Source organism: Columba livia, chromosome 14, assembly GCF_036013475.1.
Source record: "Columba livia isolate bColLiv1 breed racing homer chromosome 14, bColLiv1.pat.W.v2, whole genome shotgun sequence".
NCBI classification, from domain to species: Eukaryota; Metazoa; Chordata; class Aves; order Columbiformes; family Columbidae; genus Columba; species Columba livia.
Window position 1 is genome coordinate 2866211 of NC_088615.1, and position 143076 is coordinate 3009286.

Consider the following 143076-nt stretch of genomic DNA (forward strand, 5'->3'; position numbering starts at 1 on the left):
TTGTTATTGCCTTTTTCACCTCCTCGCCACAGGTGAGCAGGATATTCACTAGGTCAACATACGGTCTAAAGGTAAAGGAAACAGTGAGGAGAGTCAAAAAATGTGTAAGGGTTATCTATAAGTAAACAAGCTTCACCCTCCCCGTGCACAGCACACTTTGTAGCCTTAGCCCCCTCCTCCCCACTGACTCGGCAGCCTTGTAGAGCAATTCTGCACCATATGTTTATTATGTATATTATATACTAATTGGCCATATCGCTCTAAGAAATGCACATGCTGGCATCCCATCAAACGAAGCTTCACTCAAGTGCTCTGCCTGCCTTGACTGCTCCCCCACTGGCAATGCTCTGGGAGAACCGACATGAATATATGAGGTTTACACGCTTGGCAAACGGGGCTGTCAAACAGCACTGCTGTCCACACCTTCTGCCTCGATCGCTTTCCATGCCCATTCATCTTTATTTGTCAAGATACACAACAAAGGAAACCTGCTGTTGTCCAGAGCCATCAGCTTCATCAAACACCTTGTTATCTCCAGGTGAATGGCTGGTAACAGATCATGAGAGCACACACCGACCACAGGTCTGCAAGAGGGAGGCATTTCCTCACCTCTGCAAAGAGCAACAGATACTCAGCTAGAGGCTTTCTCGCTTTTCTCATCATCTTTAGCGTTCCCTGAAGCACCAGGTGTTGATCTCCACCACAAGCAAAATCTTATCTGGACTCAAGATCCAACCGCACAGAGCTCAGACACACAGAAATCCACTTGGATGGCGCTGTTTCTTCCCACACCAAGGTGTGGGTTTTTTTCTCTTCATTTTCTTACGGAGTTGAGTACAGCCTTCAGTATATAGCTTTTCCCAGCCAAACAAGGACTCCAAACGAGCCATGGCCAAACACCGTCTGTGTGCCCCCGGAGCACAACACAGCCTGAGCGCAGGCACTTCGGCCTCCTCAGCCGCAGGTCACTGAGTGCAGCAATTTTAAAATAGTTGCGGTCACAAGTTTTGTGGGTCAATATTGATGTTGCCTATTGACACAACCGCTGAGCTGCTGGCAGGCCCAGAAGGATGTGCTTAAAATTCTGTCTTCCACGGTAGGAACCACCCCCGGTGCAAGTGGGGAACTGCCTGGGGTCGGCAGTTGTGGCTGTGATCGGTGTCTGACACTACCCTGATTTTACTTTGCCCAACTGCTTAAATTCACTTGGAATGACTAATCTTGGAGAGTCACCTATTCCCCATCTCAAAATATTTCCCATGTTTGGATTGTTTCTGCCGTTTTAAAAAAAAGTTTCCTTGGAATGCAGCAGCGAGCAATCTGCCAGGGCCTGTCACCACTTCCACCATGGCAGATCGGCCTGACCCCCGCCCCAGCGCAGCTGACACAGGAGGAGCCTTCGCCGCCCCGATCGCGTTCCTCAACAGGGAAAAAACGGAATAAAATAGCCAGAGAACAAGTCCGAGAGCTGCCACTTGCTCCTCCTCTCTTAGTTTTTGTTTTAGGCATAAAATTGAAGATGAGAGCTGAGCACATTGCATACACAGTGATACAGCAGGAAGAGGAAAAAAAAATCATAGGGAAATCAGTTGCTGCAATTGGGCATAACCTTTACAAAAAAATCTCTGGAAGAAAAAGCTTGCTGGTATGACTAAAAAGTGTCTCAGCTGCCAAATATTTCAGGTATTCAGAGTCTGCCAGAGCCCTGTGGATTAATACTGGCCCATTTCTCCTTCACTGTTTTACTTTCTGCATTTCAGCTGGCCTGACCATAGGGCCTGAACTGAGCACAAGGCTGCAAGTCAGCAGACATGATTTTATTTCCAGCTCTGCCACACTTGCCTATTGATCTTGAACAAGTTCCTTAGTTCAAAAGCTTCAGAGATGGCCTCTAAATTTAGGGGAGGGGAGGAGGCTGGCTGGGTTCTATTTGGGGAGTCCTGCCTAGGAAAGCTAAGCTCCGACTCCACGAGATGCTGAAAATGAAGTGTAGGAAGCTCTAAGTGAGATCATGCAAATTATAGGTGTCCAGCTGAATGCTCTGTCTCTTCTCAGACAGAGAACCCCCCAGTGAAGCTCCCCAGAAATAAGCAGCTGCCTTTGGGCATTCCTGCTTCAGCCTGTTTGTGAAACAAGGATAACTTCTCTTTGGACAGGCCTTGGACTTTCTTAGTTCTTCTCATCTCCAAATGATGCAGGGGGAAGTTAATTGGTACCAAGTACCCAATTTCTAGCCTATTAACACAGCCTGAGCAGTGGCCGCTGCTTTGCAGGAGGGATCCCCATATCCCTTCTCCCCCAGGATGCTGCTCTTTGCCCTGGCAAGGCCACGATCTGCCACCAGCCATCCCTTTGATCCCAGCCTCAGGAATGTCCATGGAAAGGGCCTTGCTTTCAGGCCACCATGTTCAGCTCCTATGAACCACAGCAAACGATCTGGCATCAAAGTGTCTCTGCAACTGCAGCTTAAGTATTAGGGGGGTGGTTTTCAACAGCTCCTTTAGAGACCGATGAAAACGCAAGGCTAAAAGTCAAGAAATAACTCTGTATAGAAAAAAAAAAAAAAAAGATTGGTGGGATTGCAGGGGGTTTCTGTGCTAACATCCACCAGGGATAAGAAGGCGTAGAGAGGCAGAGTAAGAAGATGGTCTAAGGTTAAGCTTGCTGCCAGCCTTCTTGGGTGGGAGAAGTTCACCTGCAAGAAAAACAGGCTCAAATTTTTGCATCTGTGCACAAAGAGCTGGTACAAACAGCTTGTGCCTGGTTTGTTGCTGTCATGTAGCAGCTTTGATCAATTCCAAATAGGATTCATGCCTGCCATTCCTCAGAGGGCAGCTGTGTTCCCAGTCAGAGGGATGAACTCCTCAAAATCTGACTTGTGCCTTCATTTTGTACACCTCAATGTTTTATTAAAAAGCATCTGAGATTAATAAGGAATAAGATGAATGGGAGATTACCTGGGGGACTGCAGCTCTTTCAGGGACAATTAACTACAAGACATTTGAAAGTATGTATTTAAAGAAGAAATTATCATCTTACTGACAACCCCGCACAGACCTTCTTCCCCCTGCTCCTCTAGCTGTCATCTTTAACAAGATACTGTGGTCAGGAACAGTGCCTTTGAGCTCAGAAAGCACAGAAACATTGTCAGATGGCTCTGGAAACAGCAGACATGGACACTGTATTTGCTAAAGGACCAAAGAGACAGCCAGCTCCAACTTCAACACACTTCATTCCCTTCCACAGTTACATCCAGCCCTTTGTAAACAAACCGGTCTTCAAGGGCCCCTGTGAAGAAAGCACTGGCTTGGCCTGGTACATGGGAAAACAAGACGTGCTCAAGGCCAGGAGGTGCGACAGCTCTTGGGCAGATGCACAGCCCGTTGGCACCGTCGTGCCCCTGGAAGGAGCTCCCACACCTCCGACTGCACCAGCGCGGAGACACTTACTCATGCTGCAGCAGGTCTTTGAAGTGAATCATCTCCACAATGACCTGGACGTTCTCCTTGGCAGCGGAGCAGAGGTCATGCTTCAGGTAGCACTCCCGCTGTAACTGGAACACCATCTCTTTAATGGCAGGGCACTTACGGCTGATGCAGCTGAATTTATGCCTCAAGGCATGAGCCTTACACTTCAGAGCGTCTTTAATGAAGGATTTTCCCTAAGAAGAAAAGAAATGGAGTAGGTCTGTATTTTTGTCCATTAAGCACAGCAGCTGATTTATGCCCAGATAGCTGCTCCTCTGTGGGACAATGTCAAGGGTTATTAGATTGCCAAGGGTACCACTTAATGTCTTTTCCCCCCTCTTCTTTTTGTTTCTCTGCTCTTAAACACCATGCCAAGTTACCTGGCCTTGCTGTCCCTGGGGAGCTGAACAGACAGGGCTTCCTCCCCAGCCTATGGAGGTTTCCCTACCCCAGCAGCTGAATGCCCAACAAGGGAAAGGGCAAAAGTAAGCACCTTGAAATAATTCAATGCTCAAGTTACTGGCTTTGTTTGCTTCTGATCTGGCAGCACAGCAGGTTCACGGAAAGGAGAGCGCATCCTGCCATGGCTGAGGTGCCCAGGTCCACAAGCAGACAACCACTTAGTAACTGCAAATTAGTTTATTTTAAAATTAATCTGCAAACTCCTAAGACATGTATACACTGTCTGTATGTACCTGCCCTATTCCCAAGCTGTCGGTATTTTCTCTACTACCGCTTCCACAAAGAGGGACTCAAATCAGCACTAGTAATAATCCTTCAGTGTCTCAATGCCTGTTTGCTGCAAGAACTTGTGAGATTAGGAAAATCAAATCAAGAAACCAAAAAAAGTAAATTGCAGGGAAGCTGCTTTAGCAGCATCTCTTTAACCCCTGTTTGCGATTCCTTTATTCAGTGGCTTAGTGGGCATCAGAAACCTTTCTTTTTGCTGTCTGATGCTATGGCTGGCACACACGGTGCATGTCACAGTCTGACAGCTCTGCTCAGATTCCTTTCACTTTGCTGAGCAATAGGTGTGTGGAAGCCTCCTACACTGCCTCCAATCTCTTCATTAACTTCAGGTTCTTTGACACAAGTGCTTCATGAAGACCAAGTTCTTGTCCTTTATCCAAAGAGCACCCTGGCATAGCTCCACCAACATCAACTACCCTGTTGGGCCCAAATTGTTTCAAGCCAGAAATGTTTCTTGCTGATCAAAGAACTGCTTCAGTCATCATCCCTTTCTATTCCCTGTACCAAAGGCACTAACTTGCCCTTCCCCTTCACACACAGTAGGCAAATAAGGATAAAAAAGAACGTTCTTATATAAACCAAACCTGACATCAATTCTTAGGTTTCAGAGTGAGGGAAGGAGAACAGAAAGCAGAGAACAGAAAATGGCCAGTGTTACTCTTGTCATTTAATGCGGCCTGAAATAACTGTAGACAATACAGAGATGAGCCGTGAAAAGCCAAGTCATAGCAGAAGGTGAAGTCGCCTCCATATGAAATAAAGCTCCAGGGGTTTAACACTTATGCACTGCAGTGGAGACAGCCTGGATGTGAAATGGGCTGTATTTGATCAGCAATATCTGGGGAACAGGCATCAATGGCTACGCTCAGCCTTTGCAGGCACCCTTCCCAACAGGGCTTAATTCTTTGGTCAACTCTGTTCACTGAAAGAATAATTGTGCAAAAATAAATGAGTATTTTCTGTAAGCCACTTGGAAATTAAGCCGAAGGTTTTCAGATACCCACAGGAGAAATGATTCCCGTTTTAACGACTAGCCAGAGCCTTTGTATGTCCTTGAGAATGTGAGCCTAAAACTCTAGCCCTTCAAAAGTGTTTCCTACTGGGTGGTTGCACCACCCCTCACGGAACAGGCAGGATCCTGAAGACAGCTCTACTTTATACCATACTTTTAACAGTGCCATGTAGCTGGTGCTTTTAGTCAAGTTATACTGTAAACTGCACGGTCAAGCCAAATGCCGCTGGCCTGTCGTAATGTTCTCTTCTCTCCACACTGTAATGGGAGAGTAGGTTTACAAGACATAATAACAGGATGTCTCAATGATGCATAAATGGTCTGGGGAGAAAATGAAGGAGACAAACTTAATACCGCATACCATCTAAGTAATGTATTTTAACGTCAGTGCTTGAACCAAAGCATTATTTGAACACAGCAGCTTTCAGGAGGTTGCCTGTGCTCGTTGTGGGCAAGTCGTGAGAACCAACTTTAATCACCGCGCATCAGGAAATATTCCGATACGTCTAAATGAACTGGGAGCCGAAGCTGCATTTCTGAATCGGCTTTGAACAAACATGGTGTAGAAGCTAAAGCCACCTAGTGTTTCCAAAACCATGTTTGGCTACATTAGTGTTCTGATTCAGTTATGCTGGGTACAGTAGGTGGGAGCGATCCAGGGAGCTGCAGCTCCTGCTGCTCTGTTGCTGGTCTGGGGGCTTAATTCTGGACCCTTCCACAGGAAAACCTTTACTGAAGCTGCTCATGCACAAAAGTACATTTGCTCCATAATGGTAACTTTTTTTCCATGCATTATAGAACTAAATGGCGTGCCACGTGTATGTTAGAAGCAAGCAGATACGTAGTGCGTTTCACTGTGTTACCTGGGCATCAAATTTTCCAGCGTTGTGCAGGAATGTCATACAGATCTCGTGTAAGCCTCGGATCTCGCAAGAGTTGTTTTCAAAGCATTCGAACACTCCACATCCCACATCGCCAGCATTAACCAGGCAGTGCTGGATTTCAGCTAAAATGAGCATTGATTACAGTTAGTTTGAAGAACTGCTCATAGAAGTTGGTGGTGGGTAGGGTGGGGAGGGAAAGAGTTATTTTGCTAACATCATCAGTTCAAAAGAAACAAAAACCATGTGACAACAGTTATCGTACCCCCAGCATGCCCACTCTTTGCAGAAATTACACCTAAACTTGGGTATATTATGTTATGAAAGTGACATCCAAGAAGCAAATGTCAAATCCACTATACTTACGTCAAACTATTTCACTTGAGAACTGTAATGCTTTTGCATTCCTCAGGAGCAAAGGACAGGCATGACTTTGGCTGTCTGACTTGCAAAAAGTCCCCCATCAAATTCAAGTGCCAAAACGAGAAGCCCATGACCCAGGCAGCTAAAATGTCTCGTTTCAGGTACTTTGAGCTAGTTTCTGGCGATTTAGCACAATGTTTTTTACAGACCACTGGGTTTCCCCTGTTGTGATGTCCACAGAGTTAATGGCAAAACTCCCACTGATAAATAAAGTCCTTTGCACTGAGTGTTGCATAAAGCCGCAACTATGTCCTCACCTATGCAGAAATCAATTGAAAATACATATATTCATATACGTAGTACATAAAATAGATCTACTGGAGCTAGCTGTTACATGTATGTTTATTCTGCCCTTTCAGATGTTATGTAATACTGTAAAAAAAATGCTAATACTCGCTCACCAAAAAAACCCTAAAAATCTAATTCTTAACAAGACAGCTTCTGGTCCTTTGAAAAAAAATGGATGTAATAGTACTGCCAGAGAGAAGGTGGTTGCTGGAAAAGCCTGGGGATAAAGTTAAACAGGGGCAGCTTTTAGACCAGAACTGAGGATGCTAAGAATTCCTGTACCCTGTGCCCTAGTGGTACCTTTAATTAAAGCTCGCCCTTGGGAGCCAGCCTAATCCCCCTCCCGACCGCAGCATGTTTCAGACATCCCCAGCCTCCCCCTTTGCCATGCGGTCCATTTGCAAATCCTCACAGCAACTTTTCGGTCTGATTCCAACCCTCCGCAAGGCAGAGCGCGGAGCCGCGGATGGAAATGCAGAGTCCGCCGGAGTTCACACGAACCGCCGGCAGCTCGAAACCAAACCACTACATTTTTTCTTTTTTGTTTCCCCTTCTACCTGCCCCGAAGCGCATCTGGGGGTGGGACACGGGAGCCCCCGCATCGGCTCCTGAGATTGTCTCAGCCACACGCGAAAAAGCTGCGCAAACACACACGCACCGAGGGGGGTGGGGGGGAGGGAAGGGAGGTCTTTGTGGAGCGCTGCAGAGCGCGGAGCTGGGCTTTTTTGGGGCCGGGAGCTCAGCTGTAGTGCTTGTGTTGGCATCCGGATGCAAACCCTTTTGCCGGATCACATGTCCTGGCTCCAGCGTGCTGAGAACTGCACAGTGCCGTGATTCACATGTGGCAGTCCCTAATGGGCATTCGTGCATTCCTGCTCGTGTGTGTTTAAACACGTCCCGCAGCACTGAGTGTTTAAAAAAAAAAAAGGAAAAAAAAAAAGAAAGGGGGGTGGGGGGGAAGGGAAAAGTCTGGAGCCCGCGGTCTCTCTTTGCACGGCTGGGAAGCGATCCAGCAAAGTGCACGCCTCAGCTCTCTCTTTCTAGACAGATAATACCCGGGGGAGGGAGCACAGGGGGCGGGAGAGGAGGAGAGAAACCCCCGGTCCGTTGCATCATTGCACGACTCCCTAGGGAGGAGGCAAAGCACCAGTCATTTCCAGCCGCTTCCCCTTCCCTCCCCGTCCCACCCCCCCCACCCCTCGACCCGGTTTCAAACGCTGCGCCGAGAAACTTTCTCCTCCCCAGCGCAGCATCCCCGCGGCGGCAGCAGCATCCCCGGGCCGGGGCCGATCCACTGGGCTCCCCCCGGCCCCGCTCCCCCCGGCACGGGGCCGCTCGGCACCCACTTTGTGCCCGGCGAGGCGTCAGAGCCGCTTCGCCCGGAGCGCTGCCGCGGCTGTTGCAAGGGCAACACGTGCTTGGCAAAGCCGGGCTTTAAAGGTAATTAGGAGCGAGGTCTTATTTCCTCTGATGATTTATGCCTGACAGTCGGACACCGAAATAAAAACGCCTGTCATAACTCAACGCGGCCGTTTCCCCGGCGCTCCAGAAGCAGCGAGGTGGGGGTTCTCACATCACCTTTGCACCCACCCTCCGCCGCCCTGCCCGTACCTGTGTTCTGCAGGGACAGGCGCCCCTTCTGCTGCGGGGTCCTGTCCTGCGGCCCCTCCGGCGGGTGGGTGGCCTCAGTGCCCGCCGCCGCCCGGGCGCTGGCGAGCAGCAGGAGCACCAGGGCCAGCAGCTTGCCGCGGAGCTCCGCGCACATGGTCGCGCCTTCCCCCCGCCGCCGCCGCGTCCTCCCCCGCGGGGTGCCGCACCCGGGCCCAGCGCGCTCCTCGCTGCGGCCCTGCGAACCGCATGTGCCCGGCGCGGCGGCGAGCGCGGAGTGGCGGCAGAGGCGCCGGAGGGTGCCTCAAATATCCCCGCCGAGCCCCGGTGTCACTCGCATGAGGGAGCCGAGCAGGTGTCGCTCCGCGCCGCGGCCAATGGCAGCCGCCGCCCCGCTCCGACCGCCCGCCGGGGGCCGGCCCTGCCCCGCCGGCAGGTTGCAGCCTCCCGCCTCCCCCGGCCCCCCCCGGCACCGCACGGCGGGGGATGGGCGTGCGGGGGGCAGCGGGAAGGGGCTGCACCCCCGGTGGTGGCGAAGAAAGAAAAGAAGGTGAAAAAGAAAAAAAAAAGAGGTGAAAAAGCGGGATTTTGACAAGCAGGCTGCTTTGGAGGGAGGGAGGCAGCACCGAGCGGCTGGTGCCCCCGCAGCTGCAACTTCGGGGCGCTCCAGACGCCGCTGCCCTTGCGCGGGGAGCCGCGGGGGTGCCCGGAGCCGGCTGCCCGCGCTGGCCGTCCTGCGGCACTGCCGCCTCATTGCGAGACTTGATTTAAAAGAAAAAGAAAAAAAATCCCTCCCCGAAGAAGCTTTTGCACCGACTTTCTTGGAAATCCTCTACTCCATCCATCTCCCCCTTCTCCCCCCTCCCCCATTTTTTTTTTCCCTTGGGATTTTGTACCCTGCGAGTTCCGACGGGATTTGGGCCAATTCCATCGCATGTGGCGGGTTGTGCTGGGAGGGGGGGTTGTGGTACCTGAGCGCGGACCCGGCTGGGTGAGCATGGGCAGGCGCTGCATTCCTTGACACCCCCCCGCCACCGGTAGAGAGCATCATCCTCGCAACCCCCCAGCCTGGAGCACCCCACACCACCCCCCCGCCAGGTCTGGCTGCTCCTTTCTGTTCAGTAGCTGGAGCGAGGAGAAGGACGTAGGAAAACCTCTAGCAGGTGATGAGAAGTGTCGCGCTCGCTGGGGGTAGGGGGGAAGGGGGCGTGCGTGTCTCCCCTTGCCCTGCCGCAATGCACATCAGATGTTTCATCAGACCCCGCAGGCCCCATGCGGCTCCCGCCTCCCCCAGCAGCCCCCGAGCCCCCGGCGCTGCCAGGGCGCGCTGTGCTGGGGGCGGGGGTCCCGCGGAGGGGGGGGGCGCAGCCAGGAATGTCTCCAGCTGCCGCTGCCACCCGCTTCCCCACAGCTGTCAAAATGCACTTGAGGAAATCCACTCACACCTCCCCGAGCAAGGGTCTCCTCGGCGGGACGTGACACCGCGCCGCAGGACCATGGCTCCACCGCTACGCACCAGCAGGCACGTCCCGACACCCCCCTTGCAGCCCCCAGCACATCCCCGCTTGCCTGGGCCTTCCCTGCTCGTGTCCCAGGCCGGGAGGTTTGTTTGCTGGGTCTGAGTGGTGCAAAGTTTGTTTATCGTTCTTTAGGGTTTGACTTTGAAACATCTTTTTTAAGATTGAAATTCTTAACGGTGGTGCCAAGCTCGTGTGGAAATTCCCTTTTATCAATACGCCACTGCCTTGTAAGCTGCAACTTGCAGCTTTCCTCTAAGGAACTCTCTGTGCCAGTGCGGATGTCTGCAAAGCCCCTGTGCCCCTGGGATGGGCTCTGCCCTTTTTGACAAAAGGGCTATTAAAGGAATAGGTTTTTCTTCTTCATTTTTCCCTCACCCTGAGTGCCTGGTGGCCCTTCTTTTGTCCTTGTTCTCTTACTATTTATACTGCTGAAGAGCTTTGCTATTTAATTGCCTTTGCTAGGTCTGACTAGCTTGACTTTAACAATTTTCATCTCCAGTGTTCAAAGAGCAGGGACTGAATGAACTCAGGAGCAGCAGAGAGGGAGTCTGGGCAGGAGGATTTAAGGGACAGCAGTTTTTTTCTGTTGGAGAAGGCAGCAACCAATGTACTGTTCATAACCAGCAAGTCTGCATTATACATATAATACATATTTCAGTGTTTTTTTTTTTTTTCTTGAGCCTCACAAATTGCACTTTCCCCTAATGCCCTTTCCTTGCTGCTTTAGGTCTGATGCCCTCCTGCAGCCATTTCTCATCAATCTTTCTGCTTCTTTTTAAAGTTAGAGTTTTCATATGGGGTTTTGGCCTTGTGACTTAAAGGGATTCTGTGCATCCTCCATGCACCAGAGCCCGGGTCCCTCCTTCTAGTTGGCTTCTCTAGGCAGGTCTCATCATTCCTCAGAGCACGTCCTTTGAACCACGCAGCCCTGGCCTCCCCTGCAGCCCATGTTGTATTAATTGCTTCGTCCAAGATTATTTTCACGGCTCTTTTCCTTACCAAAACCGTCCCTAAAATAGCACCCCCTCGTGTCACTCTTTGGTGAAGAAGTCTGCTGGCTGTCACTACCTCGAGCATTTTCTGTCTCTTCTGCTCAGCAGACATTGCTGGGCAGTGGGTGGCACTCAGAGCTGTAGAATTTTTCCTTCCTTTCCCTCTTGAGGTCACTCGTCAGGGTGCTCCTGGGGTTAGAGGATCCCACTCAGCCCTTCCTTAGCAAGGAAAGAAGCTGCGCCTGCATTTTAAAGGTGAGCCCTGTCAGGGGAAATGCGCATGATACACAAGTCACGCTCTAGCAAATTTGGCATCTTCTGGAACGTGGTGTAACTCGCTCCCTGGCAGCACCATCGGCTGCCAGTTTGAGTGCCAGGTAATTTTACAGAATAGTTACCAATTCCAGCGATCTAGGGGCTGGTTTCCAGGAGACTTGGGATGCCTGAATCCCGAGGCACGGAGCCTGCAGCTTTGCTCCAGCCGCAGGGAGCTTGCGTGGATGCAGGCGCCTGATTGCAGGATGGTGTCTGGTTGCGAAGCGTTTGATGACGTTTTTGAGGAGCAACACTTCAGAGAGGATCACGGCTACTTGCAGCAGTTTTGAACGACTGATGACTTTTAGGAATACACTTTCAAGTTCCCTTTGGCTAACATATACAGGTTTTACTTTTAAAGAGTGTTTCATAATTTGATTAAAACTTTATATGATCAAGCAGTAGCACGAGCATTTTCCAACTGCCTTTAAATGGGAAGCATTTAATTATTTGGGGTTTTTAGGGAGATGGTTGTTAAGAGGACTGTGTCCCTGCAAGGCCATTGCAGGCAGGCGAAGGCTGCGAAATGCTGTGCAAGAGGCTCTGGCACACAGGGAGAGGGAGAGCACGCCCAGTTATGAAGAACGGAGAGGCCGATGACTTCAAAAGGGAAGAGGATGCTGTGAGAAGGTGTGCCGAGGTCTGGATTCTGGGGTTTTTTTATCTGTGACTAAACGCATTTCACAGCAGAGTTAGAGTAAGCTGTTCTGTGCAGCCCCAGCGGCGCAATGGGATTTCATCAGACTTGAGAAAATAAGCAAGACAGGGGAATTTATTGTTGCCTCTTCTCCTGGGTAATTTCCCCACCTCGGGGCTTAGCGCAAAGCGCTGACTTGCAAATGACACATCATTACGAAGGCAGCTCGGAGCTGCAAAGCATCGCTGGGAAAGCGGTCGGGGAGAGCGGAGGAAGCTGCTTCTTGGACTTGGGACCTGCTCTGGGAACACGTTGATTTAAATTCCCACAAGCTGGTTCTCGGATGGTGCGAGTGAAGCTGCTGACAGTGACTGCAATGGGATTTGACACTAGAGAACCTGTTAGGCTCAGTAAATGTAGGTCTGTTGGGAAGCTTCAAAGGGTTGTATTTTAAGTCACTTTTCCCCCATCTATCATCGATTTAGAGTTTTTGAATCTCTGGTAACTGTAATTTTTATGATGAACGAGCAGAAGTTGGCAATAAAGCCACAGAGAATGAAATACAAGAAAAGTCAGAGCTAATTAGATTTAAAAATTGTACAGCCATTTTTTTTGTTCCTAATTGCTTGTGTAAAAATCAAGTATTTGAGAAATGGTCTCAATGAATTATGCACCAAGTTTAAAGATGGTCTGGCTGGTGTGATAAAATATGAACTATTTGAAAGATTTATAAGGGTCAGAAATCCTGCCGAACGTTTTAGTATTTAGAGCAGCAGGAAACCACTCTGTGATATTTTTAAAACAGGTATTTACTCAAGTAATTGGTTACTTTTTATGTGGAATAAGAAAACCTGGTGCAGCTATATTGGACTTGACATAAAAGAGAGGTATGTAATTTGTGAGCAAAACAGGGTGGAACGTACAGATTGTACCTGGGGAGGTATTTCGAGAAAGACAACTCCTTGAGACAAAAAGCCAAAGCAACAGGCGCGCTGGGTTACATGCCAGAATTGTTTATTCCTCAGCTAATCAGCTGTGTAATGAGTGTCCAGAAACAATCCCTCCTGCCCAGGTAGTTTAAGTTTCAAACTCCATAAGCTTTGCGGCCTTCGGAAAATGGATTACATGAAAGCTGGATGAAAAACACATGTTTCTGAGAATGTTTTGGTTCAAATAAAAAAGAAAAAGGGGCAACGTCGGTGCCAACAATTTACTGGAGAATATCTGAACCAGATGCTGTTAAACTATAATTCCAAACAATTTGCCAGAATTATGTATTTACTTGATTCTTTAAGTCAAACTAAAGATATGCATGGTTTTTATTACTTGTGGATATAAACAAAAATGTGATGTGATTACAACTAATACAAGGCAGATAATGCCAAACAGTCGTAATTTCGGCGACTACTGCACTCGCTAAAGAAAAATGGAGGCTCTGTTGGTAATTAGGCACGAAAGGGTCGTCAAAATGTGGCTGATCTGACTGAGACATGTCAGCCTGCAGTCTGCTTAGTCACCCAGTAAGAGCATTGGCCAAAAGCATCTGTTTCTCCCCTTTTCTCACAGTAGTACATATTTCTTTGCCCCCGAGAGAATGGGGAAGAGATCTGCAAGATGTGTTGAGTTAGATTCTTAACTAGAATAATACATGGGAGAGAGTCTTGTTAGGAGATACTTGTAGGCAATCTCCGACTTGCCAGTTCTTATCCTGATGAGCTGCTATCTGATGGTTCAAAAGACAGACATTGATGTCAAAATTGCTGTCTTGAAAGGACAGAGTGAGTTCTAGCAGGAGTTTTTATGACAGTACATGTCATTCAGGTTATAAAGGGTTCTAGCTGGCACTCCCACAAGCTGGAACAATCTTTGCCTACTGTCAAGAGGCTCTCAGAAAACCTCAAATAATTTCCTTGAGTGAAGTGGCTACCTCAGTCAGCTGCAGCTTGACGCAGACAAGTGCTGAACATCCTGTAACACCCATATTCCCAGGTCGGACCACAAATGAGCAGAGAGGAAAACACATCAGGAACTGGAGAAAAGAGTTTCGAGAAGAAGATTTGATTGAGAGGTTTGTTCAGTGAAGTCACCAATACCAAATCCCCCTGTGTGTTATAAAGAAAAGAAGAATCTGCAAAAGATTTGCGGTGCAGTCTCTGGTTTCATCCAGCCTGCTGGGACACAGCGAGCTCCAGCTCCCAACCGGGGGCTGCGGTGTCAGACCCTGCTTGGAAGAGCATGGAAACTCATCACAGCTCTTCTGCAGAAATTCTCTTTGATTTGGGGAAAAAATGTGCTTTTGCATAAAAGAAGAGTTATCTGGGTCCCCCACCAGAAGACCATCCGGTATATAAAGTCTCCTCTTTGCTTTACGTGATTCAAGGTTAACACAGGATCAAAACCCAGAGATGAACAGGGTTCCACCTGCAACACAAGATGGCTTTGCATTTTTGAACCCGCCAAATCCTGAAGCAATGGCTGTAAGAGAGATGAGAATTACCGCTACCATATTAGTGCCAAAGCCCAATGCAAATAATTTAATTAAGTGTAAGTGTCACGGCTGACATATTTATTGGACACACCCAGCTTATGTGTGTTTATGATGCAGTTATGTGAGGCAGAAATTAGAGATGGGTGAGATTCGCTAGTCCCAGGGTGTCCTTCTGCTTTGCAGTGCCAGATTCTTCTGATGTTCTGGTTGCTCGGTTCCTCCTCCACTTCACCTCCTAAAGGAGCCACAAGTGATTGTTGCCGTCAAAGTGGGCATTGACGACTCTTTTTTTTTGCTCTGGAAGAAATTGCCTTGGCATGTCTGGCTTTCTAGTTCATACTAACCCCACCAGCTAGTGGCTAGGCCAAAAAAAGAGCAATTGTCCATCGTACTAGGACTATCAGAAACCCAGGTCAGGTAACGGGACTGTAATTCCATGGGGCTCGCCAAGAAGGAAACATGCCAATGTAATTATAGTGGTAATTATAGCACCGTAGTCACCGCCCACAAAGTACGACTCGCTGTAGAGTACAATGATTCCAGAATCAGAGTCCAAACAATATAATGCTCTTATATTTCCCTACCTGCCGGTCCTGGCGTGCACTTCAGAAAACAGCTGATGCTGAAATTAAGGGTCAGTTTTTGTTTTCATGTTGGACCCAACCAAATTCAATGCAATTCTGCACAATGGATAAGAGCAATGAGACAGGAAAGCACCTCTGCAGTGCCATCTTGGGCTCTCTTTGGCTTTTCATAATGACGTTTCACTTTGTACATGTGGATGGTCTTCCCAGTGCTTTGGGACTTCTGGATGCACATCAGATGAGCTAATCCACAGGTCGAACTGTTCACACGGTCTAACTACAAGTGGTTAGACCAAGACTAGTCCCCCGACCTCTCGTTTCAGTCCTATGGGATCCAGGCAGACGCTCTGACTCACAGCACAGCCTGTAGATCATGTTGGCTTAGAGATACTTGCATTTGTGATCTACATGACACAGTTTATGGGTACATATTCTTCCTGTGAAATCATGACAACTGTGAATTGAAACTCACCTTTTTTTTTTAAAAGCAGCTTTTCAGTGAATAGTTAATCATCAAGCCCAGGCCGTTGCAACTGAACAGTTTCCCCAAAACTTATCAATTATGAGCAGGACTTGCAGACAAAACCGGGGCTCAACGTAGTGGGCAGAGTCATAGAGCCACGGCCCTGCTGCTTCGTGGGCATTAGAGCAGCAGTTACCAGTACTGGAACTGGTGACTTTTAAAACAGCCCATCTTTTTGCAGGGCTGACGCTCATATCTATTTTCAAAGTAGCTCTATTAACTATCTTTAATTATTATTTATCACAAAGGAACTTGCAGTTTGCCACTATGATGTGCATGTTGCCTGCACGGTCTGTATTTGTATTTATTCTGAGCAATATTTAATGTGTTTTGATTATGATTCGTTCAAGACTGGAGTTTTGCTTGCTGTGGGAGCCTTTTATTTTGCTGTGCCGTGGTGGCAGGAGCCCTGTCATGTTGCTTGTACGTTGCCATGTGCTTGCTCTGGGTACATTGTGCACTGGGTATCCACAAGCATGCGCGCCTGGGTTCAGCGGGATCTGGTGCCAAGGAAAACACATGCTTTGAAGAGATAGGTAATTACTTAAGACTTTGTCTAATGTTATAGCAGGACCAATAGACTGACTGAACCAGTTTAGTGTTCTTAATAGTACATGGTTCGGAGCTGAATAAAAGGCTATAATTCTTTTGAGGGGTTCCACTGACATAATAAACCACGAGAGCTCAGCTAGTCAGCAGAAAGCAAAGACTGGATTATAGCTGGGCTCATTAGCATGGGACCGTACGTGGTAGTTTCTCATGTCTGCAAAAGGATTATTTCAGAAGGTTTTTTTTCCTTCTTATTCTAAATTACTTTAAATCTATAACCAAAAAATTGCTGGATGCTGTTTTCTGAGAGATAATATTTGCTGTCTTCTCTGTTCTAGTGTAATCAGATTTTATTCTGGAAATGTGTCCATGAATGGAATTCAAGTCTTCCAGTCTTTCATCTGTCCAACTATAAATAATCTGTGGTGCTGCAGTACCATACAGCTGTATCTGCACATCTGGCTGGTGCATGGATGTCCCCCTGTGCTGTTGTTCAGGTGGCTTTTCTCCCACCTGCTGAAGAGTTTTTCTTGTCCATGGACCAAGACTGGACCTTATATTTATTCAGATGGATTTTTTAAATGGGCTGTGTGGATCTTTTCCTGGGGCTATTTCAGCTACACCCATTTTCATAGCCAGCAGTGGGTTCCATGTGTCAAATATGCTTTGATTTTTGGTTGATGTCATATTGCATCTATAAGTAGTTAGGGACCATTTCAAAATAGAGATCTGTTTATATAAATATTTATATTTTTTTAATAGCCTCAGGAAACCAAGTCAATGACGGAGGAAATAAATAGGCATGGAAAAAATCATAAGGGTATTGTTTATGAGTAGATTATAGTCAGATGATAATAACAAGCAGAATGAATAAAGTCAAGAGACAGAACTGACATGATGGATACTAGCTTTAATACCATGTACTGAACTTTCAGTACATCTTGTTTTAGGGTTCGTATTTCTTGAAAATCCACAGGAATAAATTGGACTCTGGGTAGGGTGGAATGCGCAGAACGAGACCACAGACAGAGTGTCCATGATCTTCTGCCGCCTCCCTGGACTCCTCTTCCCTCTGCCTTTTCAAATCTCTGTGTTTAGTCAAGTTTCTGCCCCGATAATTCATGGCACATGGGCTAGAGGTCAATGCTGCTGATGCTTTTGCGTCTTCTTTCACTGGCAGCTTTGCTGGGTGCCCGAGGAGCATCCGCTGAGATTCATCTGTGTGTCTGATGTCCCCAGGAGGAAGGCTGGGGCTGGTTCTCTCCCCAGTCTCCTGTGACACGTGAGATGTTCCATCCCAAGCAGAAAGCTGTGTGTGGCTGGGATGTGCAGTGGCCGTGGAGCAGACCCTGCCCCAAGGAGGACACAGCTCCTGGTGGCACGAGGCTGGTGACACGACTCGGTGTCAGCCTGTCTCACCCTTGGGTTGGGGAATGTGATGGAGATGGGCACAGCAGCCTGAGCGCTGGCTGTGTAGCTGCCAGAGTCTTTCTGGGAAACTGTTTGCAGGACACAGACTGGAGACGGGTATAAATTGCACTGAGGCCAAACTCGGCTTGGATGGCACCAGGATTGCATTGCCAGAAGGTTTTTTAATAATAACAGCAACCTTCCTCACTAGTGACATAGTAATACTCATTTATATGATTTATGGGAACACTGGAGGTAATGATTCCAGCATATACAAGCAGGACTGAACTTCTTTTTAGCCTCCTGAATAGAGGCAGCCGTGTAATACGCACAGGAGCTCAGTACCCATAGGAATACCCAGCACTGCCTGTGGAGCACTGTGAGGAGCTGTTTACATCCATCATTTCACCTGGCCCCATTAGCAGTTTTGGAAAGCAGCAAAGAAATTTCTCAGGTGTTGAAACTAGGAGAGGAGGTAGCCTGCTATCTACATTACCTTTCCACGTTCATCTGCCCACTTGAATAGTGTAGTCAGGCATGGGGATGTTGTTTGTATTTGGGTTTAGATTATCAGCGAGTATAGAGCTTGTATTGTCTTTGCTGGGCCCATCATTGTGGGCAGACTGTCTGACTACAGTGGGTTGAGTCCTGAGATCATACCAGCAATTCTTCTTCCACAGCCAGTCTCCCATTATAGGCTCCTGGAACACACTGGGGTATTTCCAAATTCTTTTCTGCATCTGTCTGGGAGGGTTACAGAGTTCCCTCAGCATTTGCCTTTCTTTCAATGAATGTGTGCGGCAGTCTCGATGTACTAAGCAGGCCAAAATCTTTGGGTTTGCATTTGGAAAAAATAGGCTGTTCACTTCCTTCATTGCTGGATAAGATTTATTAGGCACAGACAGCCCAGTGTACCCCCAGCACAGCTCTCCTTGTGCAGCACGATCCAGGGCACCCATGGAGATGTATGGTTACACATCTCTATAGGTACTGCACGTGTATACGTTCCTCACCATGTGCCTGGAAAGCAGCATCCAGTGCAGATGTTCTCAGCTGGCTGAAGAGCAGTGAGAAGAGATTCAAGCTGGTCTTGTGACAGTGTTATGCAAGAGCAAGTCAGGGAGCCTCAGTTATAGTTTTTGTATCAACAGACCTGACACAAGAGACCCAGACTCAGGTGGCTCCACGTGTCTGAGTTTGTGTGAGCTACCCAGCCTGCAAAAAACAGTGAGAGCAGAAGGAATATGTCACACCCCAGGCAACTCCAAACTTACTCCTGGTCTTCATGTATAACATCTTGTGGTTTAGTAGTGGAATACTGATGTTGCTCTCAAAACCTTTATAGATTCCTTAGGTGACACAACCACTGTGAGGTGTGTCAATCACCTCAACCGCTCAAATGCAGATCAACAGCATCTTGAAGGGATTTTGGAGGAGATGAGATGGACTGCTGATTTGAGATTAGCTTGGTTTTGAAGTCTTTGAATTCGGGTAAATGAGAAGGGACCGATTTTTGGCAACTTAAACTGTCTAAAACACATTGAGTATTCCTTTTTTGGGTCAAAAATCTCTATTAATTAACTGACATAATAGTTCTATGCCTCTTCTGTGAAGTTTTGAGCAAACCTGTACAATTTCCTAAAGCCTACAAAGAGCTCCATCACCTTGGTGTGCCAAAGTCTGTGTCCTGGAATAATCACATGATGAAATGTCCCACCAGGTGGATATGATTTCTCTCAAATGGATGTCTAGTCCCTTCAAATTTAAACTTTATCTCATTAAAATGGTAAGAGTCTGTTACCCTCTTACCAAAAGTTCCCTCTGCGTTTTAAGGACACAAACAACTAACTGAAGATGTTTTCACTTCTCAAATCTTGCATTAGATCGTGTGACATTCTCTGACATATCTCTTGAACATTTATGGGTTTGAATGCCAGTCAGTAGACTGGGCTATCACTATTTGTTTTGCCTTGATGTTTGGGTACTGTTTTAGTCTGGTAGCACCATACCCAAACTGGGAAAACATTTCACTCTTGATGCTTCCTCCTGGGTGTCTGCTACACGGAGATAACAGTAGTTTTGTTTGTAAATGAAAGTTTCAATAGTCAGTGCCTGTGCCTAAAGTATCTCTTGGCATTTCTTACTGCTGCACTTGGGTCCGCTGAGGGCAATTTAGGTAGTTGCTCTGGCTGTGCTCCAGGATGTGATTTTGATTCTCTTTCATTGCCCTCTGACCAGTATGATGGTGACAGAGCTTCTGGAGAGCTCTGTCTGGTTTAAGTGCAGTGTGATGTTGGATGAGGGCCAGGTCGTATCTTCTTCATTTCTGTGTTTCATGAGAGCTCCTCCTCTTGCTATGTCCTTTCTCTTTCTTCTGCTGTTACATCTGCCAGCCTTTAACTCACTAAGCTATTTCTGAGCCAACCTCTTCTCTTGTGACAGCAGGTACACTGAACTCTGTCCCTGTGATGTGACTTTCCACCAGCCACACCTGCAACTCCTCCTGCAGAATATGGTCTTTAGTCTGACATGAACGGGCAGATTATGGTCTCTGGTCCAGCAGTGAACAGCTGATTCCCACCAGCCAACAGAAATGGCATCAGTGCATGGAGAATCCTTTGCGTCGTGAATGGGTTTCATGAACATGCTTCACCACAGTTGTACTCGGAGCCCACATGGGGAGCAGTTCATCTCTGTCATCCTGGAGGAATGCTGAGGAAACCGTGAGCTGCCCCCAGCGTCAGCACTTGTTCTTATTCCCATCCACTGGAAATGTCTGAAAAATGTCCAGGGGAAAACATATTGGCACAGGTAACAGATGGATGAACCCACTCCAAAAACAGCACCTTACTCAGTTACTTCAGCTACAGTTCACCGTGGTAAAGCAACAGGTAGCTGAAGTGGAGGTCACTCAAAACCCATCATCACCAGAGACAGTGATCGTTTTATTCAAAGTCCACCCCTTATATAGACATGAACTTCACTAACAGCTGGATTTCTTCTGATATTGCTGGTAATTATGATTTATTCTTGCAGTTCCCATGTACTGTGCACGTTTTCCATGGGTCAGGGTTATTTCTGATGGGTGGTGTGGCTTTCAGGCTGTGAGTGCCATATCTTCAATGGCAGCTGAGTGGCCAGCATTTTGCTTGGGCCTTGGCAAGAGCTGCTGATGGTGACTCTGCTGCTTCAGCAATGTCTGGTTTTCCCTGATGTGGTTTCCCTGTACTTGGGCAATACTGTCACTGGTGACCTTTGCCTCTGTACTGCCCAGCAATGGCATCCGGCCTCAAACCCACGTGGGAAACAGACAGTCTGCTCTGGGCTGTGGGGCACCCACCGCAAGCTTGTACTTGGACCTCCTCCAGTTTTTAGCCAGTTCACTAACGATCGTGTTTGGAAGAGCTTTACTCTACACAGACGGCAGGAATGGAAATTACATACAGGTGGGACTTAACAGCTGATGCTTTAAGAAGACCCCTTATTTCTGCTTCTCTGGGGGAAATCTGTCTAATTTACATTCATTTCATACCTTATTTTTCTTCACAAATGTGGATTTTGAAGTTCTTCTGTTCAGTTGTTTATGACCTGGCTTTTCATAACAGCTTTTTAAATGGAGCCCTTGTGAGAACAGGCATCTTTTCCCGTTACAAGTTTTGCGTTCAGCTCGGTACAAGCTTTGCTTCCCAAATCCATCGCTGGGCTGAAGTGCTCCGTCAGGACCTACCAAACCAGTCTCTTCATGGCATGTGATGTGTCAGGTCCATCTCCTCCCTCTGTCTGGCATTTTGAAAGGTTTTCATTGTAGCTGTTTGCAAAACTCGAGTCCATGCAGAGAACAAAAATATTTTACTAATAGCTATGGGTAAAGCACTTTGGTATAAGGACCTGAAATCCTTCATGAATACTACAGTGGCTTCTCAACAACCCTCCAGTCCACCCAGCCCCCTCATCTGATGTGCTTTTGCAGACTCTGGTTATTCTGCTCTGTCCTGCACATCTTCACCAGCAGAGCAGCTTCTTGCTTGCTGAAAGCCTTTGCTAGCTGGGCTAATACTTGCTTCAGAACTTGCTTACAGAGATTGCACAATTCCAGCAGGCAGGGCTTTACTCTTAGCCCCTGCTTAAAGTGCAGGCTGGAATTCTTTTCTTGGCCTTTCTGAGAAGCAATTTCTTTTGCTCTGCAGGCACACTGCAGTGAATCTTTATTCCCCGTTTCCTCATGTAAACCAGGCAGTCTTCGATGAATTTCAGCTAAAAAAAGTATGTTCATTGTGTTCTTTGCAGTGAAATAAAAAGAAGTCCCTTGCAACACATTTCTACCTTATTAAAAGAGATTAGTTTTGTAGTGATTTAAATTTGGGGGATAAGGGTGTTATGTTGGGCAAGGTTCGATAACGGGTGCTGGTGTTATGCGGCTGATCCTGGTGGACCATCACCAACTAGGCAGCCGTTTACCTGCTTATGATCTTTTTCAACCATTGTCCTTTGAAGGCTCAGACAAGGAGACTGGAAACCTCCTTTTAGACAGCGCTCGCGCAGGCTCTGTTCTCAGGGCAGCTTAATCCAGTGCCGTTGAAGTGTTGCATTAGGCCAAAAGCTAAGGTCGCTGTCGGAAACAGATGCGACGCAGCGAGCATCTGCTGAGGACGGTGCACTGGGGAGAGGAAGCGTGTTCCTGCTCGCTGCACCCGCTGCGAGGACGGTCCCCTGCAGTCTGGCCGGCGCAGAGGGGGACGTGCCACAGCCCCCCCAGGAGTGGGGCTGACTCCGGGGCAGCGTCTGTGAGAGCAGCACAGCCGCGGGAAACACCAGCTCAGCTGCCAACCTGCTGCTCGCCCTGCGCCGCTCCTGCCCCTGCCAGGCGCTCGGGCAGCAGGATGGGGAGCGAGAAGCTCCCTGCTGGGCAGATGTGCCCGCGTTTTTCAGTATTAATGGGAAAATGGACAGGTTTCTGCTGTGGAAGTCCTGCTTTCACAAAAAGGGAAAATTATCTTGGATTTAGGCTCCATGAGCATATTTCCAGCATCAGGTTCTCTTGCCCACTTGGATCTTCAGCCCAGCAGTGCCATAACAATGTACACTCTTTCTCTTTCATTATTTTTTAGATGTTTATTTTAAACTGGGAGATCAGGTATTTCCGTGCACCGCTTGCACAATGATTTTGTTGTTTTAAGCTCCATTTGTCAGCTGAGATAGTGTTTATTGCTGTGTTAGTATTGTGACTGTAAAGGAACAGTATGTTTTCATCCATGATGTTCCTTTCCTGAGCAGATCAATCCCAATATACTCTTACTCAGCAAATGATGTGAGTTTTACTAAACATTTGCTCAGAGAATACATTCCGTGGTTAGATGTACTGACATGTTTGCTGATATGGCCACGCTTCAATAGCACACAGTGAGAGCTGGGCTGTGATTTACGATAGCTGGGTTGACTGTAAAACAAGGGTTTGTTGGTTTTTGATACAAAAAAGCATTGGATAAAGCATAAGGGTAAAAGTCAAATCACACTTTTAAAAGTATATGAAGTTTAAGAATAAAAGACAAAAGTGACTTAGATTTCATTTCTGTGAACGCTGACAATGCCCTTTTGAGTGCCTTATGCCAAAAAACAAAGCCCGGTGATTCTCAGGCTGTTTAAAAGAAGCAGGAGAAGAGAGCCAGTCCTTGGTGAAGCTCTGCCAAAGCCTCAAGTCGAGGCAGACGCTGATGTCAGAAGAATGCTGCTGTGATTGTCTTGTTTCCTACGTGATTGACAACATGTGTGACACCGTCCCTGTGCCCAGTACAACTCCGTTGGAGTTTTTCCATTGGCTTTGCTTATAATTGGCTTTGGTGAGAACTGGCTCAAATCCTACATTTGTCTAATGTGTTAATGTGTTAACTGTGTCAAAAACTTTGCGACACCATTGACTATTGTACAGCTGATGATCTATTGGATGATAACTGTATCTGGATAGGATAGACGACCACAGGAATTTCCCTCAGTGTCTGTTGCATTGTTATTAAAGACAGATCTATCGTATGGCTCTGACAGTGCAATTTCATTATAACAACAGTAGATTTTCCAGGAAGTTAACTTTTGGGTTGCCACTTAATCACCAAATCGATGAAGTGTTGTTAGACTGAACTGAGAACAGTTTGCCTTTGACTGGATGGTTATTCTTTTTAAGTGTCACATCATTTGCTGTGATTAGTTTTGGTCAAAAATTAAAAACAAGTCTCTCATTTGTGCCCAGGCTTTAGATGAAGAATTGTTAAGGGTTGTGTGTGTGTAACTGAATGGCTCAAACACTTAATTTGCAGTTGTAGAAGTTAATAGGTGTTAAATAACGTATCTGTACAGCAGTTACATCTGCAGGGCAGGTCTGTCTTACCATTCTAGGACATTATTAAAACAAACAGTCACCTTAAGTTCAAAATGAAGCAATGCTTCACCCTTCAGCTTCGTTGATCAAGCCTTGGACCTTTCCTTTTCCTTTCTCAGTGAAAAACAAAGTGTGTGGTATTTGATGAACTTTCACTGCTCAGAAGTTTTGCTCTGTAAAAGCAGAACTTTTGTGTTTTCAACAGCTACAGTCTCGTAGAGCCCTTGTATCAACCATGGCTGAACCCCAAGGTCCTTTCTTAGGCTTGACTCTACCTCTTGATCACACTGAGCTTCAGTTGATTTAAATGGGGTTTTGCTTGAGGAAGAGGGTGAAACTCAGGATTTGGTGCAGTATGTTCTGTGAAAGGCCATTCACCCATAACCTATATTGCCGTGACGTGGCAGTATTGTTTTACCTTGTATATCTGACACACCGGCTTTCACTGCTTGCATAAGAAAATCGTTTGTACTGTCAACAGCTCTGTTTAACTTTTAATAATAAAATTGGTGACTAAAAGCAGGAGGCCCAAGTCCTGAGGCCCATATTTGGGTGAAGTTTCCATTGAAGCCAGTGGTAGTATTGACAGCGACAGGTCTGGAAAAGCTCTGAGTTTTGAACTCAGAATTTACCCCAGCAAGCTTTTTCAGTAGCCTCTGTTGCTGCTCTACAATTAATAACTAGGACTACAGTGGCAGGGAGAAGAAACATTAGAAGAACCTTTCTATACTTTCCATTAATGATTTTATTGGATGGGATGTCTGATGATACCAGGTTTTTCTAATTCTCATTTTTATAAGCTATTCTAACGCGTAGAAACATGAGTTTTGGGCATATGTTCCCGTCTCTGGAGTCTTGTTCAGATATTACAGAAACATTTTCTAACTCAAAAGATAAACACTTCTGCTAGAGTTCAGGGACGGAAATTGTTTTCATCGCAGCAGGTGTTGCCTATTAGTTCTACTAGAACTAAAACCCTAAGCTGGGCTTTAAGCAAGCTGCATAATCAAGCTCTTACATCATTGTGAGATGTACCGTACTTGAACCTTTTGCTTGCTGAGACTGTATTTCCTCCAAGAAACATCCTGTTTTGCAATCCCCCAGATTCCCCACGGGCCATACAGCATTAGGGATTTCATCACCTCCTGGGCACGCATGCTATGCTTTCTGCAGGAGACTCGTAGCGAGGGAGAAACACAGAGCCAGACAAGTCAGAGGTTTCTGCATTTCCTGGTAGGACCATGTGATGTATGAAAGATAGCTGTATTTTTATTCCCCCACCTCCTTCACTTCACACTGTTTCCATTCTAGACCTGAGTCTGCCTAGCAGGCTGCGGTTGCATCATGTTGGGGAAAGGATCATACTCTCTTCAGTCCTATTCCATTGTTTCAGGTCCTGTCTCACTTTCAATGGCCTTGGCTGCTCCATTGCTGGCCTTCACCTTGCTGTCTTGCATGCAGTGCACAAAACAGGCTAGTAAAAAGCATCGCTGTTTGTGGAGTCAGTCCTTTATGTCCAGCTTTCATCACGGTTTACTACTAAAGGCAGTAGACATATCTGCAAGCTCCATCTTTGTATTTGAGAACAGAATATATTTCTTAGTATTTTATTCACTTTGCATCTTTGCTGTGAATCTTTACTTATTTCTTTTGGAACTAATTTGACTCATGTGAATTCACTGGGGATCGTTAGTCTGTTTGTAAAACAGAGTGGGCCAGCAGGCTCTGAGTGACCTGAGTGGTTCCACCTGTGCCAGATCTGCATTTAGGCTCAGCCTTTGCTCTTACAGGGTTGTTGTGCTCAGCCTTGTCCTTCTGGTTTGATTTGGGCCAGCCTGTGGCTCTGGACCGTGACTGACCCTGGCTGTGGCCACTGGACCCACTCAGCTCTTACCCAGGTACTGGGGGCTGTGCTTCTGGCTGGGGGTGCTGCTCTGCGCTCATCCTTGGTCCTGTTTGTCCACCCTCTGCCAAGCATCCTGCTCCATCTCCTCCTGGGCTGTGGGAAGCAGGATCTGGCCTTCAGCTGATGCAAACGCTTTCTGGAGTGGTTTGCCCCGAGGACTGCTCACTTGTTCTATTCTGTATGGCTGACTGAGGTCGTGGTTTGAAACCTATTTATGGTTCTGCTGCTTTTGCGCAGATTGTGCCACAACTGCAGTGCTAATTGTTTAGCAATAATATTCTGCTTTTATACTTTTTAGAGTCAAACACATTGGTTTATTTAATACATAGAGGAAAACGGGCTGGATATTTATTTTTTCCCAAGAATTTGTGTTTGTTTGTGTTTTCTTTGTAGCAAAAGAATGATATCATGATAATGACAGCTGCTGATTCACTAGACTAACCACTGCTTAGTCACCTATGAAGTGGTAGTTAAAACAGCCCCGACTCTCAAGAGTACAAGGCAAAATTAGAAAGAAAAGATTGCCCATGAAGGTTCTTGGTGAAGCTCGTCAGTGCTGTAATCCTCTATTAGGAATAATACACGTTATTAATGCATATCTAGCAGATGATGTGTGGAGGGTAGAGAGAAGCAAAGAAAGAAAACTCTTAGCACGCTTATCCTATATGAATGCTGTTTCAATATTACAGCAAATTGGCCGGTGCTGCAGGATGAAACGCGTGTAGGAGAGGATCCCAGCCTGGGAGAGCAGGGCTCTGAAGCATCCTGGAGCAGCACTTTTTCCTGATCCCACTAGAGGGTGGGTGCAGTTTGGACAAAGCGAAGCTTTGGCTGCCTGAGCTCTGCCTGGCTTGGCAAGGCGCGCAGTGGGACTGCGAGCGTTCATTTATCACCTAATGAGGGTGGTGGGGCTGCCAGAATTGGCAGTTGGTACTTCAGAAAATATTTAGCTTGTAGAGGGATACAAGCGTTTTCTCTCTATAAATCAGGCTCTGTAATCAGAAGATGCTCTGAGTATTAGTGATCTATAAATTGAGTGAGGCAAATGTTTTCATTTTTCGTAGCTTGAAATGAAAGTGTCTATACGTGGCTTTAAAATTGATTTAGAAGCTACTCCTGTTGGCAAGCTCTACCGGGCTGACAGACACACCATTTGAAAAGCACTTTTTCAGAGATAAGAAAAGAAATAATAGATCAGATTGTATTTTCTTTTGGTTTAGCATTTGCAAAATAATTAGTTTTGTGACAAAATGAGAGATACAAATAAAATAGCCTCCGATCACAATCTTCACTTTCAAAATGAAGCACAGTTTGTACTTGAAATAAATATCAGCAGTTTTGAAGGAATATGATTCATTGTATAGCTATCATTGGAGCCAACTTCCCGAAATTCTACTTTAGCTACAACAGTCCAAGAAATATGATTTCAGTTTTCTTATTTTAATTTTCATCTGATCTATTGGTTTGCATTACAGGAACTGAGAATGCAGTCTTGGTTTAGGGTAGAGCTAAATATTTTTGTAGCTGAACTACATAAATCTTGTCCAAGACAATATGGAACAAAGGTAGAAAATATTAAGAGTTTATGAAGTTTGGGGTGAGAGAATCTCTTGTAAAGGAGATCAAATAGACCGAGGTTAATTTGGTGTTGAATAGGGCAAGGAAAGGGATTATAGCTCTGTGAAACAGGGAGAAATTCAAGAAAGAATCCTGTAAAACCTCCTCTTTTGTGAGAGAAGACATTAACATAAGTAAGTATAATAACACTGCTTTTTGATGCACAGCTGGATTAATTTGTGAAGTCCAATCTATTGAGAAGACAAAGATTTGATCTTCTTCAGAAGAGGGTGTGCAGTTATATTAAGCTAAAATAGAAAGGAAGAGAGTAGAAGAAATGACAATCCTCTGACATCTATTTCTCTGACAGCACCAGTCTTTCATATCTGGGATAACATAGTATAATATTGCACCGTGGTATAGAACAGTAGTGGAGTTTTGCCCTAGGTCAAGGGCGAGATATTGCACAACTGGCCCAGGTGCCTCGCAGGCTTCGTAGATCCACTTTTAATCTTCCATTAAAGCATCGATGTTGGCTTCTGCTGGAGACAGGAGACGAGAAGATGGATCACTGAGTCTGTTCTGGCGTGATAGTTCTTATGTTTTGTTCCGTCGAGAGGGTTGTGATCAACAAAAACATTGCCAACCGAGGTCACTTGCCAGTTCATGAGCAATGGGATTGCTTTGCTGGTTTATGCAGCCCCGGTTGTTTTTGCTGTTATTGAAATGTGACATTGGCTGACAGCTCTGTGGGATCTCACATATGGAGACTTCGCTCCACAGGGATGGGAGAAACTGGACAAATTGTAGAGGCTTTTCACATATGGGGCCAATTCATGCCTGATGAACCCCTGTGGAAGCTGTTGGCGCAGCACCAGCTGAGAGGCTGACCCATCAGATCCACTGACTCATCGTGGTGCTGTTTGTCATGATTAAAGCACTTGAAATTTTCCCCCTAATGGGGGACCATGCTGAGCTCCACCATGTACTGCTCTGCTGCCCGCCTGTTGCCGTTGTTGCTGGATCTTTTGGACTTGTTTGTGTTTGTTTAAAAGGAGAACAGTGAACAAAGCTGGTGGTTGAAGCAGCAAATGTGGTTTAGTTGGATTATGAAAACATTTGACATTCTTTGTCACCTTCTTAAATGTGTGATGTGAGTGGGTATGAGAATAGGCAATGTGGATAAAGAGGAATCAGATGACAGAAATGAGACCAGAGTGGTGGAAAGCAGAAGAGATGGGAACATTATGGTGATTTGTTCAAGGATGGTCTCAATCTGTCCTGCATCCAAGTGCCTTGGAAGAGCACATCTGCAGAAGATGGTACCCTGAGAAGATGACCAGGGATGGAGGGAAAAAGAGCACACTGGGATTTGTGGAACTGGGAAAGGAATTGGAAGATCTGTATGTGAGCAAGGGTGGGGGAAACTTCACCCATAGTTCACCATGTGTGGTGTGCATGGTTGAATGTGGCCTGGTGGGTTTGATGGGCCATATCTGCAGGATATTAGAGAAGATTATGAGGGCATAGATGTGAAGATACAACTGTTGTGCTCTTTTCCCAACAATTTATGGCCATGGTTTAGAAAGCAAAGGACCTATGATGTCAGTATGAGCAATTTAGCAAACCCAAGCTCAAGTCTATTGTTACAAACAGTTTCTCAGGGCAGAATATGGGACTGATTTCCACTACTTACAGTGTGTTGTGGAGGAGGGGACTAGAAGAGGAAAAGTAAAAATCCAAGAAAAATATGTGTGAAGTTTGAGAAGAGTAGCAGGGCTGTAGGCTCAAGAAGAGACTTGGGCATCTCATCTAAGTCATTGAAGGTGCTGTGGAATGAGCTGAAAGAGTGAATAACAATCTGACAACTGAAAAAAGAGTTGTGTTTTTTTTCATTGTTGTTGTGTGTTTTGTTTTTTTTTTTTTTTAAATTAAGAGAGCTGACAGTAATGCAGCCTATTAGCAATGGCAATGGAAGCAGACTAAGAAATACCGTAGTCCTGTGGAAGGAGAAGGTGTCTCAGGGTGGTGGAGAGAACTAGAGGCATCTTCCTTTGTAGGAAGTGGAAGAGTGCAAAATAATGACTCTCATCCCTCATTTCACTGTGTTTCTGGGCACGTGTTCCATTTTCATGTGCTGCTAACTTTGGGTAGTGGAAGCAACAGATCACAAACAAGGAGGAAGAGCTTAAGGGTGGCCCCTGTGCTGTGGCTTTGTCCCTGAGCCACCACCATCTCCTGCTTGGCTTAACGCAGTCCCCTCGTTGTGTTTATTAACTGCACAGGGACAAATGTGAAAACATGTTAAGCAGATCACAGAATCTGCCCAGTGAGGCACCTGGCAGTAACAGAATTCTTTCTTTTGTGTAATAGTTCTTAAATTTTAGCAAACTGTAGTCAGTAGCAGTCAGTTGCTTTCTCCATCCACTTAAGGTTACTTTAAGCTCTGCTTTATGTCGTGTTGTTAGCACTGAGGTTGTGTATAATTGGGCGCAGCAGGCTGTAGAGAAAAGCAGTTATGATTATGCTGAGCCCTGAAGATCCAGGATAAAACCTGATTTTCAGATGCTTTCTGAAAACAAGGAAAACTTGTGAGAGTAGCATGTGAAAGCAATGAAAGCACTGTCTAATTTCAAAGCTTTCTGCTTTGGTGAAACTTTATTCTGTATATTTTGGAGGAGGAACTTTTGTTGTTCTCCATAATTAGTCTGAGATAGCGGCTGGTGAGATTGTAGTTTGAAATTGGACAGAGAGATATGAGGGTGAGCCAGGGATGACATACAAGTGGTGTTGGTCACGTTTGTAGATGGACCATGAGAAAAGTGAAGAGCCAGGAAAGAGAGTGGACACATGGAGGACACTGCTGTGAGATGCAGAGTTGAAAACAGGCTGAAATGGAATTCAAGTTAGGTTCAGAGTCAAAGGGTATAGGACACTGTTGGAGACAGGAGATTGAAGATGGGGGTAAAGCCGATAGATATTGAGCAGTTCAGCATTAACATGCCTCTTGCTTACATTCTGCTAACTCTTTTATGCCTCCTGTTGTTGTCTGCAGTCTTGGACCTGGTTTAATGCTCCTTCCACTGACCGCAGCCTTTCCTAGGGATGGGGACACTGGTTGGGCTGGAGCACTTCAGCCCTCAAACAAGCACAAAATGCAGCCTCTACCAGCTCTGCCAGTATTATCCCAAGTGATTTCTATAAACCCACTGATATTACACCTAGGGGTGGATTTTGCCAGCATATTTGAGAGTATGTGCATTCAATGTGCGAGCTGGGCATCTTGAAAACCAGTAAAAAACCCAACAGACTGATTGCCTTCCATATCTTGCTTGTGTAATCTGCCTATAGAATCACTAGACAATCTTCTCCTGATCTGGTGGGAGTTTTGGTTTCACATATATGGTTTTGAAGGACCATTTCTGTCAGCTGCTATGCAGTAGAGCTGGAAAAATAAGAAAAAATGATGATTTTTCTCCCTGGAAGCCAAACCTGACAGCTGTCCAAGCAAGTGAAAACAATCAGTCATAAAACGCCTTTACATCAACAAATAGGGAACCAAAGAAATATCAAGTGAGATTAATCATTATCGATTGTTCCAAGATTTTATAACGAAGGGGCAGGAGGAGGAATTAGTCTTTCAGACTTTATACACGTTTTTAATTTATTTATTTTTATTATTTTTTTTAAGGCCAGCAGTAATCCAAGTCAGTAAAAATGAGGTAATTATATTGCAAAATTCTTTGGATGAGAAGGAGACTTAGCTCTAAAAATCTGAAGCTGCATTTACCCACAGCAGAAAATTGCTGGAAATCAGGAGAATAACAGCCTGCATGTTTATTTTTCCTAGAAGAAAACAATTGACTCTTCAGAACTCGTTTTGGAGTGACTGGAAACAGATGGTGGCAGAGATGCTTTGCAACCCAGAAGCATCGGGGTGGTTATGGATTCCTGGGAGCTTGTGTCGTGTTTGCCTGCCTCAGGCTTAAACAAACACAAATTGGACTGGGGAGCAAAAGAGACGCTTCAGGAGGCAGTTCTCAATCACTGATCTCTCATACTGAGAGGACGGGAATGCAGTTATGTTCTTTCTTGTGCTGTGGTTATTAATTAGTGTGTGTGCTGAGGGCTGGGCAGAGCTGGCTTTGCCTTCCCCAAGTCCTGCAAAATTTGCTTGAAAATTCTGTAGCAGGTGTGCAAAGTTTCAAGAAAGAAGCTTGAAAAAGAGGGGGCTCCCCACACAGTTTTCTTTGTGGGCTTGTTTAGTGGCAGCAGATCTGGTGACTGTATAACAGAGTTAATTTGTATTGCAGTAACTCTAGGTATGTGTGGTTGTAATGCAGTACTACTTCACTAGGGAAGAAAATAACAGTTAAATCCTTCTGAAGGCTGTATGCAGAAGCTCTGAGTAGATCCCCCAGTGTTCTTGGGGATCCCCTGCTTTAGAGGGATGCAGTAAGGAAGACAGACTTGCGCCATGGAGATCGGTTTTCTTTATCAGGATAAAGCTGGTTGTTCCATGTTTGAAGAAAGCACCTTTTCCTATGATGCTTTTTCAACGTTGATACACCAAGAATTTGAATTCTCTTTCCGAGCCAACAAGTAACTGCATTAAATGGCAATCACGCTACATATCTACTTGCCAGAACACCCAAACCAGGGTTACTATTTTTCTATTAGCCATTGAGGACAGTGATATAAACCACTCTTTTTCTGAATGCTATATATACACTATACAAGACATGGACATTCAACTGATTTTATGTATTAGTCTTCATAGTTTCTACATTTGTTTTACTTGCTGGATGTCGATAGCATTGTCAGAATTGGGTGCTGCTTCAATTAATCATGCAGCTAGAGGACACCCATGATAATACTTTTCCTGATCCAGGAAAGTATTTAAGTAAATGCTTAATAATTTCAGAGTGTGGATAGTCATGCTGGGTTAACAGAGGCTCCTGTGTTTAGAGACTTGCTCGTTTGTCTGCGCTTTGGTGGAGCAGGTGCGTGTTTTCACAGTGCTGTTTCTTACAGAGTTAAAATGACACCGTGGGGAGATTCCAAAGCAAACTTCCATTTTCAGGTCAGACCTGTAGCATAGCAAACTACCTGAGATCTGAAGGTGGAACTGTCACTTTTTTGTCACTTTCTTAATCCTTAGTTTAAAAGGTGATGATGGGCCAGAATGGACTGCCCATGCTGCAGTCATGCAGGCGGTTGTAGTTGTTCAGAGTTTGCTGACACAAGGTTAATTAGTATAAAGTTTGACCCTCTGCCCCCCACTTTCTCTCTCTGAAGTCACAACTAAGCCCTTGTGCCTTTTTATTTACCTTGCATCTTATCTCTCTTTGTTCTCCTCTCCCCAGGATTCCAGTTATCTCTTCACAGCTTCAGTCTCCTTTCTCTCTTCTCCTGTTGTCATGCTGAGCCTGTGGAGCTCTTCTTACTGAAGAAAGGCTGGAGCGAAAAGTCCCTGCAGCCCAGCTCTCACATAATCTGACCTGAGCTTAATCCAATTTGTCTTGGCAGGGAGTTTTATAGCTGGGATGGGCAGCTTCAGAAGAGTAAACCTGGGCTGGCCATGCTGTAGCACACTCTGCCTTGTTGCATCACAGCTGGCTTGGTCCTGGCCAAGAGCGTGGTGCGGGTTAAGGTCTCTAAATGAACTAAAAATGGATGGATAGCCTGAGAGCAAAGGCCTTGCATCAGTCTTCAGCTGAGGAGAAACTAGAACTGGGCAACTAGGGGCAGAGTAATGTGTGTGTGTGTGTGTGACTTCAAAGGCACCACAGGAGTGGGTGGTTCCTGTGCAAGTTGTGATCCTTGGAGGTTTCTTTCTAGGTCCATTCTTGCTAGTGCTTAAGACCTGGCTGCTTCTCTCTGCAGCCGTCAAAGAGGCTGGAGGAATATGGGACATGGTTTAGTGCTGGAGTGAGGTTATGGTTGGACTCAATGATCCTGAGGGTCTCTTCCAACTGAAATGATTCTGTGACTGTTGGTGGCATCAGTTGGAAGTGTTGGTGGGTTGTTTAGATGGATTTACAGGAAAGCCTTTCTGCAGAGTGTTTTAGTAAATCATCTGCTGAACTAATTCTTGGTTCTTGCCACTGTACACTTCTTCCTCTCACAAACAGTGTGACAAGGATGCAGCAGAGCAAGGAGTCCATGTGGCAAAATCTTTGTGGTGGATGGGATGGGTCTGTCCCCGTAGTTATTAGTAATGCTGAAGTAGGCAAGTCACTTCAAGGAGTGCCAGCACTCCTCTCCTGTGCCTTCCCCAGGAGGACCCTGAAGGAGGAAACAACTCTGCTTGTTTCAGGCTTTTGGGGATTTTGGTAGAGTGGTATAAAACTGGGTTTTCCTGCCTCCTCACAGTACTGGGAAACCACAGCTTCTTCTAAGTCTTTTGACCCAAACACTACTCTGAACAGCCCAAAATTGTGGTGATGGTGGAAGCGTGTGTCCATAATGCCGTTGGGGCCCACCTATCAACAGATAGTTCTTCAGGTGCTTGCTAATTGAGAAACATGGCTAGAGTGCTTTGGATGTGAGAAGTACTCTACCCATGTTTACAAAGCCTTATAAAGACATGAAATAGTGTTCCTTGTGTTTATGTTCCATTTAATAATAGCCGTTAGGCCTTCTAGGTAATTCATTTCAAGGCATTAATTGAACTTCTTGGGTGCTCAAGGTCATTAACCTTTGACTGTAGCCCACAGTAGAGGCAAACTAATCACTCAGATGTTCTCCCCCGTGTGCCTTCTTGCTTAAGCACACTGTAGGAATGTAGTATATCACCAGATAAATCATTCACCTTAATGTCATCAGAACTACTGGTTTGCCATTTAATTTTAGTGGGGTACAGAATGTTTCAAACCATGGCAATTAGCATTTACATGGACTGGAAAACCTGGTTGAATGATATACATGCATTTTGAAAAAAGGGGAGGAAGGAGAACAAAAGAAGCAGTGAGCTGCATGTTGGCGGGTAACTGCATCCTTCCCCCAGGCAGGTACCTTAGTTATGTGGTAGTTTACTCTTATCTCTGCTGATCTGGACCATCTGCCAGGTCTTTGCCATCACTGTGCTGGAGGTGTAGGGTTTGTTTGTGGCAGTGATGTGTTATAGTGGAGAGTACTGGGATGTAGCTATGCACATATGCAGAAAACCCAGAAGTATCCAGAAAAAAACAATGGAGATAGTTTAGAAATTTATATTGGAATTTATTTTTTCTCTGCTGTCTGAAGTTCTCTGGGAATTGTTAGTTTTGAATGTTTTTAGAAGTGACTTTAAGCTGAAAACATCGGTCAGTTTGCCAGCTTGGACCGAAGCGGACAGCCCTTCCTGTGATAAAACTCTTCCTGGGATTCTCTCTTGACAGTGTTCAAGATTTTTGTGCTGATGCTTTCCGGACTGCTGTAATGAGCTATGGTGGATGAAAGCACCAAGGAAATAAAAAAATCATTTACAACTAATTCTTGCCACACAGATAAAACAAACAAACAAAAAAGAGACCCTCCTAGACCCTACTCTCCTTGTCCTTCTGGTCCCCTAACTCCTGGTTGAAGAGGGGGGTTTCTCCTCCCCACCTGGCACCTCTGGGCACCCCTTGTCCTCTCCTGCTGGCTGAACACTGAGCCCTCTGCTCATCTGTCCAAGCAGTAGCTATTTGGAGGTTCTCAGGCCACTTAATCCCTTTGCAATTTTGGGTCTTTAAGGGCTGAAATGCATGCAGAGACTATTCTGGGAAGGGAAGGGCTCTGTCTGTCGGAAGCCAGAGGCAGAGACAAGGCCTCATCATTGCCTGCTGATTCCAAGAAGTATCTTTGAACTGTTCTTGTGCAAAAAGCTGTCTCTGCTGCCCTGGAGCTGACAGGGATCTGGAGAGTGACCAGACACGAGTGGCAGTCCCCAATTAGCAGTCCTAGTTCCCAACGAGAGGGACTTTGGTACCAAAGACAATAAGATCAGAATATTCTGTGCCTGTTTGTGTCAATGTGACCTTAGAGCAATGGGACCAGAGGGTGGAGTTTCCAAATTATGTGGCCAGTGGCTACAGTCCTGAAAGAATCCCAAAACCTCCAGTATGCCTATGAGCAAAATGAGGAGGAATGTGTAGCTACTGGCTTCGTTCTAGGACACTGCAGTCCCTAAGTCTAGCCTAAACTCGGTGCCAGAGCAATGAAAGAACAGAGATGAGTTTGAGGGAGTGCAAAAGAACATGAGCTCACCCTGGAGGTCTTGAGCTGCCAAGGTTTTCCTGAAAAGGGAGCCGATTTCATGCAGACAGAGTACAAGGACTCGAATGTCCCCAATAGGAAAGTTTCTATTAAAAAAAACAAACACAGACATGCACTTTCATATGAATGTGAAAATTCTTCTGTTGTTTATGAAATCAAATCTGTACGGGAGGTGGTGGGGGAGAAAAAGAAAAGAAGCTGTTTGTTAGCAAAATGAAATCCAGACAAATATTTATAGCTACTTTCAAGTGGCTTGTTATAACATGAGTTGACTATCCTAATACCTTCCCTTTAGCACTATTAAGCATCTCACTGGCACTCAGAAAAAATTTATGAATGTCTTATAAAAGTCAACAAGCTACAGGGGGAAAAAAAAGAGCCTTATGCAAACAGTGCTTCATCGCAAGAACTCAAAGAAGGTCATATTCATCATTAGCTCACGGAGAGGGGAAAGCCAAGGAGACTGGAAGATGACACAAGACCTGGCTGACTTTAAATCTCCACCTGAGAGGAGTTTCTGTAGGTGCTGCCAGGGTGGCCACACTCTTTGCAGGCTGCTTCCCTGCCTCCTGCCACATCTTACACATTCTGCTAACTGCTTTTCTCCATCAAAGCATTGGCTTTTGTGTGGATGCTGAGATGGGGTGAACCACAGGGATTAGACTGCACCACGGTGTGCTGCTAAACCTGGGTTAAACCCAGGGCTGGAGGAGTTTTTAGGGTGTAGTTAGGCTTTTGGAAAAATGGTCATTCTTACTGGAGAAAACTCCTTTCTTGTTGCACCTGTGGTGTTTCTGACGAATCAATGAATTGTTCTGCCAGCTCTCAAACCTGCCCTCTATTTTCTGTTTCTCCATGTCTTGGAAATCTGATCAGAATTGAGACAGAGGTGTTTTTTTTTTCCCATGATAGAGAAGCACATGTATGCGCACAGGTCACACCATGTGCAGATGGCCAGTGCGATGCAGGCTCAGTACTGTGTTTTAATGAAATGAGAGTCATGTTCTCCCCATGTAGCCACAGAAGCAAGTGTCCCACAAGGTGACTACACTCTTTTGGAAGAGAGCTTATCTCTTTAGTCTGAGCTGTGAAATACTTTGAAACTGGGTAAGTGCATATTGCCATCATGGTTGTGATGTTCTCATGTTTGAAGTTACCTGGCAAAAGAACTGCTACTATCACGCATCCGTTTGCTCTTGACCGGAGACCAGGTGGTTGATGCCAAGCAGAGGAGGTGCCTCTAAGGTCCTTCCTGCCCAAGCCCCTGGTGTCTGAGCCACCCGGATGATGGAGCTGTGGCAATCTGAGCTCTGATTGCCTTGTACCGCGGCAACACCCTGCAGCCCACAGTGGATACACAGGGAGCGTTTTAACCTGTTTTCCTCCTTCTGGACGACACACATTTAATTACTCTTGATATGGCTACCCCTTGTCCTTGTTTTCATGCAAGGGATACTCGGAAGCTCTGTCACCAAATATGAGTGAGGCACAGTCACTGTTCCTTGTTAGAGTTGAATGCTGCCTTTGAGTGTAGGTCACTTAAACCTCAGTGGGAGTTGGGGACAATTTAGGTTTATCTATTCTAGCTCATGGAGTGTAATAACCCTGCGGAAAGGAAGCTGTTCTAGGATGTTTGTCGTGTTTACCTGTTAACTCATTTCCAAGCAAAACTGGAAGATCTGCCCATGAGAGAGCCTGCAAAGTTCAAGTGAAGGGGAGTGAAAAAGGCAACCCTCAAAGTTTTCATAGTTCACACAGAAAAGAACTGGGGAAAAAAATATCACGTGAGGGATGATGAAAGAGCCTCATGGTTTTGAACAGTTTGGGGTTTTTTTTGGGATTAAAGTCTGCCTGCTGCAGACTTTCTCCTCTGGAACCATGTAAAAGTTCAAGAGTCTTTGCTGTAAATTTGTTATCCAGAGTCCCAGTGCTTTTGGCTGCCTATGGTTTCTCTCTCGCTTATGTCTTTTCCTTTGGTATTTAAGGCCACTTTCTGCTTTATGGCATGACATAAAGTGATAACAAAACACTCAATAGTGACTTTAACCACTTATTTTCTTTCAAGCATTTTGTCTTGCTGAATTTTTGAGTCAGCTGTAATGACCTTGATGTAAACATGTACTTTTGAACTTACATGAGGATCAAAGACAAAGCAATGGGGACTGAAATCTGGAGATGATCTATGTGAAGTTGGCATCAGTCTTCCATCCTTTTTTCATTCACTTTTGCTATGTGGAACACTGAGTAAATTTACTCAGTTGGAAGGTTTTTATAAACGCCAGTGCTACAAACGTTGTGGTGTCTGAGTGTCAATCTGCCTTATTTCTTACTTTAGCATGATCATCATCAATATAAATCATGCCAACATGGCTTCCCTAAGGGCAGATTTTGCCTGAACAAATTTGGTGGCCTTCTACAGCAGGGTTACAGTGTTGAGTAAGGGAAGAGCAACTGACATAATGAGCTTGTGCAAAGCATTTGACACTGTCCTGCATGATGTCTTTGTCTTTAAATTGGAGAGACATTGATTTGATGGACGGACCACTTGGTGGATAAGCAATCGGCTGGATTGTCGCACTCAGAGAGTTGTGGTCAATGAGTTGGTGTCCAAGTGGAGACCAGAGACGAGTGGCATCCCTCAGAAGTTGGTATTGGTGCTGTTTAACATCTTCAGTATTGTGATCAGCTCTGGGCCCTCCAGCATAAGAGGAACATGGACCTCTTGGAGCAAGTCCAGAGGAAGCCATGAAGATGCTCAGAGGGCTGGAGCACCTCTCCTGTGAGGGCAGACTGAGACACTTGGGGTTGTTCAGTCCAGAGAAGAGAATGCTCTGGGGAAACCTTATTGTGGCCTTCCAGTACCTAAACGGGACCTACAAGAAAGCTGAAGAAGAACTTTTTACAAGGGCATGTAGTGATAGGACATGGAGTAATGGCTTTAAACTGAAGGAAGGTAGAGTTAGATTAGATATAAGGAACAAATTCTTCACCATGATGGTGGTGAGGCACTGGAACAGGTTGCCCAGAGAAGCTGTTGATGCCCCATCCCTGGAAGTGTTCAAAGGTGGGTTGGGTGGGGCTTTGAGCAACGTAGCCTAGTGGAAGGTGTCCCTGCCCATGGCAGGGGGTTGGACCCAGATGATCTCTAAGGTGCCTTCCAACCCAAACCATTTATGGTTCTGTGTACAAATGGCACAGAAACCCCCTGTGTTATATTCTGATGAATCTTTTGCTTGGATTCTCTGACTAGTGTAAAACACTAGCCAGGAAAAGCAGTAGATAGCACTCAGCTGTAGGCAGAAGTATTTGGGAGAAAGAGTGTTATTTGTCTGAGGTAATTCTTTGATTTCTTTACGAAATGAAGAAAGTGAGAGATCAACATCACTAGGCTATATTTATGTGTTGTCTTTTTTTTTTTTTTTACTATTATTGACTTTGAGACAAATAGATCAGGAATTTATCGCTTCTAAAGAAAGCAGCTGAAGCTGTGCTTAATAGTAAAGTTAGAACTTTGCTGTACTGCTCTGAAGAAATGAGGGATGAGTTGTGCTGGCAAAGGCAGTTTTGCTTCACCATTTTTCTGACTGCTGGCACTGGAATTGAGAGGAGGCTTTGTAGTCCATTAAAGCTGACATTTAGCTCTGCTTAAAGTGACTTGAAATTCTAAAAACAAATGCTCTGGAAATCTTATATGCTATGAGAACCTGCACAGAAATAGAAATTCTTTTCAGAGATGGCCTCTGGTTTTGTGTACCTCTCTTCTGAAGCGCTTGAGCTGAGATTCAGAGCATCTACAGCTTCCTTTGACTTTAGCTGGTGGGTATTTGGGAAAACCAGGCCTTGCTCCATCCCTTGGGCTGGTGGTTCAGAACGAGGAGATGTATTTAAGCGCCATATCTGACCTATTTGCTCATGTTATGAGACCAGTTGGAGCTGGAACAGCAAAAACCCAGTTTCCTAGGTCTCCTGTACTTTCTCTTGTAGCCTGCTCTTCCCTGTGGGTAGGTGGTTAGGACTGAAGGCTATCTGGGGTCAAGGACAAGAATGGGTTTCTCTTTGAAAAGAAAACAAGTTGTTCCCTCCAGCCTCCTTAACATATCTCATGTTGAAATTAATAAAATCCCTGATGTAGCTATCGCATCTCCTTTGTAGCTTGGTTTGGGTTTTCAGTGAGCAAGTACCTATAAATGTTAAATATTTAAGAAGTTAATTTACCAGGCTCTTAGTGGCATTAAACAGCAGATAGGTTTTAATGGAAACCTGATTCTCCAGCAGCTGTGAATCCTGAACAGTAACAAAAAAAAAATTGCTTTTTTTCAATCCTCACAGTGCTTAAAATATTAACAGGATTTTAAAAATTCTATTTGTACCAGTAGTCACTTTTCCAGCTGTTGAGCTGATCAACGCTTTCATTTGTCTTCACTCCTAGCCCATCAGACACTTTTAGGTTTTTATTTCAGTTTTTAAAAAGGAGGAGTCTGCACTGACTTCTTGGTCTTATTCCTAAAAATACATTTCTGAGCGCAAGTAAAGGAAGCTTTTCAGTGGTGCCTGGATTGCACAGAAGTCCTCTCTGATCCTGTGGAGCAACATTTTGCAGGCATAAATGTGGAGAAGATGCCGCTGCCATTGTGACATAGCAACGAAATACTTCATGTTTATTTGTACATGCCAGCCCAGTTCTGACATCAGTGGCACCAGTGTCGAGTAAGATCTAAATTTTCTTGGGACACTGCAGTCCTGTTCTCCAGACAGAAAAGGCTCCTAATAACTTTCCACTTGCCTGATGCAGACCCCCTGCTCACAATAAACACTCTTTCCTGAAGTTCTCCACTCTCAATTGATATTCTGTGCCATTTTTTTTCCTTTTGTCAGGAAGGGTGGTGTGTCGGTAGGCTGGATGTAGGTCAGGATAGGGGAAAAGGACACTCCCAGGACCCTCACCTGAGATTTCTTCCAACTGGCGTTAGACCCACTGCAAGGGACAGCTTCACTCTGTGTACTCCTGGTGCAGATATAACTGTAATCTAGAATACAATTGCTGTAGAGATGGAGGAACAGGGATTGTAATCTTATTTAATGACTTTGTTATTTCTGTTGTGAGCATGGATAATAGATGCAGGAAAATCCATCAATCCATTATACTGAAGGTGGGTGTATGGGAAAGACCTTGAGACTGGCCAGGATCCGAAGGGGTCATGGTGCAGGGAAACTGAGCGTTGTCCATGCTTCAAGAACATGAAATCCTTTCAAATGGAGTCTTTGCATTGACAAGCCATTTGGAATGGCCACTGGGACCTTTGGTAGTGCCAGAGGGATTAGAGGGGAGGTGAAGTTCAAACGTTGTTTAGTATTCTCCAGTGCTTGGCTGCAGTTGGCTCTGCAGGACTGATGCTCCTGTCTTCTGCTTGTGAATGTTTTACAGATCTATCTTGATTTGGTTGAATAAAAATAGTTAGCAAAGAGCATCAATTGAATCAGTTGTAAGAACTCAACATCAACAACAACTGAAGAGATTGCAAGAGGCAGATGAGGAAACCACTGTCTGTACTTTTGCTAGTAATTTTGGTCCTTTCTAGTTTATAAAAGGAAGTGCATTGGAGAAGTTGCACAATCTAGAACTTGAATGGAAAATGAATAGGATTCACAGAAGCAGATAATTCTCCAAAGAGGGAAAAAAAAAAGCTCCCTAGAAGTGAATGACTTGGTGTTTTGAGCACACAGGTTACCAGCAAATGGAATTTGACAGACCTGGCTGTGTATGGCCTGGCTCACTGTTGTTCAGCTCAGGGTTTAGAACATCTGTCAGTCATGGCCAGTGGGGTTTTTGTGGAGTGGAACAATGTGCCTTTCTCCCTTCACTACAACGTGGTTGAGTTTAGGTTGTGTTTGGTAGATTGCGCTCATTATGTCTGTCTTGATCTCAGCCTTTTTCCTGCACACCCAAGTGATGTAACCTGCTCTTGCTTGGCGCATTTCCGCTTTCAGTTATCATAGAGCACGTTTAAAAATAAGTTGATGTTCACTGGTCTGTATCCGGATTGCCTTTCTCCTTCCACCTCCTTTAAGCTGGCAGTGGGTTCTTGGCCAGCACTCCCAAACTTCTTGGAGGAGGCTGTTCTTCACACCCTCTGTTGAATGCTTTGGGACCACAGTTCTGTGTATTCTCACTGTACTCTAAAGGCTGATGTGGGACAAGATCCTGCTCTCCTTTGTTTAGTTGTTCTGAAGACTGGGCCTTTTGCTTGGACAGTTGCCCAGTTATTTTTACAAGTCCAGACTTCCACTCTGCCCTTGAAAGCTGCTGGTTTGCTTTGTTTTTTCTTAGATTTTTTTAATACATATACGTCTCTCCCTAGCCTGGTTTTTAGAGGAAGCAGAAATGCACAAAAACAGCTAAAGGGTCTTGATGCATATGATAATTTGTTGTTATTTGTAAATGAAAAAATAGGGTGCTCACCTTGGCCTAATGTCCAAGGTATGTTTAACCAAAGAACAGGTCAGCTGACAATCAAAGTTCTTGTACGATAAAGAGGGAACAACAACCACCGTTTCATTCATGATTATTTTTTTCCCTTGCCCCAGCAGAACCGCGTTGGCGTGAAATCTAATCTGCCCATCAAAGCCAGTTCTACCACAAGGCCGCTCCTTTCATCACTGCTGTGAGGCAGGGTTACATCAGGCAAGGTGAAATTGCTGAAGTCTATCTGCTGCTACCCAGAGGTCACGTTCCACATGGGCATGTGCTTTGGTTTCCCTCCCTCCCCTGTGGCAGCAGCTTTTGCCTCTACTAGCAGAAAATAGCTCAGTTATGCTGTGAACCCACTGAGGAGACAGTTAACTTGGTTGGTTGAAGATTCCAATGGTCAGATTCCGACGGTTTCCTTTAGGTAGTAACTGCTTTAGGTTTCTTGGCCCCTTGGAGCTCTCCAGAAATGGTGGCTTATCTGGGGACTGCTGTGATTTAGCTGTTCTGGATGCCATGGCTGCGGAAATGACACAGGGTAGAACAGAGGCAGTTTAGAAAAATCTGCCCAATTTCAGTTTTACAGGTCCATCAGCTTTCAAATTCCCATTCAGGAGGGGATGTGTTACTATTTTCTTATAAGATTTTTGTTGCCTTCCTCTTTTCCCTAAAATGGCAGAAGTAAAATATGTTATGTTATAAAGTTGGAAAGGGAATTTTGTGTGTCCGGTGTTCCTGAAGAGAGACAGAACTAGATGCATAGGCAGAAGTGTCTATAGAATTGCACTGTATATAGGACAAATACAGTTTTACAAATTGGCATCATGACTACTACACCATATATGTATTATTTGCAAAATGCAGTGTATTCCTATCTGAGATGGATTCCAGACAGATTTCTCTTGAAGTCCACCAGACATTCAGGATTCTCTTTTGCTGGTGAAGTTGAGCAGTAAGTTCAGAAATGAGGAAGAAGTCCAAATGTGAACTTGAAGACTGTGATCAACCCAAATGAAAACTTAATGGGAAGACAGTAAGAAGCAACACAAGCTTTTTCTGGTGATTTTTATATTATTATTATTATTCCATGTTTAGGGTCCATGAATTCTACCTCTGCGAAGTCCCCAAAGCGAAGACAAAGCAAACCATATAGAAGCTAAGGTGACTTATATTTGCATAACTAAGCCATTTATAGTCAAATTGCCAATGTCATAAATGAAAGGAGGTGCAAAGAAGTCGCATTATTTCTACCTTAAAGAATAAGACAAATTAATCAAGTTTGAGCCTGGTCTCTTTCCTTACCTCTGCCTATTTCTCTTCTGCTGTGCTGGTTCTGTTGGCAATGGAGTGATTCCAGTGATGCCTCCATCGCTTTCCCCCCTAACTCTGCCTGTTGAAGGTCCCAGTGCTGGGGATGTACTCTGACTACTGTGGCCAGTTCAATGGATTTCTGGAGTTTTGTATCAATAGGAACATTGTGAAGAATACCACTCTAATTGGACAGAACTGGGCGGGATGGTCTTTGGAGAATGGAGTTTCTTTCATTTGTCTGAAAATTTGCTTGGCTTGTCTATGTGAAGTTTTCTAAACCTCCACAACAACAGTATGGCCATATAGTGGAGAATATAAGCAGTGGTGTGTGTTTTTTTTCAGTGACTTGCAATCCTCAGTGCTTGAGTCTGTGGGAAGGAACAGAGAAAGGGCTGTACTGTGTTGTCCCAGAAGTGCAAGTTGTCCTCTAGCTTGTGTCTGATTTGGGTCACAGCAGCTGTGTAAGGAGAAATCTATAACACAGCAAGCATGCAATGTTTCTTCCCTTGGTTATACCTGCCCAGCCTGCAGCAGTCTGAAACTGAGAAACTTTTTGAACCAGAGATTTGTTCTTCTTTTCCCTTCTCTGAGATCACTGGCAGCTGTGAACGCTTAGTAATCTCTCAAGCCCAGACTACTATATTTAAGTGTCTAAGTATAGATGTAGAAGCCCATCAGCCCTTGGGTACCATTGAAGTGGACTTGGGGGCCTTTTTGGGGATTGGATCAGGCCCTATTTCAGGTAACCAGCTTGGAAAAAAAAAAAAAAAAAGAAAAGGATTAAGTGACTTGTGCAAGATGGTTGAACAAATGGGACAAATGGCTGGCAAGGCTCAGGAGCTCTGGATGCCATTCCTGCACTCCGACTGCTGAATTAAATTTGTTCTCCTATAGAAAGAGCTCATGATGGTAAGCAGTAGAGATGCAGAGGCATCTTGATTGTGTGCTCTCAGGGTACAGTGCTGCAGTGGTATTTCTTGCTTGCTGTTCTTTACAGCAACACCTAGAGAGAGGAGGTCACAGGATGCTTTGGTGTGACTTCTGCTTGGTTCACAATATGATTGAGACAGGATCTCCATCTGTTGGTCCAGAAAGGATTCATGATTTTCCAGTCCTTCTGTTCATCCTGAAGTGTATCTGTGTATCTAGTTATATGAATTAGTATCTCTATTTCAAATGAAGGCATTTAGGGAGGGGAAAGGCATAGAATGATTGGAATTAGCTGCAGTGGGAAGCAGGTATAATTGGGAGATTTATCCCATAGAGGCTACAGCTACAAATCTCATTGCAGGGAGATGAGCCAGCCTGGCAGTGAGTTGTGCTGCAAGTATGTGCTGAGGCCCAGATCCCTTTCCCTTTGAAGTCAGGGAGAGTTAAATCATTGACTTCACTGCAGTTGGGTTATGCCTGTAAATAGTTCATAACACTTGCATATTATTAGTTACTCCCATGGCCAGATCTAAGCATGCTTGATCTCTGGAGGAATTTGACTTTGCATACAGTTAGACATTCCTCATTTCTCATTAGTTAGGTAAACACATGTGCAGAGAAGTTGGGTTTGTAATCTTAACTGACTTGCTTCTTACTGTGAGGGTAATGAATGTTCTTTTAGGAACTGGGTGAAATACATGATTTCTGAAAAGAAATCTATAGTTTGTCTCACAACGATCTATGGATGTGACAGCTGAGCAGGGAAGACTCAGGCCCTGCTTAGGCTGGAGTCTTTTATGATGTGGGGCCGTTGGCATCTGCTCTGCATGTCACAGAACATAAGGACAGCAAGTGGGTGGTTCAACAGCTGGGATGGGAATCAAGGGGAATGGCAGTGAGCTGTCATCTGATGACTGTAGCAAAGGGAATGAGAGGCTTTGGAATACGGTCTGTAATTTAGCATGATTTGCTTTGTACTATATTAAGCTTGCATAAACTCTCTCACTTTTTCTTCATCTTCCATTCCACAGTACAATTGCATGCTTGTCCTTTCACAATCATACACAGGGAAAGCGTTCCCTGTGGATTTATCATCAAGAAATGCAATCGGCAGGTGCACTTGGCACACCACACACAAATGAGTGGGCTGCAATTATAGTGCTGGAGTAGCAGCCAAAAGCTGGGAAGCTGGATGCATGTAAAAGGAGTAAGTCAAGGTCTGAGGCACTTGTACACTCTCTTCCTCAGTCATCATGGGGAGTGATCACAAGACTCAGCACTGGGTGGTCCAGCACTGTCCTGAAGTGGTAGGTGGCCTAATGCACTGGAACAGTTGTCCTGCAACAGTATGACAGGAGCATGGGCTGGATAAGCAGACTCAAGACCGCTTTAGTATTGCTGTTAATGCTTGCAGTTGGGTTTTATCACTGATTAAGTTGTTAGCTTGTTTTGATCTTCATTTTGACAAGGCCAAGTTGCTATATCTTAATCATATGCAACGCACTTATAGTTCATGTTCCTCTTCTAAGAACCGAATGAGTTGCATCTTGTCTGGTTGGTATCTCTGGGCGAATTCCATGCAGGAGGCATTGGCCACACCCAGGGCCAGAATTTGCTCGTGAACACCAGGGGTTGTTTTTTATCAATGCTATACATGCAAGTGCAAAACACAAAGCCATTTTTATTTGCAGTTTCCGAGTACAAAGGCTTGGACCTGGATGTGTGGGATGAAATCAGGCTAAACTTAGACTTGTCTAACCTGACCTCGCAATTAAGCTTGATATCTAAGTATCCGTGGGAATGATCCCCAGACCTGAAGTTATTGCCCTTTGTGAGCTGGGCTCTGTCGGAGGGTAGTGCTGTATTGTTCTCTTAAGGGTTGTGTGAGTCACATCTTATATGAGTTGTTCTATCACTCTAATTAGTCTACGTATTGAGGGGAAAAAAGGGGTATACAAAAGGACAAAGGCAAAGCGTGTTAGGAGTGCCTGCAAACTTGTGAGGTTTTACATGTGATTTTTCTAGTTGAGAAATAAACCACTTCTAACTTCTTTCATCTGGACTGCAACAGCGAAATGTCTCTTCCATATGTCAGTGGTGTAATCTACATAATGAACAAAACTTCACAGATGGACTGGCTGATGCAATGGACATTCTTTTCATAAATTATCTCTCACATTTATAATTTTCTTTGGTTTCCCACAAGATGGGCTGAATATTGACAATTACTGAGCTATTACTTCCTATGTTGCATAACTTATAAAAGTGCTCTATTTCAGTAAGGTGAGATTTTGTTCCAGAATAATCAGTGGCACAAAATAGCTAGGGGAAGAGAAGGCAGACATTCAAAAGACAGGACCCCTTCCCAAAAACCAAACTAGACCCCCAAATAACAACGACAAAACCAAAGCCCATACCACTTTAGCATGTGTGTGCCCTTTTGCAAACAAACTCCACTCTGATTTTGTACTTTACTTTTTGACCAACGTCATTAAGTTAGTGTTTTTTCTCCCCACAGTTTATGCAGCGATACAGCCCTCCTGACTGTCTTGGAACTTGTTTGTGCCCTTGGCTTCTGAAGTTTTTAAAACTTGTTTTAGGTTTTATGACAAATGCTTTTTTAAAACTAAAGGCCTTTTAGGAATGCAGGAAAATATTTGTTTTGAAGTCCTGCTTTCACCTTCATTGCTTTCCTTGGCCAAATCACACTACTTATTCAAATTCACAAAGTTCTAGGACTTCAGATTTTATTTCCACAACCCTACTTGGTAGGTTAGACATCAAATCCTTTCTGGATCTTTTCTTGGTCTTTCTCCAAAGATGGTTGGTGATGATGTGGTTTTAAACTCTGGTTTAATCTTGCCTCCCAATTATTGCTGGATCAGAGATGTAAAGTCAGAAAGGTTGAATTTACTATGACCGTGTGTCCAGGACTTGGAAAAGTTCTGTGGAAACAAAAGTCTAGTTTGTATGAAAGAGGGCATTTTCTTCTGCTGCGTTATTGGGATGTGCCATCCCAGCCAAGAACCTGGAAGACATTAAGGTAGATGTGATTGTCACAGACATTGAGGTTTTTAACCAGCTGCACTTTCAGAGAGTATGAGGTGGAACTGCAACCCACAAGCAGGTACAAAGGTGACATTTTGGTTATCCAGGAACAACAATAATGTGCAAGAGTTCTCAGTTCTCATTAGTTATGTATATGGGGAGAATATAAAATTTTATGTGGTGATGGTTTCCAATAAAAGGAAAGATATCTCACTCTTGGAATGAAACTCAGACATCCACTCATCCAAAGAGTTTGCTTAAGGCCTCCCCAAACTCACACTCTCCCTTTTTGTCTTTTATAGTTGCTTGATTGCTGGGTCTCCAGCATTTATAGTGCCTCGCAGAGTATGTCTGCTGTCCAACTGAAGGTGTGATTGCTCCACCTCATGTACCCATCCCCATCGTGGTGTAGCGGTACTGACAGATGCTGAATTGCCCAATATATTCGCAAAGGCTGGGATGCAACTCCCGCTGCTGTCAGCCACACTTCTACGCTAACTTGATTTGGTATTGATAACACTGCATTGGGGATGTCTAAGAGAGTGATGCCAGTACTTTTAGTTGGACCATAAATGTCTCTTCAGAGGTTCCCGCAGCAAGGATCAAAGCTGTGCTGCTTTGAGTATAGGCGAGTATGGAGAATATCCCATCCCCGAAGATTATACATGTCCTCCAAGAGATTGATTCACATGAAGTGTCAGTGCATCAGCTTTGAGCTGATGCCTTTCATAGGGGTTTCCATTCGTTCTTTCTTTAGACTCTTTTCAGGTGTTGCACCAAATTGTATCTCTCCTTTTGCTGGGGACCATGACCTCTGAATGACTTACTCTTTATTTTAGGCATATTGTTATGATAATTTTTGACACAGAGCTTGCAGTCTCTGCTTTACAGGCAGGCCCAAAACACATGCCGGCTGGAGCAACTTGCTCAGGGACCCCTGGGCAGCTGGAGCTGAGCTAGGAATTGAGCCCATGTCTCCTGAATCCCAATGAAGTTCTCTCTCTACTTATAGAGGAAGGCAGAGGACTTCATAATCTTGCAGAAGAAAAATGTTCTGTTAAAACTGCAGTTCAAACCCAATTTTTTAAACCTGGGTGCCAGCAGTGAGTTGCATCCATTTATTTTTTGTCATATTTAGGAGTGCCACTTTCAGAAGTGATGCCTGTCCCCAGCTCCCAGGGTGGCACCCACCCCCTCTGCAAAACACGTGCTCTATTTTGAAGTCTAGTAGACGCACTGTGCCTATACAGCTCACAGGGATCTGTACATTTGGAGCCAAACTGCAGTCCCTATGGGCTACTGACACCTTCTTGAACTTGGAAGAAATGTCCTCAATGTCAAATATGATCACATGCCTCACACAGCATTTATCCCTTGATCAACTTGTTAGATTTCCTTGGGGAAGGGAAGAGAATGGAGCCCATCCATTCCTGTTCCCATCCCAGATAATCCATGGCAGAGGGATGGAAGTGAGGTCCTGATTTATTATTGGTGATTTGTAATGTGATACAACTGCCTACACAATGGAAAATGAGATTGTATGTTAGACTGAGTGATTCATAGTTGAATATCCATCTAGTTTTGTACTTTTCTGCTCATTCATCACTGGTATGCAGACCATAATTTCCTCTAGTATATTTTAATTCTGGGTTAGCAACTTATTTTGTAAAAGCTGTTAATCTATGCAATTGTTTTGCACCTTTCTATACTGACTGAATACATAATAAAACCTCAGTCTCCAGATTATATCAGCAAACTGAAATTTGTTAGAGAATCCACACAATATTGTTATTGTCTCCCTGGCTGGATGAGTGTGTGAGCATTTCCAAAGTAAATGCAAATGTGCTTTCCATGAACGTTTGTGCCAGTAAAATCTGATCTTTCCAAAACTCATGGCAAGCTGGTACGAAAGATGTGTCAGCATGGAAGGAACGCATCTATATAAATATTCAAATGAACATCCACAGTGTTAACTCTTGATTTAGCTCTTCTGGATTTCTGCATTTCTTTTGATTAGGAAGGCATTTGGTCTGTGAAAACATCTGGTTTAGATGCCCATTATAGTCTGGCTTTACCAGTTCACGCTTCCATGGAGTCAGCTGGTTTGGGTGAGCACAGTGGCTTGTGGCACCTAAATTCTGTGTTCTTAGTTGTAGCACACTGTCCTGGGGACGCTGAGCGGAGAGAGTATCTCCTGCAATCATCGATGTTGTTAAGGTTGGCAGAGACCTCTGAAGATCATCTAGTCCAGCTTTCCCCCTGCCCAAGCAAGGATGACTAAGGCAGGTTGCTGAGGGCCATGTTGAACATCTCTAAGGATGGAGACTCCACAACATCTCAGGGCAACTTGTTTTACTAGGAGGGTAGCCAGCTGATGGAACAATTTTTAATTTTGCTTTTCCTTGTGTTTACAATGGTTTCCTGTATTTCAGTGTGCCTATTGCCCCTTGGGCTTTCACTGGATACTGCTGAGGAGAGTCTGACTTTGTCACCTTCGCTTCCATATCAGGTATTTATCCACTCAGCCCTGTGTTCCTGTAGTTATGCAATTTCCTAAGCACTTTGACATTTATTTGAAAATAGGATTTTTCCTTTTGCAGTCAGAGGGCCATTCATATTTTTTCCTGTGAGGGCACAGGCACCAGGAGGAAGATGTGGTTTGGATTAAAGATGCTGTCTAGCCCTGAGCTCTTCCCTACAGAAGATGCTGCCTCCCACACTGATGGCTTTCCTCCGCGTGGAGACACGCACACCTATGGCACTGTGTTGTTATCACATCATGATAATAAGCAAATAACTTTTGTTCTACTTGGCCATATGTACCAAACCCTTGGTGTGAGGGAATGTCACCTGGTGCAAGAGTGAGAATGGTACATTTGCTTTCGTAGCTCATGCTGAGACACTAGTCTTATTTAGCCCTCCTTCTTTTCGTCTTCTCCGTGTTCTCTGCTGTATTACAACTCTGCTCGGGACAGAGAAAAACGTTGGCTTCCCTGGTTGGTTAGTGTAGTGGCAAAAAAAGGTCCTAATTAAGGAGTTATCCTCATGATTTGTGGTTTCGTATACTGGAAAGCAGGCCAAGGCTGTCTGATTTCATTTCTGTAAAAGAATGTAACTCCAGTTCCTTGCCAGTTTATACCATTCCCCATGCCGGGCAGTAGATAATTTCTCATGGTCCCAAAGCTTTCAACAATACTCCATTATGTTTCATGACTCATAAATGGGCTGGTGCCCATGGAAAGCCATGTGTCTCAGTGCAGGCAGCACAGCTCCCCACAGTATGTGTGAACTGATTTCATAGCCTCCAGATCTAGCATGGTTTATTATTTTCATGACTTGCTCACTGTTCTCATTGTTGCTAAGACCATATTGCATCAGTGGCAAGAATAAAATTAAAGGCCCTGGTGCGTTTCAATGTGAAATTAAAAGCATGATGTGCGGAACTTCAAATGAATGCAGAAGAAAACAAGATCAAACAAAAGACTGAACTAAGTTTCAGATCTAACAAATCTTTGAGATAAGCAGCTCATATAAACTGCAGAGACAGATGATGGATAAGACGATATTATCTGGACCGATATAGCTGCAGTGATTATTGCTGGCTTACCTGTGTGCTCAGGGCTCTGGGCTGATGAATGTTGCACATGTCGTCTCTATTCAATCAGAATAAACTGAAGGATTGGAAAGATATGATACATAATCTTGAGTCTGCTCCTGCAACCTTTATTCAGTGGAGCTGAATCAATGAAGCCAACTGTTACTTGCATGATTATCATTACTTGCTGCTTTCAGCCTCTTAAGTACTGTGCAAACACCCATGAAGCCACAGTCCAGACCTCGACACCTGAGTAAAGGTTGGGAGATTACGGTGTTGTGTTTATGGCCTGATCCTACTTTTATTAATGTCTATGGAAAAATCTGCTGGTTGGCTCCTTTCCTCTGGATTTTTTAATCCTATTGTGATTTCCTGGGGTTTTGGTTCAGTTGGCATGATCTCAGCTGCCTTGTGATATGGGGAGGGCTGTTCCAGAGGGGCTGGTTTGGAATGGAAGCCAAAAGGGGATCAGTTTAGGAGGGTTGAATGGAGTGGTTTTGTCTGCTGTTGTAAAGCTGTTTTGTAATACTCGGATAACTTATTGAAACTGCTGCCAGGTACTGTTGCAAGCATATGACTGTGGAAATGACTGCTTGAGTAATAAGGACAATAGAATTTGGAAAAAATTATGATTTATATTATTTATCTTTTTTTTTTTTCCTTGGATAATAAAACCAAACAAGTCAGTATTCCTTTATTTGCCTAGTTAGATTTGCTTTCAGATTCTTATATTCCAGGCTAAGACAACATTTAGGTTGCAGTACTATAGATTTAAGACTTATTTACTATTTAAAAAAAAAAATCAACAAAACCCTTCACATTTTTAATTGCTCCCTGTCTCTAATGGAACCACTTATTCAATCTTAGATATTCGAATTAAAAAAAAATTATCATATTTAGCTTGGAAAAAGTAAAGTGTTTTAAAAATGCATATTCTCATTGAAATTGCTCTTAGTTACATAATTTTCCATTTGCTATTTCTTTTTCTAATTTAGCCAGTTATCAAGTTTTTAAGGTACATATTTATTTGAGAAGGCTGAATATATTTGGTCTAGTGAAAGCAAAGTATGTTCTATAAACAGATCTGTTCCTTCAGCAGAACTTCATCTGTTTAGTTATTTTTTGGAAGGAGTTGCAGCAGTAACGTTGGGAATGTGCTGGGTTGCTTGAAACAATCACTGGGCATTTGTGCAGAAAGCAGAGATGCGAGTCAGGAAGCTTCAAGAGGTAAAGCATGTGTGGATCTGCTGTGATGCCTAATGATTCATTTAGTGTGCTGTGGTTAATAATTATAATGACTATATGTGGTAATCCTGCTACCACCCTACCCTCCCCCTTCCTCTCTTGCCTCTTTACCCCCTGAAACAGGCGAGCAGATAAAAATCCAGCAGCAGGCAGTATCAAACACGGGGTTACCATGCTTGGCTGGCAGCAGCTCTGTGCCTTTACCATCCCCGGCACGAATGAGGATAGACTGGGAGTCCAGGTTTCCCACAGCCTGGCCCAGGCTTGTGGCTCCCATCAGTTTTCCACAGGCTACGACAGGGAAAGGAAAATTCCCCACCGTGGACCGAGCTGCATGAGTGCGAACTGCGGAGGATGCAGTCCCTAGCTGTAATTAGAAGCGCCTTCCTATTCGTGTAGCTGGAGCCACAGGACCTGGGTTTGTTCTCTGATGCCAGGGGAGGCAGGAGCAGTAATTAATTAGCTAGATGAGCTTTTCCATTGTGCAGAGTCTGGTCCCATGACCCTAGACAGGTTTCATTGCAAAGCAAAGGGAAGATTTATTTATTAAAGCTTAAGGCAAAGGTACAGATAGATAGGTAAAAGTTTTGGAAACAACCTAAAATCCATGCAGTGTGTAGCAGCCTGGGGAACTGTTTACCCAGTTTTCATGAAGAATGCCCTCCTTCCATCCCACCTCTGACCAATTCTAGACTTAGCCACCTGCCTAGACATGCTCCTTGGGGATTTTTCTCTCAATTCAGATGCAAATGCTATGCTGATAGCTTGCTCAGGAGGTTGGCAGCCGAGGTTGCTCACAGTGCAGTTACATGAATGTTTTCCCCAGCAGCAGAGGCAATTTAAAAGTTTTGCCCCCACCTTTGGCCACTTGCTCCTGGCGCTGTACCACACAGTTCATTGCCCCCTCGGTTGTGCTGAGGCAGCTCTTTGTGGAGACATGGATTTATCCAAAATAAAATAAAATAAAAAAACCCCCAACCACCAACCTGACTACCATCCAAAAGAAGTTTCCCTGACCTGATTTATTGCAGAGCCCCAGAACCAGCTGCATCAGCACAAGCAAATGGGAGGTAAGTTAAGGTGTAGGGATGGGAGCAAAGAGACCTGGGTTAGACGGGAAAGTGAGAACTACTTAAACTCTTCCCCCTGCCCAGGAAAAGTGATTGTGTAATTACATCTTCAGGTTGTGGTCATACAGCACCAGATCGGTGCACCCAGAAGTAGTAAACTGATGTAGGTCAGAGATGGGAATGCAGTTGCCCTCCCGTGCAGCACAGGATGCAGAATCCATACTGGCTTTGCCATTTTATTTCAGCTTTATGCTGGTGGTGGGAGGATGGAGAGTTCTTGATCCAGCATGAAGTTAGAGTGGTGCAGGCAGGTGATATTTGATCTGGCATAAAGCCTGATGGTACAAAGTTGACATGTTGAAATGTTTTGAACACATTTGAACCAGCAGAGCTAATACCTATGCCGCACGTTGCCTCATGTGGCTGTGGCTTTTTTGGTCGTGATACAAACTGAACTCAGTGTATCATCAAACCATACACTGAGGTCTAACTCTTCTTCCCTCATCATAACTCTTTGCAGGAAGCCATTAAGCTGAGTGAGATATTTCCTTCCTGCCTTCATGGTCCCCGTGTATCCATAGCCCTGTTAGAACTTAGTGCTGTTCCATGCTTTCTATGTCATAAAAACATAATTAAGAGCATGGACACTTTGCTGCAGCTTGCTTGGCTTCTCAGAGAGTGTACAAGGCCTTTAGATGTGCCATTCAAACAGACCGGCAAACCAGCTGCTTGCTTGGGCACAAGCTTTCCAGACAAATCTGCCCCATTTCCCGCTGTTGGGGTCTGGGATTCCTCAGGTCCCAAAGGGAATGGGAAAAGCTGGTTATCTCCTCAAAGGCTGCGGAAGGCGGAAGATGCGGTTGTTGTTTCTGTCAGAGGTGAAGTTCAGAGGCAGGCTGAAAACAGGAGCATCTGCAGATAACGTGGAGCTCATGCTCTTGACCAGTAGCTTGTGTGGAAGCAGTTTATTCATTTATCCAAAATATAGGCTTTGAAAATGGTTCCAGGAAGTCTGGTTGCTTCTGATGTTTCAATCTCTGCTGTAGTTCCTGGCCTAGCTTCTCGCTGGCAGATGTGGACAAGAGCTGTATCTTGGCAGGAAAGGAAGGGTTGGTTCTGATGTCCATCAGGACCAGAGCCTCTCCCATGAGGCTGCTGATGAGGAGATACAGAGCCGAGGGTGGCCAGACAGTAGCCGTTAGAGAGCAATTACTGCCATGAATCAGATTTGCTAATGTAATGAGTTAATGCATAAATAAAATTAGTTAGAACCTAGTGAAAATAGCACACTGAGGAGTGATACAAGCTGATGCTCTCAGATACTCATTGGAAAGTGATTTCTGTCTGAAGGATATGAAAATGTGAACTGCTGGTTGAGCATGAGATATAGTGTTACTGAATAAACACCAAAAATCGGTGAAAATACAGGCCCAGATACTGAAACAGTCTCTCACTTGCATGTTCCAGGATTATTTCTGAGTGCACGGGTTGTAAGTTGGAGCACGTAATGAGGGGATAGGTGTGAAACGGATAACTAGATGCATTTTCCTGAGTGGTACCTGGTGTATATACCCATAGTGCCTGAATAGGCAAGTCTGTTGTGTGAGTGTGAGCATTAGGCCTGGCAAAGTATTTTTAATTATGATATTTGGACATGCAAGTCAACACACAATTACTTTTGTTTCTCTTTTCCTCTAGTTTTTTATGATTAGCCAAAGATACCTGGAGGATGCTTTGTTTCACTATAGCTCCCTTTGCCTCGTTCAAACAAACTTAATATGCTTTTCTGGCCAGCAACCAAGTTTATATTTGTGCCATCACCCCAAGCTTGTGCTGACTTGTACCATTGTGGCAATAACTGCTAATGAGTGCAAAGGTGTTCCTGGAAAACCCTGGATGCTGGAGAGGCATCTCTGACTGGAATGATGCTCCTGGCTATGAAATAGCTGAACACCTGTTCCTTGCTCAGTGGGAAAAAAACCCAGCTCTGTACTCTTTTTAATTTGAGTGCTCCCTGACTACAAGACCTGCTGTTGAAATTCAGATTGATTTATTTATTTTAATGCCAGTCTCTCAAGAATTGCCACATTCCTTTATTAACTCAAAAGCAGACCCCTGCTCTACTGTTCTCATATTAAAGGGCTGTCATGATACAACACGTGGAATTGAGGATCGATGACCATCAAGAAACAATTCCTGCAAAACCCCAGTTCCTTCTTTGAACAGATTTCTTCCTTGTCTGGGCCAATTCACTGACCTGACCAAGCAAATTAGAAATATATTTAAAGCAGCATGGTCCTGTGATGTGATTTTGCTTCATTTCATTAGTCCCTGCAGTTATGTTGAAATATCAAGTCACCATAAACCAATGTTGTCTGATCAAAGGGGGTTCTCATGATGGGTTCCGCTCTAGTAGCTGTTCCCAGGTACTGTCAATACTAACAGGGATAAAACCATTCTAAGAGTCCACTCAGGTGCATGGGTTGGTGTTGTCCAACTCTCTGTGATTTTGGTGTGGCAACACCTGGGGACCTCAGCCCTTTCACTGTCCTCCTCCCACAGCGAAAAAAGCAATAGGGAGATGCTTCAAAAAAACCCCTGAGGATGTCTCAAAGTGTTGTAAGAGTCTGATCTACACAGTGCTCTGCTCGATGTGGCTTCCCAGGCACATCTCCTGTGCCAGCTCAGAAATTAGGTACAAGAGGCTGATTAGAAACAGCTTGAGGATTACCTGCAAAGGAGCCTCTGGGCTGGATTTGTGCTAACCAGGCAGCGTTCCCAGGTTGAATCCCTGCACTATGTTATTGCTGTGGGCTCTCCTCCAACTGATGTTCCTTATCCATTGCCATGGTGATGAGGCTGCTGAAGACTATGGAAGGGTAGACATGTGGTGTTGCCAACCTACCCTGCTCCTTGTCACAGATTTCAGGTGTTGCCATCAGACACAGAACTCCATCTCTACTTGCACTGAGTCACCATCCCTGGAGGGATTTAAAAGGCATTTAGATGAGGTTCTTAGGGATGTGGTTTCATGCTAGAGTTGGGTTATGGTTGGACTTGGTGATCCTGAGGGTGTCTTCCAACCAAAACGATTCTATGAGGGTCTGTTCAGCTTTATGGGAGCTTGATCTGGGGAGAAAAAGAATGGATATAAGGCGGGGGGGGAATAACCTTGAACAGCTTTATCACCATCTCTTGGAGAAAAAGAAAAAATCCCCAAGCAAACAAACAAAACCAACCCCAAACCAACCAACAACTCCAAAACTCTCGACTATACAAATAAAACCCCAACCATGGAGTCAGGCTGTCAGCCTAGTGTAAACTGGGCTTGCTCCTACCAGTTGAGGTTCTGGCCCATATATATCCAAGTTCACAGTTGGCTCTTCCATTCTGCATGTATTTTGCCATCTGTATGGTGATTTTTTTTTTTAATCTATTTTTTTTTAAAGCAGTATACTGGTCACATCACCTTCAGCTTTGAAAATCGACTTTCATCCCCCTTGAATCTGGAAAGGGATGGAGATTAGAGGCTCTCATCTTCTCTAGGTTTGTTTGGCAGCTATTGTCTGTCTAAGGGATCCGTCGCTCCTTCAGGGCCGGGAACAAACAGTTCTTGACTGTTTTCGAAATCTATTTGTACCGGGCACTTCATCATTTTGACTTTATGACATCTGTGTTCACAGAAATACATAGAACCATTTTAATAGCTTGAAGCTGTTCTAGGTTGATCTACTCTAGTAGCTACTGGCAAAATCTGAACCTATTACTCCATGAGTTGTTCTTCATGAGACCTGGATGGGCTAGAGGACTGGAAATGAAGAATAGTTGTTTCCTTTTCTGGGTACTGGTGTGGATTTGAATACAGGATGGTCTGAGTATTGCTGGATTATGAGAGATGAGTCTGAGGTGTCTCAGTTCAGTTTCTAACGAGCTGAAGACTCATATCAATTAGCTGCTTTTACCTTTTTCAGCTGCATGGAGTGGTGTATAGAATTTTCTTTCTCCTGTTCTGTCTTTGATCAGAATGTTCTTAAACAGCAGCAACAACAACAAAAGCGGAACAACTGTTTCTAGTGATTAGTAATGGAGTGAAAGGGAGGCAACGGTTCAGGATGTTTTCCCAATCTGCAGAAGGTGGGAGTGTGGATTATAGGGTCTCTGTTTTTTAATGAGGGGAGTCTTCAGCTGGGCCCTCAAAACCAAGGGCTGCTTTTGTACTGGGTCTGAACTGGGACTTGCAGTCCAGACCTTCACAGTTTGGCAGCCAAAAATCCCTGTGCGAACTTTGCAAATGGACCATAATTTCTGCAGGAAACTAAATCAATGCAGCCACCTCTGAAGGAGATTTTTGAGAGTGGCACTTGAGCACGGGCAGTGTTACAGCATTAAGCCATTCTCAGTAGAATAATAGTTAACACACTACAGCTTGGAATTGGGAAGGCAAATACTTCTTGCCTGCTGTTACCTTAGTTACTCTGTCTATACATTAGGGATAAAATGAGAAACCCATACAACAGACCTGCGGAGCTGCTGCAAGTGTAAATAAATGTTTGCAGAGCTCTCTGAAGTTCTGTGATTAAAGTAATTATGAACATGTGAAGTGTTAAAATATCTTTGTAGATGTGGCTGCTATGAAAAGGACTGGAATAGAAGAAGCTGGATCTCAATGTTGAGAAACTATTGAAAGCAGAATTTGAAAGAGAATGGCTATATGTTAAACTGTAATGGTGAGAGATTTTATGTATTTAAAGAAATGCAGATCCTGTGATATTGACACAATATGCCAGGCTTTTTTCCACTCTGCCAAGCCAAACCACCACACTTCTTGGTACGGATTCTGAGAAATATACCCTTATCTGCTATTTAAAATGTGCTTGAATTATTATTACCCGTTACAGACTGTCAGAAGTACAGACACAGATACTCCCATAGAAGCTACTCAAGAGACATTCAGGGGGAAGAGAAGTTCACAAATAGTTCACATCATCTTGGAATAAGACCTAGAACACCCTTTCTCTGCACTATTTGTCTCTTTTTTTAATTACAAGTTAAGCAGTGACTATCTACCTCCCTGTGGATGTATAGTGCCCGAAGAGCCCCATTCTTGGTTTTCTGACAATGCTGTATTAAAGATGTTTCATAATTGTGAAGCTTCCAGTGTTAATGGTAAGGCAAGAAGACTTGCTGCTGCCAGCTATAATTGGCTTACATCCTCCTCTGCAGTAGCCAGTGGTAACAGAAACCCTGTGCCGAGTTGAAGCATCAGTTACACCCAGACAGCTTTCAGACTGTGAGGGACAGCAGACTGGGTGATGTAGTTCTAATATCACCGAACTGGAAAAAAAATGAAGTCAGGCAGTCGATTTTTATAGCACCTATATATCTATAGATTTATTTATTTATTTATTGAGAGTCTAGATTGAATAAATCCTTAATAGTCTGTTTAGAAAAGTCCAAGCCAGGACACAAACTTATGAGGATGGGTGTGGGCAGAGATCTTAACAGAACAAGGTAGCTGTCTGAGCTGGCCAAACAGACTGATGCAATTATATCTAAGAGTGGAGCTACCTACGTAAGTGAAAAATGAAGAGTATTTCTGTCACCTATGACTTGGTGCAGAAATCAAAGCGAGGAAGCCAACTTACCATTACGTGCAAGAAAACCCAAAGCCTGGCACGTTCCAAAAAGTTCAAATACACTCTGTCCTGACTGCTGGGAACTGGAGCAAACGTCTTGGGTGGTTTGTGTGTCGTGCCAGGCAGACCTACCACCTGAAAACAGGACTACTCCCAGCCATGTGGACAGGCGACTTATTAGGGGGAAAAAATCTGTAATCAAGGTGTTTTGGAAGGTCTCTTCAGTCAGAATGATGGTGATATGAATGCCACTTTCAAATGGGAGGGGAGCTTAGGAAGGCAAATCCCAAGTGTGTGATGAAGGACATGTGGCTAAATACAGCAAGACTCAGGCAGCCAAGCCCTACTCAGGCTGGAAAATATAAACCCTGGGAAAAGGTGGAGTTACCTCTGCTCATGTGTTGCGACATAGGGTGTCTTTTCAAATCAGTAGTGTTACAGAAACACCATAAGAGCATTCTAGGGCTTTCCACAATGAGCCTGTGACCTGTGAACCTCACCTTGCTGTAGAAGTCTCAATATTACTGTTAATTGTCTTTCATTGGTTCATTTCTGAAAATATGTTCTCTTCCATTGATTGCTGGTTTGGTACAAAAGCAATTAGTGACGTCTTTCTGTAGGTATCATGTGGAACAGGTTAATGACATTTAAAGAAACCTTTTGAGAGTTGCCTAAGGCTTGCTTGCATGTATACTTCCATTGACAAAACTGTGTTTTTATTCTTATTGCCTTAAATCGTTGTGAACATTCTTAAATATATGGAGAGTGGCTGATAAGTTGTAGTTCTAGTCAGCTCCTTATGGACATCAGCTAATCAGGGAGGCTGAGTTCAAAAATATAGCACAAAACTGAACTGAGTAATGCGATTCTAGATTGATTTAAATAAATACAGTTATTTAAACAAAAAATAGGCAAGGTATATATGTTGATTATATATGAAGTATCCTTATATGCAAACACATCATCTTTAGGAAATACCCAAGATATACTATAAGGAAGGATAAGAGAGTAAATCCAAGACTCACTAGTCTGTTGAATTGTCTTTTAAGGAAAGTAGGGAACTTCCCCATGGTATTAAAATGAAATGTAAAAATAAAAAGCCATGACATACCTAGGTGAAATACACATGCAGTGACAGATAGGTAAGTCAGAGATTGCTGAGATATCCATGGATAGTTTCTGTCAACTTTAGCCAGTAAAGCAACTTTTAAGCTTGGATGAAGCGTGAAGTTTTGAAACTCAGAGTCTGTGGGGGTGTGATTCACCTGCCCAAATACGGAGATGTCCATCTGTGCTTGGTGTCTAGACTGCCGCTACAGTCAGCAAAGAGAAAATAGGCATTTCTAGGTCATGATTTGCCTTCTCCTAAAATAGCCATTTGGGATATGCCAGGCAACTGCTTGGAGACAAAAGTCCAAAGATGACTTAGCAGGATGGGAATCCGTGAGCCAGAAAATTGTTTTCTGTAATTCAGAACTCAGTTCTGAAAAATTTTTTTTTTTTTTAATACCTACATTGGGAGCTGTAAAACATGAGGTTTTAGAACTGCAAGGTGACCCGAACTGAAAACCCTGACTGAGCACTTCATCAAAGGGCAGCTGTTCCCCGCAGGTCTGAGCTGCTTCCTCCACCCGGGCTGTGATGGGACCCATGGTGCAGCTGGCCCATCTCTCACAACATTTTGCAGGACATCTTGCTCTTCAGTGATCACTCTGCAGCTGATTTTCAATCATTCCTTCCCACAGAACGTGTTGTCTTGGCAATTATAACTGAGTCTGTCAAGATCAGCCAGAGGAGGGCACTTTTGAGCTATGGGAGACCTCCTGGCCAGTGGGGTGGAAGGTGCTACTTGTCCCATTAGTTTCATTTGCTGGATGTTTCCTTGAAATCCTCCGGCAGTAGGCTTGGTTCGGTATCTGTCCCCTGATACAGATGATGGTGGGGTCCTTTCCCTTTCAGACCTTTCATCCTGTTGGCTCACCAGTTGTGGTTATGTCTTTTAGGAGGTGACATGAGCCGATGCCTTGTCGATGGATAGCAATGGACCTGTGCTGCAGGGATTGAGTGTAGATGAAGGCATTGGTGCCTCTTTTCTAGGCTCTGGGTGCTGAGAGCTTGTCCTGCAGCAGATGGATGGGCTAGCTGATGTCTTGGGGTACTTCCACACTGCTGAGCTAGAACAGAGTTGAGCTGCCACCCAACTGGCTGTTTCAGTGTTAAGAAGCTTATGGCCTGGGCCAGTTATTGCTCTACTAGATGATGTCCAGCTATGTCTGGAGACAACATGGCCAAAGAATGTTTTCAGTAGGTAGTGTTGCCATGTTGCACTCTTTTAGTAAGGAAGAACATCTGTTTCTGTGGATGTGAGTGGTGTGGTGTCACCTAGCCTCAGGACCAGAAAGCAGGTCCTGGCCTTTATAGATTAACAGTGTGGTGGTTGCCTTGATATCCATTAACTTGTGCTGGTTTGGAAGTGTAGGCCCCGTCACACCAAGTTCTTGGCTTTGTTTGGGGCACTCTTCCCTTAAAAAGGTTAGCCCGCTAGATTGCATAGCAGCAAAGCTGGAGATCTGCTTAGCAGGCGTTCCTGCGGAGCAGTATTTTCAGGGAAAGCATTTAAAACATTAGCAGTGGGGGTGGGGTGGAAATCGCAGAGAAAGTGAAATCCGTACGTATTGTACATATGTTTGCTTTAAAGAGCGGGTGACCCCTGCTGAGTTTCTTGGCACCAAAAGCCAGGCCAGTGAGGACATCACCAGATGGGTTCATTACCAAGGCATTTTCATTATCACTCCTCGTTGTCCTCCTGGTCGGAGCATGGGAAGGAACACTCTGTTCCGAATCCACAGAGGTATGAGAACACAGGGGGAAGTGCTTGTTTCTGGGATAAAAAAAGCCATGGTGACTGATCACACCACACGAGTTCACGTGAGAAGCTGAAGGCCAGTTTGCTGGTCCTGCAGCCCCCCTCTTTCAGCCTATATATGTAAGTACATGCAAGTTCAAACGTGCTGTTAATATCCAGTAAGCACCAGTGGAAATCTGGTTCATCTCAGATGAGGCTCCCCTGGCATGACCCTATCAGTGCATTAATTCCAGTGGAGCTCACTGGAACTCGTACAAAGACAACATGAGCAGACAGAACATAAGCAAACCGAGTAAATCTTGGTTAATCCAACCTGAAGGAATTCCCTACTGAAAATGGACTAATGCCTTGAATTTGTTCTGACCTATCTTGCAATGTCAGTTCTCCAAAAGCAGCAAAATGATATCTTTAAGCACTCAAACTCCTTTAAAAATGATGCTTGCAAAAGCAAAGACAAAGTTAAACTGATGGTGCTTCAGTTCTTTCCCAGATAATTGCTATAAATTATGTGGGCTGTTATCTTTCCCAAACGCTGGCAGTTGCAAACACATACATCAGTACAAGGCTTTGCCCCCTTGGTCAGGCTGTAGAGGCTACACTGGTACAAAAGATGGGTTTCTTCAGATAGGGGTGTCCTCACTTTTCTCTCCCTCTAAGTGGGGTGTATGACCTTAGATTTGTGAACTAATTGCTCTAAAATTGTTGTGGATAAAGATCCACGGGTGGGTTGAAGACCTGTTAATGCTATTGAATTAGGATTTAGTGGAGTGGGTAACCCCTTTCTGCTTCAAGCAACCTCAAGCACTGTGGAGAACTTGTGTGCTAGACTTGGAAGGGTGCAGGGTGGCATTTCTATCACCTCTTTCTCAATTATCATTGTTTACCCATGAAGCCACCTGTCTTCTTGGTACCTTGCCACAGTGAAAAGAAGTTTCTCTCCATCTTCCCAAGAGAAGGCTGGTAAAAAAAGGAAGGCATTTTAACATTTATGAAGAAAAAGCAAATACATATTGCAACAGACCCGGAAGGGTCAGAATGGACTGAATGTTCCTAAACCTTTATGGCAATTTGCTCCAGTAATTTCCGTCATAATTAAGAAGCTGATACCAAAGCTATTATTGCTATGAGTCAGGCTTGCAAGATCTGCTTCTACAGCACACGTAGCTGCAGGCTGCCCACATTCAGCATTTAAATGCTGTTAATTTAGAAACAGTTACTAGAAGTATGTCGGTTGAATGCAAGGTTTAGAGCAATACAGATATACAAAGCTGATAACAAACCCAGCTGTGGGGAAGCGAGCAAGTTTTATGTGCACCCGAGGTCTCTGCAGCCACCTTTGCCCCCAGGAATGTGTCAGAGTAATCTAGGGGGGCTCTTTTAGGATGCTGTGTCCTGGCAGTTTCCCTTCTGCTGGTTCTGCCTGTCCTGTGGTTTGGCTGTGGGGGGCAAATCAGTGCTCAGCTTGGTGAGGGCAGATGTAGCAGAGGTCACCTCTTTCCCATGCTTATTATCTGTCCAAACCACTGTTGCTATCTCCTGCCCATGTTTGACTTCCATGAAGGCTGTTGGGTATGGAGTGCTTCTGAAAAGAAAGCTGTCTTACTGAGGTGCCAAAATAGGGATGCAGATTTCACATATTTTCCCTTGGAGTATCATGGAGCTTTTGTTAGACAGATGGTTGATATGAACAGACTTCAGCCCTGGAATTGTTCACAAGTTGTCCCCTTGAAGATTTGCTAGTCATTGTTTCTGCTCCAAGAGAAGATGACTTTTTTATTTTTAAGTGAACTTTACTGAATGATGGGGAATCTGGTTCAACTGTCAGCTCGCTTCCTGACTTGAAGATAGAGTTACTGGTAAGAAGGGTAGAAATTACCCTGTGAAACACCCGCTAGAGTGAACACTCACAAACATCAGGATTATGGGGAGCACGGACATGTCTGGAATTTGGATAGTGCTCGGTATGTGCAACATTGGATCATCCTTCTCTGCAAGACACTGCTTTGATTCCTTCTCCTTGGGACAGGTGTTTGCTGGGTTTGCAGGGAAGATGAAAGCAGTCAAAGCAGTATAGAGGTGGGATTGGGTAGCATGAGCATCGTAGGAAAGAGAACAGAGAAGGATGGGAAGGAGTGAAGTGGTTTTTGCTAAATGTTCTCTTTCATTTAAAACAAAAAAAACCCCAACAACAACAAAACAAACAAAAAATAAGGAGAGAAAAGAAAAAAAAAGGCTTCTAGTTGGTTTATGAGTATTTGCAACTCCAGAGATGTGCAGTCTAATAGGTGACTCCAGAAGAAGACATACTACTTGCTTTACTTGGGATGGAGTGGGAGATGGATGATGAGAGAGAAAAATCCATACAGTGTGATATAATAGAAAAAAGGAAAAAATAGCAACCCTCAGCATGGAACAGCCGTGCTGGGAAAAATGTGAACAGCTCATAAGGATGTTGCTGTTATTTGTTCCAGTACTTAATATTCTAGAGAAAGAGGGCTGTTCTCTGTCTGTCTTTGTGTGACCTTACTGTGTATTTGGATATATTTGCTGGTGACCTGGAGTTTTGGATGGGCATTGGCTGGAAAATTTTTCCTGACAGAGATTGTTTTCCTGTTTCATAATAGGAGAAATTTAACTCTTCTAAGAAAGGACAACTGGGACCTTATTTCTGTGATGATGCCAATAATAACAGTCACTATTTTCTAGTCCAAACATACTTTCAACACAAGACATTTTGTACAAAATATATATATATATTTTTTTTTTCTGAAATATTTAAATTATTTTCTAAACGCAGTGGGATTTTTAACATTGATTTAGTGGTTGTGGTATCAGATCCTTGAGGGGAAAGAAGGCAATATGTTCTCCTTTGATCTTCTACTGATCTTCTTGCTCTGGTTACCTTTATCTTAGTGCATCTTTTCTGTACAAGGATGAAGTTGCTGCCCTGTCCTCAGAACCTCTGGTGACCCTCCCTTATTTTGACGCATGTGCACATAAGTACAGGTACTTTTTTTGGGCAGATATATGCAAGTAGTTGAAGCAAAACTCTGTTCTTGTGGCAAACAGTGGCAAGGGCTGCTCTTCTACCAGAAATACGTGATGAAGTTGCAGATGCCAGGTCACTGTTCACATCATAAATGATTCTGGCTAATGTTGCTTGTATTGGTGAGATGTGCACCACACATCCAAATTCTCATTTTCAGGTCGCCAACTTCAACTTTCCCTCATGGTGTTGGCAGCAATAGGGCCAGAACCTGGGCTAGGTGCTAGAAGGTTTGTCTTCCCACTGAGGAAACAGCGGTATCAGCTCTCTTTGGTGGACAACTTCTTCTGCCCTTGTGCTGTGGTGTTGACATGTGGAAGGACAATATGAGGAGCTATTGTCTGGTCCTGTGCTGTGGGTGAGGGCACCCTTTCCCTTTGATCCTCTGGTCTTGCATCCAGGAGAAGCTGTATGAACTCAACTTCTTTCTTTTGTATGCATTTGGGTGTCTTTCTGAAAGAAACAAGACCATAGAGAGAGGTTTTATCTTGACATTTGGGCAACTCTTGAGCTGTGGGGTGCACAGAAGAGCTATGCCTGCACCATTGTGTGGGCATGGGCTCTGGGAACAGTCCAGATTTACGGGAGTTTGGGAAGGTGAACAGAAGACTGGAGATGCAAAAGCATGTTAGATATTATTTTCCCCTCAAGGACAGATCTGAAAGCTTCTAGAGGACCTGGGGAAGATGAGGCTAAAAAATTCTGTATTTAAAACAGCAGACCAGTGGACTGTGTTTACTGTTTAAATTCTATAATTGGTATGGTCTGATGGGGCTTCAGTTATACGCTGTGTTTGGAATGACCCGGCATGTCTTCCATTCATACAGTTTCCCCTCTGTGGAGATACACGGCACATATGTTCGATGTGCTAACGTAGCACAAGGTCTGATGCTGTCCAGTACAGAGCAGCTGAGAGATTAGAAATAGTTAAAGAAATCCGACCAAAAGAGATAACAATAAATGAGTTTTCCTATTCGGTCACTAGCAAACAGTGATATATCTTGCAGCCAGCCAAATGCTGGCTAAACGAGCAGACCTTGCAGTATTGCACTCTCAAGCTGATGTGCTACAAAGGGAGTGAGTGCCAGGACTGGGGACCATCCTTGGAGAGGCCCCGGCCTTTCCCAGGAATTCCTCCTCCAGTGCATCACAGCCAATTCCGAGTGCTGCAGTAAGAAAGTTATGCCTCAGACCTTTCCAGATCCTATAGGAAACAGCTAGTACTATGAACCACATCCATATGTTGTCAGAGCTGGCTAACTCCCCTTGTAGTCAAAACTGCAAGCTGAATAACTGAAACCTTGCATCAGATCTGGAAAACAAACTGTTCTGTTTCATAGCCCATCACCATCCCCAGTACGGATAGCAGGGATAACACTTCAGCTGGCAGCGCTGGCCATGAGGTTTAACAGAATGCAGCTTATTCTTCCATGACTCTCAGTCCTGGAGTGCTGACAGCAAGAGACTAGAAGTGAGCCAAGGAAATTTATGCTGGATGTGAGTCAGGTACATGGCTGAATTCAGCTTGGAATTAATATTATTGAAATACCGCGGGTGGTTTCTGTTAGGGTTTGGCCTCATATGGCAAGACTGAAGTCAGGTCAGCTGTTCAGTGAGATCCAGCGTTGAATTCTCATGAGCATGGTGAGTTGAGTGAGATTTCAGTCACACCTGAAGCAAAAAATAGTCCTTTTCCTGTTTGGGTGTGAATTTGGGGCCAGTAATCTCAGGGGCTGGTATGAAGTGTACATAGACATAAGAGTGGGCCTGGGTGTACACACATTTTAGTTTTCTTTAGCTTAAATGGGATTTGTACCAACGAGCTGTAGCATAGGTCTGACTCTGGGTTCTGTGACTGGAGGTTGACCCTTTACCCTGTTGTGGTTGTTTTATCAACTTCCAGTTGATTGCAAAGGAAACTCAAGGTGTGTTTTAAGAGAATTTTTGAGACTGTGAGTGAGAAACTGCAGCAGCTCGTCAGGTCAGGAGTTATGACCGTGAGTATGTTCAGGCTGAGCTATGTGGGAGCCCTCCCCAGCCCACCAGAGATGGATGCCGAGATGCTTTCCATGCGTTTGGCTCTGGTTTATCCTGTGCCTTTTGGACCTTGCGGTGCTTGTGGCTGTTCTGACATATGGTGAAAGGCCCATCAATGTAAAGAGAGGGACTTTCCAAGCTGTTCAGGGATCTGGTTTGCTATGTACTGATCAGAATTGACTTTTGCTAGCCTGGTTTGGTTAGAAATGCTCTGGAGAAGTGCCAGAGCCTGGAACAAGGTGGAATTATAACCATGGCTAGGTATAAGCAGAATACGCTCTTAGTCCTATACTTCCAACATCATACCACAAAGCAAGGATGATTTCTGTGCTTTCCAAGACAAGACATATAAAAGGAGGAAAACATGTCTGTGCTGGGTCAGCAGATCAGCCAGGAGCCCAGAGAAACTGTTGGCTGAGACACAGACGTGACCAAATGTTGATGCTGTAAGACTCTGGAGAGTGGGTTGTGTCACGCTTGTCTCTTGTTTGTCATGGAGTAACATTTCTCCATTTTTTCCCCCAGATTTATCAATATAGGAAGTACACCATCCAGCATTTCCCTCTGATATTTTTCACTTATACTTTTGAGGTGTTAAAGAGACAATAGGAGTTGGAATTGATAGCCTTTTGTACAGATACATATATTGCAGTGGCACCACTTGTAATTTCCTATCCCAAATTCTGAGCAGTTCTCCCTAGAATCACACAGAGAATGTAAAATACAACCAACAAAGCTCACTAGTGAGAAAGTAGGAATTGCGAAGTGTTCTATAGCAAAGGTAGGTACACTGGACTTAAAGATGGAGGAAATAAAGCATTTCCTTGTCTGTTGGGACCCAGGAGGAATCCATAATGGCTGCAGGGGCCAAGAGGTAGCACCAGCCTTGATTTTTCTAGGCTCAGTGTTGGTAGTAATTGGCCCTGGCCTAAGTTTCATCTCTGCTTTGTTATTGGCCAACTCACTCACTGTTGATTTGATCCAGTATGGTCATTAATTAGTTGGTTTACTGACTCATTTGCATTTGTATCCATGATTTAAAAATTGTATTCTGTTATTCTTGATAAGTTTGGCAGCAAAAAAAGTGACAGCTATTTGAAGCAGAAGCTGACCGGTTTATTAATTTCTAATCAGTAAGTAGCATAGAGGGCCTTTTTTTTCATTTGAGTTTCAGCAGTACCAGTCACAAAGGTACAGAGATTTTGGGCTATTTCACTCTATTTCTGAAAGACGACTTTTTTCCTTCACACTAGTCTGATGTGAAGTATTCAGCCTGCCCTCTTCCCTCTCCTCCCCATGCGCGGAGGATTTGGAGGAGTCTGCATTTCAGCGTCTGGTTTTTGCTATCCTTAGCCAGTAAAATGATCGAATATGCCTTCCAAAATACACAAAGTGCGCAAGAGCTGGTTTTTACCAAAGGGCTGTTTTTTGCAGAGTCATTTTTTGCTTATAACTATGCACTAGCAGAGGCTGAGGGAGCTGTAAGATGGATTTGTGGAGCCAGAGAAGTGTGGGTTGGTTGGTTTTCTCTTCGTTCTTTAACCCCCTCCAGTTTCACCTGTATTTCTGAGACTGACTCATAGACAAAAAGGGTTTTATTAAGCAAAAAAGAGAAGTGCGAATCCTTATCCTCCAGGTCTGGGTTTACTCAGGTATGCAGCAAGATCGTTTTATCACTGAGGCATCCATTGTATTAGAAAGCCTTATTTACACGAGCTAAAGCCCCTGGCTGATGGACAGAGCTGTTTCAATTTCCTTCAGTCATTCCCACTACGGATTGTATATTCAAGGGAAAATCCTCACCGCAACACTGGACATGCCACGCTCTTAGCAGACTGACGTTTATTAACTAATACAAAGTCGCAAATGATGTACCAACACAGCTAAACAAAAGAGCCCAGTGTTGAGCCTAAATCAAGGTCCTAAATCATAAGCCGTGGTGTGACAAACTGCACGATGTTTGCCAGTACTTTTAAAATGGGGCTTTCTTGCCAGGCTGAGAATCCATAGAGCCTGGCCAAAGAAAACAATGGGAGGGAGCCAGGGTTCTCCCAAGCCTTGGCATGAAATCCACAATAGTAGCTTTGGCCGAGGTCCACGGACTCGAGCACATGCTCCGTAAGGTCACTTCAGAACACCATAATTACTCGGTATTTACTTCGGTGGGTTCTGCACACAATAATAATAATAATAATAATAATAATAATAATAATAATAAAGTGCCACCAACACAGCTTAGGCACTCTGTTAGGGTCCCAGACCTTTGGTGTATCAGGGTGCCCCGTTTCTGGTATCACACGGTGGAGGGGGAAGCGCGGTCCAAGCGGCTAAATAATAGCAGTGATGATAAGTAATCCAGCATGCCTGGGGAGTGAGAGTGGACTTTATGTCCTGGCTTGTCCTCGAACTCGTCAGCAGTGTTTGTTGCCGCCAGTGGCTGTTTACTGACCTTTGGGGGTTGAATTTGGGGGTCACTGCTGAGTTCACCTGAGGCGAGCGTTGGCTTTTTCAAACAGCGTCTTCTCTGCATCTTCTCCTTTCCAGCAGTCGTGCCAGAGAAGTCCAGATCTGAGCAGATCATTAGGACTGGAAAACAGCCCCCGATCCAAAGTCTGGTTCTGAACAACTTAGAATGGGACAGGGAGACTGAAAGGCCAAGATTCTTTGAATTTTCAGAGCCTGGATTGGATGGTCCAAGAAAACATCTGATCCAAGAAATTTGATCCAGAAGCTCACAATTCAGAATGTTTGCTAGTGGGACCACATGGGTCTTTTACCCCTAGAAATGATCCCAAGGCTGAAGATCCTCGTCCCACCTCTGCCCAGGCCTGTGTCTGCTCCTAAACACGGAGGCTCCAGGACTCAGCCCCAACTCGCTAACAGTCAACCTTTAATATTTACATTTTAAAAAAGAAGACACATTTGGTTATTCAGAATTCTTCTTTTACATCTTTATTGCCATTTGCAGAACTTCTCTGAAGGCCAGAGGAAGCCTTTCTGCTTGTATTTAATATTTTAGCACTTCATAGTGTCTTTAGACAAAAGCGTCCAACGGGCACATGTGTTTTGGCAGCTCTTCTTGTGGCCTCTGTTCTGTCTCTGGCCTTGAGAAGCAAAAGAAGGAAAGAAAAAAAAAACACCTTAAATTGGGTCAGGACAGTTCTCTTTTTATTTTCGTTGATAGTTCCATTTGGGATTTATGCATTGATAGAGGAAAAGTAGGGAAAAACATATGCCCCAAGCATATGTCCTTGAAAAACAATGTCACATCTTAATTTTCTTGGGCTGGAAATGCATGCATTCCACATTCTCTGTGGTGTAGAACTAATGAAGATAGAAGTGCAAGAAAACCTATAATCAAATCCAGTATGTACCAGGCATAGCACACCCATCCGAAACCTCATTGTGCTGGAGAAAAATCCAGGCCATGCAGCCACAAGAGCCCAGGATTTCCAGTTAGTGAATTTTTTAGGCACTGTTCTGCATCCCCAGAAAAACAAAACCAAGCAGAAGTGCTTCTTGGCATCGCTTTGTGTCAAATACTTGCAACTAGTGATATTCAGAGAGACGCTCAAGCACGCAGAAGTGCAGTTGTTACAAAAGCCTACAGGCGTGAATTGAACATTTTCTTCTGGTCATTCGGGATCTCTTTCCCTGTGCTTTAATCCCCTGTGTATGTCCCAGGAGCTTTGTGCATGTGAACTGTGTATTGCTGGTACCATGGTGACGATTAGCAACCCCAAAAGGAACAGCCCTTGCGGTCAGGCTGCTGGGAGCCCAGCGCGAGGGGGTTCGCTCTGGTGCACAGTGCTGGGCAGCCCTGCTTCCCCAGTGCCAGGGCTCTCCCGTTGCTGGTTTCCACCTGTTTTCTTTTGGTTTAGGGCATAAATTTCTCCTGGGAGAAGAGGTTGGCTTTTTCTTTTTCTTTTTTTTATTTCAGAATTCTGTGTGCACAGCGATTTGCATCATGAGATGTTGGTATCTGAGCGGGTTCCTGCGGTAGTGCCTATAGCAGCAGGAGTAGAAGTAATAGTAATAATAATAACCTAAACCAACAGCTGGTGGGAGAAGCAGCAGAAATGCGATGTGACTTTCAAGGTGTCAGAGCCCTGAGAAAAAGCCCCTGTGTGTCCAGCCTGTCAGTCCAGTGCTATGGGCTGGAGAGGACATTGGCTGGTGATGGCTCCTCATCTGGGTTGATTTACAGTCTGTGCAGATTCAGGGAGAAAGAGATGAATAATACAGATTGTTCTTCATAACTGTGGTTTTCCATTTTTGCTGTGTTATTTTAAACCCTAACCTTAAAATCCTGTTAACCTTCAACCCTGTTAAACCTAACCCTGTAAATCCTGTTGTCTTCTACCCCACACTATTGTAACTTAGCCAGTATTTTAGCTGCCTTGTGCTTTAAGGAAGTGGCTGCTTGTTGAGGCATTAGCCCAGGAGCTGAGCATTTTTTATTATTATTTTCAGGTCTCTGTTGTTTTCAGAAATCTGCTGAAAGTCGCTTTGCTCCTGTGTTTTTAGGTGCTCACATGTAAAACAGGAGTTTCAACTTGTCTGACGAGTGTTAGATAAATGCACAGAAATTTGGAGATGCCCCAAGTTTCTTAGCTTGTGGTTTTTATTATCAGAATTTTTTAATATTGGTGATTTGCATATGCCATTCATCACTTAGAACTGGTCCTTGCCAGTCCTCGGGACCTGCTCTGGGTTTCTTTGCCTTGGAATGGTCCACTTTTCTCTTAGAAGTTATTTGTCTTTGTGCATAGTGATCCCCCCCCCTCTTCTCAGAAAATGGGCTGATGGAGCAGCGCTGCACGGTTGTGAGCCCATCCTCTCAAGACTTTAATACTTCAAAGCACAAGCGAGATACTCACCTTGCATCAGCTTTTCTCACTGTGCAACCCCCTTGTTTGTGAGCTGCTGGGTTCCTGCTCCCTTCCTCCCGAGCGTGCTTGGTGAGCTCCTGTAGGGATGGACGTTAGTCGTCTTCACCCTGTCCCGGTTTGGAAGGGAGCCACTCTGGGAAATGTAACAGGATTGTGTTGTTGTCATTTTGCAAGAGAGTTAAAGTCAACACATGTTTGATGTTAGTTTTGGCAGGGCCAGAATGGTACGAATTGATACTGTCCCCAGCTGGGGGAGAACCTCCACACTCTCTAGTTATTTACCTACCACTGACCCAGTGAGTGAACTCACATTTACAGAGGGAAAAGCATGGAAGTGGTTAATTTGAGATGGCTGGGCAGTCATCTCTCTGCCTGGCAGTTTTACATCCCTCCCAGATGTGACACCTGATAGGGAAACCACTGGTGGGAACTGACAAAAGGATACAGAGGAGGCAGATAAGGAATAGCATGAAATGATCTTTTGCTTCCCTGTGAGTGCAAGGGAAGAAACCAGCAGGTGTTTTCAAGGGGCAAATGGCTTGAACTGAACACTAGAAACCCAGTTCTCATCTCTCAGGATAGACTTCCTAAGCCTTTTGTGAACCTAACTTCTTGGCTCTGGACAGCAGCTCAGTATGGTTGTTGAGTAGATTGAGATATGTGCACATCTGTAAATAATGAACGATAGCAATTACATGTTCTTTTTGAAAGACAAAGCAGTACATTGAATGCTGTTGGCAGGAAGCAAAGCCCAGGAGGACCAAGCTTACGGCTGCTGATTTGAACCGTCCCTTCTATGAAAGGGGCACAGTTGTCACGGTGGACTTGTCTGAAACCTGGTGCTTCCAGCCTCCGTGGTTCCTTCTGCTTCCACCTCTCACCGTGGTTCTTACCCAGGCAAAGTGATGGCTGCCTTTCCATTCCCTCCTTCGGCTTTCTTTTCAGTACTCCTGCACTACACATGCAGCAGCTTGGATCCACAGACCTGCAGAACGTAGCTGGGGAAACTGAGGCAGAGGGGAAGGTCCAGTGCTGAAAGTGGCATGGTGCTGGTGTGGGAGTGAGCAGCAGAACCAGGCAAAGCGCCAGCCTCTCCTCATTCCTTGTTCTGTGCTCAAGCATCGGAGATGGATGCCATTTCTTTTCTGGCAAAACTAATAAATTCTCGCATGTGTTGTCCCTGGCACGTTTCATACTCTTGTGAAGAGCCCCAGATAGCCTTCTGCAGTGCAGGGGATTGCAGAGCCTGCCTTACCTTTTGCACATTTGGATCCCTTGCGCTTGCCCATCCCAGGACCTGTTTGTATTGTACTTTTAAACCCAATAGTGGGGAGTAAGCTTGTTTTGGTGCAGTGAGTTCATACATGGAGCCATGCCAAAGCTTAATGAGCAATCAGAAAGGTGAAGGAACATTCAACACGCTTATTTGTCACTGCTGCTGCTCCCAGGGGTGTCCTTTAACCCTCTGAGTTCAACGCTCTATTATGCAAGTTTTGTTTTTGTGCTTAGTGGAGTGTGTAATTGTCCCTTCAGTGACTTGAAGAACTCTGAGTGTTCAAAGACCATTTGGGGAGCAGGGGGGTGGTGGGGGAAACCCAAGCAGATAAGTGACCTATTTAGGCAAGGTTCACATTGATTTCACTTTCTGTTTGGTTTGCAGAACTACTGCTAATACAGGCACCTCTTCCTTCTGCATCAAACTCCAGAACTGCTGGCAGGAGGTTATCTTACTTCTTAGTTGTTACTGATCGCTGCATTACGTGGTGGAGCCTTCTAGGCACTGATCCTGATACACCTGGAGTTATAATAAGTGAGAATAATTGGCTTTTTTTACCTCCAGTCAGAATAAAATTCCCCAGTTCCTCATTCAATATTCTAGAATGTGAAGTGACGAATTTGGAAGACTATTTACTTGGGGCTATCTAAAAGGATAAAATGAAAGAAGTGCTGTTATTAATATACATATATAGAGACATATATGAGAATAATGATGAGATTTTTGCCATGCACAGCTCTTCCCCTGCCCTGCTCCCCACTGCTGGATGGCAGGACAGCCCCATCTCCCAAGGAGGGGGATGCAGGAGGTTAATTCTGCAGTTCCTGGGTAACCTCTGATGGTTACACAGGCACTTGGGTGGCTGAGGTGTTAGCCATGTAGGCAAAAATGCAGGGACAGACAGGCCAGATCTGTGTGTCTGGACACTTAGAAATTTAGGCCATACAAAAATGACAGGTTTGGAGAAGAAGACAGAGGGATGTGCTGGCTCGGAGGTTTGGCCCTGGACCAAGAACATTGCTGAAGGCAGGGTTGAAGCTCCCTGCTAGAGACAAATGCAGCTGTGGTTAAGGTGGTTCTTGAGGGCAGTCTTTGTTCAGGTAATTTAAAAAGAAACATGTAAACTTACACCTGCAAGAAGCACATTTGTGTGGGTCTGAGCCAAACTCTGTGGAAGTCGGGAGGAATCTTTCCACTGACTTCAATGGGCTTTGAGTCCAGGTCCCAGGTGACTGGTTTGAAGTGGCATGTTGGCTATTTTTGTCTGACAGTGTTTTCCTTTCTGTATTTTCCAAAAACACCGGTAAGAGAAGAACAAGTAAAAACTTCATCTGTTTGCTGAAGAACTGAAGGTTGTGTTATTCACTAGTATCTCAGGGCTGTCTGTACAGATTGTGGGCTGCGTAGCTGCAGAATTGAGACTTTTTCTTTTAATGAGATAAGTAATCTAAGCTATTTTCATTCTTGTTTTACAGATTGAGCAAATGGAATGGAAAGATCTCTGGAAACATTAACAAATGCAGTGTTTACTTGCTTTAGAACATTACTGATTGCAGTAGGCGTATGAGATAATCTTTTTTTTTCTAAATTTGTAGAAACAACTAACAAATTCTGCAATGATCTATGAAATAGGACACTCGCCAGTAGTCTAACACAATGGCTGGCAGTATAGGACTCACTGCATATTTCAGTTCTGTTTCCTTGGAGTTCCCTGTATCTTGGCTTTTCTTCTTTTCTGTACATGGTGTGGACTCTCCCGTTGCTGTCAGTGATACGGATCAGTGGAGGCCTCCAACGCTTAAGGCATTAAGCATAAAACTCTTCTCCAGTGCCTAGCTGCAGAAGTTTCAAAGGAGTTTGGTTGCTGTTTTGTGGATAGATGTTGTTCTAAGGGATTTTACAGTTGAATAGCTGTAGGGGGGTTGGTATACAAACTTTCCTTTTGCTCTACAAGGAATGTGTAAGAAAGCTCTGACTGATGCATCTCTAGAGACATCATGCAAGAGCTTAACTTAGTCCTCTTTTTAAGAGAAACTTGGATCTCAAGCACTACTCTTGTGTAATGACAAGCAAAAGGAAAAACTAACAGGCTTGCTTTCTTTCAAAATCCTTCAGTAGGCTTTGAAGAGGAGCTTTGCTAACAGGATAAGGGCAAAAAGATGACCGAAATGCTGATGAAAAGCATTTTAAATGGAGTCAGAGCAATGTGATAGATGACATTCTATGAATAAGTCGGAACTGGCAGCCTTTCCAAGCAATGTGTGGGGCTGTGTTTTCCTACATCTAATTTTTGGGAGTGCCTTTCCCAGAATCACGATGACCTGACTGACCAGTGAGGGACAGTGTCTCTCTTTGAATCTGAGGGGTGTCTGTGGGAGCTGTGACCCGCCTTGTTCCCCTTTTCTAACCCTGCTTCAGCTCATACGCACCCATCTTCCTGCGGACGTGGTATTGATGTCCCCATGGATGGATCTTGGATGTGGGGTACGGCAGTAACAACCCCCTCACATGGTGGCAGGTCCCAAACCTTTCCTGCGTGTCCTGCTTCCAGGAGAAGACTTAGAGCTTGTAGCTGCCCCCTTAAATGATAATTTCTGCTAAATCATGGTCTCCCAGCATACGGTTTACACTTTCACAATGCTTTGCAACTCCATCCGCAAGAATTTGTCCCTATATTGAATGTATTTTGCAAATTGATTAAAACCTCTGCTGACTGCGTGCTTGGCTGGGGACACACCAGCTCACAGAGCAGGGTATATGATGGCAAAAGAAGTGGGTTGTGCTCTGAAAGAGCTATTATTACTGCTTGCATTTTCAATCACAGAGCTGGACTTCGACTTGCTACTTCGCAGATTCCAAAACCATAATTACTGGCTGCTGCCTCTGCTGTGAAACACTTTATTAAGTCTTTAGAGTCATTAAGGATTTTCAGGAAATTTATGGGAGCTCAGGTCATGTTGCCTGTTTGTTTATACAGCCCAGGACCTGCCAAAAATGTGGCCTGCGGAGTTTCTGTAGCGAAGCCTGCGCTCACCCGCATCTGCTGAAGAGACTGATGGAAATTGCCTGTTTCATCCTCTGTCACCCTGTCTTTGTGTCAGCTGCTGTAGATCCAGCCCTGCGTCAAAGAGCAGAGAGTGATTCCAGCAAAATTAAGTGAAGCCGTTAGACCCCGAGCCGATTTCTTGCTGAAGACGGTGACTTCTAGAGCAGGCAAAGTCTGGTGCTGTGAGCTCAGGGCGAGCTGCCGCTGCCTGCAGCGAGAGAAGGGACTGGGCTCAGAATGGGTAAGAAACCTGGGAATTGGTCCCAAGGGTTGTAAGGGACTATTGTTTCCTTCTACTTTGGGTCTAAGGGAGCCAAGGGGAGCTCAGGGCTCACGTGGCTGCTTGAGCCAGACAAGGTACAGCTTTATACAGGGTTGTGCTTGACTAAGGAGCAGGATGGATCAGAGGTGCGATTCATGACCCTAAGTCCCGTAATTTAATTCATCCGCTCCTTTATTTTTTATATATATTTTTTCTTTTTAGACAAAATTTACACTTTGGGCTTTGCAAATGGCCTGTTATGTCACAAACATGTGGCATCAAACGTGATTTGCCCAGTTGTCACATAGACGTGTCTGCCATGCTGAGCCAGTTTAGCAGTGGAAGGCAACCTACCAAATATCTTGTACCAGGATGATGTTATGTAGTGTTTGGGGATACATTTGGAGTACAGCTATAAGGTATGTGTTACTATAGACCCCAGAAATATCTCTTTACTCTGCTGTTAGAGATCTGTATCTTTAAAGCTGGAATCGGGAGTCCAAACTGGTAGCATTTGATGTGAAATAGTTGTCTCTTTGTCTGTAGAGCATTCAATGATTACAGGATTAAAAGCACTTGTAATGAAGAAGGACAGTTGCAATTACAGTCTCTCTATAAGCATGTGTAGCACAGTCTAAAGATAACTTTACAGCAACCAGCTCACTTCTGACATCAGTCCAGCATGGCCTGTACTAATGTCAAAGCGTGGGCTGATTGCTGTCCCTGCAGAAAAGGCTAACCCTGTTCTTGTGGGACAGAAAAGCCCAGTGTTTCTGCAAGCAAGCCAGACTAGTATGTCTGCATCTACACTGCTGTGCGGCTTTGCGGCCAGACCACGTTATTTATCTCTGGGTGCTCCCTGGGATTTACCCAGCCGGTCCCCTGGGATGGAGCCGTGGGTCTGCTCTCTGCTTTTAAGTGCCTGTAGCAGCACGGTATCTGCTGCAGGCAGGTTCTCTGCCTGACTCAGAGCTGATAACCTCTGTCTCTCCCATCTGGTCTTGCAGTGACAGCACATGTAGAGCATCAGGCGGGCGCAGCGGTCTGGGGTCTTTCCCAGCGTCTCGTGGGGTTGCCTGGCAGAAGGTTGACAGCTTGAGCTCAGCTGGGAAGGGAAATGCCAGCGTGTGCCTCTGGATCTGGGGATCTGCCTCAAGGTGCTCCAGAGACCCCAAAGGTAAGTACTGGGTTGGCACTTGTCCAATAATATCAGCACAGTTTCCAGTATCCTTGTGTTAACGATAATCATGGTCAGCTATGGCCCGGAGCTTATGAAGTTTTCCATCCTCATTTGACTTTACAGAACAATAGGTGTGTAAAGTAGGCTAGTAATGATACTAATTATTATCCGTGAATTCCAAGGACGTCAAAGCCTGTGCCAGCACAGGATTAGATAGCTCCTGACTCTCAGACCTTTAACAGGCCACTAGGTTCTCTTTCTCACCAGTGTTAATCGGCACAGCTTTGCTGACACAATGGAAGTGCCTGCAGAAGCAAAGGCAGCTCTGCCTTGGCAGCGTGCCCTGAAGAGCTGCCGACAGGGGAGGATGAGATATACCATACGCCTCCATTTCCTGATTTGCAGTATATCAAGATATAGACAGATCTTTATTTTTTTTTATGTGAAAGCAGAATGAAAAACTAGGTTAAATCAGTCTTGAGGGATATTAAGCCAGTTCTCAGGCAGCCTATGCAATTATTATGCCTCATCCCAGCCTTCTTGATTGGGAACATGCCTTTAAGAACATGATCAGCCCCAGGAGATTTCCCCCCTAGCCTGGGAATTCCACCCTGTCTGCTGACGAGGAGGGAGGCTGGGCCGCAGGAACTCTCCATTCAGAAGGGAAAGCTTTTCTTCCTATTTTTTTCATTTCTCTCTTTTTTTTTTTTTTCTTTTGGCAAATTATAAATGTGCACATTGGATTCTTTTGTCAACCAAATCTAATGGGGCTAGCCGGAGCTGAATGGCTGGTCTGTGTGATGCTCAGACTTGGTTTCTTTTCAGGTGCTCGTTGCTTGTTTCCATGAGATGACGATTAGCATCTGCCTTTGGACTTCGAGCAGCTGCGAACACTGCGCTGTGTCCCTGGCTGGAGGGTGTTTGTGGGAGACGTAATTTGTCATGTTAGGCTGGGTTTGCGGTCCGAAGAGGTGCCTCTTCAGCCCCTGTGTTATCACAGGGCTGTGAAAATAGCATAGAGTCAGGAGGGAGGATTTATCTTCTCTTTTAAAATGTGGGAAAGGCCTTTAATGTTTGGTTTTCATGCATATTCTCTTCTCCTCCTGGTGAAGAATTAGGCTCCCAGTTCAGTTGGGATGGACTGGCTGTGGGAATGATGAAGGGAATAAAAAAGTTAACCAAATCTCAAGGAGTATCTCTATTCCCAAAGCCAAAGTGCCTATGATTTCCTTTGCTTTCTCCTGAAACTCCCAGGCTACCTGGTCCCAGGCTCACTGGGGATCAGCTCCTCGAATGAGTTTGTTTTCCAACAGCATTTAGAGCATTTCATTGATTTGATATTCTGATAAAATCCACCCAGATCTGAAATTCCAAGTGGAGGAAAATAACTCCAGCCACTACAACTGAAAGAATGTGAAACCTTCAACCCGGCAAGTGGGCGTCCCTCCCATCCCCCTTGTCCTCCCCACAGCCTCCAGCCCTGGGGTGACATGTGGTTCACACACACACAGCCTGTTCTGTTGGGAAGCGTACAGCTTGCCTTTGAGAGTGACCATCCATTATGGTTCAGTGCAGCTGTTCACGTGCAGACAGCTTTAAACTCTTCCAGAAATCGCTGACACACATCTGTGAATGTCTCTCCCTCTGCCCCTTGCTCGATCCCTCAGGGCCGGAGCAAATGCTGCCACCCTCTGCACCCTTGGGAGCCACAAGGAGCGACCTGGTGGCTCTGGGCACATCCCACCCACTGCTGTTGGCCACTTTACCTTCTGCCAGTTTGTAAATGTAACATCACATGTGCACATCTCCATACCCTGCTTGCTGAACAAGGCAGAGATCGGCTCCTTGCTATGAACCTCTTGTGCATGTACTGATGTTTAACTTCCAAATAACAGCTTCCCCCAGCTCTGATTTTGTGTTAGACCCTGTATCAGCTATTGCATGAGGTGCTGAGATGCCATCATCTTTTATTTTGCACCGCAAGATCCCAGCTCAGGGTCTGTCTTCCTCCATATGTCCCGTGCAAAGCACTCCATGCCACAAGGACACACAGACAGATCTGCATGATTGCTCCCGCGTCCTTCCTTACCCACCTTTCTTTCACCACTGCATTAAGTTACAAATCTTCCCAAGCCTGTTTCAATGGGGCCTTGGTACCAGATGGTACAAACATTCAGAGAGCACGTTAGCATTTGTGTTCTCCAGGAATAACCTCATGTCCATGTAGTTGTTCCTCTACCCCCTAACTGCATGAGGAAGGAGGAGACCCGTATGCTCAGCTGACTGAATGATGTTTCCCTTCCCACACAGTAATTTTGTCAAAACCAAGTTATTTGCGTAGCAGTGAGTTCCCCTTGTCACCCTTGTCCTGCCTGGGTGACAGGACATGTTCCCATGGGAGAACAGGGCTGCAGCAGACCTGGCCAGCACAAGATTGCTTTAAATGCCTGGGCATCCTTCCCTCTGCCCCCAGGGCTGTATGGGATGCTTGTGAATTCAGACTTAAGGCTCTTGGAGGGCTCTAAAATCAGAAATTACCCTGCCATATCTCCCACTCAGTCAGTGACCTGTGTTGACACACAAATAGCTAAGAGGCCATTTGGGTTTCTGTGGCTTTTGGGAGTACCCCAAGCATCTTTCTCCCTATGGTGAAGGATTTGGGTGGCTCTGATCTATGTGCACAGCCCATAGGAGGACCCTGAGGCTGTGCTTGGTTCTGCATCAGGCAGCCCAAGGCCAACTGTGGTCTCTGCAGAGAGCTGAGCCTCCTCTGCTGGCTGGTACGGTGGCATTGGCGTGAGAGGGTGGCAAGGGCACAGTCACTGCAGCTTGTGGAGAGTGGTCAAGGTCCCAGAGCGGGAAAAGAATGGGCATCGGATAGTCAAGAACTATACTTTAAAATGTAAAGCAATCCAGCCGCTTCCAGCCAGCGGCTTTTCCCCAGCTGTTGGTTTCCAATAGAGTATTATGATCAGTAATTGATACTCTCAGATGTCTCTGCACAATCCCCAGAGAAGAATGGCCAGGGCAATATTTTTTTTTTCCCAACTCACTGGAAAATTGAGCCCCAGCTGGGGCTAATAAGTGCTTTCATTAAAATACTGATCTTAATCCAAAGCTGAGAATAATGTCTCCTCTGTGTTGCAGCTCTCCTCAGCTCTGACATGGGCTGTGCTTTTTAACAAGAAGTGAAAGGAGAATAAATAGACACTTCTCACCCCAACATCATAATAGCACCAATGTTAGGTCCCAATGAGGTCAATGTTCTTTTGATTGCACCAGTGGAATGTGTTCTTGCTATTTCCATGGCATGAGCTCCTTCCAGTGATGGAGATGGGGTGTATGGCCAGTGTACCCCTCCAAACTCCTCTTGAATCCATGGTACTCCACTGCCCATGGGTGGTCTCATCAGGAAGAAGATGGGAAGCAGGAGTGCTTGTCCAGGTGCTGTGTGCATGCCAAGGCGTCTGTGTTGGACAGGCAGGGCAGAGGCAAAAGAGTTCCATGATTCCAACATAAGGGTTCATTTTGTTCTCCATTTTCTTCTGGCCAAGGCAGAGAGATTATTACTAATATTTACCCATCCAGAGTTTCTCAGATGGAGGGGAGATTTGCAAACCACATCTTGAAAGGTCAAAGGATTTTTTCCCCCTATTCTCATGTAATCTGCATGCAAAGAAAGAGGAGACAATCTCCCTTTTTTCTAGGAACAGGGCCTGTAAATTGCTGGGTAAAGTTCAGGAAGCAAATGTGAATGGCAAGAGCACAGTTTCATAGTTTTTGCATACTGTCGCATTTCCAAGGCTGCATATGTTTTATTCTGATCAAGAGTGGAAGGATGAGGCATGTCTTGCTAGGTGTTCATGTTGCTTGGCAAGTCATCAAGTATAACATAAGACTCTCCCTTGCTTCAATTCATCCTGTTATCTCTCAGTTATACCTTTCATTTGAGGAAGGTCCTGTCAAGTCTTTTCTATGTGTGTTGTTCTTTGCCAGAAGGCCACAGACAAGGATGCTCTGTGAGGAGTCTCAAATGTCATGGGAAGAGAGTCTCAAGATGTTTTGCAAGCAACACTGTCTGGAAATGTCAGAGCAGTCTTCTGCATCTGCATCAGGTTTAAAGCGTAGGAAGCTGATGGTCATTTGAGGATGAACGCCTGTGACTCATTGCTGGAAGAGGAGCACAGATCCTGGTGCTCCTGTGAGGAATGCTCCGGGTGTGCACAGAGCTCTGGTTAGATGACGTCCTGATAGTTGAGGTGCATTATGAGGAGCAGCTGAACTGTGGGATGCTTCCCTGAAATGACCCCTCTTTTATTTTTTCCACTCTCTCTCAGTGTCCAGCCTTAAGGCTACAGTTTTGCTTCTAGGGGAGAAAGGGCATTCCGGGTAGCAGAGGGAGGAAGCAAAGTGCACAAAAATAGAGAATTCATCAGATGCCTCTGGAAATATGTGATCATTCCCATTTGCTCTCTAAAGAGTCGTACGGCTCTGGGGAAGACTTTTAACTCCTTTACTGAGTGACTGCTGCATGATTTATTCTTCTCTTTACCGAATCCAAGATGCTCTCTTAGAACATCAGCACCTCTTTTTTCACAGTTGTTGGCCAACACAAGTGAAGGGCCAGACTTCGATAGTTTTACTGAGATCAGATTGTACGTTATTTCTTAAGAACGTCACTTCATTGACACTGTTCATAACTAGTGCTCAGTGCAGTCAGGGATTTCAGTGTCTGGGTGCTACCCATCTCTAAAGTACACCCCAAATTCATACCTGAAAGAAGGTGGCTCACACAACACTGAGTGCAACTTGTAATGTGATGGACCAGTTCTCCTTGTCCTGCTTGTTTCACTGAAGTGAATCTAATATAATTTCTAATCTAATCTAATTTCACTGCATGTTATAAATACTTTAAAAAAAATTCTCTTGCTTTGTGAAGTTCCGTTCAATTTTAAATGTAAGGATATGACATCTTGTTTGCTGGCTTTGGCTATCTTATGGATCTATGGAGCTCACAACACTTCATGTTTTAGCACTGAGCCCTAACCAGTCCTGTGGATTTTGATGTACACTGGCTATTTTCAGGTAAGTGAGATAAAGGTCAGGCCTGTTTCGCAAAGATAACAGTGGAACTGTAGCTCAAGTTGAAGTATTAGGGAAGTTCCATGTGGATTTCTGAAAGCAAGCAGAAAATACAGAGATTTCATAGCAAATCTAAAACATTGCATTGCTTAGTTGAAACTAAAGTTGAGGGTAGGGCTTATAGGAATCTCAGCTGGAAACTACTTTCTTGAACTGCGCTCAGGGACAGATGACTGGGGAGCTCCTGTTGCTGGGATGTCCCCATGCTCCAACCACTGCCCCAGGTCTGGCATCGTAACAGCCTCCTAGCTCACAGCATCCTACCCAGATGTTCATCCTACTACTTAAAAAATATGTCTGCACCTTTATTTTTGCCTGTAGCATCATCTTGCATTTAGTCTGTGGGGTCTTCAGGGCAGAGACTGCCATGTTTGGGTTTTTTTGTGCAGCACCTGAGGTATTTAAACCTGCCCTGCAATGCTGCAGCACCAGCCTGAGTCCTGTTTGGGAGGTCACAGGACATTTCCCACTACCGTCGCAGGGTAACCTGCAGTGAGGATCCGCAGCACAGCTCTGCCAGCTGAAACCTGTTCAGCTTCCCAACCGGCCTGAGAAGGACAAGCCAGTCATTTAGGTCGCACATAACCCTTTATAAGCCGGAAAGCCGAGAATAGCAGGGAGAGAGGGGTTGGCAGACTCCCGTGTGGGTTAAGAAGGAGCTATTTGTTCTCAAAATTACTTGTCTAGGAGAGGGGTCTGTTTGACAGTGCTTTCCTGCTAAGCCTCATGTTTGCCCTGAAGCCAAATAAAACCTTGGTGCAAACGTCTGCCCAGAGAGAAGAAACGGCAACTCAGAGGGAGTTTATGTGAATAAAAAGGCTGTAGCTGTTTCAAAGCATCTCTTGTGCATCAAGCAAGTGTGATCCCTAATGTCTCAGATGTCTAAAAGGCCCTTTAGTATCCAAGAATAGACACAAATGTGGGCTGGTTTCCCTTCACTGAGGGTTTTTAACTTGGTTATATCAGACCCCTCTCCCACCTTGTTCCACTGCCCACCCCGTGGGTTTCCTGACACATATTTCAAGAGCTGCCGGTGCTGAAAACCTATCTGTTCATTTCCCTGGTCAGGGCCAGCCAGGAGCTGCTTTCTGGGGTAGATGGTGGGATCAGGTGCTCTCTGCTCGCTGTTTCCCACAAATACAACATCTGGGATGGCTGAGAGCAATTTGGGCAGAGCGGCTGCTGCTTGGCTGGTAATTGTGGCTTTTGGGTTTTGTGTTACCCACTGACTAATCCTGTGCAGTCTTCTCAGGTTTCCAAAGCTTAGTTCAAGTCAGACTGTCCATACCACTCCTCCCTTCAGACCGTAATGATGCGAATCGGCTTTTGTATGGGAAGGGGGCATTTCACCGCAGACCTGACCTTTGCCAGACCTCCCGGCATGGCATCTGCGGAGCTCAAACTGCACGTGTGAGAGCTGGGCCCGCGACTCTTGATTTCAGAGCTTTTCTTTTATTCTTTCATCATCTTTAATCAATTACTATCATCTCTAGTAACAAATACACCTCATTAATGCGGAGAAGTATTATTACTTTCTGTGGGATGTGGTCCCAATCACTCAGCTGTGTCCCGCGGGCTCCATTGTGCTTGAGGACGAGGGAAATCAGCCGTGATCCTGTTGGAAATGCAGAAAGAAAAGCAGCATCCTGACCTCTCTGAAGTTACACTGGCTCCAGAGGGAATGACAAACTGTAGGTTTGTTTTTTGTTGGAAAATTCTCTATCTGTGACTTGAAGACACGCAGGGAGGAGGCACACTGTATAGGGAAATAGTAGTTAGCAGCTGAAGTAACGTCCCTGAACATTGAGAGATGACTTGAGCAGTTTTCCAGCCTCTTCCTTGGTTCCCCTGATGTTTCCTATCAAAGCCAAATTCCTCCCATCCCTTGTGCAGGTGTCTGAACTGGGGCTTGCACAGCGCTCACACATCAGGTGCCTGCACCGGGGCTCTTCCAAGCCTGCGGTGCTTTGGAGACCTGGAAGGGAAAGATGCCTGGTGACCTGATAGCTGTTTCAAGTTGATATAACTACTGTTTTCCTTGGTTTCTGTGAAATGCTAGGTGGAAAAACAATGGCTGGGCCAAATCCTGTTATTTTACATGGAGCTAATCAAAGTGGTCACTTTACTGGCTGGTTCAGAATAAGCTATTTCCTCCCTGAATAAGCCAGTCTGACCTCCAGTTTCTCTCATCTTTGAAGAGCATGTGGGTTGGTGGCTGAATGTCCAGATAAAACACCTTCAAATTAAGCAGGGCGTAGACTTCTAAAAACATTTGGCCATGTCAGGTTTCATTATGTGCTAGAGCAGCTTCAGCAATTCATTAAAAGGGTGTGTGTGTGTGTGTGAGGAAGACAATGTAAATGAAATAAAATGATGGTCCTCAAACTGACAGATGGGAAAATTTTGAGGACCTCTAGAGGATGTTTCAACTAAACATTTAAGGGTTTGGATTAACATTTTGACTGCTGACTACTGTACAAAGCTGAGAAAATCATATCTGTTTATCAGTTTTACTGTTTCTACAATCTTTTAATCTTTACTCTTTAGATTTGTGAGGTTTTGCCAATGGTAAGTTGTAAACTCTTTATTTCCATGCCCAAAAATCTTTGGTTCCCGTAAGAATAAGTTTTTCCCCTTTTCTGCTGGAAATAGTATAATTTCTCCTGCTGAAGAGACCTTCTTTGCACACAAGTGATTAGATTGCCACACTGGTTTGGTTACATGATCATGTTTTCAGACACTAATTGTAAGGTGTGCCTCCATTTCTCTTTCTGTGTATTAGTCGTCCCTGCTGCAGATGGACAGAGGGATGGTTGTGGTGTAGATGCTTAATGCTCATTAAGTGCTTTATGATATACATTTTCTTACCTTGATATAGGGCTCTGGAAAGGTGGGTTTGCACCCTGTTCTGCCTCTTACTAGAGACCTATAATGTAACCCATTTATACAACCTAGGCGAGGCTTCAAGACTAGAGTTGGTCTTGAATATGACATTAAAAGGTTTCCAGTACAGCTGACCTTAGCTTCCTCTGGTCTGTAAAAAACCACTGCTCACAGCAACAGCCATTTTTTGGGTGAGATATATACATGCTTTGAAACCCACAATTAATTAGAGTTCCAGAAGCTGCATCTGGGCAGCATCCCAGCCTTTTGGAGCCAAGGTGTGCTCAAATCAATGGTGTGGCTTCAGGTCCTTCCACAACTGGAAAACCTTCAAGGATACAGTTTCTTTGTCCCAACAGATGCTACCGCTATGAATAGGATCAGTCTATACTGGTGGAATTTGGCCTTTTGTCAACATCAGTATAATAAAGGAAGCTGGAATATTTTGGAGGGAGATTTTCCACTGGGTGCAGGTGGTGGCTGGTCCCAGTGAGGAGACAGTACAGAACAAAGAGGTGGGCTGGGTGGTTCATCACAAATTGCTGCACTCATTTGTAGAAGAGTGTGGCCCGGTTTTAAGAAGTTCACCATCTCTCTTGGGGTGAAACCCCCTTGTCTGTCATGAGGACTGGTCCTTAAAACATCCTTTTCTGATTTTTGTGGCTGTGGTCGGATATTCAGCAGTGATGAGCCGTTTTTCTAAGTTGACTTTATTTCTCATGTTGAGCTGGTAGTGTTGAGTGACATAACTGACTGAGCAGCCGAGCTGGCAGCAGAAATGCCCAGACAACCCATGAACAGCAGCTTAATGCATATGCAGGTACGTTATGTATTTATATCTGAATGCATAGTCTGTGTGGGTGCACGTGTGTTCCTGGGAAAGTTTTTGAGTGAGTGGCTAATGCATCTCAATTACACCCCAGTCTGGAGCAACAGCCTTGCTAAGGAATTGAAAATCTGTAAAGAATCTGCTGAAGTTAAAAACACCATTTGGTTTCCTTCGCCGGAGGGACACTCATCAATATCTCTTTCTGTAAATATCAGAGGGTTAAAGCCTTGGCAATGTCCTCAGCCACCAGATGCACGCAGAGTTTTTTGTGAAAGGCGATTTCATTGCTGCCGGGTTAAAGCTCCAATTTTGCCTGACGCTGCAAGTTTCTTAAAAGCAGCGAAAAAGAGATTGGTGCACAGACTGCTGGCTTTTTCCCTTTGTATGTGTCCTGTGAATGAACTGGCCTCTTGTTTTGTCTGCATCAGGGTGGATTTCCTTACAGTTCACTCCCCGCTTGAGATCACGTGAAATCATGGGTCTCTTGCAATGAGAGGCTGATGCTTTGGTGTCCGTGCCGCATCTCTGGTTAGCGCAGAGAGCTTTGTGAGCAGCGATGATCGCAGTGCCAGAGGAACTGGGGGAAGTTCCTGAGTCAATCTTCACCCATTCACACATGGCACAGGAGGACAAGCACTGACCCAGCCTCAGGCTCTTTCCTGATTCAGGTTTAGAAGCACCCTTAGCAGTGCTGAATCCCGGCACTGGTGAGGCCCCACCTTGAATACTGTGTTCAGTTTTGGGCCCCTCATCATAAGAAGGACAATGAAATACTAGAGAGAGCACAGTGGAGGTGACGGAGCTGGTGAGGGGCTGAGCACAAGTGTGATGGGAGCGGCTGAGGGACCTGGGGGGTTCAGCTGGAGAACAGGAGCTGAGCGGAGACCTTACCGCTGTCTGCAACTGCCTGAAAGGAGCTTGGAGCATGGAGGGGGTTGGTCTCTTCTCCCGAGTAACAAGTGACAGAACAAGAGGAAATGGCCTCAAGTTGCACCAGGGGAGGTTTAGATTGGATATCAGGAAAAAAATTCTTCCTGGAAAGGGCTGTGGGGCATTGGAACAGGCTGCCCAGGGCAGTGCTGGAGTCACCATCCCTGGAGGGGTTTAAAAGGTGTTCAGACGAGGTTCTTAGGGACATGGGTTAGTGCCAGAGTGAGGTTATGGTTGGACTCGATGATCCTGAGGATCTCTTCCAACCGAAATGATTCTGTGATTCTTTCTCTCTAATAAAGAATCCCCTTTTTCTTTCTCTGACAAAGAGCACTCCCTCCCACAGCAGATTGCTTCAGAGACCTGCTGTGCTGCTCAACCCTTTCTCTATAAAATTTAAGCGGCTCACCCAAGGCTACGCAGCAAACTCTTCGGCTTCACACTAAGCCACTGAAACGCCTCCCGATCGATGGCGTGGTGATTGCGTTCCCATCTCTGCGGCAGCGAGGAATTTCCTCTGGTGCTTCTCAGTCCGTTAGCGCTGCTGTCTGGCACCAGCTGCCCCCAGCCCGCGCTGCCGCCGCACAGACGGGGACATCTGGCCCCTGCAAACCCCCTGCTCCTCGGGGGCTTCACAGCCCAACCGCGGACATCTGCTGCGAGCTGAGAGCTGGCATGAGAAGGGTTTTGGCCTTGGAAGGAATTATATTTACTTTGAGGAGCTTTTCTGTAAAGAAGCTTCGGATGGAGAAGTCCAACAATCTATTTAGTCTAGTAACGGCAGAGCATGCCAGTGCTTCTGGAGGAGTTGCCTTGCAAGCACAGCTGGTTACTTGTATAATACTTTCCTATAGCAGGGAAAAGAGATACTTTATTCCTCCCTCTTGTTCATCCTTGCCTCACAGTACTAGGGATCTCTGATTTTGTCTGGCTTGGCAAAGTTATCTCACAGGTTGCGGGGGGAGAACAAAACCTTTTGCTTCTGAAGAAACAAAGATATTTTCATGCGGTTGTGGAGAAAGCTCTCTCTTCCAGATAATTTCTGTTCTTCTCAACAGGATCTGCAAAATCTCTCAGCATTGCTGCTTTTTGCCAGTCGTGGCTAACCTCAATTGCGTACTGCTGCAGGCAGTACACTTTTACAGAGTGACTTTCAGCCAGCTAGTTCTGATAGCAGAGGAAAGGCTGACTTGTTGGGAACAAGTGTAATGATGAAAAGCATATGTATGCCCTTTTAATATGGAAAAACATAGCCGTGACTCTTGTGTGAGTGAACCTGATGATAGGATCACACTTGTTTTTGGATGCTGGAGCCACACTGGTGTGTGTGGGATGCCTCATCACCAGACTGGGGAGGACCAGACCACAGGTACTCCATGGAGTTGGAGTCTCCATCCTCTGTTGTTAGCCCAGAGCAAATCTCACTGGATTTAGGAAGTCCCAGTCCCATGTTATCTTCCCTATCCCAAAGAAGCCACTGATCTCTGGGGGAGCTGCTGGCCTGTGCTGCGGCAGGGCAAAGGAGATGCCGAGAAAGGTGTCTGAACTGAGTGGGGGAACACTGGGCCAGAGGGGTGCCCTGGGGAGAGACCCTCGGGAGAGGGTGCTTGGAGCCCCAGAAAGGACACAGCTGTTGGAGTGGGGAGGAAAGCAAGGCAGAGATGACAGGCAGCATCTGGCCAATCTGCATGGCAATGCATTCTTATGAGAGCTAGTGGGGGTGGGAAGAGAGAATATCTTTTTCAGTTAACCTTTTGCAAAGTTTTTGTGTGACAAACTTCAGTTATCCCAGATCCCTGAGAAGAAGAATTGTCATCCTGGGGATTTCACAAGGCTGGTGTCCTGGGAAGGGGCACACTGGCCCTGGAGACGGGCATAAAAGCAGGATGTGGGTGTCCTGCCAGGATGCGCATGTGCCCTGAGAACGGGGTGCTGGCCAGACCCCGTGGGGCTGGCTGCGGTTGGACCCCCTCAATTTGGAAAGCTCAGAGCGCACGTGCCTGGCTTGGAAACCCACGTGTGGGCTGGTGAGAGGCTGCGACCCACCTAAGGCTCCAACATCTCATTTAAACCCACTAGGTGCAGTGCCAAGGGGTTTATCCCCTGCTCTCAGGGAGGTGGTTTGGGGTGTGGGGGACATGGCTGGTGTTTGTGCGATGGGGCCAGGAAGGGCAGCCTGGGACTGGGCTGACCCCGCGGGGAATGTGCAGTGCCTGCCCATGTTCAATCTGGCTCTGCACAGAGCTGACATCTCCTGACTTGTGCGACATTGTGCATTATGTGATAATTATAAAAATATGAAAATAGGACTCGAAGTACCAAGCAGGCAGCACGAAGCTTCTAGCAATCCCATGTGTGTTTTCCTGCTCCCCCTCAGGGGATAGCTGACCCTTTAGAAAAGAGCCTCCTGCTTAGTATAAGTTTCTCATTACTTCATAGGGGTTCTTCCTTGTAGGGCCCTTAAAGCAGGATTAACTGGTAATGGGTGGTACACTTCCCTTAGTACATAGTGATCTAACCCTACATTCAAAAGGGCACAGGGCTATTGCAGTTGCTTCTTATTTACTGCCAAGTGCCAAAGGGGTGTTGATGTGAGCCATTATAAATGCTTGGCCCATCTTGGAATGGATGTTACGGGCTAAACTATGGTTTGTTGCTTGTTCCTCCCTATTATCTATACAATGCCAGGTCCCCTCTGAGCCACCTCCTTGGGGAAACTGGTCATTTTCTCTTACTGGGTGGCATCAGTTTGGTTTTTAGCATGGGTTTCCTCTGTTTTACTGGCAACTTCCAAAGCCAGCATGGAGTGCGCGAAGCGGCTTGGGAATCCAGTTGGGCTGTGTGGCAGGATGAGTATTTCTGTGGTCCCAGCAGACAATGGGATGCACTGGGCAGGCAGGGAGCGGCAGCTGGCTGCGGTGCTCCAGACATACCCCCAGTGCTCTGTGGGCTCCCTCGCCTGCCACTTAAATGCTTTCGGTGTCAGGATGAGACCTCTGAGGATGCTGGGATCTCGCTCTTCAGTTTTTGGACAGCTGATTTATCGAAGCTTAGGCATGATGCTTGCACTCCTCTTTCATCTAACTACTTTTTGATCTTGGGGGGAAGAAGAACACGGGGGAAGTGGAGTCCGCTCCAAGACTTGCAGAGGTTTGGGCCATCAGCATTAATTCTTACTGATATAATATGGTGACTCTAAAAGGATTGGCAACTGCGAGCTCAGGGCTGCAGCACAGAATATTCTGGTTTGCTTGGGAAGCACAAACTTCAGGTTTTAACCCAGCTGAAGGAAAGGCAACATCTGCAAATGTGCTGTCCTATCCCGACAGGAGTGCTGTGCTTGGCAAAAGGTTTAATGTAAACATCTCTTTGTGTATGACCCTTTGGCAGGCAGTGGGTGAGGGTCACTCGATTGTGCTTATTTCAAGAGACATCTAAATGGAAGCTTCTGGACTAGCCTGAAGGGATTATCAGAGGAAAAAGGAAGTGTCTATGAGACAGAGAAATTCTGGGAAGACATCCAAACAGGTAGAAAAAAGGATCAAATGAAACTCATCAAATGGCTGTTTCTGACCTCAACTCCATCTTGCAGGTATGCAGACTTCCACTTGTGGGAGAGATAAAGCAGTAGTTTTAAGTTCTTCTTTTCCCATCAATTTCTGCACTGGCCTATCAGCCCGTAAGTCAATGACTAAATCATGACATCTAACCCTTACCTTTAAATTTGCAATTGCAGTCATAGGCTATTTCCAGGTCAAGAAAAGGGACGGGGAGCATCCTCTAGCAGCACCAAGCTAACAGAATCTATGGATGCTTGTACCGTGGCTTATTTAATGAGGAACATGGTATGTTTATCTGTTTTCTTGAGTATTGAGCTGTATAACAGCTAGGAGAGTTTTCATTTAGTACTTGTTCCTCAATGTCAAAAAATATAGGTTTTAGCTGTGAGCTCTCACTTAAACTCATGTTCTCTTCTGGATAAATTCAAGATAGTCCTTAAGGAGCTGGAAGTGATCTACAGAGCTGTAAGGGAAGGAGCTGAAATTCTGTAGCCCTTTCTGTGTGGGAATAGCCGGGGCTGCGGTGCTGAGAGCAGGACTGTGCATGGCCGAGATCCATTGGGGTGAGAGGGGAGCTCTTGTATTGGAAAGGGAGAAGGGGAAGGTGGAGGGAGGCGAGTCTGGTTACAGCTCTTGCTGCAGTCAGAGGATCTCGTTACAGACCAAACACCCCTGGCTGTGCCGGGGGTTGTGTTACGGACACGGGGGACTGCTCCCCCCCTTTCTGAGCTGGGTCTGATTTCTGTTGGCACAAGTTTTTGGTTGTCCCAGATAAACCCTTGTCATGAATTGTGCCGGCACTGAGCAGAGCCTCAGGACATTGTTGTAGGGAGCTGAAACGGCTCCAGACACTGCTGAATGCCCACCTGCAAGATGAGGTTTTGCTTCCCTGCCAGCAGATTGTCTTGTAACGGAGCAAGGAGGCGCTTTGTTTTACCCTGCTTTTGGATGGGGTCGATCACACTATGGCTGCTGTTCAGCTCAGAAAGGGAGAACCACAGGGCAGCATCCAGCTTCTGGGTTGCTCCAACTGTTTCAGACCAGTGTGCTTCTGAGAGGTGGCCTGTGGAGAAGAGCTTCTCTCGGGGACCATGAGGGAGCATGGACAACTCTGCCCCATCCTCATGCCCATCCCACCACTCCTGTCCCAATTCCCTAATTCTGGACAGAAATATGGTGATTGCATTGAGGGCATTCGAGGATTACATTTTAAGTGTTAAGATTGAAAAAGGCACAACTAATTATATCCTGAGCACCAGCCTGCGGTACACCAAGGACAGTGACTGTGCAGTGTTGAGCGACTGAGGGGAGGAGGAGGAGACCTGAAGGCATCACGAGCCTCTGTGTGAGTTTGTGGCCATTCAGAGCAGCTGAGCTGGAGTCATCTCTGCCTCCCAAGAACCAAGCGCTAACCTGTTTCTTTCTAAGGCTGACTGAAAAAAAACCCCAAACGAACCACAAAACAACACTACAAATAAAGCCTTATGTTTTTATTCAAGAACAGCAGAGACAAGGAGAGGGAGAGGGCAGATACCCATGACTGCTGCTGATCCTGGGATCTTCTCCTGCTCTTTGCTTCTCTCACTGGCAGTTCCCACGCTCTGCGGTTCCTCTTTCACATGGAGTGTGCTGTACCCACCCCAGGTTCTGAACCCCATCCTGAGGGCAAACAGCTTTTCCATGGGCAAAGGTTTTGGATGGGAGTGTCATAAATCAGTGCTTCCTAAAAACTGGAAAAAAAAAATTGCCCTTTATTCTGAATCTCACTTCACATCGTTGGGTTTTTCTTCACCACAGGCACTGTGTGCCTTTGCAGTACCAAAGGGAGAATTCCAGGTAGAGATCAGTTCAGTAAATATACTCCGTGACTTTTTTAGCGTTCCTAAAATACAGGCAATACATCATTGTCAGGAGACAGCAATTCTCTTTAGTTCCGTGGGCAGACTCTGATTACCTGAAAGGTTTTTTTTTTGGAAGAAATTATTTGAGGGAAGGAGAAGCAGCATTATAAAGGATTATAAAGCAGGTACGATCTTCCTACCCACTGGTGTAGGAAGCTAATATGTCATATGTGTGAAAACAAATGAGAACTTCACAAGAGAAGGGTATAATGACTCAAGAGAAAATTTGGTTGTTACATAACCAGAAGGCCCAGGACTTCTAAAATATTCCATAGCATAATATTTTTTCCTGTTCTTTCAAAAAACAAGCAAAGTCTCCTTTCTAACATCAAATCCAGAGCTAATCCAGGCTGTCTTGCAATTTGAAACTGTAGTTTATATGTTATCTGGTCTTAAATAGTCGTCTGTTGCACAATTTTCAAGCAAACTGAGGGAAAGGAAATAAATGCTGGGATTATTTTTTTAAGCAATATTATTTCTTGGCGGTGTGCGTAGTCTTTGCACTTTCTGATTTGCTGCCACTCTTGAGACATGTGAGGTGCAAGAAATAAGATATTGGGGCTTTGTGATGGGTAAAAGGTGACATTATCCAGTTCCTAACGGAAAGAACAGTCCTGAGACCCCTGTCCAAACCCTTCAAGATGAGTTCAAGTGACAGAGAATGAAAACGTGTGTTGATAAAGTATACTTAGGCACTTGCACACTATCCCTTTGAGGGGATGTAGCCATGCTGTTGTGACAGCACCCAGGGAAGGGATGTGATGTGGGTTTTTTTGGGATGGTGATAACTTTTGCTGAAAAAATCGCATGCTGTCCTGGAGGTGGTGGATCCACGATAAGGACCTGTGGGCAGTGAAGCTGCTGAAAGTGATAGCTCGTGGTGGTGCCAGACCAGATAGCGAGCAGGGCTTGAGGCACATCTCCGCTTTGTTCTGGGTGAAACGCTTGAGCCAGGAGCAGGGACCAGCCAGCTGTCACTCCCAGAGGCAGCCCAGAGTGGTTGCTGAAGCTGCCAGCCCGTGCGGACCTGCAGACAGCAGGTTGGGCAGCAGATTTCTAAGCCACTGCTGGAGCTGCTGACTCCAAGCACAGGGGGTGATACAGTAGCAGAAGATACTCACGTTGTGGTGTTGCAAGTCAAGTTTACCCTCTTGGAAGAATTCCCAGCCCACCAGGAGTCATTTCTGACTAACAGGCACCCCTTAATCTGTCTTAATCCCCTCTATAATTTTACACTTATTTAGCCTCACCCAAACAAAAACCTGCAGTTGCTTAAATAATGATTGATGAGGCTTCCCATCTCTGCTGGGAAATAAATATTATAATCTCCTCCTCTAAACAAGCAAACTGTGCCTTGATGAGACAAATAGCTTCTCAAGTGAGGGAGTAGCAGGTCTGATAACAGATGCATGGCTGGTGTCCTGAACCAACCATAAAAGCCCCGGTGAGGACGGACACCGGCTCTTCCCCCCCGAGCTCTTGCTGACGGGCTGGTTGCAGCACAGGGAGCGTGTCCGGGCCAACTGTGCGAGGGGACAAACCATCCCTGGTTCCCGATGGCGTAAATGTGAGCGGTTCTTGTGCATTCCTGGCGGTGTGTTGGGAAACGCTTGTAAAAACCAAATACTCCAGAGATGCCACTGAGTACAGACTGTAATATCTGCAGAATCTGGCATTGTCAGCAAGCTATAAAACATCCCTGCTAGTTTGCTAGCAGCTGCTCCCAATTTAAAATTTGCCAAAGGTACACAAACATCGGAGCCCGTTGCACAGCACCTTGCGCTGCCGCTTGCTTGAGCTGTGTTTGTGCAGAACAGACATCAGGATGGCGAGGCTGAGACAGAAAGACTCTGCTCAGAGGTGTTTCCCAGCATTTCTCTTTATCCGATGATCTCGATGAAACCACTTTCCCTTGGCACTGGGAAAGTACAGCATGTATTCTTCATCTGAGGCTCCGCAGTGCTCCTGAAATGAGGGATGTGCCATCCTTTTGCAGAGCTAGGCTGTATTATCCAGAGCTGGGCTGAGCTTGCATGGACTTCCAGAGAAGCTGGGCCCATTTTACACCTGCTGTGAAAAATACCAAGAAAAGTTGCAAGAGAAGTCCCTTGTATTGTGTTTCTTGAACGCTGCAGAGTTGCAGCCTTGGAAGGAAAGGGGTGAAGCCAGCTGTGCTCTGCAGGCGCTCACCCAGAAGAGCTGAGCACTGGATGGAAGCAGCAGCGTCTGTGTGGAGCACAGGAGCTGGTGCAGAAAGTCATCAGAATATTTGCTGTTCCCAAATCCTAGTCATAATGATGTTAAAGATAGCTGAGCTTTTAGAGATCCCCTCTGGGGAGGGCTCGCCGCTGCACATTTCCATATTGTTTGCCTTGATTACACAGCAGAACAAATAGCGTTGGTTGGGTAAGTGAGGGTTTGGAGGCTATCACATAGGCAGCACCTGAAACAAATTCTCCCTCCTAGGTTTATCACCTGAATCCTTAGGCAATAAAGCTGCTTTTGTACAGCTGAGGGAGGAATTCAGCCTCAATGTACGAAAGCCTTTCCTGATGTGGTCGCTTCCTTTCTGCAGCACAGAAAGGCTGGCAGAAAAAATAGAGGTTAAATTGATAGCCGTGGCTGATGAACCTGTGCTTCCCCCCAGCCAGGGGAAAGATATCAGGAGGCTGGTTTTCTTCATGTTTTAGTTCTAAAACATTAGACCTAATTTTGTTTGCCATCTCTATGAGTGATGCAGAAGAGATGGGTGAGCAGCACAATAACTAAATTTCCAGCCAATACCGAAGTGGGGGAGGCACTGCGAAGGGTGCTGAGGAAGGAGGCGTGGTAGGATAAGATAAAATCAAACTGCGTGAGCAGGAAATACTGTAAAAAAAGAAATAAATAGAAAATCATCCTAGCATAAAAGTCACAGTTCTGGTGGTCAGCACTACTTAGAAAGCATGAGGACTCCTAGGAATGAGAGTGTGAACTTGCTCTGCAGCTTTTTGGCTGAAGATGCAGGCATGAAATCTGGTACCAAGGAAAACTAGCTGTGGGCTCCACTCGTGGATGCCATGAAAGAGGCGGCTGCGCAGCTCTGCCCACGGACCTCAGCTGTGAATGCAGCTTCTTTCTAAGCCGCTGAATTCAATATGTGCAGGACTGTGTTGGTCACAGTCTGGACACAGCCCTTGGAGAAAAAAAAAGAGGAGAGTAATTAAAGCGGAAGAAGACACTTCATATGTATGTCTGGAAGACTGAAATCTAATACTGGCCTAATCTCTTACATCCCTGTCGGTGTCTGGGCCGGCTCCCGCTGCCGTGCTGGACGGCCATCTAGAGGTACGGCTGTGCTGGGAACAGGGAGGCGCTTCGGGATGCTCAGATGCGGCGCAGGACAGAGCGAGGGCAGGGAGGGACCTTGGGAGCATCAGGAGACCTCGCTGAGCAGAGGACCTGCTCGTAGCACAGGAACATGCCAGTGGTGAAACTTGGCAAAAGTGTCAGCACAGAGAAGGCCAAAACTGGCCTGAGGCATAAACTGAGGCTCTTCAGAGTTATAGGGCCAAGAACTGGCATGAGCAAGGTATAAAAGTGGTTACTGGGGAGAGCTGGTGCTGCTTTTAGGATGTGTCTTTTGCTTGGGCAAATGTCAAGTGTGCTGTATCTGCTGGATCTCATAGGAGAATATGACTGGGTTAATAATATCTTTAAAAAGGCACCCTCAGCTACGGTCAAAATGTAATGTTTTGGAAGAAGGTAGACAAATATATGTGGGGCATCTTGCAAATTTTATAGCTAGCAGAAATACTTTCTAGAAGAGAAGACTTTGGAGGGTGGTCCTGGTCCGTTTGCACCAGGCTTTGGCTCTCCTTCCCTGATGGGAACTTCACTGATTCATCCCAGAGTCTGACCCTGGTGCCAGAACCTGGCTTTCCCCCTTTGCTCTTTGCAACCAAAGACGTCTGGGAAGCATAAAAGGGTAGTGAAAACCCCAGGAAATATTGTCATCTGTTTTAAGGACCAAATTAATGCTGAAAATTCCAGTCAGACTTGGGGTCTTCTAGTACCCACCACATGTTGCAGAGCTTGCAAAAAACTGGAGATTGGGGCCACCTCAGTCCCAGAACTGTCCCGACACTGGTGGCCCCCAGAGCACACTGGGGCTGCTGCTGGTCAATTAGTTATTTGTGTTAATGAAGTAGGTCCAGGATTCAGAGCGTGTGCCACGGACCTCAGAGGAACCTCTACCATCGGTTGCCTGAAGTCATCCACCAGCTTCCAGACACCCCCTCTTGCACAGAACATGGTCCACGTCAGGATCTGGGGATCAGCTGGTTGGCATGTGAGGCTCTCGACTTTCAGAAAATACAGCAAAACTGACATAATTCCCCAAATAGGGGCGTTATTATGGAAGTTCTCCCCTGTCTTGAAGAGAAACTATTTATCCTTCTCTTTGAAATACGCTCAGCATGGAGGTCATGAGATAAAGCAGACGCAGATTTGCCCCCAAGCATGCAGCGTTGGCGTTAATATAGGAACTAAATTTCAGGGGCGCTGTGTTAGTCTCTCCACTATTCAGGAGGGGCTGTCTTTTTAATCACTGACTTCCCGTGATTTATAGAGGGTTAGTTAAATGTCCATTAAAGTCAACAGGAGCCTTTTGATGCCAGTGGACTTCGTTTAGGCCTGTTCTGGTGGCATCTGGGGATGCGGTGAGCGGAAAGCACAAATGATAAAGCAGGCAGTGAAATAAGGGAGAGCTGAAAGAAAAGAAAGCCCTGACTTAAACAAAAGCCTAGCTCAAAGGTACAATGTTTCTCAGAGCTCTGAAATGCACAAACTGTTGCTTTCCTTTTTGGCATTTCAGTGTTCTATTTTGTCTTTTAACGGACAGTCTGTTCTCGCTGCTGTTATTACTTTTAAGGACTGCAGCCCCCATTGGCTGGGGGTGTTGTAGAAATGACTTCATTAGCATTTATTTAGATGTCTGCCTCAGGAAGCAACCTTGATTGATGTGCTCATTGTCTGGACTTTCCAAATGACTCTGTGGCTGTACTTATCTACATTATGCCATTCAGTTTGAAGCAACTGTGGCATTTTTGGGTATGTGTTAGGGCTGGATTTAATGTTCAGAATGTTCCTCCAACTTTAGTTCTCACAAAACTGATTTTGGGAGAAGGTTGTCGCTGCTTTTATAAGTTGGGGTATTGGATGCAGAGAGGTTAAAAGTTTTAGTCCAAGTCAAGCGTGGCATCCCAGTTGGAGTCAGAACAGAGGAGATCCCGACTCCATCCTCAGTGTTGAGGCTGTGCTTTGTTTTCGTATGCTTCTAGCCTAAGGAAGCACAATTTCTAGATGCCATGTGGACAAATGCGCCAGATCAAACAATTGCTCGCAGATACTCTCAGCCACAATATTGTGAAGGCCGAAAAACTACTTTTCCATCAGTAACATGAGAACGTTTGGATCGTCCGCATCACCTCGGTTGCTGCTACTTCGACCAAGACGTGGCCCTGCACAGTGGACACAGACCAGGTGTCCGTGCAATGTGTATCACTTAGGGGCAAAAGCCCATTCAAGGTGGCTGCTTGCAGAAGCCAGGCTTATTTTGGCCCCTGCAAAAACTTTGAGAAGGCTTTTTCCCTCTGAGTCACTAAAGCCTGAAAAGGGTAGCCTTTTTTTCTTTCCTGTGATGATGTTTAAATAATAGCAGTAATAATTCCATACCCAGATACCTTTATTTTCAAGACCCTTTGGTCCTTAAAAATAATCCCCTGCTTGAAAACAGCAGATGGTGAGAAAATAAACTCGAAAGGCTTTTTCATACACAAAAGGTTCATCGCCTCTCCTAAAGCCAGTGGAGTTCTGGACTTTGCCTTTTGTAATAAGCAGAATTAGAAAACACAAAGATAAGGGAGACGGAGCCTTCAGTTGCTGAAGTGAGCAGGTCTCAGGGCTGCTTAGGGGTGTCTATAGGCTGACCCTACCTGTGGGAGAACCCGCTTTTCTGGTGGGATGTACAGCTGAGGTACCAACCTGATGGAACAGTTTTACATGTGTTATGGTTTATTTTTGCTAAACATCTGCCCTCCTCTTTTTCCAGAGGTGTCCAAGTTTCCCTGAAGGATGAAGCAAACCCCACAAGTGCGGTCCGATCCTGCAAAATGCCGCACACCTTTGGCCAGGCTTGGTTTCTGTGGAGAGCTGGGTTTTTGGTTGTTGAGCCTCTTGTAAGTCTGGAGTCCACGTGGGGTGTTGGCTACAAAAGATGCTACGGAAAAGGAAAAATACATTGTTTTTGCAGGAACTTCATTTATTGCAGTATCTTGTGTGGCTGTTAGTAGAAATTAGTGCAGGATTAGTACCTAGAGAGGAAAAGTGGAGAAAGAAAGTGAATAAGGGACACCTTACATTAGGCATATGTAGCATGGACTGTTTCACAGGGGATGGAGACAGCTGAAAATTCTCACTCCTTCCTGTTGCTGGATCAGATTCCTTTAGTAGAATGAGGGCAGGGTGTTCCGGGGAGATATCTCAATAGCCCAAGGCCCCCTCTGACATCAGGTCAAATATTCCGGGTCACATAACCCAAGGCTGCGTGATGAAACTCAATCTTACAATGGCTCAAGTGCTCCTGCCCTGACGGACTCGGCGCGATCGACAGATGCTCAGGGAGAACGGAGGTTTCGGCCACGGACAAACACGGGGCTGGGCGGGAATGATGGAGCTGACGCATGAATAAACCTGAGCTGGACTTAGACCAGCCCTGGTGTGGTCACCAGCTGCAAGTGGAAGGACAGTGGTGGTGGTAGATGGAACTATGGCTTGGCTGGGGTGAAAGGGGGAGAGGGAAATATAATGTGGACATTTGGGGAATAGTTTGATCTATATGCAGCAAGAAACAAAAGCATGAAGATTAAAAAAAGGAGCCCTGTTGTGCCCGAAAGGAGGAAGCGCCACTTTCATCTTGTGAAATGTCAGAGTCTAAACTTAAAACCTATTAAATGTCTTGGTCAAGAGAGTGAAGAAAGTAAATATTACACATATTTAAATGTGACTGACAGGCATTCCAGTGAAGAGACTGACCCTGAATGCAGAATGTGAAGTGGCCTGTCCCCTCCTCCCGAAAAACAAAGCCCAGTGAGTTGCCTCCAAGCTGTATTCACAAAGCTTAAGTCACTTTAAATCAATTTCTGCCGCAGATGTCCAAATAAGCCCTGGGTTCTATCATCTTTTTTCAGTAAAAATAGCTTATCCTCTGACATCTGGGAAAGGTGAAGGTGTTGCCAAGCACGGAGCTGTCATAATTGCTGTCATAATTTGCTTTCTGATTGTTTAAAGGCCCATTAGTTAGATTTTATTCTTATTTTATGCTTATTACCATCTTCTGCTAGAAATGACAGAGTGTGGCTGATGGGAAGGGCTCCCATATTCTGCAGAGGTGGCACATAATGTTTTACAAACTTGTTCCCTGCCTGCAGCCCAAAGCGCATTGCAGGCTGAACTCTTTAACATCTTGAAAGCTCAAAGCACTGTGGAAAAGTAAGATTGAACAGCGCAACCTAAAGCTATTTTTACTGCAGAGTTGCTAGTTCACCTAATAAAATGCTCAGAATTCCTAGAACTTTTTAAGACCTTCTGAAACTTTATTGTCACTCATGCTTGCCTCTGATTTTTGTACGAATAAAATCCAGATCTTGAGGACGATGTGGTGCCAGCAGTATTAATATTAACGTGCTATTTTGAAGAGTGAGACGAGCGCTGGGTGTGAACAGATGGGTCCCAGGTGAGGTGCTGCTGCAGCATGGGCAGTTTCAACCTTCTCCTTCTCAGTCTCCTCCTCCTCATATTCCTCAGACCTCTATCTGAAGGATCCCATTTAAAGGTATCTCTGCCCTTTCAGGTTCTTTTCCCTTCACTGAAACTGGTAGAAGGCTCTCCAGTTATTTCTGATTGAAGTCTTGGGTTTCTGCCCAATTCTTTACTGTATATCACTTAACTGCTTTTCAGCAAAAGAGATCTAATTACTATCACGAGCCAGTATCTTGTGAAGTTGTTTCTTTTGGAACCCTTTTCCAGTTGCAAAGAACGTTATTTCCATGCCTTTATTTCTCTTGGATGGTGTCTCACATTGCCCTGGGTTAACGCTTGCACAAGTCTGAACTGCTGGTTTGACTGGGAGTCTTCTCCATTGATCAACTCCCAGTGACTCGATGTCCTGCAGGCTGGTATCTGAGCTCTGCCTTCACTTCAGTCCAGTTTCATTAATATCCCTTTGATGTCACCGTTTGCATTCAAGTAGAAAGCTCTCACAGAGGTAAGGGATGACATATATATTACATCTACAAAAATTACGAATTATTCACCGCAGCTAGAAGCAAACCCATAAAGGCGGATTTGTCGTCTGTCCTTGTGCTGCCTCTCAGAGCTGCCGTCTTCCAGATTCTGAAACCTCCACAGTGAAGCTGTTCTTCTGGCTGGCAGAGGTTTCTCATCTGGGCACGGGCTGAGAGGGACAGACTGGAGGGTTTTGTGTCTGTGCTGGTAAGACCAGATTTCAAGGCAGCTAATAAGATGACAAATAACCAAAGCAAACCCCAGATTTGTCCTTAGACTTGGAATTAACCCATTCAGGAAATCCTACAGGGCCACGTTTCTTTATTACAGTCTTGGAAGATTTCCCTGACTTTGGGCTAGTGAGCACTTCTTTCAAATAGCTTTTTGCTGGGGATCGACAAGCTGCAGAGGGACCTAATATTTAATTGAAAACATGCCCACATGGATGCTTCCCTGAATTCCTTGTGTCTGCAGTATTGGACAAGAAATCATTTGTCTCTTTATCAGGGAGCAATCAGGGGTTCCACGTGGGCTCCACTGTGCTCAGTGCGGTGGTGCAGACTTGCTGGCCCTTGTCCCTAAGGATGCCACGGCATGAAGATGGTTCTTCCACACGTGGCAGAACGCCATTCATGTGCTTCCTTGGTTTTCACACACAAATTCCCACTATAATTTCCTTCTGGCAGCTCTGCAGAGCAGCATGACTTTGATAGGCACTGTGACACCCCTGTGCTGCCCATGAAACCCTGACAGCAAAACCTGAGCAGATACAAAACCTGTAAAAACCTGGCTCAACCAGCAGAGATCAGGCTGAGGTTTCTTCACCGAGTTCTCTCACCGGGTTTATTCCCACTTCTTTTTTTTTCCTGTTTTCTGCAGAGACCGGCTTCCCAAAACACGTGATTTGTGAGAAAACTGGATTTGAGAGTCAGTGAGTCTCCTAAACAGATAAAAGTTTTACTTTCCACCCAAAAAGAACTGTAGCTTTTGGGAGAGCTGTGCTCTGGGGTGACCAAGCCCAGCTCAGCCCCTCTTTGCCTTAAGCAGCCCCGCAGTGATGGTGATACCAAAGGGCAAAATAGCAGAATCTTGAGAATGGAGTTTGGTTTCAGTCTGAAAAACTGTGATTTTTGTGTATCTCAAAAAAATGCATCCAGCCACCACCACCAAAACAAAAAGCAACCCAACCAACAACCCACCACCACCAAACAAAAACCGACCAAAAACCGAAAAAAACCCCACCACAAACCAAAAATCTCATGTCTTGAATGATGCCAGCATTGCCTTTCTCATAAAACTCTTCTTCCCCTATTCACTCTGCCCTTTGCAGAGGGCAACCTGTGGGGTGGGGAACCCGCTGCCCACCTCGCAAACCTGCATTCCCGGGGCCGCTGGCAAGGGCAGGCGTTGGGGGATGTCCCATAAATGCAGTGGCTGCAAACTCCCATCCTAATAAAAGCTGCACCCTCGGTCGCGCACGTCGGCAGTGGCGGGTGAGGGGGAGGGTGGGCTGGGTTCACTGGCGGTTAAATAAGGCGTCGCTGTTGCCTCAGCAACCCCCTCCCCATGCGTGCTGGGGCTGGAGCGGGTGTCTGCTGGACCCCAGCGGCTCCCACAGCGATGGGGATCCAGGAGGCTGATGTAAATCTGTTCAAGATGGAGCGATGTCCTGGCTGCCCTGGTGCCCTCCTGGTACCCAGAGAGATGGCACTGGGACACTGTTTAAAAAGGGGAAATAAATCTGTTCCCATAACAAGCCACTGAGGGTGGCTGCTGGACACCCCCCCAGCCCTTGCACCTTCATGACATCCCTGGATGAAGCAGGTGATATCCCTGGGGAACAGTGTCAGACCTGGGGACCTGCTGACTCTGTGTGCTCAAGCCAGTAGTGAACTGGAACTGCCAGGTATCACCCGTGGGGCCAGCAGCTGCCAAATCCCACTTTTCTGTGCCATTTTGGGAAAGACGGGCTTTTGCATCGGGTTCTGGCTACATCCAGGCTCCCTGTAAGAAGTCTTACTAGGGGAGGCTGAGGGAACTGGGGCTGTTTAGACTGAAGAACAGGAGCTGAGGGGAGACCTTATCACTGTCTGCAACTGCCTGAAAGGAGCTTGGAGCATGGAGAGGGTTGGTCTCTTCTCTCAAGTAGCAAGTTATAGGACAAGGGGAAATGGCCTCATGTTGTGCCAGGGGAGGTTTAGATTGGATATTAGGGAAAAATTCTTCCTGGAAAGGGCTGTGGGGCATTGGAACAGGCTGCCCAGGGCAGTGCTGGAGTCACCATCCCTGGAGGGGTTTAAAAGGCATTTAGATGAGGCTCTCAGGGCCATGGTTTAGTGCTGCAGTGAGGTTATGGTTGGACTCGATGATCCTGAGGGTCTCTTCCAACTGAAATGATTCTATAATTCTACAAAGTGGAAACTGGGGTAGTGTTGGAGATGGCTGTTTATCCTTTAGCAGGTGGAGCTGCATGGCTTTTGTGCTGGGAGCTCAGGTGTGTGCTGGGTGCAGGTGAGTTCAATTGCTTGGCAGAGCCCCTGCAGCTGGGGCTGAGCTGGTGGGGTGCACAGTGAGTGCCAGAGCTGAGCGGGGTGGATGACTCTGCAGAGCAAGGTAAGGTTGAACTGGATTTTATTTGGGTTTCCTTGCTTTCCTTTGTGTTGGTAGGATGCTTTTTGTGAGGTCTTGCGTTTGTAGCGTGGTCATTATTGCTTGTGGAAGTGAGTGGAGGGTGTGGAGCTCAGGCTGGTGTTGGAGACCAGCTCAGGAGCCTGGTTATTTCGGTCAAGGCAATTCTTGTTTTGCTGTGATTTGATGGTAGAAGTTGGAGATAACTTACCTGGAGGACTAAGTCTTGGCAGGAGGAGCTGGTGGAGGTGAATGCTGTTACATGAGGAGATGGAAGGGGGTGATTCATGTGTTGGTGTCTCACAGGGAGTGCTGTGGGGGCAGTTTTATGGCTGGTTTGCAGGTTTGTGTGTTTTCTTCCTTTTTTTTTTTGCTTCATCTACAGTTGTGCTGCCCCCATGTAGCAAATGTGAAACTTTGTGAGTGTTCTCTGAGGCAGGATTATTTTATCTCACTTTTGCAGAGTTGCAATGCAACATGAAACTCAGGGATGTCATGGTTTTCTATTTCTGTTACAAATCCCCTCCAAAATGGCTGCATTTTACTGTGTGAAGCTGCTGGGACTTCCCGAAGGCCCCAACTCTGCAAGGCAAACTGTGGCCTTCTGTTCTTAGGTGAATTCTTTGTATGGCCAAGACCTGAAGTGGTTTGGGGGTTTGCTATTTTAACAAGTGGACATGGATCTGCTATAAAGACAAGAACACAAAAGGCACTAATTTCCTCATAACGAGAGCCAGCAAGATGAAATCAGTCAAGTGCGAGGTCCTCACGCTCTTTAACCTGGACAGGTGGGTTGGATTTGGGATTTGCTACAGCACCTTTCCCTGGGCTTGTCCCAGTGCTGGAGGGAGTTTTCTGTGGAGCCGGCTCCCAGTCTGAGGGGTGAGGTCGCTGGTTCTCTGCACCGTGGCTGCTGACGGTGTCTAGACGAGGGCAGTTATTGCCGGGCTGGTTACTGCCCGGTCATGTTCCCCAGGCTGACTTGGCACTGATGTGGGCTCGGCACTTGAATCACAAAAAATGCAAGAACTGAAGCTATGGTTTTGATGCAATCTCGTGGCACCACCATTTAGGGCCGCAGGCGCTAGTGCTTGCGTTTTAGCCTCAACCTTGTTGCACCGGATCAGATCGGTGAATTACAGATTAAGGAAGGTCAGAATTTACTGTTTCACATCCTAAATCTTGTGTTTCCATCCCTGATCACTTTGGCTGCTCACTTTTCTTCCCAAACTCTCCCTAATCCTAATTGGTATTTGTTTCCTACTATTTAACCTCTTGAGAAATGACAATATCTGCTGTGCGATTTGCATTAGACACAGTCAGAGTTGATGGAAGCGCCTGGTGAGAGCTGTTCCACACCTTGCTGAGTTCATTCACTCAGGAGTCACCAAAGGCTTTGGAGTCCTGGATCTGCTCAGGTTTTGGAAGAAGTCATTCGGACTGAGAAATGAAGCAATGGTTTATCTCCCTCTTATGGCCAGACTGGGAATGGCTGGGCTGCACAAGTTGTTTGGTAGGGAGGAAAGGGAGAAGCGAGTCCCTGCACTTGGAAGCGTTGGTGGCTGTGGAGATGGGGGGCCCTGACTGCTCACAAGGAATTAAGCTGACTTCCCTTTAAAGTAATATTTTTACTACAGTATAAACAGGAAAATACCCGTGAAAGACTTAAACTGCTCCAGTTCCTTGTGGGTTTGAACTGGGAACTGGATAAACTGGTCTACAGTTGAGCAAAAAGCTGGAGGACAGGATCCTGCTCAGTGGCAATTGCAGCTGTACACTGAAAAAGAAAGCGCTGTTAGAAATGCGGCTGGCACCCAGTGATGCCGACGGTCCCAGAGTAGTGGTGTCCTTGAAGCAGGTGGCAGCCGAGCCGCATTGTGACAGTGGGTGCTGCACTTGCTCTTCCTATTGATGTGGTGGAAAGAGAGTAAAACACTCCATTAAACATCCCAGGTGTGATTTCTAATCCTCCTGGTGCCCCTTTTCTGGTCCAGATCAAGGTGATATATTGAACACCCTCTCTTCCAGGCATTTTTGTCTATGTTTCATTAAAACTGGTCACGCTTGTCCTAAAAATGGGAGAAGTAGAGCTGGATGTGGTTTAGGTTCAAGAGCCCTGTGTTGGTTCCAGTGCGGCAATGACGAGCTCAGTGTTTGGGGCAGGGGTTGGTTTGACTCACTGTCCTGACAGGGCCCTAAGTTTGATCCTTCTCTGTGCCAAGGACTCGGGGTTGCGGTCTGGACTTGCCTCCAGCCAGCCACGATTATTCCCCTTTCCCAGAGAGGGGTTTTGTTGCCTGACCTGGAGGCTGTGAGTGTGTCTCGCTCATCTGGTGTCAGGATTCAAAACTGGGCTGGTTCTGAATTCTGCAATAAATCTTAAACTTGGAACTGCATTACCACGATGTGGGAGTACTTGATGGATGAGTGAGGCCTGAGAGACGAGAGATCTTTTAACATATTCCTCCTTCCCATTTGGCTGTCCTCCCTTCACCAGATACGCTTGGATTTAGGTGTTCAGTTTCAAGGGTCTGATCTAACAAACATGCTTGCAGCTACTCCGGGATTATCTGGAGACTTGGTTTGGGTTCAGCTCTACCAGACAGAGTCATTGTGCTAACTCTAGGATGGGATACGGTTACAAATGGAAGAACTGTCGCTGGAAAATACTGGCTGGTTTAGGCAGAGACTAAACATATAATGGCAATTTTGGTTCTGCTTCTTTTGGTGGAGTCTACTTGAGTCAGTGCCTGACTTGCTGATAGACTAGGGTGTGCAGGACAGTGACCAAAACCTGGGCCATGTGGTTAGTGTCCAGCCTCATTTCTCAAGCTGCTTTTGCCAGAAGGGTCAGCTGGAGAAAGTTAACACATACAACCCCCTTCATTGTGCTCTGGCTTAACTGATCAGAGCAGCCGAGGCAGTGCCGGGGGAGAACGGGCTGACTTTTTGGGTGGCCACCCTCAGTGGCACCCTGCTCTTCCTTCTTCTTACCCCTCACCCCCAAGATCAGAGAGGTCTTTTGCTTTACTGTGTTTTAATCATATGGGTATGTGATAATTCCTTTAATAGCCAAGCAACAGCTAGAATTTCAGGCACTGCCTTATATGCCACTTGGTATATAAGTGCCACAAGTGCCAGGGTGATTGACTGATGCACGGCAATGCAATCCTACTAGATAAGTTTTGTGGGGTTTTTTCCTCCTTCAAAGGGCTTGTGAAAGTGGGTTCATTGGTTCAGAGTTTAATCTGTCCGCTTCTAATTCTGGAGTCACAATCTGACACTAAATGGCGTAATTAAAACCTTTAGTCTGGTCAGCAAGATATGAGTTTCAAGGTGATTCTGTGGGACTTTAGCTGTAACGTCTAATCCTTAAAACTTGCTCGGTGTATCACAACTTACTGGTGTGTGCGTGTACAGATATATGCATTCCATTTGTTCTGCGTTTTCATTGTATTGGGTCCGTTTTGAGAGGAACAGCGTTAAATGGGATAAAAACAATGATGGAAGAATCATATATCAGCAGCACTACACAGCGCTGTGCAGAGTGCAAACTTACCGCAGTGGGGAAGTTCACAGAGGTCTCTTGAGAAGGGTTTAAAATACCCGGTGTTCTGTCATCTCCACTTCTGCAGATAATTCTGTGGAGAAGAGCTACTAAGCAAAGTAAGTTAGCTGCAAGATTAAACCGCAGCATCGATCTTCCCTACAAATTCCCTGGTTTGAAAAGGGAGCTGAGGATACCTGGAGTTGCATCTGTTCACACATCAAGTCCCTGGGTAAGGCTGTAGCTGAGGTGTGTAGCCCATGAACAACAAAGATTCACACATCAAGCGTTGTTCAGTGGCATAAGCAGTTATTAGCTGCTTCAAAGACTGCTGTGTGAAAGGAAAAAGATGGAATAGCTCTAGCCTATCGCCAGCAGTGCATTGTTTTCCCACGGCTGAACATTCCTTCACCGTCACTAGCACCAGACTGAACTCAGGATTTATAGCTCGTAAATGATGTGAGGTAAGGTCAGTCCAATTCTTTGATACTTCAGATTTTTATATGGAGAGGAATACTAATATCCGTTTTATTTCATGATAACTTCTACCAACAACCCCCCCTGTTGTGAGACCTGGATGCATCTCTGAACTCCGTCAGGCCACACTTCCATTAGGGTTCCTGCAATCAGGACTCCTGGATTTCCTTACAGTAGTTTTTCCTTAAGAAAAAGATTCTGAAAAAGCTAAGACTCAGAGATGCTTTTTGAAGTCTTTTATTGCAAAAGGTATGGACGTTTGCTGGCAGAATATTTGATCACATTCTCTACTTGACTGTCATCCAGAGGACACTGCATGCATTCAAGCTGAAAGCATAGGACAGTTTCCACCAGGCACCTGAGAAATTTCACAGGAAAGAAAAGTCTTTCAAGTCGAAAGAGTTTCAAACTGATCACCTATGCTGGTGCCCTTTGCTTCCCAGAGTCACCTGGGAAATAAGAGTTAAATCAGCTATAGTCATAGCCAACTGTAAACGTTTTCCTGCAATGCAACAGAAACTATCTAGACAATTGATCCTGAAGTGTTCTTTCCAGTTTTAAACAGGAAATGTTGTTCCTAAAGCAGGCGGTGCCGTGAGTTACACCTGGCTTGGCACCGACTGCTCAGTGCTGCGTAACGCAGCAGAGGTGTGTGACGCTTCAAAGAAAGTCTGACGGCTCTTACTTGGTCTCCAAGAGACTACCCCACCCCCAAAACATCTTCCTTTTCTCCCCACTGCCCAGCCTGGGATCCTCTCAACCCACTTCCCCGCTCCCTCCAGACTAGAGCCAACTCCCTTTCTTCTTCCCACCCCCTTGCCTGAAGGTGTGACTAACGACAATACATAACACATGCTGCGCTCCGTATTGCAGTTAATAGAAACATATCTTCGCGCTTTGGCTGCCCCTCCACACGCGGGTGCATCTGAATTTCACTGATTTCAGTGCCTTCCCACAGGTCTGAAAAAGGTTAATCATCTTTGGCAGAGAGTAATCCTGCCCCAAAGGGAACAAGGAATCCACTGTCAGTCTCCCAGGACACGTATTTTGCAACTGCAGCCACTTCATATCAGGAACCCACTGCAAGAAAAAAGAGAGTTTAGAGAATGGTACCTTCCTGAGGAGTAAATACATTTGTATAGAGAATAGATTAGAATATATTAATTAACAGCTGCATTTAGCTGCAGGTTATAATGGACTTTACTTGAAGCAGACAAATGCAAAGATTTATCAAGGCATTAAGGCTGCAAGTCACAGATAACTACGTAACTCAGCATGATACTACAGGCGCTTTAACTTCCACTATTACATTAAAAATCATGCTAGTTGCTCTAGTTATTCCAAGCCCAGCAATGGCTATTGTAGGTTAGTTTTTCCTTTTTAATAAATCACCAGTGGATTATAAGAAAAAAATGTTGCTTTCAGAAAGCCCTGGCAGATAGAACAATTCACAATTAACTTCCTTTCATGCAGTGTGGTTGTGAGTTCCCCAGGAAAGCTGCAGATTGAAGTTTTCCATCAAGATAGTGGTTCCTCAGCAATGTGCACACAGGCCCCAATATTCAAACTGGCATTAAGATATGGGGCCTTAGCAGAGATGGGTGCACAATCATTGCTGTTAAGACAGAGTAGCAATTACATCCCCCGAGACCCCTGGAGGTATTTTAATCACAAAAACCAGAATAAACTTGTTTGTGACAAAGGCACCCTCAGTCCTTTCAGCTGGTAAGATATAGGTTGCTTTATTTAAACCAGGCTATTTGGAATCAACAGTTACTTACTCCCAGAGATATCTAAAACTTACAATGCTAAAGCACAATAACTTGTCAGCACTCTACTTTCAGCTATATTTCAGTAAAGGATATATATTTTTAATCCATTTGATATTGTTCTGAAAGCTATCCAGCCATTTCCACATCAATCACTGCCGGATATGCTTTTACTGGAATAAAAGGCCTTTTGGCCTGATTCAAACCAGCACTGGCAGAGTCCAGTGTTCCTTGATAGCTGGTTTACATCATACCTACGTCTTCAGTTCTAATGTATTTTTAGGAGATGCTTAAGTGGAAGCAGCTCAGATGATTGTCTGACATCGACAACATGCTGATGATCAAAGTGTCAAGCCAGGAAGAAAATATGATGTCTTCTCTATCTTGCATTATACAAACTACAGAGATGAGGTACATGAAAAAATGTTAGGTAGTAAGTGCAGAGATACAAGACCTTTAGGAGGCATCCTGAGATGGAGCAGGAGGATCCTTGTTCTCAGGCTCTGGAGGAGGAGCTGGCACACTTTCTTCTTTCTTTTGTGCAGCCAAAAACTCATGAATCGCCCTCTCTATCTGGGGCCTGAAGATGTGGTTTAGTTTTGGATCCACCACCTGAGAAATAATTCTGTCCACTCCAGCTTCCAGCATTCCTGACCTTGAACAAAGACAAAGGAGTCATTCAGCTCCTCTGAAAAACTTCTCCCCAATCTCCTCCAGTGATTCTCCAGAGCCCTCCTGTCAACTGCAATTAGCATTAACATGGTGAGAGCTGCAGCCCACTCAGTAGATCCTTAACAGGGAGTTGTTTCACTCACCTATTTTCCCCCACCCCCTCCCACTTTGCCCTACAAAATTAACAACTGACATCTGGTCTCCCAGGTACTTAAATGGCATGTTGGACAAGAGCCACTTTAATAGGGCTTATGTGGAAATGAGGCCAACATGAAAGCAAACAACCAAGTTTTGGCACAAACAAGGGAAACAAGCTATTCTGAGGAGGAGGGCAGGTGAGAGCACAGTCTTTTTTTTGGCTGACTGGAGGGAGAAGAGGTCTGCCTCCTCATAACATTGCTGTCACTCGCTCCTTATAACTGTTAGTCTAGACAGATGGGTATTAATTATAAAAACAAGCACATGTAGCGCACAGCAAAGTTTCTGGAACTGAACACTAGCAACTGAAGAGACTTATTACTTCAGGGGCTGTGTCAGACTCTTGGATGGTGGGGCACGGGCTGTCTGGCAGGCTTAAGTCATGTCTGCAAAGGAGCGGGGACAGGAAATGGAGACGTTGCCCGGCGCTCAGAAAAGCGGCCACAATACTTGTACGGTCGTGGATGCTGGTGGGTGCAGGGTCATGGCACATCATGGCACCTTCAGGTGACAGCACCCATCTGTGTGTCTGCAGCAAGGGACATGCGTGTCTGGACACCTTCGGCGCTCGGTCTTGCAACTATAGGGACTCTTCAAACTCCCTTGAACGGTGTGTCCGTTCTTTATACTAACAGCCTACGGAAAGGGAGCACTTTGAATTCTTATTACAGGCTCTCTGATGCAACATTTCTCAATTGTCTGCTTCGTTCTAGTGGTAGAGTAACACGAAATAAGAGGAAGCGTTGAGTGCCAAATGTGTCTCAAGGACTCCACGTAAAGATGGGAAATTCTGTACTTCCAGTGGACACTCCCTTTAATTACAAATTTAACGAACTAATGTAACATACAAGTGATTTACAGGTTCTATGAAGTGCTCTGAAATACAGTTTCTTCTCTGTGTGAGACATTCTAATCGCTTTCCTTATAAGCATAAATGCCATTATCAAGTTCGCTACTGCCCCTCTTCCCCACAACCTTCAAGCTTTTATATGTGACTTTTAGTCAAACAAGCTAAAGCTCACACTGCAGACTGCAGTGAGTCAGCAGCAAGAGATACTAAACCTAAATCTCTAGGCAGCATAGTTTAAGCTGGCTCTCCTGTCATGCTGGAAATGTAATATCTTAGGTAGCTGTACAAAAGCTGTGTGAAACCAGCCTAGCCCTGTGTGATTACTGCCTGCTAGTGGTCGGAGTCTACTTGAACAAGGTTTGGCATCTTTGGGATTTTTTTCTTTAAGTTATGTAGGTGTTTTTCTGAAAATAAAGATCAAGGTCGTTCAGCTCAGTACATCAGGTACAGTTTTGCTGGCAGGCACAGTATTGGCTAATTGCAACACTAACTTGGCTAGATAACAAATGTGAGTACTTCAGCATGCTGCTCAACTCCCGAAAGTACAAATTTCAGGTAAAACAGTAATGTATGCATTTTAATAGGAGCTAAGACTGCATCCACTGTTATAACGAAACTCAGGAGACCAGAACAGAAAGTTTGGTGAAAAACTTAATTCTGCAAATTCTTATTTGATTTAGGTGGTAAGACAGTTATATATCACTTATCAAATAGCCTTACCATTATTTTACAGGCTGTTGCTTACTTACTGAATCACGCTCTGCCGTAGCCCATTTCGCAACTGGTTTTTGTTCATTGTTGGATTCCATTCCTGTTTGTCCAGGTGGGTCGATACAAAGTTGTCTACTTTCTGCCTCAAGTTTTGATAGGCTGGCTAGAAACAAAAGAAACAACAAAATCCATTTGAACAGCTAAAATATCCCAAACCAGTTCTCTGCCAGAGTCCTTCATAGTACATCTTTTGTCATGCACGCTAGTGTCCTGTTGTCTGCGTTCAGAAAGTGGAAGGATAGAGAATAAAGGTAAGCTTGTTTTACCTAAGAACACAACTGGTAGTTGCAAAGAGCAGCTGGTCAGTGTGCTATTATAATAATTTAAATTGCTGGATAGATTGGCTTCAAAATTGTTTGCTCGTGATATTACTTAGTGAGATGCAAACTGCCCGTGCAGACAGGAGTTGTTTAAGCTGGGTTCTTATTGTCTGTAAACTCTCCACCACAGAATCCCTAGGAAACTGCCTGAGTAATATTGTTAGTAACAAAGAACTTAATTATTTGCTTCTGTGATATTAACATGGAAGATAAGAATTATGTGGGTTTTATCAGTGGAAACTTAGTTCCAATGAATAGGAATTAAACTAAAAACCCCATATAAACACATAAGACCATCCAGATCCTGGTATTGTGCAAGGAAAGGACAAGAGGCGGGCAACATTTATATTTCAGAATTTGATATGCACATGGATGACTGAATGAAAGGGTTGGTCACAGAGGTGCGGTGTCTGTCCAGGCAGCATCTGTCTGTCCTGACAAGGCTGCTCTGCCCTATGGCTGCTGGGTGAGGGTAACCTTACAGCTTCAGGAATGGTTTCGCGATACCTGCTGGGGTGACCTAGACCGGCAATTGTAGGTCCCCGAACAGGACTCGCAGAAAGCAGAAAAGCGTGGGAAAGCAAAGCACCTGTGTTTGATTTTGACAGGGCAATTATGAACAACTCAACTTCAACATCGCCAACAAACGCTCAGGATTTCGTGTTGTGGCTGAGGAAGAAAACAGTTTTGAACAATAGTCTGAGAATATCTACTCAAGAAAGGAAGGTTAAATGCTTGCTTTGGAAATGTGGGAATTATGCTCAAGAAGAGCAACGTTGTTATGGAAAACAGTTTTCCTAATAGTGCCTGGGATGGAAAATGAACGTCTGAGCTTGTTCTCTGGCCTGTTTGTCCCCTGGGGCGTCGCTACAAGCCAGGGCCACCTCAGAGCAGCCGGTGTGACAATGGCGGTGGCACCGGGGGCAGGAAACACCCCGGCCCGAGTGAGGGGAGGAGACGGGACGGGACGCGGGGGCCCCTTGGGGCAGCGGGTTCCAGGGACCCGCAGCTCTAGCCCCGTTCGGCAGCGTTACCTTGGTGTCCACGTCAGCCAGGCAGTCCCGGCGGAAACCGTCGAACAGGCCGCGGCTCTTGAGCTGCTCCACGATGATGGCGATGAGCTGCGGGTCGCCGGGCGGCAGCGAGGCCGGGTCGGTGACGCCGGGCCCCGAGCTGGACGCCGCGCCACCCGCGCCCCCTCCCCCGCCCGCTCCGCCGCCCCCGCCCGGGGCGGCCCCGCCGGAGCCGCCGCTCTCGGCCATGGCCCACGGCCCGCGCGCGGGGCCCGCCAGCGGCTGCGCCCCGCTCGCCCGCGGCCCCCGGCCCCGCGACCGGCGGCGCGCGGCCTTCTGCGTCACCCTGGCGCGCTGCATCACGGGGAGGCGAGTTCTCCGCAGGAGGAGCCGTTATGGGCCACGGGCAGCGGGCTGGCTCGGGGAACTACAAGTCCCAGGGTGCACCGCGGCAGCCTGCCCTCCAGGCAGCGTGTGCGCAGCCCCTTCGCAATGTATCTTGGGAATTGTAGTTCGCCCCGGGGGACATGCGGGCCCTGCTGTCCCCGCCAGCAGCGGCGGCTGGGGAAGGGGCTGCCCCGGCGGGCAGGGTGGTGCTGGTGCCTCTCGGAACCAGCCGGGTCGGCCACTGGACGCTGAGCACGCAGCGTGCGGCTCCGTGTGCTCATCCCGAGCAGAGTCAGTCAGGCCTCGGCCCTGCGAGTGCCGCGTTTGGGGCAGAGGCCCCGGGTTCACCTCAGCGCCCCGCAGGCCCCTCCAGACGGGCGGCTTGAGGGCCTGGGATCCCTGTCCCCGTGGGGGAATCTCGGATTCCTCTGACGATTTCTGCCAGGTTGTGACTTGAGTGTGTTTTTCAGTGGTGTAGTGAGGGCAGCAGTTGTGTAAATTGGGGAGAAAATCAATTTGTGTGTGATCATCCTGGGTTTCCACTAGGAACTCGGTTTCGTTTCTCACACCGCTCGCGAAAGGAAGGGCAGCACCAAAGGCCTGTCCTGACACCCATCCCTGCGGCATGAATGAGCCGGGGGACTCCGTTCAAGGTGCTTTCTCTGTTGTGTGTGACCATTGCTGTCATTTATTGCTCTGATCATGTCTGTAAGCCACAAGGTACATATTCTATATATTAGTTTTATTTCCTTCGTAGCCACATTTTAAAGAAGACTTGAACACAGTAGGGTATTTGCATCTTACCTGCAGAAGGACAAGCTGCATGTGGATGTGATCAGCCCTGTGCACTGTATGGCTGCATCCTCACCTTCTTGTGTACTGCCGAATGAGTAAAAAATGGCAACGTTTTGTGTGCAACGCATTGTCCTTCCCTACCTGATTAAAATTCAGCAGCTCTGAGGAGAGGCATAAGCCGTCCCTTCCCATCTGGCAGCTTTGAGGAGAGAAGAGGAGAAAATGGCAGCGTGTTCAGAGCTGAGCTTTACACCGACAAAAGCTTCTGTTACTACATGACAAGGGGTAACAGTTTTAAGCTGAAGAAGGGGAGGTTCAGGCTGGACAGGAGGAAGAATTTTTGGACACTGAGGGTGCCCAGGTTGCCCAGAGAGGTGCTGGATGAGACATCCCAGGCCAGGCTGGACGGGGCTCTGAGCGACCTGAGCTGGTGAAGATGTCCCTGTCATGGCAGGTGTGGCACTGGGGAGCTGGGAAGGTCCCTTCAACACAAACCATCCTGTGATTCCATGACTGTGATCTTGTGCAACTGTCATGTTCTGCAGAGACACGTGAGGCTGTCCAGCTGGAGCAGGAAGGCTGTCTCTGTGGCCAGCTGCCTTGTCACTGTCACAAGTCCGTCTGGGCTATCTCGAAGTTGGGTATAAAACCTCCACAACTCATCCGGTCACTCAGAAGCATCCCTGGAATCACATTTGCCTGACAGCTGCCAGCAGCCCTTTCTCCTCACCACTTGTGCCGCCGTTCGCTGGCATCATAGGGAGATAACCCCGGACAGGAATGCGCTAATCTGGCTGTCCCAACACCCTGCGCCGCCGCGATTCATTGTCACGCGTTATTCGTTTTACACCGGCGCTGATGCCGCACACACCACAGCATCGGCAGGAGACTCTGGAGGCTTCTCGACCAGCACATAAACGTTTTATTTTGACTAGAAAAAAAATCCCCCGGCAGCCTGCACCCCCTCCTTCTGTACATTTTAGGGGACACGGCCCTGGCTCCCCACGGGGGGGCGGGATATGCTGGGGGGGTCCGGGCGGGGCCGAGCGGCTCCAGCAGGGGGCAGCAGCGGGCAGGCGATGCCTGCGGGGCCCGGGGGGAATTCGGCGCTTGGGGAACACGTAGCAACCGGGCCGGGGGAAAGGGGTGTCTGTCCCCACGTCCCCTGTGTAAATCGCGGAGGAGAAGGTGGTTGTTGTGGGGTTTTTAATTTTTGGGTTTTTTGGGTGTCGGGGAAGGGCTCCTGCCGTCTGCAGGGCTGAAGCGCTGGGAGCCAGGAAGCTCCAGGGCAAATGCAGCCGCTCAGCAGGACACAGCACTCGGGAGGATTCGGCCCAGGGTTTACTGAGGACTGCCACAGGTTTAAATTCCTCCCAATTAACAAGTGAGTTAAAGAGGCTTCAGTACCGGTGGTGCAGGAGGGGCAAAGCCTCAGCGCAAATCTCCTGGCCGCAGCACCCAGAGCTGCTTCTTGCTGCAGTTAAATAGAATGATAGAATGTCCCAGCTTAGAAGGGACCCACAAGGATCATCGAGTCCAACTCCTGTCCCTGCATAGGACACCCCACAGCTCACACCGTGTGTCTGAGGACGTTGTCCAGTCTCTTCTTGAACACTGTCAGGTTGGGGCCGTGACACCTCCCTGGGGAGCCTGTTCAGTGTCCAGCACCCTCTGCATGAAGAACCTTCTCCTAATGTCCAACCCGACTTTCCCCGGCGCATCTTCCTGCCATTCCCTCTGGTTCCGAAGTGCTGTCACCGCCCCCAGCTATGGCAGCTTGTTTGGAGCTGCTTTGATGGTGCTGAGGTGGGAGAGCAGCACTGATGCTGCTGTTTCTAGAGAAGCACTGCTCACATCCCTGCATTCCACCTTTTCTTTCATCTGCAGGTGGATGCAGTGATCTATTTCTCAGCATGGCACAAAGGGACATGCAGCTGGTGTTTCAGTTGGTGGGGAAGGAGTAAACCAGGTCGCTAGCAGAGATAAGGAGGATTCATGGGTTCCTTGTACAAGTTGGCTGGCTGTGTGGCCTCGGTCAAGCAGCGTTTTATAGTTTTGAGATCTGTAGCTGTGGCACAAGAAAAACATAGCATTTAATCTAATCTATTTGGGTATTTTTGCCCAACATCATAAGCACACAGGCAAGCATAATAAACTGTGGTGTCTTAGATAAAGCAGCCTATCCCCCAGGGAGGAGAGCTGTGGACCTCTCCTTGCATCAGATCTCTAGTACAAAAGTGATGAGATCTGTGAACTCTCTCTGTATCCATGCCCTCAAGGAAAACTTTGGCTAGTTCACACAGTTCAGGTCAGTAGGAAACTCAGGAAGGGAGAAATCTCACCTATTTGCTGCTGCTTTTGAAGATGCAGTTCTCATGATGGAATAAATGCTTAGGCTGTGGGGGGAAGTGAACTTGTAAACCTAGGGAGAAAGCTTATTTCAGGAGAAATAAATAGGAAAAAAAAATGCTTAGAAAGTTATTTAGATCAAAATGACAAGAAGCAATGATTTTTTGTCTTGTTTTCCTATATTACAACGCCCAGAAACTCTTACTTTGACCGGGGACATGAGGATACTTAATTTCAATCGGTAAAGGACCATCCTTCCAGAGTCACACTTTCTACCACAGATGCCAGCGCTCAGTCATTTTCTTCAGTATTTGCTACCACTGCCTTTCAGGTTTCCTTCTTTCCCAGCCCCTGTTCTCCACTCCCCCTCCTGTCGCCTCTATCACAAGAGCTGTAAACCAACACCTTTCTCCATGGAAATTCTGATATCGCGGGGAAAAACTTACCCTCTGCCACAGCTGCCCACAAAGAGCTCATGGATGCTGCAATTGGCTGACAAAACCACGTTGTTCCATAAAAGTGGTTTCATGGGTGCTCAAGTCATTTCTGCAGGTCCCGTGTGGTCGTTCTGTCCTGCAGGAGGTGGCGTAGCGGGCGATCTGCTGCTCGCTGTGCAGAACACACGGCGCTTGAGTCCTGCCTGCGTTTCCCTCACTGATAACACTCAATTGGGTCCCTGTCCACCCAGCTTCTGATTTTCATCAAGTCTGCAGAAATGCAATTACCGTGGAGGGGCGTATCCTGTGTTCTGTTTTATTGCTCTGCGGAGATGCGTTGTTTTCTTTCCCTTCCTCAGCAGTGGTGTCCAGCTTTCTGCCTTTGTGCTCTTGCCTGGTGCCAGGCCTAGTATAATCTGCCCATCCCCAGAGCTTGGGAACAGGTCAGCTCTTGGAGAGGCAGAAGAAAACAGAGTATATCGTAAACCCTGTTTCCTACAGCATTGTTGGCTTGTGCGTGTTTGACAAGATTTCTTCCTTAGACAGTGTGTGTAGCTTTTCCTTACAGAAGGGTTTGAGATCATGAGGATTTGGGGCGGGGGCAATCGCCGTGGCTGGAGAGAGGGGAAGATTTACTTTCCTCCCGCAATGCTTTCCAGCTCCTGCATTGTTGTTAAGACACAGACTGTATGAAGGAGACATAGTTGGCAGTTTTCTCTTCCTCGTCCTGACAACCTCTGGCCACAAAATTAAAAAAGCCAGTTGCCGAGTCTAGTTTCTAACAGCTTTGCCCTTGCCGATGATCAGACAGAGAAACCTGGTCGAGGTGGCTGTGGGCAGGCGCTGGACGTGCTGAAACGCAGACGGAATTGTTGTGGGGACTGTTGTGGAGGCGGGGGGTGAACCAACATATTCACACCCTCCCACTGCCCCTCTCCCGCACACACAGATTGCTACCAATGAAGTGACTGAACTCTGGGCATTGTAACTGAAAAATTGTAGTGTTCCAGCAGCAGTGCTGGGTCCGGATAGGCTCGGCCACAGAGCATTGAATGGGGATTAGGTTTATGCATTTTCTGTGTGGTTTGGGTTTGGGAATAAGGTAAGGAGCTCCATGTGTTTGGGAAAAGTCAGATGTCAAAATTGTAATAGTAAATTACAAGCTGTATCAGTAATTTGGGGGTGATGTCTGGGAGCAGAGGCTGCCTGGTGAGGTTCTGAAATTGCAGCTAATGCCCTCAGCATAGAGAGAGGCTCAGATGTCCATCTTAAAGACAATGGATGGAGACTTGAACTCTTGGTGCTCCAAGATGTCCCTCATTACTAGTTCTGCAGAGCTCAGTGCTGGGGAAGGATTTGGGCCAAAGGCAGACAGACAAACCTCCTTTTCTGAAACGAGGAATCAGGACAGTGTGAGAGAAAGTCCAGGTTAACCCAAAGAGGAGATTAAATAAAGCTCTGTAGGTAGGCCAGCATTCCCTTCTCTGAATGTAATTTTTCCTCTGTAAATCCAACCTATTTATGAACAAAAAAGGTTAGAGATTGCTCTTCTAATATTCATGTAGGAGAAACCCCCTGGGAATCTTGCCATGCTATCAAAAAAATAAAGAGACATAATTTCAGGGTCTTACTGAAGTTGCATTTTGAGTTTTGTTACCCAGCCTGGCACACTCACAATGGGCGTCTGACAGATGTGTATCTTTTGCCAGGGAAAGTAACATCAGCGTGAGGTTTCTTCACCACCTCCCTCCATTTCCTCTGCAGGAAAGGCGTTCTGGGATGGAAATGGGGTGACGGAAGGTGGAGAAGACCATGAATGGGGCACATTTCTGCTCCAGCAATGCTGGGTCCCCGTAAAATGCTGCTGAAGGTGGAGTTGATCTCAAGACAGCCGTAGCTTGTGCAGCGCAAAGCGCAGCTCCTTGCGGGCAGGGGCTGGCGCTGCTGCCAGCCTTGCTGCCTGCGCTGGGACCTCCAGCAGTACAGACCCACTTCTGGTTTGCTGTTATTAGCAGGTGAGCGTTTTCCCTGGTGTGTTTGCAACCTAGATATTGCCCTGATACATCTGTGCATGAGAACTGTAACGTGCAATTTAGTATGAGCTGATTATAAACCAAGGTGAATTCAGCAGCAGTGTCAATGAGACTAAATTTGCTCTTCTCCATTAGGAGCATACAAGCATACACAGCCCACTGTGGGCCAAGTTTGCCTGCTTTTTGTAGGGTTGTAGAATTTTGCAGGAGCTCAGATTCTGTTCCTTTCACATGGTAAGATGAAGCTGTGTTCAGGAATATAACCCTAGTCCTCTACTCTCTGAAGCAGAGCAAATGTGTGTGTGAGAGCTGGCTCCATTTGTTGTCACCAGTTCCAAACTGGCTGTTTAATCTTTGCATCAAACCTCGAGCTGGTTAAGGTGGCTTTGGCCGTGTGTTGGGTGGATCGGGGTCAGCGCTGCACTGAGCTTTCTTTGGCAGCCAGAGGAAGTGCTGGAGTTTTTAGATCCTGTTGATTTACAGAACGAACAGCTTGGCTACACAGGTGGCAAATTGTTGAAAGAGTTGAGAAGTCAGAGGAATGTTCCCCAGCCCATAGTTCTCTCCTGAAGAATGTGCACCATGCATCCAGCCTTTCAGAGGATCCAGGGTGAGGAAGAAAACACGTATTACAGTATCAGTCACAGTATCACAGTATGTTTGGGATTGGAAGGGACCTCAAAAGCTCATCCAGTCCAATCCCCCTGCTGGAGCAGGAACACCCAGGTGAGGTCGCACAGGAACATGTCCAGGCGGGTTTTGAATGTCTGCAGAGAAGGAGACTCCACAACCCCCCTGGGCAGCCTGTTCCAGTGTCTGTCACCCTCACTGAGAAGAAGTTTTTTCTCAAATTTAAGTGGAACCTCTTGTGTTCCAGCTTGATCCCATTACCCCTTGTCCTATCATTGTTTGCCACCGAGAAGAGCCTGGCTCCATCCTCATGGCACTCACCCTTTGTATATTTATAAACATTAATGAGGTCCCCCCTTAGTCTCCTCTTCTCCAAACTAAAGAGCCCCAGCTCCCTCAGCCTTTCTTCATAAGGGAGATGCTCCACTCCCTTAATCATCTTCGTTGCCCTACGCTGGACCCTCTCCAGCAGTTCCCTGTCCTTCTGGAACTGAGGGGCCCAGAACTGGACACAATATTCCAGATGTGGTCTCACCAGGGCGGAGTAGAGGGGAAGGAGGACCTCTCTCCATCTACTAACCACCCCCCTTCTAATACACCCCAGGATGCCATTGGCCTTCCTGGCCACAAGGGCCCAGTGCTGGCTCATGGTCATCCTGTTGTCCACCAGGACCCCCAGGTCCCTTTCATTTCCTGCATGTTTGCCATTCATGCTGGACAATGTATTGTCCGTGGAACAAACACTGTGTATATGACACTTTCCGAATCAGCCTCAGCTCAGGCTAAGGCCCCGATCCTGTAAATGTCCTAATGGTAACGATTCCAGTGCAGCAGATTTATTCTTGAGGTTCAGTTCTTCTGTATTGCTTAAGATTTGGCCCTTTAACATTATAAATATCGCTCGCACAAAACACTGCGTCGCAATTTAGATATTGGTTTATTTTAGATGTAAATATCTATGTGTGTGTATGCATGATATACCTTTAGAAGTATCTGGGTGTTATAACAGCAGGTATAGAGAGACTTAGGTAGCTCAACGTACTGTGTCTTTAAGTACCTAAGGAAAATATATTTGTGAAATAGAGCTGCTGCAGAACTTTTCAGAGGAGATGCATGCTGTGTCCTCAAACAGAAATGTCAGTTGTTCATTCTTGTATCATTGTTTCCATTGTTATGAAAGACTAAAAGCATGTGGGAAAAATAATATAAATATTATTGCCATATATGCAGAAGGGTGTGATTTTCCGTACTAGGTCATCAAATGAAACCTTGTCGTGTATCTGTGTAATATAATATGTTGGAATAATTGGCTTTCATTTGAGGTTTTCACATGTTTTATAAATGTTTATTAAAACATTGCCAATTAAGCCGATGAGTTCAGTAACTGCTCTACTATGCAGGGAAATCCAGGCTTTTTGGTGATAAAATGAATTCCTCGTGATAGTTCTGGAATGCAGTGCCAGAGATGGGAATAAAAGCGAGAAACCTGGACGGTGTGTGCAAAGCGCTGGACAAAATCGTATTTCTCAAGGTGCAGGATTTACCGTCCTTGCTTGAACCTGAGCAGTATCTCACTTCCCATACTGCAGATTTTACTATTGAGGGCAGTACTGCTATAAAAACATTGTGAGGAGTGATGTGCGTGGCATAAAATGCAGCTCATTTCTGATCCTTCCATTTTAATATCTGTGTCAGGGTAACATAGGATGATACTCAGTGGTCCCTTGCTTGTTTCTACTGCATCATCTGTCCAGAAATTCTTCCCTGGCATTTTCTATAGTTTTAACCTGAGCAGGGTTTGACACTTTTTCTTCTCCTTGCCCAATTCTACCTCAAACTGGGGAATGAACCCCCATATTTCGGGTTTCTGAGCGGGAGGAGAGCGTGACATGCTGTAAGCATTTTGGGACCTGATGCTGTCTGATGGGCGATTGGAAATAGGCTGGTGTCAGAAGGAACACCAGCTGTTCACTCGCCTTCTGCAGGGAGGCAAGAGCTGGTCTGTCCCATCCAGGAGTAGAGGAGCAATTACCCTGACATTAGAGGATGAAAAGATGAGAACAAATAGGCTGAAAATGAATTTCTTCTGCCCCTCTGTTTCGTGCATCCATCAGCAGCGCATCTGGGTATCATGCATCTAATTTAAAAGTGTAATTTCTATCCCAAAAGATCATATTTGCTGTTCTTCCTGCTCTCAAGTCAAGTTCAAGGGGGAGCAAACCCAGAGTGGAGGTTATTTCTGCCTCTGCATGGTGGTTCTGGAGCTCTGCTGTAGCTTATTTCTTTGTGGATATACACATATGTGTATCTGTGCGTAGCCTTGTAATGTGTTTTATGCTCCGTATAAGTTACTTGTCCCTTATTTACAGCTTGCAGTTTTCTTCCCTCCTCTAAGGACCTGCAGCTCTTGACCTTTTAGTCTGGTAAATTATTTACACATGAAGCAGTGAATCAAAATGATGGGTCTCAGGAAGATGCTGCTTATTGTCAAGGAACAAACCCACATTTCTTCATGAAATCTCCTTCCTGGGGCTTTCATTTTAGGCTGGTGTGTCCTGCCCTCCTCATCCCTTCCCGTTATGAGAAGGGGAGATGCTCCTTTTTCACACGCCTCTTTCATTGGCAAAGGGCAATGCTTTTCTGCCTCTAATTTTCAAATATCCCCTCGATGTCTGGGGATGGGGTGAGAAGATGTTAGTTTGAGATCTTTCTGGAACTAGAAAACAGTGAAAGAATGCAAAATAAAAAAGCCCCAAAGGTGTGTGTAACAGCCCAAGTTGCTACAGAAATCCCAAAAAGTTATTTCACAGAATCCCAGAATGTCAGGATGTTGGAAGGGACCTGGAAAGCTCATCCAGTGCAATCCCCCCATGGAGCAGGAACACCCAGATGAGGTTACACAGGAAGGTGTCCAGGCGGGTTGGAATGTCTGCACAGAAGGAGACTCCACAACCCCCTGGGCAGCCTGGGCCAGGCTCTGGCACCCTCACTGAGAAGAAGTTTCTTCTCAAATTTAAGTGGAACCTCCTGTGTTCCAGTTTGTCCCCATTACCCCTTGTCCTATCACTGGTTGTCACCGAGAAGAGCCTGGCTCCATCCTCCTGACACTCACCCTTTCCACATTGATCCCCAGGAACGAGTTCCCCCTCAGTGTCCTCTTGTCCAGCTCCAGAGCCCCAGCTCCCTCAGCCTTTCCTCACACGGGAGATGCTCCACTCCCTTCAGCATCTTGGTGGCTGCGCTGGACTCTCTCCAGCAGTTCCCTGTCCTGCTGGAACTGAGGGGCCACAACTGGACACAATATTCCAGGTGTGGTCTCCCCAGGGCAGAGCAGAGGGGCAGGAGAACCTCTCTGACCTACTGACCACCCCCTTCTCATCCACCCCAGGTACCATTGGCTTCCTGGCCACAAGGGCCCAGTGCTGGCTCATGGTCACCCTGCTGTCCCCAGGACCCCCAGGTCCCTTTCCCCTACATCCAGGGCTTCTAGAAAAGATGATTTTTAATACACTTTAAAGTACACATAACGCTGCTTCTTGGTAAAGCTCTTGCAGATTCTTTGATGAAAGGCGCTATTGTAAGCGAGACAATTGTGCACGCGGGGTGATGAGGGAATTTTTTGTTTCCTAGAGCTATATTAATCATATTACAGAAAATGGTGTTCTAGTCCTTGTAGCAAATACCTCATTGAGATTCACACGTTTTATCTGCACTACGGAAAAAACACGCACAGAGAAATATGAACCCAAGAAAAACAACGTGGACTGAAAACAGAAGGTTATCTCAATACTGTGATTTCTTACCACAGAATTTTGCCCATTGAAGGAATGTGGGAAAATAAACAAGGAGACAACACTAGAAAAGCAAAGATTTGCTTTAGAATTATCTCTATCAGCTTTTTTTGTTGTTTTTTAAACAGTTTTTCCCTTTGCGTTAAAAGGTTGGGATGTGTCGGGCACCTCCTTTTCAGAAATTGCCCTGGTTCTAAGTCAAAAAAGGAAAAGAAAGCGTTCTGACATTATAAAACTGAGTGTTTTCTCAGATTAAAGTGCCTTATTTGCTCAAGTGCATGAGGAATTTTATAATTCATTCATATTTCATGAGGGAAGTGGCCAGTTTGTGGATATTTTATGAGAAATGGAATTTCTATGTCATTAAAAGGCCAGAGAATAAATTGAAAACGAACATGGGCTATTTTTATGAGAGCTTTTAAATGAATTTGCTGTCGTTTTAGAAACTATAATGCAATTTGATAATCCTGCTATTGCTGCCACCCGTGGAAAGGTGAGTTACACCTGTTGCGTGGTGACATACAGGCCCCCAAATGTTGTATGGAGGGAAGGACAGACTTGTGCAAAGGGTTTCTTCACAACGTGGCTCTGAAAGGAATATCAGATTGGTAATTGTCTCCTATAGATCAAAAACAGTGTGGTCAGCAGGCCAAGGGCAGTGATCCTTCCCCTGTGCTCTGCATTGGGGAGGCCACACCTGGAGTATTGTGTTCAGTTCTGGGCCCCTCAGGTCAGGAAAGAGATTGAAGTGCTGGAGTGGGTCCAGAGAAGAGCAACAACACTGGGGAAGGGACCTGAACACAAGAGCTATGGGGAGAGGCTGAGGGAGCTGGGCTTGTTTAGTCTGGAGTAGAGGAGGCTTAGAGGTGAGCTCAGCACTCTCTAGAACTACCTGAAGGGCAGTTATAGCCAGGTGGGGATTGGGCTCTTCTCCCAGGCATCAGCAATAGGACAAGGGGCCATGGGCTTCAAGTCTACCAGGGGAAATTTAGGCTGGATATTAGAAAGAAATTCTTTACAGAGAGAGTGGTCAGGCATTGGAATGGCTGCCCAGGGAGGTAGTGGACTCGCCGTCCCTAGAGGTTTTTAAACTGAGATTGGACATGGCACTTAGTGCCATGATCTAGTAAACGGACTAGATTTGGACCAAGGGTTGGACTCGATGATCTCTGAGGTCTTTTCCAACCCAGTCCATTCTGTGATTCTGTGAAATCCTTGGAGGGAAAGATTCCTCGTTTCTTCCTGCCTGTGTAAAACTGCATCAAACCGTCTCCTTCTGAGCTTTGTGCTCAACGCTCATCATTTGACTAACGCAAACTAGCCAAACATGCTGCAGCTGCTATTTGGGATCCTTTTATCCATCTTTCTTCATACACACACACACACACAGAGACAAAAGTTAGTTTCCTTTAGGCAATCCGGAGCCCTGGGAGAGTGGCAATTTCTTTGATTGCTTATTGTAGCTGTAGCACTGGAGATAAAAGTTTAATGCATTCTTATTGTCTCCGTGCTTTTAAGTATTCAGCTGCACTGAGCAATGCATCTTCATCCCTGTAACCAGCTGAATGTGGTGGTTTAAGATTAACGGATACAATGTCAGCGCCGTTACCTTTTTTTGTTGATGCTCAAGAAATCATTTGCATTTGAGGTAAGTGTAGCTGTAATAGTCTCTGGCAGATGGGGAACGTGCAGCTCAGGTACGAGACAATGCAGAGAACCCAGTTAATAGATGCAGTAGCAGCAATTCACAAATATGATATTGCTGCGACAAACAATGGGCTGGGACTGACCCAAAATTCACCTTTGGAAATCTGCTGTGGTTGAGCTGCTGGGCTCAAAGTGTTTGTAGTGGGCGAGTGTTGGACCACGAGCATGGCTCAGCTAAACCCGGCTTCTCAGAGCTGAGGTACCACCGAGACAGACCCTGCCCTCATCATTCCCTGTGTTTTCCTAGAGGGAAATGCGAGAACTGTTTAAACCAAGACAGAAATTGTGGGACTGCTCCCATTTGATAGAAACAAAAGAGGATGGAGGCCAAATTTTAGGCTGTCCTAATTCTAGCCCGACATTTAAACATTTCTCTTCTGTCACAGCGCTGGTTTCCCCTTGCAGCTCCGAGGAAGATGCTTATTGTGCTATTTTCCTGGCATTTCCTCTCCCCTCTCCTGACCACCATTCAGCTCCTGTTGCAAAAGGGAGGTCAGGAGAATAATGCCCTTTTGCTGACACACGGGTAACCCAATCCTGCACCCTGTTGGTCTGCTGTGCTGAATTCTGACTCCTCTGATGGCACTGAGGGCTATTGTACCGTCCCTGCCATCAGAGCTGGGTAATTGATATGCTTGAAGGGACTTTAATGAGGAAGGAAGCTAATTAGTTAATGTAAGGAGTGAAAAATAAGTCTGACAACCTTGTAGTCCATTTTGTTCCATTGGGGCTTCCCACAGTGCTCAGCACGGAGCAGAGTTTCGAGCTTCGCGTGACTGAATGGAAAGCTTGGCGAACCCCAGCGGCAACTGCAAAGCAGAACTGGGGTTCAGTTCAGGGTTTGGGGCTTAGCTGTGCTCGGAGAGGACGGGGTGTGCTCGGATGAGTGTCTGTGACATGGGGAGGGCTCAGGGGGAGCTTAACTCCACATTAGGAGCTTCTTCTGAAGCAGAGCATCCTCTGCTGAGGACGAAGCTCCCTGTGTTGGCCCACCAGATTCACAGCAGCAGGGAGGGAAGTGCCATTGTGGAGACGTGGTGCCTCAACGTGCGTAACTACATGTTTCCAGTCACCTCTGCCGTCCTCAGGCGTGTGCAAACTCTCCAGGGTCCATGTAGTTTGGTGGGATACAACCTGGCCGCTCCCGCGAGGAACGGAAGGGCATGCGGAGGGGGAGAGCGGAGCTGTAGAAGTTGTACAGGTGAGCGAAAGGGATTAAAAGAAAATAGCACGGAGAATGAAAAACCATCCAAAACAGATGTTGAATCTGAACTTTACTTTCCAGGTGTCTGTTGAAACAGCCTAAAGCTGGATGAGTGACAAAGCTTCTGGTTGAAATTGTGTGTTTCGGGTAGTGTTTGATGAAGGACCGGGGGTGTCGTGGTGGCACTCAGGGTTCCAAGTGACACTGGTGTGAGTGTCTACCACTGCTCCTTTTGCTGTCTTTCTATTTTTTTGTTTTAAGATGACATTAAAAAAAATGGCAGTTGGAATAGTCCACCCTCTCCATCAAGAGGATTGGAAAGAATAAGTTCAGCCTTCAAAGCTGCCTCATCTGTGGTTTCTTGACACCTCCCTGAATCCATCCTGGTGTAGCACAGTCCTCAGTTTAATCTCTCATGCCTTTCATTTTGTTCACTAATGTAATGTTCTCCCCATACTTGAACATGGCGAAACTAACGGAGGTGATTTGCTGACCATGGAGGAGAGATCAGAAGGTCTTGAAACGTTTCAAAGACCCAAGTCTGTGGGAAGTTTCCTCTCTGGCTTTGATGGATGCTGTCTCTGCCCTTCAGAGAGGAAAAGACAATGAGGAAGGAGAGAAGCAATGAGAAAGAAGAAGGAAAAAAATAGAGATACATAATCAAATATGGCTGAATATTGTTTGTTCTGAATAAGTTTGGTTTCTCAGTGTGGCCTTCAGATTTGTATTCTTTGTGTAGGAATCCAGTTTCTTCTATCAAGTCCTGTAAACACCACCTGCTTCTGGTGCTTTAGATAATGAGACGGGCTGGAACTAGACCAGACCTTGGACACAACTGGGGCCAATTATTGGAGAGAAAAGAGTCAATAAAGAGCTTTTTTCAATATAAATATCATCTTGTTGAATGTGGTGGGATGCTGGGGAGTGAGCTGTTCACACGAGATGAAACTGTTCTAGTTGTTGATAAGTAATGTTTGAAGACATATTCAAGATATTGATCTATTTGCTGCTGCTTTGTCCTTGCTTGCCTCAGTCCTTTTTTGAGAGCCTGGGAATGGTGCACGGCCCTGCTCTGCAGGGCCTGGTTCTTTTTCCCTTTTCCATGTCACAAAATTCCTCCTCCCCAAGGGCTGTTGATCGTAGAGTCACCACATCAGAGCAGGAAGGCAATGAGAAGAAAGTCTCCAGGTTTAGGAAACAGATATTCACAAAACCAAATGCCTGCCACGCTGCTGTTGGCGCTGCCTCCCTTGACAGTTCCTAAGACACTCTGGATTTGTGCTCACAAGCATGTCTGGAGTATTGTGTCCAGTTCTGGGCTCCTCAGGACAAGAGAGATGTGGAGCTACTGGGGACAGTCCAGCCAAGGGCCACTAAGGGGAAGCTGCGAGCTGGGACTGTTCAGCGTGGAGAAGGCTCAGAGGGGATGTTCTCAATGTGTACAAATTCCTGTAGGGGGGGTGTAAAGAAGACAGAGCCAGGCTCTTCCCAGTGGTGCCCAGTGGTAGGACAAGAGGACATGCACTGAAATGCAAGAGGGTCTATCAGAACATCAGGAAACAATTCCTTGCTGTGGAGGTGACCAAGCACTGGAGCAAGTTGCCTGGAGGGTTGGTAGACTCTCCATCCTTGGAGATACTGGAAAGCTGTCTGGACGTGATCCTGAGCACCCAGGTGTCGGTGGCCTGGCTTGAGCAGGAGCTTGGACCAGACGAGCTCTGGAGGTCCCTGCCAACCTCAGCCGGGCTGTGACTCTGTGCTGTGTGTTTGCACGGGCCTGCTTTCTCCTGGGTGTGCTTGTTTCCATGTTTAACCACATGCTCTGTAGCAAAGGTGACCAGGTGAGCAAATCAGGTGCACTGGCCTTGTCGTCTTTTCCTCTTTGCACCCACGTGCACTGTGCTTTGCTCAAAAATACTTGCTAGCACACGCGCGACTGCAGTACGTTCACAAGTGCATCACACCTACGCTCTCCCTGTGTTGCTAGTGCTGGTGCAGCTGAATGGTTGTTAGCAACCATGAGAAATTTTCCCAAAAGGGTCCTTTTAAAAGGAAAACTTGAGAAAGCGAAGGCTCTTTTAACTCTCTTGCCACATAGACAAGGTGCAAAGCTGCCATTAACAAACGTCCAGCTTCAAGGCTGGGTTTTCTCAGACCTTTTCCATTTGCTTTTGCACTCTGGGCCCTGGCACTTTAATGGGATCTATGTTGTTTAAATTGCAACATCCTGATGTCTGAATATTCATCACATCAGTGTTCTGACAGTCACACTTGCCAGATCCTAGGTGTGTTCATTAAATAGTCTGTGTCAGAAGAAACATTATCAGATACAGCTGCAAATATGATACTGAGTATCTGGGACTTAGATTATTTTTCCCTGCCCTGTGTATCTGGTTGCAAAATCTAGGTAGTTCCTTACTGCATGTGCTTTCAGCCTGATTTCCAGGCTGTGCAGCTTCACTGTCTGCCTATCCCCTGTTTCCTTTTCCCCTCTGAACAAGCTTTTGGCCAGATTTCAGCTAGACTCATCAAATCACAGAGACAACCAAGTTCCTACAAATTTTATGAAAACTGATGACTGGATAGCAGAGAAAGTCCAAAATTAATCCCCTAGTGAGAGCAAAACAGGCAGAATTCAGCAATTAGCCACTGTTTGTAGCTCCCAGGCAGCCAATAAACAAGTTTATAGTTGTGACCCGGCTATGGCTTCTGCTGCCTCTGGCTCTGCCCAGCACGGGGAGATGTGGGAGGGAGGGCCTGGCTTTTGGGAGGGTGAGGGGGCATTGCACTGGGAAAAAACGTCTGGGGACAAAGGCCACAAAGCTGTAGGGAACCAGGCTGCAGTACTGCTGGTGCACATGGAATAACTTGTTTTGATAAGTAGTTCAGAGGCCTTAGAAAAAGAAATCAATAATAGTAACCAGTGCTCCCTAGCAACTCCACAAACACAAAGCAGCCTGTGCAGCTTGGTTTTCACGAGCAGCAGTGTCTGCTTCATTACAGTAACAGATTTCAGTTTCAGCCTTTCAAGGGGTTCCCAGTAAGCAGAGAGCACAGGAAGGATACTGGCTTGGCCCCGCGTGATGGTGTCCAACCCTGCATTCCTTGGATGGAGAAGTTAATGGAAGAACTGGGCGTGCAGGGAATTCTGACTTATGGTTTGTGCTGTGCTATTTAAGAGCTGAGCAGCAGTAGCAGTCATATGTGGACGTGAGACGATGATGAAGCTCCTCTGTTTCCTTGCCTTGCCTCGTACTTTGTGGAGTACAAAAGATCCAGGAACTTAATATCATATCAAACTACTTCTTATGTAATAATTACCAGGAGTGTGCCCATGAGATGTTCTAGTTAGGATACAGTACAGATTGCTTATCTGAGCACAGTGGTCTCAGAATCCTTCTCCTAGGGCTGAAATGTTCTCCATGGCATTTACTTAGAGGCAGATGTATTGTTTTAGCAAAGGGGAGTTTAGTGAGTCAAAGGAGCAGGGTTTGCTGGGGGATTGCATGCGGCGCGGGGGAGAAGAGGCAGAACCCCTTCTGTGGGATTTACAGTTTGCAGCTGGGTGGGAGCAGCGGCCACTTGTGTATCCTGCAGGACTGAGATGCTCTGACATTTATGCTGTACACAGCCCTCATGCTTTCTCTGCCCCGACATCTCCATCCTACATGTGTGTGAGGTTATTGCCAGTTTGCTTCTAAGAAGGTGAGGAGCAGTGCAGAAGTGTCAGGCTCCTTTCAGTCTCCAGACCTCAGGTCACTGCTGGCTGACTGAACAGACACCCCTTGCCCTTTGCCAAGAAATAAACTATTGGCTTTTAGCTCCTTTCTGGAAAAGGAAAGCCCTGTGTGCAACAGCAAGAAACTCCTTCACGGAGGATGGGCCCCTGGCACACAGGAAAAGAGCTGCAAGGATTGCTGAGTCTGGACTGCCCCTGGCCCACCTCTCTCGAGGGTTCACGTGGCATTAGGGAGCACCAGGGAAAAGGCAGAGCCCTTGGAAACCAGCACTGAGGTTGCAAAACAGGAGCTTTCCCTGTGCTGCTATGGCAAAGGTGGCAAATGCGCATGGGGGGGTGACTCCCCTGCCAGATGCTTGGCATTAGGGTTTACTTGGGTTAAGATGTTCCTAAATCTCATTAACTGGATTTGATGCCTCCTTGCTGGGGTCGATGGAAGGGAAACCACTTGCGTTTCTATTATCCACACGTGGCTGGACTTTATAGGCCTTCAGTGCACATTTTTAAGTCTGTCCCAGATTGCAGCCCTGATTCAACGGCTTCTGGAGGTCTGTGGGACCACAGGGTAGCTTGAGCTTGTTCTGCTCCTGCGATACATCTGCTCCACCTCCTCTTTCCTCCAGCCTATCTATATCCTACACTAGCCCATCCTCAGAGTGAAAACACATCCCATATTTGTATGATGAATATGCAGACAGAGGCACGCATGGGGATCTCATGCTCCATGAGAAAGCAACGCGTCCACACACTGCACAGGATGAACCTGTTGGCATTCCCAGACCAAACGTGCAACTCCTTCCCCTTGCCGTAGCGCTGCCTCTTGCAGCTCAGCACAACCACTTCCCTCCATCTTCATGATCCAGCACTCGAGATGCTGCCCAGCAGCCTCTGGCACGGGGGGGTGTGCAGAAATGGGGAGTCAAACTTGCTGGTGCAAATAGCTGGTGAGCCGTTTGGCACCCGCTGCTCTCGCAGGGCTGTGTTAATGAGCATACACTGCAGCTCCGGGTTGTCCCTGGGGTCCCCTGCCACATCCCAGCACCGACTTGCCAAGCATCTTGGAGAAGAAGAAAGTTGCCAGGTTTGACACACTGACTGCACATTCTCTCTTGCAGGAGGGATTGTTAATATTTACTAACTTCTGTAATGACCTCTGGGATCACTGAACAGATTTGGGCAAACCACATGAGGCTTCTTTTTTGGCTGAGATTTATTGTGCACAGAGCAGATTCAAATCCCAGCTCAGGGGAATTTGCAGAGCGGGGTAAATTTGAGCAACACACAGAGCAGACTTGAGGAAACTGCTCCAATCCTCTGCAGAAGGAAGCAGTCGAATTTCACATGCACTGAGTGGCTACCGTTGCAGGCCACAAAGGGTCCCTGGAGTTTTCCAACCTGCAAATCCCATCCCTTTACCCCAGCGCAACTTTTCAGCGCCATATAAAGATGCTGCGTCACAGCATGCCTATGTGCCGCTGTCACGCTACAACATAAGCACTGCCGAGCCGTGGCTCTGTAACCTCCTTCCAGCAGGCGAGCTCCCAAGAGGCGGCATCCCCAGAACACGCTCCAAAACAGGCGGCCAGGAACAGAAAGTTCAGCACAAGCTTCAAGCACTTGTGAGTCCTGCTGCAGTGTCCTTGAGTGCCCTCCCTTCTCCCCAAGCCTTTGCCTCTCATGCTTTCGGCTCCTACGGCTTAATCCATTTCACAAAACGTTCCCTTTTCCTCTCCGCCTTGTCAGCTGTCCAGCTCTGCTCCAGCCCCGTCTCCTAGAGCCTTTCCTTTCTTCCTTGCCTCTGCCTTTTGAGATCACTCTTTCCTATGAGGGATTTGGATCCGAAGCACAAATCTGTTCCTTGCGTTGTGGCTCTGCATCACGGTTTTCTCCCGTTCTGCTCCCTTGGCTGCTTTGTCACACAAAGCATTTGGGACAGCGCGGTTGTGAGATGTGATTAAAAACAGTGATCTGTCTTGGCACACAGGACTATCAGTCACCATTACAGCTTGCAGGGGGGAGGGATTTGAAGGTGAGGATACTCCAGTTCAAAGGTACATAAAGCCAATTTGCATTTTAAACTATTTTCGTCTAATGCTTCTCTCTGGAGAGTAATAAGATGCTGTTTGCTTCAGTGCTTCTTGCAGTATTTATGTTTCCATTGTTAAAATCCATGGCTTTCAAGGTGAGGGTTTCTAGGTATGTCTCCTTAGCAAGACCTCAATGGTCACTGTATCATGTTATCACAGACTGAGACAGAAACTTGGAATTTGAGAGTAGGTGTAGGACCAGGAGCTGACTTTCTCAAGAACTGGTGCAAAATGGGCAGTAGCAGATATCGGGGAACGCTGCTTAATGCGGTATCAAAAATAAGCAGACAGGAACCTATGTATGTTCTGGTGTTCCACATGTACTGTTTAGAGAATATTGTATTCTGTGGGCTGTGTGTTCAAAAGTGCAATGCAAACGGAAAGCTGTCACTTGGAGCAGCATCCTTTCATTTTTTCCCCAAAATCAGAAATTGGAAACCTCATAGAACTTTTCCATGAAGGTGGAGATGTGTCAAGCTCTTTGTGACCCTCGTCTGTTCTCTATATTAACGTGAAGGCTGATTCTGATTTCATTCGTACCACTGGAAGTCATGAGAGCTGTTAATTCCGAATACTTACTTTCAAATAGCGAGTTGGCAGTAGTTCTAGTTGTTCTACTAGCAACTCCTTCAGTGCAGTTACTCCACATTGTCATAGCTACAAGTGACACAAGATTTGGCCCTTAAGGAAACATTGTTATGGCTTTGTAGCACACATGGAAAGAAGAATCTTTTTAGTGGATTGGAAATATTTTTCCCAAGGCTTCCCCAGGTGGACCCCAGTGCACATACCCCAATCTAGTTGCACTTGAAGTGGGATCAGTGGAGATGAATTGTGTTATGACAAGAAGAGGAGAAGTGAGAATATTAACGTGACTTTTTAAAATTGTATCTAAATCACCTAATCCACAGCTGCCATGTGGACGTGGAAGCTCTGAGGAGCTCCAGTGTTGCTGCCTTGGGCTGTGCAGACCCTGGGCATTGCTGAATTGGAGGATTCCTTTAGTAGGGACTCTCCCCACCTCCCCTCCTGTCTCACCAGTGCTGCCACCAAGGATGCGGTAGCTGCTTGCAGGGATGCCAAAGAAACCCAACAAGGTATGGAGAGCTGACCTTGGGCTCTTTGGCTGTGTGCCATAGGCCAAGACACCACCATCCTGTAAAATAAACACCTCCTCATCCTTAGCACAGCAACATCTGTGAAGGATAAAGGCCAAACCAACTGCTGATGCTGCCAAACTGTCACCCCATTAGAGCACTGGGGGAATCTCAGCCACTCATCCTGGCCCTGGCTGATGTCTCCCAGCCTGGGTAATGAGATGCAAACGCTTTGATTTGCGCGCCCGCAGCAGAACGGGCTGTCCCAGCGGAGCAGCCATATGTGCAAACTTCAGGTGTCCTTGCCTTGGCTGCATATGCTTTAACGTGATTTATTTTTTTCGGAACTCTGTTGCCTTTGCTGCCAGACGGTGTGTCTTTTCGGCTTGTCCCCTGGCATCCTAGTTTTCATTTTAATGGAGTTTATGTTGTTGCCCTGTAAAACAGGATGTCAGTGGATGGCTCCTCACTTCTGTTAATGGAACAGATAGCAACCTCCCTCACCAGCCTACAAAATGTCCTGGCAACCCTGGCTGTAGGATCCTAGGGTGACAGATCAGACTCAGTCTCTAAAAGCTGTTCCTCCTGGTTTGAAGAAACATATAATTTGATCTTGATTCAAATCCGTGTCATCATGTTCTGTGTCAGCTTTCAAAAGCTGTACTGGGTGCCCATAAGCACACGGAGTGGCTGTGGGGGCAGTTCAGCGTGGAACAACCCCAAGGGAAAGTGGCTGCACCAGGATTTCTTGGTGAATTGAAGCTAAGAACATTCGAGGGATGTTCAGTCCATAGGGCTTGAGGAAGGGCTTCTACAGACGAACAAGTGCAGGCTGCTCCTGTTAATCTAACTCAAGCAACAGCTTGAAGACGTGGCCCTCCAGCAATGGCAGGGAATAAACATCCCCAAACTGCACGTGCGGCAGGACTCGGGAGCTCTGCGGCTGCTGGGTTTGCCACCACGGGGACCAGGGGACGTGTGACACTCAGTGTTCACGGCAATACTGAAAGGTTGTGGTTGGAGAAGGGACAGATTGTACATGGCCACTCACAGCCTGGCCCTGGACACTGACCGCCTGTTCAGGTCCTCTAAGACAAACCTTCCCTGCGATGCCCACGTATTTTCTGATTTTACAGGACAGTTTCAAAATCAAGACATCTAACAGTAGCGTTCAAATTTCTGTAGGCTCATTGCCACTTATCCTCCTTCCACGTGGTTCTTCTTTGAATAAAGGGCATTTTGTGAATAACGATATACAATGGCAATCAGCGTCGACGTTACAGATCGTTACATGTTTTTGAATAGTAAAACTTGTGTCATGGTGACCTTGCCACAAATTTCAGTTTGCCGTTTGGTGTGGGTTGCTGTGTCCCTTAAGTAGCTCTGTTTCTCATGTGTCGCGGAGGACTCTGCTATTTTGGAGGACAAACAATTCATGTATAAAAGTATCGTATTTATAGATTATGTAAATATTAATATAATTTATACCAAAGCAGTGTGTGCTGCACAAATATGATCTCTGCTGCCCCCATCACACCTCATGTGACCCATATACAAACTACCTGAGGCTTTACTGTGGCCTCGGGTGTCCCAGTCCATCACTAAAAGGATTTGGACAAAGAGCATCTACCAGAGAAAATCACTTCTCCTGTGTTCTGCTTTTCCTAAACCAAAACCTCCCCAGACTCATAAAATACGGCAAAGAAGCACCCATAGAAATGTTCGCTGTGTGCAGGTGTCTTTATATAAAGTTTCCATCACTTGGTACTTCTGCCTGTCACCCAGTTATGAAGCTGATGCAGGGGGTCGTGTCGTGGCGAAGGGCACAGAACATCCACACCTGTATGTGTGTGTGCGCATTTACATTAACTTCCAGCCGTTTTGGTCGCGGTGTAGCGTGCTGAGGGAGGTGGGTACACACAGTGCCGCCCGTGCAACTTGTGCTGGGCACATCTTTGGCTGTTGGCTATGTTCTTCTCAGCTGTTTCTATGTAAGCTGGGACTGCACCAGTTAGTTTAGCTCCACTAGTCCTAGTCTGGGATGTGTCTTCTGACTGGGGAGCTTTTGCACAGACATGGGCTTTATTTAGTGGAGTTGGTGTTATCCGCTTCCCAGGGATAGAATAAGTTCGAGTGATGCCAATTCTGGGCAATCACGGGAACTTTAAATCTATTGGTAGGCTGTGCGTGATACAGTTGTGTTTCAGATAAGTGAGGGCCATCCAAAAAGTACAGTGTGTGCAGACATATAAACAATTCAAATGTCTGATGCGCCTAAACTGAGAGAGCATCATCTTTGCCATGGACCATTTCACAGGATGTCTGAACAAGGAAGACTTTTCATCCTGGTTCATTCAATTTGGTGGAATCAAACTAGTTAATGAAATCTGGCTGCATATTTAAATCACCCCTTGCACATTCTGCTGCCATCTGAAACTGTGGACACTGATCTCGCTGGAATTAGGCAGGCTGCTTTCCTACCAGCTACTGTTGTTGCAGTTGACGGTAATAATATATGAAGCAGTGAGCAGCCTATGGTTTGATTTGTTTTGTAGGGAATGGGGTTCTTGTGGCTGGCAAGCTGGACACACTGTCCTTGGATGTGCTGAGACAAGTGACAGGCCAGGCACGCAGGCAGAAAGTTATTTGCTGTCATGTTTCCAAGCTTCCAAGGTACAAAGGATCAAATTCATGGAGTTTTTTCTAAATGGGGTTACCCCAAGGGTGAATTTGGCTCGGGGAGGAGGCTATAAAGCGACAAGAAACAACACAGAGGGGGGAAATGAGAGCAATTAAAAAAATGAACCTGCTTGACCCTAATTTTGCAAATCTCTAGCTGTCAAAGAATGTACCTCAACTAATTATGTTTGGATGTGAAATTATGGAATCATTATAGCTCTGATCACACAGGTCCCCCAGCCCCTGCCTGCCGTGGTGTCTGGGTGTGTGTGCTTTCTAATGTGATCTTGCGTTTTATATTTGCTTTCTTGTTTTAGCTGTCTAGTTCTCTGGCAGCATCCAGAAATAGGCCTCCAGAAAAGAAATAATTGTATCCCACATCTGAAATGTGCCGTCCTCGGCCGTCCTCCCACCTCCCTTCTTTCTCTTTCTCCTTTTGGCCTTTGGAGACCGGAGTCACTGCTGCAGTTGGGCAATTATGCTTCAAAGCTGAGAACTGTGCTGAGCTTTGCCAAAAACAGCTGAAACAAGCGAAGTGCTCTGGCTTTGAACGCATGGCGTGGAAGCGCATTTGCTTCCCAGTCAGATGTTCTCAGGGCAAAAGCAGGGCAGCTAAATTTGAAATAATAAGCTAATATGAATGTTGGATGGTTGAGAAACTTTGGAGCTCAGGTAGCAAATTAAGCATAGGCTCCCTGATGCAAAATGTGTCTTTGGTTCCAGGGTAATGTCTGGGGTATAAAGACTCAGAATTTCTGGTTGTTTCTGAAGAAAGAATTTTCAGATTTGGTCGCTCAAAATATACTCCTTGTTGTTGTCTTTGTGTTTTCCATTCTCTAACACAGCTGTTTGCAAACCCCGCGCTCTTTTTCCTTTAATAGTCGCCCTGCCAAGATGCTCTGCATAGTGTACAAATAACTCAGCTATCCAAACCTTTATCAGGGACCTTGCTCTAAGAAATCAATACGACTTGCCATCCCCAAGCAACTCTGAAAACAAAGCCTTTCCTGCAGCTCTGATAAGCAGGAGCAATCCTGCAGCACAAATTGATGGGCACAGCCTGGTCTGTGTCGTTCTGAGCCTCCGCATCCTCTGCATCCCGCATCCCTCCTCCGGAGAGGACGGTCCAGCCTCTCTAACCCTGTCCTTGTCAGCAGCTTCACATTAACGAACCAACTTTCTCTGTCTGCAACAAAACAGTTGGAGAAAACAAACAAAAAAAACCCCTCTGCTGCAAAACATCACTCCCAAAATAGATTTCGGGGAGATTATTACATGAAACAGGGCGGAGAGGAAAGGATGATTCAGAAAATAGCTTGCAACAGTCCTTTAAGCCCCTGAAGATTGTGTGGTAAATAATGCAGGAAGGAAGGGAAACTGCAGACTCTAAATGGATGTGCTGGAAGGTCTCATCAGCACCCGAAATGTCTTTGGAGACCTTCCAGCAGCAAGGAATCATACCACAAACACAACTAGTTTTTCTAACACCCCCCTTGGCCTTCTTGTCTCCTTGGAGATACTGAGTTTCTGAGCATTTTAGGGGGGAGCAGGGCTGAGTCACGGGCTTGAGGGAAACCCTGAGCTTCAGTTCAGTGAACCCACCAGCCATGAGCAAATGCGAAGTGAAGGCTGAGATACCGTCTGTGCAGTTCCCGCTGCGGACCGCAGAGGTGCACAGCGAGGAGCAGGGGGCAGGATTTGGTCATTCCAGTCGCAGAGGGGAGGAGAAGTTCAAATTGCCTCCGTGTTTCACGCAGACCAGGATCCCTTGTAGCTCTGTTTTACCTCCTGAGCCTTATACACCCTCAGGAATACCCTTTGCAGGTCGGCTGCTGCCCTGGGCAGTGCTGACCCTGCTGAGTGACAAGCATGGGTGCCAAAAGCTTCTCTGGCACCCCGAGATTGCTTCTGGCTTTCCAGGATTTTGCCTCCCCAGCTGAGTGATCATATCCCAAAACGATGTGATCTGGCAGTGTGGTTAATTGAGTTAAGGGTACTGATATAGAACAGGTATCCTGTACTGTAACCACCACACTCACTGTTCCTCTCTCATTTGTTGGCGGTTTTAGATTATTTTTTTCTCTTCTTTTGAATTTTATGGTCATGAATTTAAAAAACCTGAACTTTAATCAGGCAGGGGATTGCGACCTAGGGGGTGAGTGTTAATGTGTAAGAGCAGAGCAGAGTTAGGAACAGGACCGTGTGCCCCTGGCCTCTCACCACCCAGTACAACGAGGTGGTAACATGAAAGCAGCACCTCGCTTGCAATGACAAGATGACTGAAACAGAGCTGAAACTTTTCTTTCAAGGCCTCTTTGTCCTTCGTTTGCCCCCTTCTAGAAGGTGCTTTTCAAGCAGTGCCTGCATGAGCCCGGAGACCTGCTGTGTTGCTTTCCAGAAAGAATTCGTGCTCATTACATAAACGGGCAGCAGATTATTTCATGTGTCTATTTTCTGCATGCTGAAAAGTGTTTATGGAAGCGGGTTGCGTGCTTTATCATCGTTCCAAACAGACACTTGCAAATGTGTCCTCACCGAAACATTAATGTCTGTCAATGTACATGTATAAGCAGCAGCATTTGCATGCTTAATCGGGCACGTGGCCTTTGTTAATTAGACAGTCAGTTAATGCTTCATGTCTGTGGGTCTGCATGTGCAATCATTTGCCCAGAACCTCATTAATTTTACTGGCTGCCCCTCCTGTTGGAGTTCACAAATCAAGCTGAGCATGCACACAAATCCCTTTGAGTAGGTTTCTCCAATAAAGCAAATCAGGCATCAGAGGAAACTCTCAAAGAATATTGAAAACAACAAAGCTATAAGGGCCGACCTGCTGATTTTGCAAAGCAGCTTTGTGCTATCAAATGGGAGCTGCAAAGGCCAGTTGAGAATTTCCCTTTGCAGCTAAGGGCAAGCAGGGCTCTTCTACTTTGTAGTTACTTGCTGTGCATGTATGTCTATATACACCTATACACAAACGTGCAGTCATTGTCCCTATGAGTTTTTGTGTGTGTACTCAGGGTAGATGTCACCTCTGAGACCTCTGCCTGTAGGACACAGCATCTGGCAATCAGCACGCCTAAGGAAACAGCCCAGGTACCACAGATTCACCCTTGGAGACGTGGGTTGTGTGTACACAAGGGCAGATTGCTCCCACATCCCTGTCCTCTGCCCAGGAGAAAGGAAAGCAGCCAAGGGACTTTCTTGAGAGTGGTATTAGAGAAATAACACTATTAGTTGCTGTCCTAGACTGTAGTAAAATGCAGCAATGAGGCCCCTTGGGACTGGTGGTGGGGATAGATATTTGCAAGGGATGATTTTCCTTAGTGGTCAACTAAATAGGGTGGAAGTGTAGGAGATTCTTGCTCTTTCTTTTTTCCTCCTTCTGTTCTCTAAACTACAAAGCAATAAGCATCACCAAAACACTGCCTAGATTTGATCGTGGGGTGAAATTCTCATTCCCACAGACTGCAGTGCGGGCAGCATTTCACTCAGGATCGTCTGGACATCATTCCATGTTATTGTTACTGCATCTCCTATGGATAGAAAGGTGAGAATGCTTCAGGAGGAGCAGTCACTCTTCCCCTCCTCACTGCCAGCGTGTTACGCTTGCTTGAACAGCTCTGCTTGCGCTACCCACCTCCATTGGCGAGGCACAGCACGAGTTGTGGCTCTGCCGTTGCCATCTGCACTGCAGTCCCCATTACGGATGCAGTGCTGAGCAGCTTATTTCACAACTGACTGAAGACAAGGGTAAAAGCCCGTGTGTGCGTACGAGGTTATTCCTTTCATCGTTCAAAACTGATCCGGAGCTCGGCAAGGTAGAAGGTTCAAATTGGGAAAAGCTGCTCACGTAGATGTTCTCTGCAAAAATAAAAGGGCTAATTGTCATTTTTAAAGGCCCAACCTACAGCACAGATATGGACATAATAAAAAAATGCCTAGCTGCATGTTTTAGCCACATTCCTAAATTGAACTGTTTGCCTGGACTACCCCTGTGCCAGAGGAGTGTTATTTCAGTACTGCAAATACACAAGAATATGTGTGGAAATGTGGTAATTATATGGCTCAGTTCCACCTATATCTCCAAACTGGACTGTGTTATTACTGTGCTAAGGGATAACTGTGACGTAGCAAGGGAGAAGTGACAGCGGAACTGAGATCTTAAAATAGAGAGGGGCTATTTTGCCTGTTTTTTTTCCCTCCAGCTGTGCTTGCATAAATCTAGACTTAGTTCAGGCATTACAGGAGTTCCAATTGCTTTGGAAAATAATAAGTTATAGTTGTTGTGTAATAAATGTCTCTCTGCCCCGGCTGGGTTGCTGGGAGGGCTGGGGTGAGAGAGGCAGGCTGATGTGTCTTTAGCTGCCCTGAAAAAGCTCCAGAAGTAATGTTTAATCAAAGCAAGCTGGCATTTGTCTATTGAATTGTTATCAGAATTGCTTAGTCATTCATGTGCCATTGTGTTTCAGAATGGAGAGCAAGGGATTTATTCAGCTTGACATGAGCTGCTCCCAACCATTAGCATTTTCTCAACATCCGACTGATGTCTTCATTTCACACTGCTAAGCAAGTCACCTTGAGGCCAAGGTACCGCTGACCCGCTCTGCACAAGGCTTCTTGTTAGAGCAGCCCTGGGAGAGATTTTCATCTTTATTATCACTCAGCACGCCAGCTCTCCAGCCTCTTGTGAGGGGCTCAGGGATGGAGGGGTCTGCCTGCTCTTTGCATGCTGTTTTGGTCTTACACCACCATAAATAACACTAAAGATCCCCATAAACACCACCAGCCCCACCTTCGCTGTAAGTGGGCTTGGAGGCTGAGGAGACTTGGCTGTGGGATTGCTGGCATTTGAAATCCATTTGGATCAGAAGTCTTTGCCCCCTCTGGGTCTCAAGAAACAGCCGCTCTGAGTTTCTCGGCTGTGTGCGGGAGGAAGAGCGGAGGTGTTTTGTGGAGCAGAGAGGGGGTGGCTGGGTGAGGAAAGAAGGGACGAATACTTCGTGTGTGTGCGCAGGAGAGGCAGACAGACAGACAGACAAAGTGAACATGTTGATGAATGCGGGAGTGAAAGCCATGGAAGGTGTAGCCATAGAAACACTGTGCTTAGTAGTGATGGTTCAAAGCGATGCAGCCCACTTCTTCAGGCTGGGAGAACCAGAATATTTTGGTGATATTTGAGGTCTGTGCTTGCACACATCTGCTCTGGGCACGCACATGCATGTGTTACACGTGTCTGTGGCTGCTGGTAAATACACAAGTGCCCATGAGGACGGGAAGTACCCAAGTAAATGGCATGGTACTGTTTAAAGATACACTGATGTGAGAGGAAGGCTGGAGTGGAGTCCTGGAGAGGGTTCAGCAGAGCAGTGCCAAGGGCCGTGCAAGTGGAGCAGGTAGAGACAGGAGGTGGTGTCTCACTGCTACCCAAAATGTGCCTGTTTCCCTCTGGGAGCAGAATAGTATCATGGAAAAAGCCTCTTTCCTTCTGCAGACAGAGGGTCTTTCCGTGGGTGGGTACAGGGTGGGCCATGAGTGTTCTCTGCGGGTTGTGCTTGTTTTCAGCTGATCTAAGTCTGTGCTGCTGGGGCATGTGCTCTCCCTGGTGCCAAAATCAGCTCTTGAGTGATCTGCCAGATTAGGAATCTGATCCCTCTGAAAACTAACCCAGCAGAAAGGGAAAAGACAAACAGAGAGTTTCCAGATGGGTCTGTTCACTGGCTTGGCTGATGCTCATGCCAACAGAAGGACAAAGGTAGGAACAGGAGTGGGGTGAAAGTGAAAATACCTCCTTTCTTGGCACTTTGAACTAAAATCAGCTTAATTACAAAACTACTGTCTCTGCTGCCTGCACCAAAAAAGCCAGGAGCTGGGATGAGGAGCACAGTGAGCTGACTTTCCACCTGGTGAAATATTGGTGTGTTTGCCAGAAGCTCCATGGTGACTCTGGAAAGGAAAGCGGCCAGTGACAGTGCAACCTCTGTGTTCAGGCACAGTTCGTGTGAAATATATTAGTTAAGAGGCCAATGTCCATGAATCTCCACTGATCGCTCCACAGCCCTGGCATTCCCAGCAGGTCTGGGAAGGAGCCAGTGTGGCGGTGAATGTCTGTATATCGGGCTGAAAAAATGTAAAGCTTAATCTGGACAAGAGGGAAAGAAGAACTGTAGCATCTCTCACCCAGCACACGGCATGCTTCAGGTTGCGTCTTTTAAATTGCAATGGCCAGCTGAAAATTTGGGGTTTTCTTGGGCATATCTTTCCAGGAAAAAAACAAGTAATTATATTGAAGCTTGCTCTTTTTAATACAGTTGCTGTTTAGACATTGCCACGCCTGCTCTGCTGCCTAGTGAACGTGCAAAACTGATAGGTGCATGTGCAAATCAAATTGATGCTGCATGTGCCTGGCACACAAACATCAGTGTCTCCCAAACTCTTGTACTGGTGCAGCTGAGGCACAGGGAGGAGCAACGGAGGGCAGAGAAAAGAGCTGCAGGGAGCATCACGGCCCATTGCATTGCGTCCTGAAGCCAGGGCCTGAGGTTGGGCTGAGGCTGTGCCTCACAGCTCCTTTCCTGCACCCTCTGTGTGTTTTGTCCCTCCCCTCCCTGCACACTGCAGCGCAAACCCCAAACAATAACTAGGAAACCTCTGGCTGCATAGTTCTCATTCCTGAGCTGAGTTTGCATATGGCTTCGCTTTGGGTGGAGACGGCTTGTGCTGGAGCTTGGTTTTACTCGTATTGTTTCTAACCTGAGTGAAGCGGGACCTGAGTCCCGCTCCCCAGGCTGCGTCCCGACCCTCCCGCAGCAGCGCTGGTGCTGGTATTGGTGACACGCTGCCAGCCCTGCGGGGCTGCACGCTGGGCTCCAAACCTCAACCCCAGCGCCTGCGAGACG

The 143076-nt window shown here is 46.0% G+C and overlaps 2 protein-coding genes and 2 long non-coding RNA genes across 5 annotated transcripts in view; 1 reads left to right on the forward strand and 3 right to left on the reverse strand.

Annotated features, from left to right (window-relative positions):
• The window catches only part of STC2 (stanniocalcin 2), a 12309-nt gene extending 3559 nt beyond the window's left edge, over positions 1-8750 (reverse strand). Inside the window, exons 1-4 of the mRNA XM_065029536.1 lie at positions 8433-8750; positions 6093-6235; positions 3450-3661; positions 1-65 (exon numbers count right to left, since the gene is read on the reverse strand). The exon at positions 1-65 is cut by the window's left edge and continues 3559 nt beyond it. Of these exons, the coding sequence (XP_064885608.1) occupies positions 1-65; positions 3450-3661; positions 6093-6235; positions 8433-8586 (574 nt within the window). The 5' untranslated portion in view covers positions 8587-8750. The remainder of the gene's footprint in view (positions 66-3449; positions 3662-6092; positions 6236-8432) is intronic.
• Positions 8751-19876: 11126 nt separating this feature from the next.
• Positions 19877-80975, forward strand: LOC110363948 (uncharacterized). 2 transcript variants are annotated; one of them, XR_010466093.1, is made up of 5 exons: positions 19877-20893; positions 49709-49785; positions 75917-76226; positions 77255-77424; positions 78253-80975. It is a non-coding gene; the product is annotated as an uncharacterized LOC110363948 (long non-coding RNA). The 2 variants fall into 2 exon arrangements; XR_002422360.2 differs by lacking the exon at positions 19877-20893 and adding an exon at positions 25565-25715.
• A 26895-nt stretch (positions 80976-107870) lies between these two features.
• Positions 107871-113545, reverse strand: BOD1 (biorientation of chromosomes in cell division 1). The gene is made up of 4 exons (XM_065029537.1): positions 113264-113545; positions 111888-112012; positions 109873-110073; positions 107871-108729 (listed from the first exon to the last, which is right to left on the reverse strand). Exons 1-3 carry the CDS (start codon positions 113489-113491, stop codon positions 109875-109877), a joined length of 552 nt encoding a protein of 183 aa, XP_064885609.1. The 5' UTR covers positions 113492-113545; the 3' UTR covers positions 107871-108729; positions 109873-109874.
• Positions 113546-114654: 1109 nt separating this feature from the next.
• On the reverse strand, positions 114655-117798 carry LOC110359593 (uncharacterized). Its single transcript, XR_002414881.2, has 3 exons — positions 117220-117798; positions 116767-116858; positions 114655-116492 (listed from the first exon to the last, which is right to left on the reverse strand). It is a non-coding gene; the product is annotated as an uncharacterized LOC110359593 (long non-coding RNA).
• Positions 117799-143076: the final 25278 nt, after the last annotated feature.

Excerpts from the sequence above, each read along its gene's own strand:
- BOD1 (XM_065029537.1), bottom strand. The coding sequence starts at position 113,491 with ATGGCCGAGAGCGGCGGCTCCGGCGGGGCCGCCCCGGGCGGGGGCGGC. Across the intron at positions 112,013-113,263 it reads TGGCTGACGTGGACACCAAG|CCAGCCTATCAAAACTTGAG; the intron begins GTAACGCTGCCG and ends TTTTGTTTCTAG. Across the intron at positions 110,074-111,887 it reads CTACGGCAGAGCGTGATTCA|GTCAGGAATGCTGGAAGCTG; the intron begins GTAAGTAAGCAA and ends TCTTTGTTCAAG.